The sequence below is a fragment of the Mixophyes fleayi genome, chromosome 9 (genome assembly GCF_038048845.1).
Source record: "Mixophyes fleayi isolate aMixFle1 chromosome 9, aMixFle1.hap1, whole genome shotgun sequence".
Lineage (NCBI taxonomy): Eukaryota > Metazoa > Chordata > Amphibia > Anura > Limnodynastidae > Mixophyes > Mixophyes fleayi.
Window position 1 is genome coordinate 64,640,176 of NC_134410.1, and position 144,179 is coordinate 64,784,354.

At 41.8% G+C, this 144,179-nt stretch overlaps 1 protein-coding gene across 1 annotated transcript; it reads right to left on the minus strand.

Moving 5' to 3' along the window:
- Window positions 1-7,352: 7,352 nt before the first annotated feature.
- LOC142100711 (uncharacterized) lies at window positions 7,353-109,500 on the minus strand. The gene is made up of 12 exons (XM_075184454.1): window positions 109,001-109,500; window positions 103,313-103,774; window positions 99,880-99,941; window positions 93,520-93,622; window positions 93,343-93,428; window positions 83,722-83,822; window positions 73,172-73,242; window positions 58,337-58,444; window positions 56,085-56,155; window positions 41,276-41,399; window positions 12,417-12,581; window positions 7,353-11,291 (listed from the first exon to the last, which is right to left on the minus strand). Exons 2-12 carry the CDS (start codon window positions 103,715-103,717, stop codon window positions 8,367-8,369), a joined length of 4,221 nt encoding a protein of 1,406 aa, XP_075040555.1. The 5' UTR covers window positions 103,718-103,774; window positions 109,001-109,500; the 3' UTR covers window positions 7,353-8,366.
- Between the last annotated feature and the right edge of the window lie 34,679 nt (window positions 109,501-144,179).

Genomic DNA, 144,179 nt, shown 5'->3' on the forward strand with positions numbered 1-144,179 from the left:
AAAGTTATAAAAGCCATTTTATCTCAAACTCTGTATTTAAACCCATGGGCCTCAAAGCTTGTAAATTAAAAATCCAACGCATCTCTGCCCTGACTAAACTACCAGCCAAATCCCTTTTCCTCCAAGATGTCTCTATTGTCTGTATACCCCAAAATTGTTCTATATATTGAGGTTCACAAGAATGATATTCTTTGAAATGTGATACAGAGTGGGTCTCCATTGCTTTTTTGATATTGTATATGTGTTTTCGCAACCTGATTTTCATCATCATCATCATCAGCTATTTATATAGCGCCCCTAATTCCGCAGCGCTGTACAGAGAACTCACATCAGTCCCTGCCCCATTGGAGCTTACAGTCTAAATTCCCTAACATACACACACAGACACAAACACACGCACACACACTAAGGTCAATTTCATAGCAGCCAATGAACATACTAGTATGTTTTTGGAGTGTGGGAGAAAACCGGAGCACCCGGAGGAAACCGATGCAAACACAGGGAGAACATACAAACTCCACACAGATAAGACCATGGTTGGGAATCAAACTCATGACCTCAGCACTGTGAGGCAGAAGTGCTAACCATTAAGCCACCGTGCTGCCCCACGTAGACCTTACCACACGTGCATCTAATTAAATAGATGACATTCCTCGTGTTGCACGTGATAAATTGGTCAATGGAGAAATTATAACCATTGACTTCCAATGTGGTTGTCTTTGAAGTAGATATTTTGCATGTCTTGCATGCTGCACATAATCCACACCTGTGGAAACCCACTGTCCTAACAGACTTTCTGGTTTCTTCCTCTAAGCAACTTCTAACTATACTATCTTTGATGTTCGGTGCCTTCTTATAAATGAAAATCGGTCTGTCAGGAATCAAATTGCCAATGGTTTCATCTCTTTTAAGAAGATCCCAATTTTTTATAAAGATCTTCTCAATCAATCTGCTTATGATCATCCGAGAAATTGGATATGAAAGCCTACTCAAACTTGTTGGAGGTTTGTCCCTCCTTTTTCTTATCCATAATGAGGGTATCTCTGTCTAGATGTATAGCAGTTTCCACTGCTCTTTCCAACCTTTCCCCACTATAACCTTTGCTCAAAAAAGATTCTTTCATTTCATTGCATTGTCTCTTGCACACCTCGTCCTCTGAGCAATTCCTCCTCAATCTCTGCATCTGCCCCAAAGGGATATTATCCAACCATTTGGAATGGTGGTTGCTATCCCGCTGTATGTAACTCAAAGTGTCTGTAGGTTTTCTATAGGTCATAGTTTGTATACTGTTCTCATTAACATAAACAGTCACATCCAAAAAATTAACACTTGACCTACTGATCTCAAAAGTCAATTCAATATTCATCTGATTATTGTTCAGATGGTTACAGAAATCAGAAAGGTCACTTGCCGAACCCTTCCAAATGAAAAAGATATCATCAATGTATCGACACCAGGACACTAAGTCTGCTCCAAAAGCATGGCCTGACCAAACACTGGATTCCTCCCACTGTGCCATAAAGATGTTTGTGTAACTTGGGGCAAACTTGGTTCCCATAGTGGTGCCGACACACTGAGAATAAAAATGATCCTTGAAACGAAAATAACTATGGGTCAGAATGAACTGTATCCCCTCCAAAAGGAAATTCTTCAAACCTACTGAATAATCAGAATATTCTAGAGTCTTGGACACTGCACCTATTCCTAATTCATGTAAAATGATCGTGTACAGGCACTTGACGTCTGCTGTAACAAAAAACATGTTGGGGTTCCACTCAACTTGGGATATTTTTTGTAGGAAACTTTTGGTATCTTGTAAATATGATTTCGCCCTTTGAGCCAAAGGTTGCAAATAGAAGTCAATGACTTGAGATAAATTAACCGTGGCCAAACCTGCACCCGACACAATAGGCCTCCCCGGTGGTTCCTTTAAATTTTTATGTACCTTCGGTAAGGTGTACAGCACTGGAGTTCGCGGAAATGGGATGACAATGAACTCTAAAACTTCTTTCTCTAAAACTCGTTCCTCAACATATTTGTTGACAATAAGGATGTTATGCCTTGAAAAAGACCCAGGTAACATAGGGTTGAAATGCTTTGCCTAGAGTTCCAGAAAACGAGTGCCCAGGTGTAATTGCTAATCCACAATTGATTCGAGCTGCAGCAGTTTCATCTTTTACAGGCATTGTTCACTTGGACATTTGGTACAGGGCTATTGTTATTGAGTGTGGTGAATTACATTCATAAGTTGTTTTTATTGATGATTAAATTATGTATGGAGGTAATGCACTAGTTTGGTTGCTTTGATGCTTCTTTCTATGATCATACAACGGACTGGAGTGGGAAGGTGAACGTACATAGGAAGGAGAATAGGATTTATCCTGACAAGCGTGTTTTGGAGCTTCCATATGTAAGCATATATCCAAAGGGGCAGAAAGTAAGGAGGAACCACGGGTGTTTAACTGGAACTGGCTGTTTTCAACATCATTTATTGAGAATCACTCTACATGACATAGTGGTGGTGGACTCTTTCCTCATTTGGTGTCAAACATTATTATGCCATGTTTTTCTTCAATTTGTGTTTTCTATGTATTCATGTATTCCACATGATGATATGATCGAGAAAGAATATCCCTCTATGAATTAGGGGTGATCTACATTATCCTCTGATAGACAAAAACGGGAGTGTGCAAGTGTATATACCTCGTATATTGTGTACAAATGAATTAGCATGCTGATCGGGACTTTCAGTCGTTAATAAAATTGTTAATGAAATCGCAATTGGAGAAATTTTCTGTCGTGTGTACCCAACCTTATTGGAAGAAACTATTGCTGCAAAGCTCTGCAATGCACTATATAAATGAAAGACTTTTTTTGCTAGACAAAAATGCAGGACTAAGAAATAAACTCTTAAGAACTGCAGGAAACTCAGCCATTACAAAGAAAGGTGTAACTATATATACATAGCAACTCATCCTACAGGACCTAGCAGCATTAGGCCCTGGTACTCATAACAAACATGTCCCAGGCTAATTATTATTATTTTAGGCAGCATTTGTATAACTGAAGATAAAATTGAGGTATGGTACATAGTCGTGTTACAGTTTTGTGCATTGTTAGATTGTCGCCACTGGAAAGCAACAGATCTCATTGAGCAATTGTACTTTTACTTATAAAACTGGGAAATGTCTGCTTAAAAATGTTGTTGAGAACCCCAGTTATTTGTAATCACATTCCTGATTACAACAAGTGTATAAGGAAACATTTAAAAATAAATATTTTTTAAATAATCAGGGCCACCTGGGCCTGGGGCTGAAAACTATAAAAGGCCTATTGTGAGAAGTGCCATCCCATCAGAGGTGTGCCCAGTGATGTGTGGGCGTGGCCAGTGATGTGTGGGCGTGGCCAGCACCATGGAGAGCATAGCTTGCACTTCTCTCCAGCCACTTACATCTGCCTCCCATCCTTCCTTATATAAAAAGAGTGCTCCACTAACTGGTTCACACAGTAAAGTGTAACGTGAAGTGTGGAAATACATCCCAGCTGTTCCTCATGCCGGGACAAGCATCTGACTAATCAGGATATTCCCCTAAAATCAGGATTATTCTGATGGAATCAGGACTGTTGAGAGGTAAAAGTATAATATTTTATTGACCATTGAAGACAAAAAACAAACAATGGTTGATTATTTCTATTTATAAAGTGTTTAACAGAAACATACATGAAAATGCTAATTTTTAGGTTTTTAACAAAGTACCGGGGGTGAAAACGTAAGAAAAATAAATAAAATAAAACTTGAATCTATGTCTAACTATACATAAATACACTGTTTATTGAATATATCTATATTGATCCTCTATAGGTACATACAATAGACATTGTAGGTGCCCTCACAAAAAAATAAATAAAATTATATATATATATATATATAATTTTTTTTTTACTCCTGGCTGGCCTGGGCCTATTTCCGTGGAGAGGCTTGCGGCTGCAGCCCCATCAGGCCCATTGTTAATCCAGCCCTGTAAATAATACATATTTCCATGGTGATCAAAATAAGTATCTCCTATTGATCAGAGTCAAACCAATATGTCCCTCAGCTCCTGTATGTTCACATTGCACCACTCACCAAAGGTCACATTGTTATCATCAGCAACCCTGCCATAAATCCCCTGTTAACAGAAGGGATTAGGTTGGGTCTACATCAATGTGTTGACTAAGTATCATATGAGATATAGAGCAACTGAAGTGCAGCAAGCTGGTATGTTAAGATCTCAACTTTGAAAGTCAGAAGTAACTAAGCAAACAAAATGCACATTTTAGAATTGCTTTATCCTGTTGTGGTTTTAACACTCCTCTGCTGCATTTGTTTAGTGAACTATATAATTTGTTTATTATTTAGTCTAATTTCCAAACCCCATACAGTAATTATAAACTGAAAATCCATATATGAAATAATACACTTAGTACATTAACCTAATCATGTGCAGGACTCATCTGTCATCAGACATGTAAAGGCCTTTTATAAAAAAAATGGTGCAAAGTTTAAAGGTGGTGAGGCTCATAGCAGCCAATTAGATGTTTTCTTTCATTGTCTAAACTGCACTGAAAAAATGACAGTTACTATCTTATTGGTTGCTATTGATAACACCTTTTCCCTTTGCAACACTCTTCAGACTGGTGGATACCAGGTAATAGAAATCACAGCTCCTCACCAGCACCTTCATATTGCATTTCTTTACTAACTGGGAGCTCTAACGTAGAATTCTAAAGAGCATTATCTGGAGTACATTCTAACTAGAGATGTTCACTGACCCCCGTGTTCTGGTTTTGGTTTTGGATCTGGATTAACTTTGTGTTTTGGTTTTGGCAAAACCGCCCTTGTGTGTTTTGGTTTTGGATCTGTATTTTTTTGCTAAATATGCTAAAATCACATTATTTTTTTGTTTTTTTTGTTCCTACATTATTATTAACCTCATTAACACTAATTTCTAGTCATTTGCAGTAAATTCTGACCACCTCACAGGTGGTCAAAGTATTATTTTCATACACTTTCGGACAAATACTGCAGCAACCTGGCTGGATGCTAAGAAACAAAGCAATGACTCAAACAAACGGCAGTTCATAGCACATCTAGGAAACATTGCCACTCAGCAGTATCAGTAAAGAAAAGTGGTGCAAGATGGAATTGTCCTTGGGTCATGAAATCAGTTATGGTTCATTTGATCGCTCCACCTGTTACTTTGATAACTGTGGTAATTCTTCAGCTAATACATGGACAGAGTGAAGCGGGTGGTCATGTACAAGGAGACCCTCAAAGGGGGGAAAGGGATTCTGGATATCCCCACCATGCCGCGAGCCTTCTTTGTCTGCAACTGCATCCACACAACTCTTATTGAAAAGAATATTTGCTCTGCTGGGAAGCTTATGTCTCGCTTTTTCCTACTGCCTCTTTGGAGGACCCTTGGCTGGGACAAGTGGGACAGCTCCTTCCCTTGCAACTGGACTACACCTTGGTTTTACCTGGATGTTGGACAATTTGTGAGGGACCACCATCTGGAGGGACTTAAACCAGACTTGTGGAAGCCAAAAACTGTCCACAAGCTCATCAGAGCTAAACACATTATGGAATCTGTTCCAGGGCTCCCTGCTGCAACAACAAAACACGTATGGGAGAATGTGGCCTCTAAGAGGCTGAATAATAGACACAAAGACATTGCATGGATGGCTATCCAGGGGGTCTGCCTCTCAGGACATTCATGCACCAGAACCTGTGCCGATATATCCACTGCCCCTTCTGCATCACCAGAAGGGAAACAGCACAGCAATCCAGGAGGCCTGGTGCCTTATGAACAGTTTTAAGGACGCTATTTGGCTTGCCTGGAATCACCTCATCTTGAAAAGGGAGAAGATGACCATCCAGGACTGTTGCAGGCTGATCCACAGCCTACTAAGAAACTATAACACCATTGACAGTCCTGAGGAAGAGGAAGATGATTGATTTTCTGTCTCCCTCTTCTCCTTCTCCCCCTTTGTGTCTGTTTATTCAATAAAACCGTGGGCTTGTGTCTCCCCCTCTAACCCATTCCTCCATCACTGTTTGAAGTTTTGTTGAATGTCTTGCATTAATTTATGCACCCTTCCCTATATTTCTGTCTCAATAAAGCTTCGGTCTTTTGTGTACTGCTGTGAATCCATTTTTATAACACATTACAATATGACTGCAGATTTAGACCAAGACTGCCAGCCCTATCATATCTATTTTAGCAATGACAGATAGCAATAGAGCTCTCCTCTTTGTGTGTAACCTATATAACGCCGTACAATTTGACTGCAAATTCAGAAAACCAAGCCAGCCAGCCCTAGTATTTGTATTTCAGCAATGACAATTAGCAATGGAGCTCTTCTCTTTGTGTGTTATCTATATAACACAGTACAATGTGACTGCAGATTTACACCAAGCCTGTCAGCCCTAGTATTTGTATTTCAGCAATGACAATTAGCAATGAAGCTCTTCTCTTTGTGTGTTACCTATATAACACAGTACAATGTGACTTAAGATTTACACCAAGCCTGCCAGTCCTAGTATTTGTATTTTAGCAATGACAATTAGCAATGAAGCAATGCAGCTCTCCTCTTTGTGTGTTACCTATATAAACTGTACATTATGGGACTGCAGATTTAGAAGACCAAGCCTGCCAGACCTATTAATTCTATTTCAGCAATGACAATTAACAATGGAGCAATGGAGCTCTCCTGAATGTCACTTTAAACTTTGAAGAACACTGCTACCCCCTCCTCTTTCTATTCTACCTATGCTGCCCAACTGCTCTACAGACTACCAAGAACTGTGCTACCCCTTCTGTGAAAAGGGTGGTACTTATAGAATCCAAAAATCTCGAGATCCGATGACGTAACGATGACGTTTTGCAAAGTACCGAGCCGGCTCGGCTCGGTACTCGGATCTGCTAAGTTCAGTTGTGTTCGGTTCTCGGGGAACAACTCCACATTTGCAAGTGAAGAGAAACTTGCAACAAAAACTTCCTGAGGCTCCCCCACCTCCTTTACTGCTCTTCCAAAATAACAAAAAAATGCATTACCCATGTGTTTGACAAGTTAACTTTCTTTAATTAAACTATAGGTAAACTATAGTTAAAAGAAAAATGGCACAATAAGAAACGTGTTAGGAAAAATGGGAAATTTAAAATGAAGGAAGAGATTGGGTGTAATGTGATTGCAGGCAATACTGGACATTTTTACTGCTACAAATGATGCAAATGATAGTAATGCAGTAAAATGGCAGAGCAGATTATACAGAAGGGCTGGTTGTAACTGAACAAATTTAGATGCAAATGGCCATCTACGTCTTATGCTGTAAAAATAAAAAAAGCTTCCTACATAAAATACTGCTTAGCAGATATTTTCTTAGTATGCTTTTCAGAACCTATTTTCTTATCAGAGCTCAAACTTTATTGAAGAAAATTTTACAAACCTCATAACCATAATCAATAAAGTAAAACCAATAGATCCCCTTTTGTAGATTAATCACCTGAAACATGATAATGTAAGTACCATACAATACAGAAAACCTCTTAGTTCATTATTTTGTGACAGTAATCAAAGTGTTCATATGTAATAAAGTAACTTAAAAACATCAGCAATTCACCAATTTCTATGAAAGGGGGTCCTTGAGTGCTTAATTCATTGCTCAGTCGTAAACGCCATAAACATTGGGGCACTCTACACAAAATAGTGACTTAGGCTTTGTTAAAAAGTATACACAAATATTGTGGTACACATTTTCCCCAGGGATACTGATGAAATAGCCATAGAAATTCAGAATTTGAATCAACAGTCATTTTTGGTTAATCACCAAGACTAAAAATAAATAAATAGATTGCACAATAATTGTGAATAAATAATATTCCAAGCCCAAATTGAATCTGTTATATTTGAAATAATTACAGATACATGTATATATATATATGCATTTTCAGTCATTTTTAAGAGTATCTTAGACCATTGTCTTCGTACTGGGCTTCAGTTTGCTTTACAGTACTACGTTGCTTAGGAGCAATATAAAATCCGTATCTCTTCCTCATAGTTAGTTCCTCTTACCCATGCTTTTGTATAAAACACACTGGGAGTTTACAGCCCTTTCAACTATTAAATGTAGCCTGTCATGTTTACCACAATATTTTACAAACTTCCTCCAACTCAAGACACTTCTCTTTGCACATATTCTGCACATAATTTACGTAGAGCCCCTTTCACTCTGCTTGAACTAGGTGCTCTAACACCACAAATAGCTGTGGGGTTTGCAGTGTCATGTGATGCATATTTCAGATATTTATTTCTCTCTTTTCTATTCACCTCCAGATTGGGTGAGTGTCCAGGTATGGGTTTCTCGACCCCCGAGTAAGGGCTGAGTTTACCTCACAGTGTTTAATAACATGAATGGCCACTTTAGCTACAGAACTAGATTTCTTAGGTGGCGTCTGTGATGTCCAGGCTGACTCCCTCACATGCTCTTTACCATGCCTGGGGCTTTCCCTTAGTGGTGAGGCAATACAATATTTAGAAGTAACTAATGGGCTGCATTTGCTCTCAGATTTGCCAAATTCATTCTTATTAGCATGTGGACTCTCCTTCTTCTCCTTGAAACTCCCAGTCACTTTGCCCGAGGTTGGCTTAATTGACCCAGCACTATATAAACTTACTTTTTGTGGTATCTTGTTGTCTCTGGTCTCTTTTTGTACCTGCCTACAGGTGGAAATAGGTTGTTTTATAACGGATGGACTTGTGGACCCTGGGGCTAAATCTTTGGTTAAAGAGACTCTTCTAATTCCCATGTCATTATGTTTTGATTTCTTTGGGATGCTGCTTCCATTTCTTCCCATCATAGCATTTTTTAGATTATCTCTGCTCTTGTGCTCAGAACTGTTCCTATCATTTTCCACACTGCTATTTTCTATCTTTGATTCTACCCTACCGCTGCCCCCCCTCTCTGAAGTGTTTTCTAACTCCCTCTTCCACTTAGAGCAAGGATTAAGAGTTTCCCTTTGTACCGCAGCATAAACATCTTTAGGACCCTTTGCAAATAAACTGTATCCCATGTTCCGTGGTTGTAGCCCTCTTGACGTCTCATTCAGTGGGTCTACAATCTTCTCTTGTGTAGGTGGAATGTGACCATTTATTTCTTTTGTTGTAATTTGTTGCTTGACAGCCAAATGCTCCACATGTTTTATCCTGGACATAAAACATCCAGGTTGGGATAGTGAAAGTCTTGGAGTCTCAGATTTAGACAGAGTTTCATTTTTGTTGGACGTTTCAACTCTAGATGGGATTAATGATGGACTGGACACATGACACCCAGGCATAGTTAATGACTGTTTGGGATTCTTCATTGTAGATTTCAAAAGTGTTTGCTTAAATGTCTTAGTAGTAGATTGGGGTAATGATTGTTTAGGATTCTTAACAGTAGACTGGGAACAATATTGTATGGGAGATTCAGAATGTTTAAGAGTTTCAGGTTGAGGGTGGACCAATGGATCGGACACAGTCTCAGTTTTCATTGCAGCTAATGTCTGCAAGTAAGATGTAGGTTCATGTGGGACTAATAATTGTTGAGTGTTTTCTAGTTCATTCGGCTGCAATATCTGCAGGGAAGTAGCAGATCTATGGTGGTCTACTGAAATTAGCGCAAGCTGAGTTAATATCTTTGATTCAGGTTGATCTACTGACTGTATGGAAACTACATATCCAGACTGCAAGAGTGATTGCTTATGGGTCTTATGTAAATGAGTGTCAGATCCAGCATGGTTTTCTAACACCTTGAAGGTTTCAGGTGCAGATTGATAAAGCATGTGTCCAAGTAATTTAATATCACTCTGATCTAGTGTTTGGGTTCTATTCTCATCTGTGTACTTTGCTGGTAATTGTTTAGGGTTCTGAGATATAGAAAAGTCTGATGGATTATTTAAGATCTCAATTTCTGAATGGTATTGTGATTGGGTTTTTGAGGTAAGTGATGATAGTGTAATACACGCAGGATCAGATTGAGTTAGTGATTCGGTGATATCCTCAGGATTAGAATGCACTGGTATTGGTTTCACAGTGTCTGATCCAGGCTGGCAGAGTGAAGGCTCAGTAAACTTAGATTGAGACTGTGATACTTGGCTAATAGTTCCAGGTCCATATTTTGCTAGTAAGTCTTGTGAGTTTCCACAGCTTGATTGGGAAGGTAACTGAATAAATATGTTATGTTTAGGTTCTGCTAACAATGGATGTATGGTAGGTTCCGATTCCGATGGGAATGAGATTTGACAAGGTATTTCAGTTTCCGTTTGAAATATTAATGGACTGGTGGCTTTTGGTCCAGAATGAGATAGTGATTCCTTGGGAAACTGACATGTAAATTGTGATGATGACTGTCCATGGATTTCTGGTCCATCTAATGATTGTGATTGTCTTAAAGTCTCAGGTATTAGATGGTCTAATGACTGACTGGTAAATGATTGTCTTGGCATTTCTGGAATACACAATGTTTTGGATTGTCCTGAAGTTTCAGTTTCTGAATGGTCCAATAACTGACTCAACAAGAACGGTTGTTCATTTGGTTGAGTGAGTGTATCTACTTCAATCTTGGTGTGTATGGGACACTTTAAATAAGATTGTCGTAATGAACTATCAAGTAACTCAGGTATACATTGAACTTGCAGTTGGTTAATATTCTGTTGTTCCTCTGAATATAAAGGTCCAGGATGAGATAGTAACTGTTCAGAAACATCCGATCCATGTATCCCAAGTGACAATTGGGAAATCTCAGTTCCATCCTTGGGTAGTGATTGACTAGGTTTTTGAAAGTCAGCTTTGGATACTGGTTGACAAGATGTGCTAATCTGTGTTACAGACATTGGATATAAGTCCCTTTTATTACCAGTGTAGACATTGTTCCGATTTTTATATTCCATCTGCTGCCTTAGAACACGCTCAGACACCTCCCTCATCTGGTCAGCATTCTTCTGGTCACAGTATTCCTGGATTTTCTTTCTCTGGACACTACAAGGTATTGAGGAAGTGGCCCTATTAGACCCCAAAGATTGTATTCTACACAGACGAACACCTAATGGTCTGCATGTGTTACGTAGGTTCCTCTCCAAAGTGAGTTCAAGTTCATCCATTGCCTGGTGAGGCTCTAATGCACCACATGTAGCCATGGAATGTCTTCTCTGTAAGCGGTTCTTCTCCCATTCTTGTCGTCGTTGTTCTTCCAGTTCACGGTCTTTATTTTCCTAGAGGAAAATCACCCAGACACATGACTGATTGGCATTATGCAATAATGTATATGATTTATATTTTTACAATTAAAACTCACAGTCATTAAAATACTAAGCTACACAACACCTAATTTTCTGTATTGATGGACTGATGGATTGTGCGTGCTAGATACCATTCTTAGCATCTATTATTGTTCTTTAGACTTTATAAGTTAGTATTTATTGAAGTTAAGCATTAAAATGCAAAAAAAGCACATTATAATTGAATTCAGTAAACATCACATGATGGAACTGTAGAACTCCAAGATCTGTCGAGACAGCATTGTAATGTGTTCAGATGCACCACCTCATCAGCAAAGTGTCAAAGGAAATTATTTTAAAATGTCGACAATTATGCAAATGTATACAAATACTGTTCAGGAGAGGTACCATCAGTTACCTTCTTTGCAAGTGCTCTGCTGTTAATGTTACATGGGTAATAATCCCCTGAGAATACAATAGTTTGGGACAGTGGCCTAGACTCAAGTGATACATGTGACATCATTGGGGTGGAATATGAAGCTACTTGGTACATGGCTAGGTCTAGTAAGAATGAAAAGTATGATAGGAAACAGAGAGAGACAGCAAATGCAACCCCTGAATTTGCTCACAGTCAGCTCTGTAGAATTACATGAAACTATATGTAGTGTATGCAGTCCACTGTGCTAGTCACAATTACACAAAGAGGGCCTGAGTCATTAAGAAGAGCAAAGCAATGCAACATGGTTTTGGCTCCTTGCAAAAACCATGTTGCATTGAAGGGGGTGGTAAATTTAAAATGTGGGGGCAGATTTATAGTTGTGGTAAAGCATGTCCTAGATCAACTTTAAATGTCAGTGTAAAATTACGTTATCAAGTATTTGTGTGCTACATGACAAAAAAGGCAGTATTTTCTTTATGTGCAAAATAATAAACTAATTTGCAAACCTTGCATTATAACATGGTTTGTTCAGGATCAAATGTACTCCATTTTTTGAATTGCTCTCCTTAATCACTCAGGCCCAGAATGTTTTCCTTATATGCGTTACTGGCAACTACTTGTAGTGGGAGATAAGACTTCTTTGTGGAGACCATGCAGCCATTTCTTCTCCAGTTACTCACCTTTATGGCCAGCTGAAATTTCTGACAAAAGCAGCTAAATATTTTGCAGCATTCCTCCAAGCGGAAAGTATCTTCATCCTCACACAGAAATTCAAGCAGGTTTTGTGTGGAACTTTGCAAAGCATCAATCTCTTTTTGAACCTCTTGTAGCTTTTCATGGGCATACTGTAGGGGAAAAACATTTATTGTAAGATTTTATATATTGTTCCTACCTTTTAGAGCAAATGGACAACATTCATATCATAAAAGGAAAAAACAACAATATATTTAACTCTTTCAGCATCAGAGGTCTGAGTTGATGTTTTTCGTTCAGGAAGCCAGACAGGAATAACCTTTTATTCCATTTACCACGCAACTAAATTTAAATAGCTTTTTACAGAACAGATAAGGCTTTATTTCAGTAGCAGAGTTGAGTAAATAAGTTATAGGCGTTATATAGGGAAAATTTCCAAACTTAGCAAGAGAAAATTTTACACAACTAACAATGTAACCCAAAAAATACCCCCAAACTTTATTCTGTAACTTGTACTTATTAGAGGAATACCAAGTATATGTATTTTAACAGAGGCCTGATCTATGAGTGTGGATCAAACCCGCTTGACATTTCATGGCATCAAAGCTTTTAAGAAGCTCTCGATGGCATTTATGAAGTGCACTCAGTTAACACTGAGTGCACTTCGTAAATGTCACCCAGAGCTTCTCCAGATTACAGTGGGCAGCATGGTGGCTTAGTGGTTAGCACTTCTGCTTCACAGCACTGGGGTCATGAGTTTGATTCCTGACCATGGCCTTATCTGTGTGGAGTTTGTATGTTCTCACCGTGTTTGCGTGGGTTTCCTCCCACAATCTAAAAACATACTAGCAGGTTAATTGGCTGCTATCAAATTGACCCTAGTCTGTCTGTGTGTGTTAGAGAATTTAGGCTGTAAACTCTATTGGGGCAGGGACTGATGTGAGTGAGTTCTCTGTACAGTGCTGCAAAATTAGTGGCGCTTTATAAATTATGATGATGAACACCACAAAATGCCTTAGTTCTGTGCCTATGTATCACACACTTCCCCTCCCCTGCTGCTTTGTGAGACGTCTCTGCAAACTAGAAGTGCATCTTGGTGTGTAGACAGGCAGAGAAATCTGTAGAAGCGCACTGTGCAAAAGTGTAAACGTCACATCAAAATGCATCCCATAAAAAGTATAGTACGAGAACTGATCTCCGCCTGCTCAGTGATGATGCAAAGTGAAAGCGGCTGTGCCCCCCTATACAAAGCAATCAGCCACTCCAATTAGTTAATTTCAATAATCTTGCTCCACAATATGAAATCTCATTTTCGCACTGCTCCGTAAAACTAGGTACACTGTTACGTCTACTCTGTAAACAATAACCTTATTCCGCCCAACCCCACCAGCCAGTAAAACTTCTGGGGTCCCTTCAAACATTACCATCTCTCTGTAAACCTATGTGTTTTGGCAGTATATGTGCACTTGCGCAATTTGAGGTGCACAACACTACCAAAGAGAATTTTGTATTGCACCTCAGCCGTTCTTCTGTTAACACCCTTATCATAACTGTCACGAGTCACGGGGTCTGAAGGCCACTTGCTGATAGTTGCGCTGCTAAGCCAGGAGTCGCAGAGTCTAAACATGCCCCTGGTCTTCACCAGGGACCCCCGCAAGGGAGTTTGCTGCAAGGGACGTGCAGGTCGCGGCCCTCCAAGCTAGCTATCAGCGGAGTGGATGGTGAACAGATGTGGTTTTGCTGGCAGAGGTCAAATCGTACTGGAAAACGTGGTATCAAAGGAAAAGGCAAATTGGAGTCAGCAAGCCAAAGGTCAGATACAGCGGGAGCAATCATGCTGAAGGGAGATCCAGAAGAAGAACCAGGGAGAGCCGAGTCGGTACACAGGAGGTCAGTGTGAGAGCAGGGAAACAGGCTGGAATGCTGGAGCATAGGAAGACCTAGATACTCTGGCGTCTACCTAGTGTTAGAGGCAGGTTTAAATAGTGGAACCCAATTCCTGATTGGTGGCAGTGGAGGCGGCGGCCTGGACAGCTGACCGCTGACAGGAAGTGCAGAGAAGCATCTCGTTGCTAGGAAACGGAGACACGAGTGGACAAACATGCGCAGAGCAATCCTGAGGAGAGAAGACAGCGTCCAGCTGCCTAGCAACAGATAGTGCTGCCGGCAGAGGAAGGCGTCCGTCCCTGGCACTGATGGTGAGTGCGGGGATGGCGCCTGACAGTACACCCCCCCATTTTTTTTTCCAGAAGGCCAACAAACATAGAGCATTGAGATTCTCCTCATACACCCAGGACCTATCCTCAGGGCCGAAGCCTTTCCAGTAGACCAAATACTGGTAGCGTCCATGGAGCTTGCCAGTATCCAAGTTATGACACATTTTGTACTCCAGAAGCTGTGGGAATAGGATGAGTCGAAGATGGAAAATGAGAGAATTTATTGAGCACTAGTGGTTTCAGCAAGGAAATATGGAAGGTATTGTGTACTTTAAGAGTGGGAGGAAGTTGAATTTTGTAGGTTACGGGATTAACCACCTGAAGTACTGGAAAAAGGCTCCATGAACATGGGGCCAATTTCATTGAGGGTACCCGTAGCTTAAGGTTCTGTGTGGAGAGCCACACCTTGTCCCCAACTTGCAGAACTGGTACCATTTTCCGATGACGGTCTGCTGCGAGTTTATACTGCTGAGAGGACTGTAACGGCTTCTCTTTGGGGTCTGCCCAGAACCATAGCATGAGCAGCAGGAACTGTCCTTTTCGGGAAGGAGGAAAAATCAGGAAGAATGGGGGTGCGCACCATATACAATAAAAAAGGGGGAGGAACCAGAAGATTCATGGGTATGGTTGTTATGAACAAACTCTGCCCAGGGAAGTAAAATGCTCCAGTCAGATTGGTTGTTATTGGAGAAACAGCGGAAAATTAATTCAAGATCTTGGTTAACCTGTTCTGTCTGACCATTAGTCTAGGGGTGATAACCAGAGGAGAATTTCAATCTCATCCCCAGATCTTTACAGAAGGCCCTCCAGAAAGGAGAAATTAATTGTACTCCGTGATTGGATATGATTTCATGTGGACACCCATGCAGATGGAAAATTTCTTTGAAAGGTCTTCCCTCCGTTTCCAAACTTGCTCAAGTATTAATCAAAGGGACAAAATGAGCCATTTTTGAGCATCTGTCCACAGTTACCCAGATGGTATTAAAGCCGTTGCTGGGAGGTAGGTCCATAATAAAATCCAAGGATACACTTGCCCAGAGACGATCAGGGACAGGCAATTGCAAAAGTAACCCAGATGGAGGTTGTCTGGGTACTTTATTCTGGGCACAAGTAGCACATGTGGCAACAAATTCCTTCACATCAGCACAAAGAGTGGGCCATCAGTAATGACGAGACAGTAAGGAGAGAGTTTTTGTACAAAGCCAGTATGGGCTGCGAATTTTGTGGTGTGTGAACCCAACAAAGAGCCTTGAGGTGGAGATGTGGTTCCAAATAGGAACAGCCGGCAGGAGGGGTCTTAGCTGAAGTCCTGGTCAGAGCAACAATACTGGAAGGCTCAAATATGTGTGGAAGTTCAGAGGTAGGGCTGAGATCAGACTCAACAAATGACCGGGGTAGTGCATCAGCCCGGGAATTCTGAGCACTGGAACAGTAAGTCAATTTCAGGTCAAAGCTGGTAAAAAATTAAGACCATCCCGAAGGTAGACAAGATTCTTGTGGTCAGTGTAGACCGTAACTGGATGACGAGATCCTTCTAAAAAATGCTCCCACTCGTCAAGCGCAGATTTAATGGCCAGCAGGCCTTTGAGACCAATCCCATAGTTATGTTCAGAGGTGGAGAATTTTCTAGAGAAAAAACCACAGGGATGTAAATCACTCGAAGGAAATTCTTGCGAAAGAACAGCCCCAACTCTGACTGAGGAGGTGTCCACCTCCAGGAAAAAAGGTTTCTCCTGATTTGGCTGAGTCAGGACTGGGGCAGAAACCAAGGCCTCCTTCAAGGTGGAAAATGCAGCGATGGCCTCAGGGGTCCACTTTCTAGGCTTGGCTGATCACCGGGTGAGAGCGGTAATGGGGGCAATCAAGTTGGAAAAGTGCTTGATAAATTGCCTGTAGTAATTGACAAAGCCAATGAAACGTTGCACAGTTTTTAAGCCGGAGGGTTGAGGCCAGTTGAGATGGGAAGAAAGTTCTCCGGATCCATCTGGAGACCAGAGAAAGAAATGATATACCCCAAGAATGAGATCTGAGGAACTTCAAAAACACATTTTTCAAGCTTGCAAAACAACTGGTTAGCACGTAGATGGGATAGAACCTCCTTTACATGTGACCGGTGGGAAATAAGGTCAAGAGAGAAAATCAGAATGTCATGCAGATAAAAAACCACCGTACTGTAGAGCAGGTCACGGAAGATTTCATTAATGAAGGACTGTAACACCACAGGAGCATTACAAAGTTCGAAGGGCATCACTAAGTACTCGTAGTGTCCATCGCGAGTACTGAAGGCAGTTTTACACACATCCCCCTCCCGGATCCGGATAACATTGTAGGCTCCCTGTAAATCCAGTTGGGAGAAGATTTTGGAGCTGCTTATGTCGTCAAATAGCTCAGAAACGAGGGGAAAGGGGTATCTGTTTGTCACGACTGATAGTGGGTACCTGCTGTTGTTGGCGCAACTCAGAGGAAGGCGCGGAGTCTAACGTGCCCCTGGTATTCACCAGGAACCCCCGCAAGGAAGTATTGACTCCGCTGCAGGGACATGCAGGTCGCGGTCCTTCCTAGAGTCCACAGCGAGATACAAGGAGGTGTCAGACAGGCCGGGTCAGCAACGTTCAGGTAGAAGAGGTACAAAGGGAAATCCAGAAGAATGGTGAGGCAAGCCGGGTCGGTAACTTTCAGGGAGAACAGTACAAAGGCAGAATCCAAATAGGGGTGGTCAAACAGTCCGGGTCAAGGGGTCACAAGCAGCACGAGGATAGTCAGGAACGAATACAGCAACTGGTATACACAAACGCTGGAGGCAGGAAGACCTGATACTCTGGCACTGGTGAGAGGGCAGGAAAAGGTTTAAATACTGTGGTAGCCCAATCAGAATCAGCGCTTCAGCGCTGTCATACCTGCCGCCGGGAATCCTTCATAGCGTCCCATTGCCTAGCAACGGGGCGCGTCATCACACCCAGAGGTCGGACGGCAGGGGGATCCGGAAGTGATGCGTCTGGTTGCTATGCAACCAGACGCGCTGTCAGCAGACAGGCGGCCATGCGGAACGGCGCCTGACAGTATACCCTCCTCTTCTTCCTCCTGTTTGAAGGAACCTTTTAAGAATTCTAGGAGCGCGAAGGTCCTGCTTGTCCACCCATGATCTCTCCTCTGGGCCAAATCCTTTCCAATGGACAAGAAATTGCTGTTTGCCACGAAGAATGCGAGAGGCCAAGATCCGATTGACTTCGAATTCTGTTCCAGAAGAGGTTTGTATTGGTGGGGGACGACAGGGAGGACGATAGAATTTATTGAGTACCACTGGTCGTAGTAATGAGACATGAAACGTATTATGACATCTCAGAGAAGGAGGAAGTTTCAATTTAAAGCATACAGGATTAATTACTTGCATGATGGTGTACGGGCCAATAAATCGAGGAGCCATCTTCATAGAAGGAACTTTTAGTCTTAGGTCCCGGGTGGATAGCCATACTTGGTCTCCCACCTTTAAGAGAGGAGTGGCCCTCCGATGACGATCTGCAAAGATTTTGTGATGCTGAGTAGCCTTGAGTAAAGCCCTCTTAGTCTTAGCCCAAATGAGAGAAAACTCCCGATAAAGAGTATCTACGGCTGGAACCGGTGAAGAGGACACTGGAAAAGGATCCGGAAACACAGGATGACTTCCATATACAATAAAGAATGGGGAGAATCCGGTAGACTCATGAATGTGTTGGTTATGGGAGAACTCCGCCCACGGAAGGAATTGAGACCATTTATTCTGATTGTCAGAGGTAAAACAGCGAAGAAATGTCTCGAGATCCTGATTGATTCGCTCCGTCTGTCCATTGGTTTGAGGATGATATCCCGAAGAGAATTTCAATTCTATGTTCAATCTCTTACAAAAGGTTCTCCAAAAACGGGATGTGAATTGGACTCCACGGTCTGAAATGATCTCCTTCGGGCAACCATGTAATCTGAATATCTCCTTGATAAAGATATCTGCCAGACGACTGGCCGTGGGCAGTCCAGTTAGAGAAATAAAATGTGCCATTGTCACTCACCGTACCGTGAGTGCCTCTTCCCGGACATTTAGGAACCGTGGCCGTCCTCCATCCTGAGGGTCTGCGCATGCGCAGCCCTTTCCTATACTTCTGTGTATGTCCCTTTAACTCAATTGGCAGATCAGGCAACACTCCCTATATTAAGCACCTGTGGTCAACACCACGTTGCCTGATCTTGGAGTCTCATTCCCTATGAGTCTCTGAAGGTGTTCCTGTATTCCTCGTGTTTTCAGCGCTGCTGATTCCTGTGGTTTCCAAACCACTTCTACCTCTGTGGTTTCCAAACCACTTCTACTACTGTGGTCCCCATACCACTTCTACCATCAACTATATCATCGTGACTGTTAGCTGATTCCTATCCGCTGCCTCCGTGCACTACAGTCTTCCAAACCACTTCAACGCTACTACTTATTATTGTGACTGTTTGCTGATTCCTATCCGCTGCCTCCGTGCACTTCATTCCTCTAATCCACTTCATCGCTATTATATTTCACTGTGACTGTTTGCTGGTTCCTACCCGCTGCCTCTGTGCACTCCAACCGTTACTTTACATCCACTCACCTGTTCCTCATCAAGTCAGTGAGCTGATTCCTATCCGCTGCCTCCGTGCACTATAAGCCTTCAGCCTGCAACTCGCCTGTGTTCATTATCGTGACTGTTAGCTGTTGTCTATCCGCTGCTTCCGTGCACTACAGCCTCCAGCCTACAACTCGCCTGTGTTCATCATCGGGATTGTTAGCTGATGTCTACCCGCTGCTTCCGTGCACTACAGCCTCCAGCCTACAACTCGCCTGTGTTCATCATCGTGACAAGTTAGCTGATTCCTATCCGCTGCTCCTGTGCACTGCAGTCTCTTCTCAGCTCTTCTGTGTTTCCTCGAGACTGCTGCTCTCATTGCCATTTGCTACTCTCCGTGATCAACAGCTCCTGGTCTGCTCTGCTATCTCGTGTGCCATCGCTACTGACAACTATTGGTTGCTACTGGTTACCTCCGTGTACCGCAGAGTCCTGCTGCTGCTGATCGCGCTATCATCCATCTACTGCTGATCCGCTCTCCACGCCTTCACGTGTCCCGCAGGTCTACCCTCCCGTCTGCATTGGATTTATATCTCATCTACTACTCCTCTGCTGGATCGTCTCCACTCTCCTGGGTCCTGCGTGAGTCCAGTTCCACGTGTTATTGATTCCTGTGGATTCGTGTCCCTGTTGGTCTACTTATCTGTGCGCTGCACCTACTGATTGCTGCCTCAGGTATCCTGGGACTTCTCATCCAGCCGGCCTCCTGCCGCTCAGGTATCCCTGCACTCCTATCTGACTATCTGCTTCTGAACCACGGTATGCATAATTCTCATTGACTGTGCTGGTGTATTGCATATCTTGCTGGACTGTGTTGGTTCTCCTCTGGAGTCTGCTATCCGCTGAGTCTATTGCCATCATTGACTGTGTTAACTTGTGCTGGACTGCTTCAAGAGACTTCCTATATTTGCAGACCTGTTCAGTCATTTATATACATATTGTGCATGTTACTGTGGATCGTATATAAGGTGCCTGTGTATATCCTGTGTTGCAGTCTCTCCCCGTGCACCTCCTCACATATATATTCAGTGGTACAACTTGCTAGTAGCAGACCACTGATCCCTGTCTCCAGTATCACCTGTTCCAGTATCCTCTCACATAGCAGTGGTACAACTTGCTATCGCAGACCACTGACTCCCCGGATACCTCCACTTGGATTCCATTCCTTCACTCAGACAGCGGTATAACTTGCTATCCGCAGACCGCTGACTCTCATCACCTCCTCGTTTCTGTTGGACATTCCTCCTCACTATAGCAGTGGTACAACTTGCTATCGCAGACCACTGACTACCTTCACGTGTCCTTGTCCTACAGTTCCTCGTGTACTATTACCTCCATATTACCAGTGCTGCTAGTCATAGACTTTCCTGAGCATCTCATCATCTGCTGTTTCCGGTTCCGTGATCACCCAGCTACCAGAGTACCCTATTACCATCTATATTGCTCTGGTAAGCCTACCACCTGGTGATCCCTGGGTAAAGACTTCTAGTGCCCGTGACAGTAAGATCAGGCCATGACAGACCCAGATACGGAACCTACAGCCAAAGAGATGCTGCAGCATCTGGTCAGCCGTGTAGAGCAACAGGATGCCCGCCAACAGCTGTTACTTCAGTGTTATCAATCGTTAACCTCCCAAGGAACATCTGGACAGACAGTGACAGCTACTACTGAGGCTCCTGTGCTTTCCTCCGTTTCCCCAGTGCCATCCCAGGTGTCTACAGCTTCTACGCTTCACCTGCCTACTCCGTCAAAGTACGATGGGGACCCCAAAACTTGTAGGGGTTTCCTTAACCAATGTTCAGTCCATTTTGAGCTCCAACCTCAAAATTTTTCTACCCATCGTTCCAGAGTGGCCTATCTTATCTCTTTGTTTTCTGGACAAGCCCTGGCTTGGGCCTCCCCTCTGTGGGAAAGAAACGACCCAATATTGCAAGATAGTGCCAAATTCATTGCTACATTTCGAAGTGTGTTCGATGAACCAGGTCGTGTGACCTCCGCTGCTTCCAGCATCCTCCGTCTGCGACAAGGATCTCATACAGTAGGACAGTACGTCATTCAATTTAGGATCTTAGCCTCTGAACTTCAGTGGAACACTGAAGCTCTAGTTGCCGCCTTCTGGCAGGGGCTCTCCGATAAAATTAAAGATGCACTGACTACCCAGGAGCTTCCTTCGTCACTTGAAGATCTGATCTCTCTTTGCCATCGTGTTGATATGAGATTTCGTGAAAGAGAGGCTGAGAAAACAACTTCGGCTAAAACACCTCTTCGTTCTAACCCTCAATTTCGTCCAGTTTCACCCTCTGTGATTCCCATGGAGATAGGACGTTCCAAATTATCTTCAGAGGAGAGGAAACGAAGAGTAAAGAATAGACTCTGTATCTATTGTGCCGATTCCACTCATATGCTCAGCTCTTGCCCTAAGAGATCGGGAAATGCCAGGCCCTAACTAGTTCTGGAGAGGTGAAGTTAGGGTCCCTGGAGTCCTCTCCATCTTCCATGAAATCTAAAGTCTGTGCCTTTGACGTTACGATTTCCTGTGCTACCAAAACCTTTGAGTCACAGGCATTGATTGATTCCGGAGCAGCAGGAAATTTTATTTCCAAATCATTAGTAAATCAATGGTCTCTACCTGTGATTACCTTAAAAACACCCATTACTGTGACGGCTATAGATGGATCACGTCTCATCAACGGTCTCATCACTCAGAGTACGTCTCCAGTAACCCTTCAGATTGGTGCCCTGCATCATGAAGAAATATCGTTTTTAATCCTTCCTGTTACGACAAGTCCAATTGTCTTAGGCCTTCCATGGCTTCAGTGTCACTCTCCCCAGATTGACTGGCGCACCCCTCAAGTCACGTCTTGGGGGTCTGAATGTCACCATCGTTGCCTTTCCCAAGTCATTCCTCTCAAAGTACAGCAATCTTCCATCTCATCTACCTCACCGGGACTCCCTCCTCAATATGCTTCATTTACCGATGTTTTTGATAAAGCTCAGTCTGAACGACTTCCTCCTCATCGTTCTTGGGATTGTCCGATCGATCTTCTACCTGGCAAGACTCCACCCAGGGGCCGGGTCTATCCACTCTCGTTACCTGAAACTCAAGCTACATCTGAGTATATACAGGAGAACCTCCAGCGTGGGTTTATTCGACCTTCCACCTCTCCCGCGGGAGCTGGGTTCTTCTTCGTTAAAAAGAAGGATGGATCTTTACGCCCTTGCATAGATTTTCGTGGACTCAATGCCATTACTATCAAGAATCGGTACCCCATTCCGCTGATCACTGAGCTATTCGATCGCATCAAGGGAGCTCGTATCTTTACTAAGTTGGATCTTCGTGGTGCCTACAATTTAATCAGAATTCGTTCCGGTGACGAATGGAAGACAGCGTTTAACACCAGAGACGGGCATTACGAATATCTGGTAATGCCTTTCGGGCTGTGTAATGCCCCCGCTGTTTTTCAAGGGTTCATTAATGAGATCTTCCGGGACTTATTATATGTATGTGTCGTCGTCTACCTGGACGACATATTGATCTTTTCACAGGACCTGCCTTCTCACCACCAACATGTGGCAGAAGTCCTTTCCAGGCTACGGAAAAATTCATTGTTCTGTAAATTAGAAAAATGTTCATTCGAATTACCCCAGATTCCATTCTTGGGGTATATAGTTTCCGGAGATGGCCTGAAAATGGATCCCGACAAGGTGAATGCTGTACTACATTGGCCCCAGCCAACTACTCTTCGTGCCATCCAGCGTTTTTTAGGTTTTGCCAATTACTATAGACGCTTCATTCAAGACTTTTCTTCCATTGCATCTCCTATTGTGGCCTTGACTAGGAAGGGGGCTAATCCTAAGCAATGGTCACCTGAGGCTCTTCAAGCCTTCCAAATACTAAAAGAGTCCTTCTCTTCGGCTCCAATCCTTCGACAGCCTGATGTGACACTCCCCTTCTTCCTGGAAGTAGATGCCTCTAATGTGGGCTTAGGAGCTATTCTCTCCCAACGCTCGGAACAGCAAAAATTTCATCCTTGTGCCTTTTATTCTCGGGGTCTCCTGCCCGCAGAGAAGAATTATACTATCGGAGACAAGGAGTTACTGGCTATCAAAGCTGCATTAGAGGAATGGAGATACTTACTGGAAGGAGCTCGCCATCCGGTGACGATCTTCACAGATCATAAGAACTTGTCATATCTCCAGTCTGCCCAGTGCTTGAACCCTCGTCAAGCAAGATGGTCTCTTTTCTTTTCCCGTTTTGAATTAATAATAACCTTCAAACCAGCTGCCAAGAACAAAAAAGCTGACGCTTTATCTAGAGCTTTTATGACGCCCTCTGATATAGAAGAGGTTTCCAACCATACCATTCTAGACCCCAAATGTATCTCACTGGCTGCTTCATCCACCAAAACGCTACCATTTGGGAAGACCCTCGTGCCTCCTACTCTAAGGAGGAAAATCCTTTTGTGGTTCCATGCCTCTCGTTTTTCTGGGCACGCCGGTGAACACAAGACCTTTGAGATTCTCTCTCGAAGTTACTGGTGGCCTTCAATGAGGAGAGACGTCAAAGAGTTCATTGCTTCCTGTGAGCTATGTTGCCAGTTTAAATCCTCCCGCAGAACTCCAGCAGGGTTGCTGCGACCACTACCCATTCCGTCCAAACCGTGGACCCATATTAGTATGGATTTCGTTACTGACTTACCACCTAGTAAGAATCATAACACTATTTGGGTGGTGGTGGACAGATTTTCGAAGATGGCTCATTTCATTCCTCTGGCTGGTTTGCCTTCCTCATCCATTCTGGCTGAACATTTCATTAAAGAGATCTTCCGTATTCATGGATGTCCGTCTGAGATTGTGTCGGATAGAGGAGTACAATTCGTTTCCAGATTCTGGCGAGCCCTTTGTAAAACCTTGGGCATACGATTAGCACTCTCATCTTCTTACCATCCGCAATCTAACGGACAAACTGAACGTGTCAATCAAGATCTTGAGACTTTTATAAGGATGTTCTCATCAGCCAATCAAGACAACTGGGTAGAGTTGCTCCCTTGGGCTGAATTCGCCCATAACAACATGTATCATGAGTCATCATCCAAAACTCCATTTTTTGTGGTCTACGGTCACCATCCGTCTTTTCCGGAATTTCCTGCCCTCCCGCCCACCCAAGTTCCTGCGGTGGAGATCGCTTGTCAGACCTTTAAAAATATCTGGTCTCAGGTCAAAACCTGTTTAAAGAAGACATCTATCAAATATAAATCTTTCGCAGATAAGAAGAGGCGGGCTATTCCACCACTAAAAATTGGAGATCGTGTCTGGTTATCTACTAAAAACATTCGTTTGAAGGTTCCATCTATGAAATTCGCCCCTCGTTTTATTGGTCCATATAGGATCATTCAAGTAATCAATCCAGTATGTGTGAAACTTCTTCTTCCTAAGAATCTTCGGATTTCCAATGCCTTCCATGTGTCTTTACTCAAACCTCTTATCATCAACCGTTTCTCAACTCCTCCCTCAGCTCCACAGCCAGTTCAAGTTCATCAGGAGGAGGATTTCGAGATTACTGAAGTATTGGATGCAAAAATTTCGCGAGGAGTCCTCCGTTTCCTCGTTCATTGGAAGGGCTTTGGTCCTGAGGAGCGCTCTTGGATCAAAGCCGAAGATCTTAATGCTCCTGCCCTTTTGAAGAAGTTCTACTCCAAAAATCCGGACAAGCCCGGTTCCAGGCGTTCTGTGCCCACCTTTAAAAGGGGGGGTACTGTCACTCACCGTACCGTGAGTGCCTCTTCCCGGACATTTAGGAACCGTGGCCGTCCTCCATCCTGAGGGTCTGCGCATGCGCAGCCCTTTCCTATACTTCTGTGTATGTCCCTTTAACTCAATTGGCAGATCAGGCAACACTCCCTATATTAAGCACCTGTGGTCAACACCACGTTGCCTGATCTTGGAGTCTCATTCCCTATGAGTCTCTGAAGGTGTTCCTGTATTCCTCGTGTTTTCAGCGCTGCTGATTCCTGTGGTTTCCAAACCACTTCTACCTCTGTGGTTTCCAAACCACTTCTACTACTGTGGTCCCCATACCACTTCTACCATCAACTATATCATCGTGACTGTTAGCTGATTCCTATCCGCTGCCTCCGTGCACTACAGTCTTCCAAACCACTTCAACGCTACTACTTATTATTGTGACTGTTTGCTGATTCCTATCCGCTGCCTCCGTGCACTTCAGTCCTCTAATCCACTTCATCGCTATTATATTTCACTGTGACTGTTTGCTGGTTCCTACCCGCTGCCTCTGTGCACTCCAACCGTTACTTTACATCCACTCACCTGTTCCTCATCAAGTCAGTGAGCTGATTCCTATCCGCTGCCTCCGTGCACTATAAGCCTTCAGCCTGCAACTCGCCTGTGTTCATTATCGTGACTGTTAGCTGTTGTCTATCCACTGCTTCCGTGCACTACAGCCTCCAGCCTACAACTCGCCTGTGTTCATCATCGGGATTGTTAGCTGATGTCTACCCGCTGCTTCCGTGCACTACAGCCTCCAGCCTACAACTCGCCTGTGTTCATCATCGTGACAAGTTAGCTGATTCCTATCCGCTGCTCCTGTGCACTGCAGTCTCTTCTCAGCTCTTCTGTGTTTCCTCGAGACTGCTGCTCTCATTGCCATTTGCTACTCTCCGTGATCAACAGCTCCTGGTCTGCTCTGCTATCTCGTGTGCCATCGCTACTGACAACTATTGGTTGCTACTGGTTACCTCCGTGTACCGCAGAGTCCTGCTGCTGCTGATCGCGCTATCATCCATCTACTGCTGATCCGCTCTCCACGCCTTCACGTGTCCCGCAGGTCTACCCTCCCGTCTGCATTGGATTTATATCTCATCTACTACTCCTCTGCTGGATCGTCTCCACTCTCCTGGGTCCTGCGTGAGTCCAGTTCCACGTGTTATTGATTCCTGTGGATTCGTGTCCCTGTTGGTCTACTTATCTGTGCGCTGCACCTACTGATTGCTGCCTCAGGTATCCTGGGACTTCTCATCCAGCCGGCCTCCTGCCGCTCAGGTATCCCTGCACTCCTATCTGACTATCTGCTTCTGAACCACGGTATGCATAATTCTCATTGACTGTGCTGGTGTATTGCATATCTTGCTGGACTGTGTTGGTTCTCCTCTGGAGTCTGCTATCCGCTGAGTCTATTGCCATCATTGACTGTGTTAACTTGTGCTGGACTGCTTCAAGAGACTTCCTATATTTGCAGACCTGTTCAGTCATTTATATACATATTGTGCATGTTACTGTGGATCGTATATAAGGTGCCTGTGTATATCCTGTGTTGCAGTCTCTCCCCGTGCACCTCCTCACATATATATTCAGTGGTACAACTTGCTAGTAGCAGACCACTGATCCCTGTCTCCAGTATCACCTGTTCCAGTATCCTCTCACATAGCAGTGGTACAACTTGCTATCGCAGACCACTGACTCCCCGGATACCTCCACTTGGATTCCATTCCTTCACTCAGACAGCAGTATAACTTGCTATCCGCAGACCGCTGACTCTCATCACCTCCTCGTTTCTGTTGGACATTCCTCCTCACTATAGCAGTGGTACAACTTGCTATCGCAGACCACTGACTACCTTCACGTGTCCTTGTCCTACAGTTCCTCGTGTACTATTACCTCCATATTACCAGTGCTGCTAGTCATAGACTTTCCTGAGCATCTCATCATCTGCTGTTTCCGGTTCCGTGATCACCCAGCTACCAGAGTACCCTATTACCATCTATATTGCTCTGGTAAGCCTACCACCTGGTGATCCCTGGGTAAAGACTCCTAGTGCCCGTGACAGCCATCTTCGAAAATCGATCAATAACCACCCAGATAGTGGTAAACCCTGCACTGTGGGGTAGGTCTGTGATAAAATCCATGGCCACACTTTCCCAAGGAGCATCGGGGATAGGGAGTGGACGAAGAAGGCCTGCTGGGACTCTTCTACAAGTCTTGTGTTGAGCACAAGTAGTGCAGGAAGCAATAAATTTACAAATATCGGCACGTACAGTAGGCCACCAGAAGCGTCGGCAAAGCAGCGATGTTGTCTTCTTTATTCATGACCGGCAATGCGGGATGAATGAGCCCACTGCAGGGTCTTGAGCCGGAGATGAGGTTCCACGAATGACCGGCCTGGAGGAGGAGAGGACGTTTTGGTCCTAGTGAGGGCTACAATATTAGAAGGATCAATAATATGCTGAGGAAGCAACGGTCTCAAACGATCGGAATCGTCAAATGAGCGAGATAATGCATCGGCACGTCCGTTCTTGGCTCCAGGGCAGAATGTGAGCTTCATGTTAAATCGAGCAAAGAAGGATGCCCAGCGGGCTTGCCGAGGATTAAGGCAACGAGCCTCTTGAATGAACACTAGGTTCCGATGGTCGGTAAACACAGTAACAGGAAATATAGCCCCCTCCAACAGATGTCGCCATTCCTCCAGAGCCGCCTTGATGGCCAGTAACTCCTTGTCCCCTATTCCATAATTACATTCACTTGGAAGAAATCGTCTGGAGAAAAACCCACACGGGTTGTGTGAGCCAGCAGGAGACTCTTGAAAAAGCACCGCCCCAATGCCTACAGAGGATGCATCTACCTCTAAGAAGAAAGGTCGTTCTTGATCTGGCTGGGACAGAACTGGAGCTGAAGAAAATGCTTTCTTTAACGTTATGAAGGCCGACATGGCTTCCGAGGACCAAACCCTGGGGTTGGCAGTCTTCCTGGTTAAAGCTGTAATGGGAGCTATGATGGTGGAGAATCCCTGAATAAATTGGCGATAATAGTTTGCAAAGCCAATGAACCTTTGAATCGCTTTAAGGCCTTGTGGCTGAGGCCAGTCCAGAATAGCTGACACCTTGGTGGGATCCATACAAAGACCTTGACCCGACACAATGAAACCAAGAAAAGGTACCTGGCTGATCTCAAACACACATTTCTCCAGCTTGCAGTAGAGGTGATGTTTCCGGAGTCTACGTAAGACCTCCTTTACTTGTTCCCGATGAGTTTTCAGATCTTTAGAAAATATTAATATATCGTCTAAATACACTACCACAGAAGTGTATAACAGGTCATGAAAGATATCGTTAACAAAGGTTTGGAAGATGGCTGGGGCGTTGCAGAGGCCGAAGGGCATCACCAGGTACTCGAAATGTCCATCTCTGGTGTTAAATGCCGTTTTCCATTCGTCCCCCTTCTTGATGCGAATCAAATTATAGGCCCCACGGAGATCTAATTTGGAAAAGATTTGAGATCCACTGAGTTTGTCAAAGAGGTCGGAGATGAGAGGTAGTGGATATCGATTTTTGATAGTGATGCGGTTGAGAGGACGATAATCAATACAAGGCCGAAAAGACCCATCCTTCTTCTTAACAAAAAAAACCCTTGCACCCGCTGGGGAAGTGGATTTGCGGATAAATCCCCGTTTCAGGTTCTCCGAAATATATTGAGACATGGCTGACGTCTCTGGACGAGATAAAGGGTAGGTCCGCCCTTTGGGGATGGGTTGGTCAGGAGATAAAACAATAGCGCAATCCCAGGGACGATGAGGAGGCAAGATCTCCGCTTCCACCTTACTGAATACATCTTGGAATTCCATATAGGCCTCAGGAAGATGGGTTAGCTCGGAATGAGCCATTACTTGACATTTTGAAGGCAAGACTCTAGACAGACATTCAAAGCGACATCCTGAACCCCACGACATAACTTGAGCGTGGTCCCAATCCATCTGAGGAGAATGCTTTCTCAGCCACGGTAGCCCCAAGATGAGGGGATTAATGGACCTCGGCAACACCAAAAGTTGGATCATCTCGCTATGAAGTACTCCTACCCTCAACCGAACAGGAGAAGTCACGGAGGAGATGGAGCCGTGAGTGACACGACTACCGTCGACTGCCGTCAGAGATAACGGTTGAGGCAATGGGTTTAAAGGTATTTGGAGCTGCGAAGCTAGATCCGCCGAAATGAAGTTCCCGGAGGAGCCGGAGTCCACAAAGGCCGTGGTGGAAAAGGTACCCTTGGGGGTGCTCAGGATGACAGCCATCTGAAATTCTGGGGAATTTTCTTTAGAATAGGGAGCAACTGTGGATTCTCCTAAAACGGCCTCCCCGCCACCGTTTAGGAGGAAGAGTTTCCCGGTTTCTTGGGACAAACTCTTAGCAGGTGTCCCGGATCTCCACAATACAGACACAGGCGTTGTTTGAAGCGTCTCTCCCTCTCTTCAAGGGATAATTTAGAGCGTCCTACTTGCATTGGTTCGTCCACTGGCAGGATGGGATTTTGGAACTGGGGTGCTAGCCGTGGTATGAACCGTTTGCCAGGAGAGCGTTCCTGCGTGCGCTCTTGGTAGCGCAAATCCACCTTTATGCACATGGAGATGAGGGAATCTAACTCGGCCGGGAGTTCTCTGGAAATTAGCTCATCCTTAATCCGGTCAACCAGACCTTGCCAAAAGGTTGCCACCAGTGCTTCGTTATTCCATTTTAACTCGGAAGCCAGGGTCCGAAATTGAACTGCGTATTGCCCCACGGACAGGTCACCTTGGCGGAGGTTTAACAAGCTAGTAGCTGCAGAAGCAACTCTTCCGGGATCATCGAAGACTTTTCTGAAAGCTTCAATGAAGGAGTTGGAGCTATTAAGAAGTGGACCCCCTTGTTCCCATAAAGGTGAGGCCCAGGCAAGGGCTTGACCACTGAGGAGGGAGATGAGAAAGGCTACTTTGGTGCGTTCTGAAGAAAAGGCCCCTGGGTTGCACTCAAATTGAATGGCACATTGGTTCAGAAAGCCCCTGCACTTCTTGGGATCACCGTCAAACTTTTCGGGTGTCGGGATGCGTAAACCGGAGGCCGCTGTAGAGACCGTAACCACACTGGATGCTGTGGATGCAGAAGAGGTTATGGCTGGTGTAGCGGGTGAAGCGTTCTGAAATGTATCGAAGCGGGTAGCAATCCCTTGGACACATTGTAGAAGATGCGCTTGGGCTGCTTCTTGTTGCTCCACTCGTTGAGCCAAATGCAGGAGTAGGTCTCGAGCAGACGGTTCACCAGACCCCTCCGTTGTCATGGCCAGAGTATACTGTCACGACTGATAGTGGGTACCTGCTGTTGTTGGCGCAACTCAGAGGAAGGCGCGGAGTCTAACGTGCCCCTGGTATTCACCAGGAACCCCCGCAAGGAAGTATGGACTCCGCTGCAGGGACACGCAGGTCGCGGTCCTTCCTAGAGTCCACAGCGAGATACAAGGAGGTGTCAGACAGGCCGGGTCAGCAACGTTCAGGTAGAAGAGGTACAAAGGGAAATCCAGAAGAATGGTGAGGCAAGCCGGGTCGGTAACTTTCAGGGAGAACAGTACAAAGGCAGAATCCAAATAGGGGTGGTCAAACAGTCCGGGTCAAGGGGTCACAAGCAGCACGAGGATAGTCAGGAACGAATACAGCAACTGGTATACACAAACGCTGGAGGCAGGAAGACCTGATACTCTGGCACTGGTGAGAGGGCAGGAAAAGGTTTAAATACTGTGGTAGCCCAATCAGAATCAGCGCTGCAGCGCTGTCATACCTGCCGCCGGGAATCCTTCATAGCGTCCCGTTGCCTAGCAACGGGGCGCGTCATCACACCCAGAGGTCGGACGGCAGGGGGATCCGGAAGTGATGCGTCTGGTTGCTATGCAACCAGACGCGCTGTCAGCAGACAGGCGGCCGTGCGGAACGGCGCCTGACACTGTTTTTAATGGTTATAGCGTTAAACTGCCAATAGTCAATACAGGAACGTAATGTCCCGTCCTTTTTCATGAAAAAGAAACCAGCACCTACAGGACATGAAGACTTCCTGATAAATCCTCGGTGGAGGTTTTCAGCAATATATTGGGACATTGCTTGATTCTCTGGCAAGGGAAATGGATAAATCTTACCCCTAGGAATATTTATCTGGTAGCAGGATTTATCTGGTAGCAGATCATTAGGACAGTCCAAAGGACGATGCGGAGGAAGGGTCTCGAAAGTGTTTACAAAAGACATCCTGAAAACAAGTATAGGGAGCTGGGAACCCCGGTAGGGATGAGGTGATTCTGCAAGGAACAGCAAACATAAACCAAGGTAATCTAAATGATATACCGTATTTCCCCATGTATAAGATGCACCTTTTCCCCCAAAATTTTGGGTCTAATAACTGGGTGCGTCTTATACAGGGGTAGTAGCACTTACCCTGTCAGATGACTCCTCTGTCCGGTAAAGTCTTCTCTCTGTCTGATCCAGGAAGCAGAATAGATGTTTTGCTTTCAACAATTCCACCTGCGGCAGAGGGGAATCATGCAGGTATAGACATACCTGCGCGATTTGTAGAGGTGCCCATTCAGCAAGAGATTGCACAAGGAATACAGCGACCCGTGGAAGGGGTCGCGGTATGTCAGGAGCTGCTGCGCAAGGCTCCTTCCCCAGTTAATTTGGATTGCCTATATAAATGGCTGGGTTTTTTTCCAGATACCCTACATGCAAAATTTCTCAGTGAAGGGTTTACTGATGGTTTTAGGTTGCCCATTGTTGGACTAGTGCGGTCTAGTGATGGTCGTAATTTAAAATCAGCGTTTTTTTCCCCCCAAGTTTTGTTTGATAAAGTCAATAAGGAAGTCACACTAGGACGTATGTTAGGCCCATATAACTTACCTCCTGTTGCGGAGTTAATATTGTCCCCTGTTGATGTTGTGCCAAAGAAAGCAGCAGGTAAATACTGTTTAATCCAACACCTGTCTCATCCCCTGGGTTTTTCAGTGAATGATGCCATTGACAAGAGACACAGCTCAGTGAGCTATCAGTCTTTCGAAGAGGCATTAAAGCTTGTTAGATCGTATGGGAAGGGTGCGCTTTTAGCTAAAATAGATATAGAATCAGCATTTAGATTGCTTCCCCTTCATCCAGAATCTTTCAGATTCATGGGTTTTAAATTACAAGATGGCTACTATATTGATCGCTGTCTTCCAATGGGATGTTCGGTATCGTGCGCATATTTTGAATGTTTTAGTTCTTTCCTGCATTGGTGTATACAAGCAGGAACAGGCCACGTTGGCCTGGCTCATTATTTAGATGATTTTTTGTTCATTGGCCCAGCCGCATCGTCAGTTTGCGCAGATGTTTTGTTTTCGGCAAAATCTCATTTTGCCGTTATGGGAGTTCCAATAGCCCACGACAAAACTGAAGGCCCTATTGATTGTTTGTCTGTCTTGGGTATAGAAATCGATACCACAGCAGGATGTTGTCGTCTACCCAAAGAAAAGATTGATAAGTTAGGTTTGGTTATTTCAGAGGTTTTAAGTGCAGACACAAGTCCTTTGAAGAGGATACAGTCATTGCTAGGATTATTGAACTTTGCATGCAGAGTCATTCCGATGGGAAAGATTTTCTGCAGAAAGTTGCAATTAGCTACAGCGGGTTTAACGAAGCCTCATGCTCGGCTTCGTCTAGCAATGGACATCCGATGTGATCTTCGGATCTGGTCCACATTCTTAAAAGATTTTAATGGAGTACGGATTTGGCAGTCTCCTATTGTATCTAGTTTAGAATTAGAGCTCCATACAGATGCCTCCGGAGCTCATGGCTTCGGAGCCTTTTTTAAAGGGGAATGGTGTGCTTCCCCTTGGCCTATAGAATGGAGACAAAACGGTTTAGTTAAAAATCTATTGGTATTAGAATTATTTCCAATAGTATTGTCTCTTGATCTATGGTCCAGTAGTTTGTCGGGCCAAAATGTAATTTTTTGGTGCGACAATTTAGGTGTGGTTCAGGCCATTAATCAACAAAAGTCAACTTCATTACCAGCGGTCAATCTTTTGCGCAGACTGGTACTTTTGTGCCTACAGTTTGATATCTCATTCCGGGCTAGACATGTCCCGGGAATAGAGAATCAGGTGGCTGACTCTTTGTCCCATTTTCAATAAAGTCAATTTAGATCACTAGTTCCACACGCTAATTTAACTGGAATTCCTTGTCCTCTTTCCGCTTGGCAGATGGTCGAGTCGGTATAACGGACCTGGCAGAAGCTTCCATGGCCCCTGCTACGAGACGTTCTTATCGTGCTTCATGGCAACAATGGCCATTATTTCTGAATACATGCCCGGATACTTCCCCTTCAGGTCAGAACGAACCCATCTTAGATTTCATGTGGAACAGATATTTACAGGGTGCTACTAAATCTAACATAGCATCTACACTTTCTGGCATTTCATTTATGTCACACCTGCATGGGTTTACAGACCCAACAAAAGGATTCATCATTTCGAAAGCATTAAAAGGTTGGGCGAGGGAACGACCAGTAGAGGCTGACTCTAGGCGTCCCATTTCCATTGAGGTATTGAAGCAATTGGTAGGGGCACTCTCAGCAGTTGCTTCAAGTCCATATGAAGCATTATTATTTAGCACAGCTTTCTGTATGGCCTTCCATGGGGCTTTTAGAATAAGCGAACTAGTGGCACGATCTAGCACCGATATTGGAAATGCTTTATTGGCCAAACACACACATATTACTTCTACACATGTTTCTTGTAAGTTGACTCGATCAAAAACTGATCAGTTTAAGTCTGGACAGTGGTTCAACATATGTGCACATGAGGATTCAATCATTTGTCCAGTGATATTGTGTTTTCTCTGATTCGTCCTAGAGAAGGGGATATGTGGCTACTGCATGCAGATAGATCACCGCTTTCTAAATTTCAATTTAATGCCCTATTTAAACATTCACTAAGTTATATCGGATTAGATCCGTCTTTATATGGTGCCCATTCATTCAGCCGCAGCTGAGAGAGGTGCTTCCGCTGCCGACATACGGGCTATTGGCCGTTGGAAATCCGAGGCTTATAAAACTTACATTCGCCCGCAATCCTAGTGTAATCGGCTTTTGCCTCGCCAATTTGTTAACCCATGGCTATGCTGCTTGTCGCTTTTAGCGGGGGCATGAAGGGATTTTTTTCCCCATTTCTACTGGATAAAAAAAAGTAAGGCCTGATTGGCTATTGGCCTCCAAGGTGATTCAGGTTTTTTTGAACTTCATATGGGCTAACTTCCCTTACCCTCACTCCCCCATTTCATGGTCACGATTATATTAATTATTAACAGCCTGTGCGGCTGAGTCAGTATTTACAATGTTAAAGTGTCACATTATTTCTGTGGCTGCTTGGTTGTTATTGCAATAACCAAAGATAATAGTTAATTTTGGTAAAGTTGTCCGGTCGGTAAGGATTTCGCTTGGTGATATATCCATTGACATTAGTTGGATTGGTAAAGCGATCCTAGATTTAAGACGGACATGCTTGGTTATGATGAATAACGAATTTTTATATAAATATTTGATCTACTGTTGTGTGCAGAGGTCAGTCCCCTTTTTAACACATCAAACATATGCATTCGATCAAACGGGCATAGTAATATATTGTTCATTTTGGTAAAGCTGTCCGGTCGTTAAGCATTTCGCTTGGTGTAACACATCTAATCACATTAGTCTGATTAGTAAAGCGATCCTAGATTTAAGACGGACATGCTTGGTTTTGGATGATTAGCAGACTTTCATATAAGTATTTGATCTGCTGTTGTGTGCAGAGGTCAGTCCCCTTCTACATATCAAATATTTTATATCTGCTTAAATGGACATAGTAATATATAAATTCCTTTGGTAAAGCTGTCCGGTTGTGAAGGAGTTTGCTTGGTGTGGCATTTCCAAGGGCACCAGTGAGAGAGATAGTAAAGCGATCCTAGATTAAGACAGACACGCTTGTTTTTGCATGATGTAAAGAACTGTTATATAGTTTTTATCTACTGCTGTATGCAGGGGTCAGTCGCCCCCCCCCCTTCTAAGCCCCTTCCCCCCCAAGCCCCTCTCCCCCCCCCCTTTAACATACAAAATATCTACATTACTCAAATGGGCATAGTTATATTGGTTCTAATGAGTGAAATATTTTTCTTTGATTATAGGTACTTTGAACCGGAAGATAAACATATGGGTTTTGGACCACTCATATGTTTTTTGGGCAGAAAAACATATTTTGGCCAATGATTGGGCATTATTCCCTAGCCCAGTGGTTATCAAATGGGTGGGAAGAAGGGGCCTTAGATGGCTTTCGATTGGACCCCTACTTGAAGAAGAAATACGTAATTACGGTCCCCCTGATATTGTAGTTGTGCATGCTGGGGGTAACGATTTAGGTCAAGCCAAATCCCTGGAATTAATTATAAACATGAGGGAAGATTTTAGAGCTATGCATGCGAAGTGGCCAGAGATTAAATGGGTTTGGTCACATATTATCCCACGTCTCAACTGGAGAGTTACAATTGCTGCTCTCAAAATGCAGTCCATATTAAGAAAGACCAACAAAGCTGCAGACAAAGTAGTCCTTGCTTTGGGGGGTACAGTAGCTGCACACCCATGGATATCGGTAAGAGATACCCAATTTTTTCGCCCAGATGGAGTCCATTTGAATAATCAAGGTTTAGAGTTGTTTATCTTACAGATATAAGGGCAGTTAGTTTCAGTAGTTAGGGGGTCATATGGTGGGCTGATAACCCGTTAAAGGGTTTCAGCGGTGGGTAGGAGAGCGGTGCAGTCAGTGACTAATCGAAGGTGCTACCGTTTAATGGTCGCACGTTGCTGACCCTTTCGCAGCAACCCGACTCTTGGTCCTCTTGGGCGGAGGGTCCCTTGGTGCGCCTTGAGCGGGCGCGTTATTGTGAGTCCAGAGGGGGGCAGTAGCGATGACGCCAAGTTTAGCTCCGGCCAATGTAAAGACTTGGGATTAGTAAAGTCTTGGAACAGTGGTAAGTGAGTGTCACTCACCAGGCTGTGAGTGCTTCTTCCCGTGTGTTTAGGAACCGTGGCCGTCCACCATCCTGAGGGTCTGCGCATGTGCAGCCCTTTCAAACCTTCAGTTCATGTTCCTTTTAGTTAATTGGCTGATCAGGCAACACTCCCTATTTATAGCACCTGAGTTCCATACCTCGTTGCCTGATCTTGGAGTCTCATTCCCATGAGCCTCTGAAGGTGTTCCTGTGTTTCCTCGTGTATTCAGCTCCTGCTGATTCCTGTCTACTATGATTGTGGTTTCCAGACCACTTCAACTCTCCTGTGTTCATCGTGTCTGCACTAAGCTGATTCCTATCTGCTACTGCTGCCGGATTCCAGACCGCCTCAACTCTCCTGTGTTCAGCGTGTCTGCTCTCCGCTGCCTCCGTTACTACTGCCGGATTCCAGACCGTCTCAACTCTCCTGTGTTCATCGTGTCAGCTCTCCACTGATTCCTATCTGCTACTGCTGCCGGATTCCAGACCGCCTCTACTCTCCTGTGTTCAGCGTACCTTCCCTCCGCTGCCTCCGCTACTCTGCCGGATTCCAGACAGCCTCAACTCTCCCGTGTTCATCATGTTTCCAGTTTTACTTACTACTGCTTCCTGAGTATTGCTCCGTTGATTACTGGTTACCTTCCGTGCGCTGCACCAACCTGATTACCGCTTCCATCCTCCAGTGGTCTCTCCTCCTGCCGGCGTTCAGCCGTTCAGGTATCCCTGCACGTCTCCTTGACAGCCTGCTCTCCTGAACCGCGGTATGCATACTTTCCATTGACTTTGCTATTCTATTGCATATCCATCTGGACTGTGTTGTGTTCATCTCCGGAGTCTTCTATCTACTGAAGCTATTGTTACTATTGACTTTGTTTCCTATTACCTGGATCGCTCTAGTGACTTTGTATACTTCAAGCAGCGCTTGTCAGTTATTATTGTATTGTGGATATCATCGTGGGATCAAGTTCCGTGTGCCCCGTGTATCCTCTGCATTACATTCATCTCCTCGTGCCCCTCCTCACATATATATAGCAGTGGTACAACTTGCTGACGCAGACCATTGACTCCTGTTTCCCATTAGCACCAGTTTCAAGTATCCTCTCACATAAGCAGTGGTACAACTTGCTGTACGCAGACCACTGACTTCCCCGTTACCTACTTGCACCTGGAATCCATTCCTTCACTATAGACAGTGGTACAACTTGCTATACGCAGACCACTGACTCTCACTACCTCCTCTCTACTCCTGGACATTCCTCCTCACTATAGCAGTGGTACAACTTGCTGTATGCAGACCACTGACTCTCCTCACGTTTCCTTGTCCATCTGGTTCCTCGTGTACATACATCTAAGTCATTACCAGTTTCTGCTAGTCATAGACTTTCCTTGAGCATTCTCTCACCATCTGCTGATTCTCCTGTTCCGTTGTCACCCTGCTACCAGAGGACCATAGTACCAGCTATATTACTCTGCTAAAAACATCATCTGGTGATATCCTGGGCAAAGACTCCTAGTGCCCGTGACATAACGTACCCGCCACAGACTATTTGCTATTCAGCTGCTTGCCTGCATTTGGACAAGCCTCCCTTGCTCATCAGTGGTATACTTGCCACTACAGACTACCCGCTATTCCGCCACCTACCTGCACCTGGACAAGTCTTCCCATCACCGCAGTGGTACAACTTGCTATCCGCAGACCACTGACGCTCCCGCTACCTACCTGCACCTGGACAAGTCTTCCCATCACTGCAGTGGTACAACTTGCTATCCGCAGACCACTGACGCTCCCGCTACCTACCTGCACCTGGACAAGTCTTCCCATCACTGCAGTGGTACAACTTGCTATCCGCAGACCACTGACGCCGATGTGTGTTGGGTGTTATGATAATTTGAAGTTTCGTTCCTATTGGTCCATTTTACCCCTTGATGTTATATATAGTTATTTTATTTTGGACAAAGTGATTTGGGATTTATTTTTGTTGAAATTTTTAATACAGCTACTTATTCAAAATAAAAAAAATGCTATCTGTGCCCACTTTGCCACCTGATTTCATGCCCAAAACAGCATTGGGCCAGGCAAAAGACAGATGTTTTATTTGTCACTGACCACCCTGTGTTGATTCCCACTGTCAAATTGGTGGCCCAACGGCATTTAATCCTTGCAAATCTGCAGCTACTTATTCAAAATGCTATCTGTGCCCACTTTGCATGCCCAAAACCTTGTTGGGCCAGGCTAAATACTAATGCAGTTTGTATAAGGGACCCCCTTTAGTGTTAATCTGATGTGAAATCAGTGATCCAAATTGATTTAATCCTTTAAAAATAAGCTTTTCTAAATAATAAGCTGGAGCATGAATAAGAAGTGAATAAGAAGCTGGCCGCATAAAAAGCTAACTTCAGCCTCGTGGAAAGTGGAAATTTTATTGGGAGCACATAAATATTTGATACATACTATAAAATCCTAAGTAATATAAAAAATAAATCAGTAAAATATTCATTAGCAATAAAAATCTCTATTAAATATGGGGAAAGTCTTATCATTTGATTGTCAGGCTGCTGGAGGAAACAGGAAATGTATCAATTGGGACTGTTAATAATATAATGTCGGGGCTGGAGAGGGGTGAAATCGGTCAGTTTGCTAAATGTGGAAGTTATTAATTTAATATTGAGTTTGGTGAAGAGGAATTTGTTTGTTTATTAATTGGGATGCTATTAATTTAATGTCTGGACTGTTAGTATATTAGGAACGCTTTGCTCTGTCTCCTAGAATCAGGTTGCCATAGCAACCATTAGTTTCCTGGTGGTCTAGGATCAAACAGGAAGAGGGGCAGAACTCCAATGTCCTATTTGTGCTACTGAGCATGCTTGTTTGGATTTCTTGCTCCGCACTTCCATCCAGACAAGTGAGGAACAAGTTGCAGCTATAGGAGTTGCGTGCCCACATTATATAAGTTCCCCAAAAGCATTAATATAGTGATCGGAGGCTCCCTACTGTGCCCACAATATATAATAGAGGAGTCTGCCACAATATAAACTGCATGGCTGTGCACATACTTGCCAACTCTCCCTGAATGTCAGGGAGACTCCCTGAAATAGTGGTGATCTCCCTCATTCCCTGAAAAGTCTGGCATTTTCTCTGATGCTGAGCAAGTACAAGACGTGGTTGGCTTCACCATCTGTGGCATGATGACACAGTTCAGAAATTGTGTCCTATGTCCATTAATTGATGCCTATGGAGGTGGCCATTTTCATGGAGACCAAGATTTAATCAAAGACTGACAGGTAAGACAACATGACTTCAGTAATGGAGCCAGAAATGTAAAAGACACTTCAGTCTCTAGAGATTCATTAGCTGCTTTTCTTTAACGCATAGTTGCCTACTCTCCCAGAATATCCCCACACGCTCACCTCCCCCGGGATCTCCCTGAAGCCAACGAAGAAAAGTTAGCAAGTATAGCTGTGCAGTATAGCAAACTTGCATCACATCTGTATATCTGTACAAGGGTGTATTACAAGATTGCATCTGCATCCCAGCATATGTGCATATAAGTGTGTACTATATAATCTGCATTGCCTGATTGCTGCAACTGTTGTTACTTCTGTATTACAATCAACTGTGAGTAACTGCATTCATCTGTTGTTATCTTTTAATAAACAGCAACCTGTTTAAATTACAAAAATGTTGTGGCTTAACATCCACATTAACATTGCTGAACACCTTTAGTAACATCAGAAGGTATAACCAACATGGACTGATTGGGTGGTATGTCTGTTTATTAAATTGGAATGTTACTAATTTAATGTTGGGGGAAGGAGGCTTATTTATTAAATATAAACACTATTAATTTACTATTGGGCTGATTAGGGGAAAGGAGACCTAATTATTAAATGTGGGTGCTATTCATTTAATTTAATGTCAGGGCTATATGGAGAGAAATAGACATATTTATTAAATGTAAATGCTATTACTTAATTTCTGGATCTGTTTGGGTAGAAGCAGGCCTGTTTATTAAACAGAAAAAATTACTGACTTAATATCTGTCTGTTTTTTTTGAGGTCTAGATTATTTACTCACTGCTCAATTCTACAGGAGGTGAATTGTAACAATCTCTTTTCCAAACAGGTACCCAACGTTCCAGGACCCGATCAAGCAGCAATGGAGCATAAGACACAAGCAGCAGCACCAGGTAGTCATCACTACAAGAACTGGTAGGAGAGTGCAGCACAGTGTTGTACGAAGGCACTGGTTCTTGTAAAGGTCTAGGCACATCCCCTCCGATGATGCATAACCGCTGAGAGGCAGCCCCCTCCCCCATGTACATATGGGGGGGGGGGCACCAGTGTTATATTTTGCCAAGGGCACTAAAATGTCTAGTTACAGCTCTTGCGGGACATGTGTGAAATAAGTTGGCTAGGGCGCCTAGGGCAGGGGTGCATATGAAAGAAAAGCTATTGTACAGGGGGCATGTGTGTAAAGCTGGTGAAATGGAGGTGCATGTGTGACAAGAGCTGGATGGGTAAGGGTGGCATGTGTGACAAAAGATGGTGGGCAGCAGGGAATATGTGTGCAACAGGTGAGTGATTTTTTTTGTTTTGTTTTGTTCTGAAATCTAATATTTGGAGTCTCCCCTCTAGATATCCTGCATTTGCTCCTGGGCAGCAGTGAAGCCTGGACAGCATTCTGCGTTAGACATCAGTACATCTGAACTGCAGCCTTACCAGCCAGCTAGTAGGGGGAAAAAGTTAATATTTTTATTTTACAAATGTCAAGTGTGTGAAGGGCTCGGATGTGAGGATTGTATGGAGAAGGATCGGTAGGCTGAAGCTTTGCCTAGGGCACCCCAAGAAACCATGCACCGGCCTTGAGTAGCACATACACGGTACTATAGAAATGACAATCATGTAACAATTACTCAAATATGAGAGACAATTGGAATGAGTAACCTGCTCAAAAGAGAGCTGTAAGAGAATTAAAATGAAGAGAAGATGCCATGAATATAGATCTTGCTCCAAAAGTATTATCTCCTAATAACCGTATACATGTACAGTCAGTTTACCAGCACTTTAATCTTTACAACACATTATACATCAAATCTCACAAAGACGCTAGCACGATTTTGTTCCTTATATAAATCTCTTAGCCAAGGAAATCAGTGTATCTTTACCTCCAGAAATTCATCCATCTGTTGTCTAAGCTCTTGCTGCTGTGGTGAAGCCAAAGTTTGATGCATTGATGTTACCCGAGACTGCAGCCTGTATAACTCCTCCACCAAGCCATCTTCAGACAGTCTAGAAGAAAAAAGATATCTAATCAGACAGATAAATCATGTGTCAACTTTGCTCTTGTTAGGATCTGTCAAACGCTATGAGAGTGCAAAAGGGATCCAAGAATTTGAGTTTTCTGCTTACATACTACATATGCCATAACAGTTCATCATAGCTAAAGCAGACACGGGATATACCCTTGGAATTGTTCTTAATTTGCAGTTAAGATGTCTGGATAATATCCACTGTGCTCCAAATAACATTCTAATTATCCAGCATGTGAAGGTAGGTCCTAATCAATTTGGGGAAGGTGTTTACAGTACTTTGGAGGGATTTCAATAAATTTATGAACAATATTTTTATTGTAAACATAAGTATTAAATTGGGAACAGATTAGTTTTTAAATATTGTAACAAAATGGCAGGGTTATTAATTACTTCTGGAAATTCTGAATTTATAAATGGATGGTAAATACTAATTAATTTGGAGAAAATATTTAAATTAATTTAAATGAATTTCAACTACAGTAAATTGGGACACCAGGGGTTAATATTAATATGAAATGGTTAATATTTATTTGGACTGCATACAATTAATATGAGTGCTTACTATTAATGTGGGGGTTCATATTAATGTGTAATGTTTCACACGAATTTAGGTGCACTTAATGTTAATCAACATTAAATTTAGGTAACTGATATCAAACAGGTTTCCAATCATTCCTAAGGTATGTGTTGTGACACACTAGTGGGTTGCAGCACACACTAGACGTGCTGTAATCATTCAAGGACGCCTCCATTCAGTAGAAGTTATGAGCTGCACGTCGGGAACACAAGTGTGGCATCCAGAGGCCATCTTGTAGTCTATGGAGTATATTTACTAAACTGTGGGTTTGAAAAAGTGGATATGTTGCCAATAGCAACCCATCAGATTCTAGTTATCATTTATTTAGTACATTCTACAAAATGACAGCAAGAATTTGATTGGTTGCTATAGGCAACATCTCAAACCCGCAGTTTAGGGAATATACTCCTATGACTCAAAAGGACAATACACTATACAGATCAGACAGGCACCAGAGGAGGAGCAGAGGAACTGGTCTGGAGAGATCGGGCTCTGCATTATATACTAGCTTCCAGATGATAAAACTTTTCTGTTTTTAAACTCAAATACTGCCGGTTTAACATCATTCATGGCTTAAATTATTTGTAGGTGAGGGGACATCAGGACTGACTTTATTACATGTACAAAGTGATATTGACTAAAAGTGTCTATGTGTTACATGGAGAGTAATTACAGACCAGGCGCACACATACACCATAGACAATACACCCATAGGTGCTAAACAGGTTAAAGAAAGATACCAATTGGAAGCAGCTGTCACATAGGAAATTGGTAATATCCCAATAAATAGACAAATAAGATAAAGTGTATAGTGACTGCACTAATAATAAGTATTAAGTATAAATAGTCCATACTTGCCAACTTTCTCACGTTGACGTCCAGAACCTGCCTGGGGGAGGTGGGCGTTTAGGGGACAAGGTTATGCAAATCACATCATGAGAATCGCAGCATTTTGGATCTAATTCTGCCCACTTCACTAGGAAGTGGGAAGATGCGGGAGGCTGCCATACTCTCCTGGGAGTCCAGGAGACTTACCTGTAATCCGTGAGTCTCCCGGACAATCCTGGGAGAGTTGGCAAGTATGAAATAGTTGCATTCGCATTCACAATAAACACATAAAGTATTTATTCTTAAAAATTATTATATACAGATAAATTTGGATTTAAAAATCTTGATAAAAGAAGCACAATTGCATGAACCATATAAATAAAGTGGTAATTACTGGAATGGCATGCAGTAAATATGACCTGGTCTGATGGTATATTCAGAAATAAAACAGTCTCTGTTTAGTTTCACCTCAGTTTGCTAAAAAGGGCACTGTCCAATTTATATAACTCCAGGAGCAGGATTGTAGAAATATAAATAATGTTTCTGAACAGCGTGGTAAAATTACCGTATAAACGGCTACTCACTTAAGTCCCCACGCTAAGCTGATGCAGCACCTTGTGCTCAGTTACACTTGGTGAAGTATGGACACATCAATGTTGCCCTAAGAGCAGGGCCGCCGAGAGGGGGGGGGAGCGGGTACATTTTACCCGGGCCCGGGCTTGCCAGGGGGCCCGGACCGGGCCTTCGCTGCAAATTTGTTTGGTTTTTTTTGTTGTTTTTTTTTTTCATCTTCCGTCTTTTCATTTTAATTTTTTTTTTTCCGCGGGAGGGGGAGGGGGGGGGGGGGCGGGGGTCGGTCCGGCAAGATCGTTGGTGGGGGGAGCTGGGACAAAAAAAACAAACCAAAAAAAATTAATACTCACGTGATCGGCGCCGCGTCCCTCCTCGTTCTTCTCTGCACCATTCACACTGACTGTCGGGCGTGATGTCATCAAGTCACGCCAGTCAGTCAGTGAGGAGCGCCGCAGCCAGCATGAAGAAAGCAGCATGAAGACAGAAGAGAAGAGAAGAAAAGAAAGAAGCTGACAAAGGTAAGCAAAGAAATGGAGAGGCAAGAGGAGGAAAGAACAGAAAGGGACAGTACTATAAAGAAGGGGAAGAGAGGCACAGAGGAAAATAAAATGGGAAGAGAGGCACAAAGGAAAATAAAATGGGAAGAGAGCCACAAAGGAAAATAAAAGGGGAAGAGAGGCACAAAGGAAAATAAAAGGGGAAGAGAGGCACAAAGGAAAATAAAAGGGGAAGAGAGGCACAAAGGAAAATAAAAGGGGAAGAGAGGCACAAAGGAAAATAAAATGGGAAGAGAGGCACAGAGGAAAATAAAATGGGAAGAGAGGCACAGAGGAAAATAAAATGGGAAGAGAGGCACAGAGGAAAATAAAATGGGAAGAGAGGCACAAAGGAAAATAAAAGGGGAAGAGAAGCACAAAGGAAAATAAAATGGGAAGAGAGGCACAGAGGAAAATAAAAGGGGAAGTGAGGCACAGAGGAAAATAAAATGGAAAGAGAGGCACAAAGGAAAATAAAATGGGAAGAGAGGCACAGAGGAAAATAAAATGGGAAGAGAGGCACAGAGGAAAATAAAATGGGAAGAGAGGCACAAAGGAAAATAAAAGGGGAAGAGAAGCACAAAGGAAAATAAAATGGGAAGAGAGGCACAGAGGAAAATAAAAGGGGAAGTGAGGCACAGAGGAAAATAAAATGGAAAGAGAGGCACAAAGGAAAATAAAAGGGAAAGAGAGGCACAGAGGAAAATAAAATGGGAAGAGAGGCACAAAGAAAAAAAATAGGGGGAGAGAGGCGCAGAGTGAAAAAAAGGGGGAGAAAGGCACAGAGGGAAAAAGAAGGGGGGAGAGCAGCATGGAGGGCACAGTGTGAGCATAAGGGGGCACAGTGTAGTTGTAATGAAGGGGCACAGTAATGTGTGTGATGGCACAGGGGGCTTGTTGCAATGTAGTGTGTGAGGTAGGTGGTGGCTAATTAATAGGTGCTATTTTGTTTGTAGGGTGATGGTGAGGCAATTTAATAGTGGGGACTATTAATTTAAGATGGGGAGGTTTGGGGGCTATTGAATGTTGGGGTGAGTTTAGGGAGAATGAGGTCTATTTATTAAATGTGACTATGAATTATTTAATGGCAGTGATGGTTGCAGGAAATAGGTATTGCTGGGGCTGTTTGCAGGAAGGGAAATAGGTTTATTTATTAAATGTGAATACTATTATTTTAATGTTGGGGCTGGAGGAAGACCTAATTATCAATTGTGGGTGCTATTGATTTAACGCCGGGGCTGGCTGTAATTTTCTAAATGTAGCCATTTTTTCCAAATAGGCCCTTCAACATTGCAGGATCCGGACAAGCCGCAACAAAAGAAAGCAGCAGCCACAGGTGGAGAAAGTGAGAAGAACAGGTAGGAGAGAGCAGCACAGTGTGTGAAATGTTGTGATTCTAGTAGGGACAATACCAATTTTTGGTGAGTGTTGTGCCCAATGTAAGGTGCAGGCCAAGACTGAACTGTTTGTGTACACACTGCATTCTTTGTATACTACACTGTGGTGCTAGATGTCCTGAAAGTCAGGAGTGCTTGGACATATGTGACGCTCCAGCGAATTGAGAGCCTAGTGATTTTGATGCTAGCCACGCCCCAATGGCGCATTTACCACGCCCCCAAATGCATGAACACACCTCCGAAAAATTTTGCGCCGTCGGTAGGCTAGCCACGCCCCAACAGCACATTGACACGCCCCTAAATGTATGACCACACCCCCGAATTTTTTTGCGCTTAGTCGACTATGAGGGGGGCCCCATGAATTTGTTGTACCCGGGCCCTGAATTCCTCTTGGCAGCCCTGCCTAACAGTACGCAGTTTGCAATCCCAATGACATGACTGAGTGGTGTGGGTTCCCTTCACACAGAGGATTCTCCACAATGTATATGAAGATTGAAGTAGCAGGTGAAACACTGATATGATTCAGATGTCTTGCACATACAATAATAGTTCCAATTCCAGTATTCCAATATTGGTAGGTTATTGAATCAGCCTTGACGCGTTTCTGCGCTAACTGAAACGCGTTCGTAAATTATCTCCAATGTTGGGAGATATGCTTATACTGTTGAGATATTGCAACGCATTCAGGGGTATATTTACTAAGCTGCGTGTCTAAAAAAAAGTAGATGTTGCCTATAGCAACCAATCAGATTCTAGTTATCATTTATTTAGTACATTCTACAAAGTGATAGCTAGAATCTGATTGGTTGCTATAGGCAATATCTCCACTTTTTTAAACCCCCAGTTTAGTAAATATAAAATAAATCAGGGTACCATTTTAAAAGTAAGTTTGTGAGTAAGTCTGAAATTAGTCAATTCATAACATCATTACCTAGGGAGAATGCAGTATATGCAAAATAATGTATTCATCCTCAGAACCAGTCATGTCATCCTGCAAGAAGATCACTCCATTCTAACAAAGTGTAGCATATTCACAGTGTGAATAGAATTGTAGCTTTCTTTTTTATTTAGGTGTCAAACATGTTTGCTTTATCCTTATTAAGCTTGTTTGTACAACATTGTTTAACAAAAGCAAGGACACTTGGAAAATAACAGACAACATATGTAGTTAGCAGTACATTTCAACACAGACATTCAGGATCTAATGTTTGAGCTTCATTAATTAAACACCAGCTTATACCCCATTCATACTGCACCAAAATCCCGGGTTTTTGCCGGGGCGAGCTCAAACGACCCGGGTCTTGATGCAGTATGAATGGTCTTCAACCCGGGATTTATCGAGGGGTAATTCCCGGGTCGGACCCGGGTTGCCTGCACTATGAATGGTGCAACCCGGGTTGCACAGAAAACAAGCTGATTGGCTGTCTGACCTGTAATGCTCACAATATTTACATTAACTGCATACATAAAACAAGGAAAAAAAACTAGAGAGGAAAACAACAGTATGGACTGAAACAACTACTTCTATCATCCACACTATAAGAAACAAACGAAAGAGAAAGGTCGCACATACTTTACATAGGTGACTAAAGTAAAGTACGGAGCGGTGAGCAGTACAGAACGGAATTGGTGGAAACACTGAAGAAATGTCTGATTGTTTACAAATGATACAATGGAACAATAAAAATTAAAATATCTTATAAGATACACTCACACATCTTTATCGACAAAACAGCAGAAAAGCAGACTATTACAAAAAAAAAATGTTTTCAGCCAATGAAAACTGCTCTGGTGATGACTCCCACAAATTGCCAGGGCACAGACTTGTGCAGTATGAATGTGGTCAACCCGGGAAATTCCCGGGTCCGAGGTGCAGTATGAATGGTGTTTCTGAGCTGGGACGCTCCGAGCCCCGGCAAAAACCCAGCTTGAAAAACCCGGGATATTGCCGGGGCGGCAGTATGAAAGCGGTATTAGTTTGTTTAAGCTCCAAGGAAGTGCTGAGCAAGATGCAGCCCAGGGGCCAGAGCCAGATTAAGGGTCACATGGGCTTGGGGCTGAAAATTATCAAGGGCCTATTGTAAGAAGTGCTGTCCCACCAGAGGTGTGGCCAGTGATGTGTGGGTGTGGCCAGCAGCATGGAGGGCATAGCTTGCACTTCCCTCCAACCATCTACATCTCCCTCCCATCTTCCCTTATATAAAGAGTGTACCACTAACTGGCTCATGTATGTAAAGTGAAAAGTGGAAATACATCCCAGCTGACAACATAAGGCAATATTTGAAACAAAACCAGAAAAGATAATCAATGTACAGATACCAGGCAGAATAATTCCTTAAAAGTACAACGTATGCTGTGACGGAAGCGCACTTCCTACTCACCACACAAGAACTCTCTTACAGACCAAAAAACACAGTTTACATAACCCTGATTTTTACAAAGGACATGGAGCCAATGGGTAGTGTATTAGGGCAGTAACTCACTTGTGACAGGTAGTAATATGGCTAAATCTGGAGTGTCCTCCCCCTGCTGACTGGTGACTGCTGGTTCCCTGGGAAAAGGGTGCCTAGGAGTCTGGTCCAGGGTACTATCATGCAATGTCTTTGATGACCAGATAAAAAACAGTGGATGATATAGAGTTTGTCGGCCATTCAAACCTGACATATTAGTGTTTTAATTATATTCAAATACAGATTACAACTTAACCTCATACTTGCCAACTCTCCCAAATGTCCGGGAGACTCCCGCATTTTGCGAGAGTCTCCCAGACTCCCGGGTGAGTATGGCAATCTCCTGAATTCTGCCCACTTCACTAGGAAGTGCCCCACTTCCTAATGAAGTGGGCAGAATTAGCTCCCAAACGCCGCGATTCACGTTTGGCCCCACCCCCACTGTCAAATGACGCTGGTGCGTCATGACGTCACCCCTCACGCCAACCTCCACCGGAAGAGAGCCGAAGAAAGTAGGTAAGTATGCTTAACCTCTGTTTATGGCTATATTATCCAGAGCAAATGCCTGCCAGCAGCTCTTAATAACAACTGCAATTACGATGATATTACCAATCATATTGCTTTTCAACGCTCAAATAATTTGAGTAGAGATAATGAGAATTAAAGCGTTATCCAGTATGCTTTTTTCTTTTTTTTGAACGAACATAAGTAACTGCAGGCTAGTTGAACCAGACAGATTATTGTCCACATTATATTTGAATACTGATTAAAGCTCACTCTCTCTCTATGATTACAATAGTGAGTGAAGATACTTGTTTGGCAATACTGAAATGTATAAATCTATCAATGTCCATATTGAGCTCTATACACAAAAATAAAACGTGCTCAATAGAAATAAGAACAAAGGGGAAACGTATGGGAAAATAATAATAATCAAATGCCATAGTGAAAATCAAGTGACACTGCATTTTACAATAAAAATGTACGCTTAATCAACAATAGCAAAACCTGACTGCTAGCATAACAACAAAACCACATAACAGCCACAGTATTGCAGCATAACAGTGCAGTTGTATAACAGTACAGCAGTATAACAATCTAACACGGTGTGCTAACATCACAAAACAATAGCAGCAAATGCTCATAAACATAAAACAGAAATTTTCACATTTGCACGCCGGTTTCACAACCAAGTGGGACAGTCCAGCCAACAAATAAAATCAGCTGATTTAGCTGAGGATTTTAAATGTTAGCACCATTAAGTCCCTTGACTTTCTGTCTGGCTCCAAGCTCTCCTCAGCATGCCATGGGCCACCAAGCATATGCTCAGTGGGATTGGAGAAGGATACAACCATGTAGAGAGACACAACCATGCAGGCCACAAAACATTGGGACGTTTCAGTTGTCTCCTAACTTCAATTAGGGGAATTATCATAACACTTGAAAAAATATTTACTAGGGATGTGCACCGGCGACTTTTGGTGTCTCGTGTTTTGTGTTTTGGATTCGGATTTTCGTGATGTTTTGGGTTCGGATTTGTTTCGCAAAACACCTGCCGAAAGGTTTTGGTTCGGATTTAAGGTTTTGGATTCGGATTTTTTTTGAAAAAAGCATAAAAAGTTCAAAAATCAAGTTTTTGGGCTTATTTTCACTCCTACGCTATTATTAACCTCAATAACATTCAATAACAAGCATTTCCACTAATTTACAGTGTATTCTGAACACCTCACAATATAGTTATTAGTCCAAAATGTTGCAACGAGGTATCTTTCTGGACTGCGTAGTGGAATGGTCCCCACAATATATTAAGAAAACCATCAACTGGTCTTAATCGCACCAAAAAATGTACCTGGACTGCGTAGAGGAGTGGGTCACCACAATATAATTTAAAAACCCTGAACTTGTATGATTCGCACCAATAAATGTATCTGGACTGCGTAGAGGAGTGGGTCACCACAATATAATAAGAAAACCATCAACTGGTCTTAATCGCACCAAAAAATGTACCTGGACTGCGTAGAGGAGTGGGTCACCACAATATAATTTAAAAACCCTGAACTTGTATGATTCGCACCAATAAATGTATCTGGACTGCGTAGAGGAGTGAGTCACCACAATATAATAAGAAAACCATCAACTGGTCTTAATCGCACCAAAAAATGTACCTGGACTCCGTAGAGGAGTGGGTCACCACAATATAATTTAAAAACCCTGAACTTGTATGATTCGCACCAATAAATGTATCTGGACTGCGTAGAGGAGTGGGTCACCACAATATAATAAGAAAACCATCAACTGGTCTTAATCGCACCAAAAAATGTACCTCGACTGCGTAGAGGAGTGGGTCACCACAATATAATTTAAAAACCCTGAACTTGTATGATTCGCACCAATAAATGTATCTGGACTCCGTAGAGGAGTGGGTCACCACAATATAATAAGAAAACCATCAACTGGTCTTAATCGCACCAAAAAATGTACCTGGACTGCGTAGAGGAGTGGGTCACCACAATATAATTTAAAAACCCTGAACTTGTATGATTCGCACCAATAAATGTATCTGGACTGCGTAGAGGAGTGGTCACCACAATATAATAAGAAAACCATCAACTGGTCTTAATCGCACCAAAAAATGTACCTGGACTGCGTAGAGGAGTGGGTCACCACAATATAATTTAAAAACCCTGAACTTGTATGATTTGCACCAATAAATGTATCTGGACTCCGTAGAGGAGTGGGTCACCACAATATAATAAGAAAACCATCAACTGGTCTTAATCGCACCAAAAAATGTACCTGGACTGCGTAGAGGAGTGGGTCACCACAATATAATTTAAAAACCCTGAACTTGTATGATTCGCACCAATAAATGTATCTGGACTGCGTAGAGGAGTGGTCACCACAATATAATAAGAAAACCATCAACTGGTATGAATCGCACCGAATAATGTACTTGGACTGCATAGAGGAGTGGTCACCATAATATAAATTAAAAACCCTGAACTTGTATGATTCGCACCAATAAATGTATCTGGACTGCGTAGAGGAGTGGGTCACCACAATATAATAAGAAAACCATCAACTGGTATGAATCGCACCGAATAATGTAACTGGACTGCATAGAGGAGTGGTCACCACAATATAAATTAAAATCCCCGAACTTGTATGATTCGCACCAATAAATGTATCTGGACTGCGTAGAGGAGTGGGTCACCACAATATAATAAGAAAACCATCAACTGGTCTTAATCGCACCAAATAATGTACCTGGACTGCGTAGAGGAGTGGGTCACCACAATATAATAAGAAAACCCTGAACTTGTATGATTCGCACCAATAAATGTATCTGGACTGCGTAGAGGAGTGGTCACCACAATATAATAAGAAAACCATCAACTGGTATGAATCGCACTGAATAATGTACCTGGACTGCGTAGAGGAGTGGGTCACCACAATATAATTTAAAAAACCTGAACTTGTATGATTCGCACCAATAAATGTATCTGGACTGCATAGAGGAGTGGTCACCACAATATAATAATAAAACCATCAACTGGTATGAATCGCACCTAATAATGTACCTGGACTCCGTAGAGGAGTGGTCACCACAATATAAATTAAAAACCCTGAACTTGTATGATTCGCACCAATAAATGTATCTGGACTGCGTAGAGGAGTGGGTCACCACAATATAATAAGAAAACCATCAACTGGTATGAATCGCACCGAATAATGTACCTGAACTGCGTAGAGGAGTGGTCACCACAATATAAATTAAAAACCCTGAACTTGTATGATTCGCACCAATAAATGTATCTGGACTGCGTAGAGGAGTGGGTCACCACAATATAATAAGAAAACCATCAACTTGTCTTAATCGCACCAAAAAATGTACCTGGACTGCGTAGAGGAGTGGGTCACCACAATATAATTTAAAAACCCTGAACTTGTATGATTCGCACCAATAAATGTATCTGGACTGCGTAGAGGAGTGGTCACCACAATATAAATTTAAAACCCTGAACTTGTATGATTCACACCAATAAATGTATCTGGACTGCGTAGAGGAGTGGGTCACCACAATATAATAAGAAAACCATCAACTGGTCTTAATCGCACCAAAAAATGAAGTGAAGATGGCGGCGACTAGCGGGGAATTTATAGGTTCCGAGTATTGCGAGATCCGACAGCGGGATTATGACTCCGAGCCTTGGTTTCAAGTTTTATTTGGCGCCAATACCCGGATCTGTCTCGGATCCGACTTGGATCGGTAACGTTCGGGTGGGCTCGGATTCAGGAAATCCGAGTGCGCTCATCTCTAATATTTACAACTCCTAGTGTGTTCTTTTAACACACCACATACCACACAGATTGTACATATTTCACTGGAAAACAGATTTTAATGCTTTGAATTACCAATAAAGAAATTATTTTAAATACATTTGTGGAATCTAAGTGTCATTTATTTTCAACAGTTATAAATATATAATTAATTTATAGATGAGTGCACCCTTCTTTAATACACATTTCTTTTTTCTTTAGTGTATAGCCATAAACATTGCACGCAAATGTAAAGTAACCAATGGCATTAAATTTAGGGGTGTGCACCGAGCACTTTTAGTGTTTTGGGTTTGGGGTTCTGATTAGCTTGAGGTTTTGGGTTCTGATTTGTTTTGCCAAAACACCTGACGAAAGGTTTTGGTTCTGATTTAGGGTTTTGGGTTCTGATTTATTTTTAAAAAAGCATAAAAAGCGCTAAAATACATTATTTTGGTTTTTTTACACTCCTACGCTATTATTAACCTCAATAACATTCAATAACAATCATTTCCACTAATTTCCAGTGTATTCTGAACACCTCACAATATTCTTTTTAGTCCAAAACGTTGCACCGCGGTAGCTTTCTGGACTGCGTAGTGGAGTGGCCCCGGTACCCAATTTGGTACCGGGGCCACAAAATATCACCCTCAACAGGTCTGAATTCCACTGCACAGATGGCGGACACCGGATGGACGTCTAAAACCAACATAGATGTTAAGACCGCAGTTCCTCTTTTTTGGGACTGCACAAACAATTAACTTAGTAATATAAATGGAAGTTACTATTTTTATGAACTACAGAAAGAAAGAACGTAGTAATAAAAATGGCAGTTACTCTTTTTTGGAACTACAGAAAGAAAGAACGTAGTAATAAAAATGGAAGTTACTATTTTTTGGAACTACTGAAATAAAGAAAGTATTAATAGAATCGGCAGTTACTCCTTTTTTGAACTACAGAAAGAAAGAACGTAGTAATAAAAATGGCAGTTACTCTTTTTTGGAACTACAGAAAGAAAGAATGTATTAATAAAAATGGCAGTTCCTCTTTTTTGTAACTCCAAAAACAAAGAACCTAGTAATATAAATGGAAGTTACTATTTTTTGGAACTACTGAAAGAAAGAAAGTATTAATAGAATTGGCAGTTACTCATTTTTGGAACTACAAAAACAAAGAACGCAGTAATAGAAATGGCAGTTCCTCTTTTTTGGAACTTAACAAGAATTATATAATTTTGTTTATTCAGAAATGATGAGTCTCTCTATTAGAGTGTAATGCCCCTTAAAACTCCTTTAAATAAAATAGTACGTATTCTAGGAGACCCTGTTTATATATTTAACTTGGTTCTGCAAAAATATGCATGATGATCACTGGACAGAGATCTGTAATAGAGCAGCGATTAAAGTGGCCTGATTAAAGGTCATGTAAGATCTTAAAGCACTCACAATTATATAGAGACTGTATTCACATTAAAGACGCTGCCTAAAGTGTCTAAAAGTTGTCACTTAAATAGCGCTTGCTTCACTGGGTGAGGTAAGCAAGCGGAGTGTGTTAATATGGAGAGACCCTATCTAAACATTAATATGATAGAACAAATTGCAACGCTGTATACGCTGTGTGTAGGTAAGGTAGGGATCTCAAATACCATGACACTCTGTTTAGCCTGATCCCTGACAATGTAATATCACGGAAAGCCTATTTGCTTATCAAGGGCAATGCCTAGCTTCTGCTAAATCAGACAGAGTATGCAGCGCACGTCTAACACCAACATAGCTGTGCCGGTGACATGGCCTGCAGGAATATCTCTGATAGAGATAGAACTAGGCCCCAAAGAGCACATAATGCCAAAAAAAAGTGTTGCAAGATGGAATTGTCCTTGGGCCCTCCCATCCACCCTGATGTTGCTGAAATAGGACATGCACACTTTAACAAACAAATCATTTCAGCGACAGGGCCTACCAAACTACTGTGGCTGAAATGATTGGTTTGTTTGGGCCCCCACACAAAAAAAGCTATTCATCTCTCCCTGTACAAACTAAACTGGCTCTACTGAGGCAAGATGTCGTCCTCATCCTCATCCTCTGATTCCTGGCCCCCTTCAGTGTGTACTTCCTCATCCTCACACATTATCAATTCGTCCCCGCTGGACTCCACAACCACAGGTCCCTCTGTATTATCTGGAGGGCAGTGCTGTACTTGATTGAGGAATTGATAATTCATTTTTATGAACATAATTTTTTCAACGTTCTGAGGAAGCAACCTCCTTCGCCGCTCACTGACCAGGTTCCCCGCTGCACTAAAAACTCTTTCCGAGTACACACTGGAGGGGGGACAACTCAGGTAAAATAGAGCCAGTTTGTACAGGGGCTTCCAAACTGCCTTTTTTTTCCTGCCAGTAACAATATGGACTGTCTGACATGTCTATTTGGATTGTGTCAGAAAAATAATCCTCCACCATTTTTTCTATTGTGACAGCATCCAATGCAGCGACAGTAGACATGTCTGCAATGGTTGGCAGGTCCTTCAGGTCGGACCAGATGTTGTCTGCATCCCCGCTAGTGGGTCTTTTAGGAAAACTGAGCTTTTTCCTCGCAGCCTTAGGTGTGGAAGAAAACGAAGGTGGAGCTGTTGGCATGTCATGGTCCTCTTCAGAGGACAATTTCCTGACCAGCAGGTCTTTGCACCTCTGTAGACTTGTGTCCGCCGGAAACAGAGACACAACATACGCTTTAAACCGAGGATCGAGCGCGGTGGCCAGAATGTATTCCTCTGACTTTAAAAGAGTGACCACCCTCGGATCCTGGCAAAGCGTACGAAGGGCTTCATCCACAAGAGCTACATGCTTGGTGGAATCGCAATGGTTTACCAGCTCCTCCCTCACTTTCTCTTGTAATATAGATTGCAGTACCTATTCTCTTGCACTGCTTAAAAATTTAACGTATTAAATGTAATATAGATTGCAGTACCTATTCTCTGGAACTGCTTAAAGAATAACGTAGTAAATGTAATAAAGATTGCAGTACCTATTCTCTGGAACTGCTTAAAGAATGAACGTAGTAAATGTAATATAGATTGCAGTTCCTATTTTTTGGACTGCTGAAACAGTGAACGTAGTAATATAGATTGCAGTTCCTATTTTTTGGACTGCTGAAACAGTGAACGTAGTAATATAGATTGCAGTTCCTATTTTTTGGACTGCAGAAACAGTGAATGTAGGTATTGCAGTACTAATATTTCAGGACTGCAATAATATATTGCTCTAGAATTTTTTTATTCTTTTTAAATTATTTTTTGTTTTATTTATTTTTTTTACTTTTTTTTGTATAATTTTTTTTTTTTGAGTTTTTAAGAATTAGACAATTACTATGGACTTAGCACAAAAATGCACAGGACTAAAGCAACACTGTACTCAGCAGGACAGACACTGGCCAAAGCACCACTGGACTCAGCAGGACAGAGCACAGGACAAAAGGACCACTGGACTCAGCAAGGACAGAGCACTGGACACAAGCATAAAGCACAACTGGACTGATCACGCAGGAGTACCACTACCCTACAACCTCCCTCTACCTTGATCACAGCCCAAATGAAAATGGCAGCCGCTAGCGGGGAATTTATGCAATCCGAGTCTCGCGAGATCTGACGCGAGACTTGGACATCAGAGCCTCAGTTTAATTTTTTTTGGCGCCGGAAATACCCGAACAGTGCTCGGATCCCGTCGGATCCGCACTGTTCGGGTGGGCTCGGATTAGCGGAATCCGAGCCCGCTCATCCTTAATTTGTAGCTAGATATGACTGATTCAGTAAATTATCTAAATTATGGGATCAAGAAAGGATTTTCCCCTGTGAGGTTATACTGAAAGCCTTGCTTTGTTTTGAGTGCAAACTTCCTGCATATTCATAAAAATGGATATAAACAGACCAAATAGAAAAAACATTATGTTCTACGAACATAAATCATTTATTGTATGAAATTGCACTTACCTGCTGGCTTTGTGAACGTGCTTTAATCTGTCAGCAAATGAGAGAAATCTTGGATTCTTTTTTTGGACTTCCTTTAAAAACAGAGAAAGTTGATGTTAAAAAAAAACAGAAATTATCATCTGATAACACAATTTGCAGCACTGGTCTTATAAACACTATGAAGTATGATTAAGATCGGACCCTGTTGATTCCTTTTTCCTGATCATTTTGAAGTTATAGGAGAGTACTATATAGTCTAAAATGTAAACACTCAAAGGGAAGGGCATACTTGCCTACTACCAGTAGGCGACGTCCGGGAGAAGGGCGTGACTAATGGGCGGAGCGCCTCGAATCGCGCCATTTTGGCCCCGCCCCCACGAGTAAAATGCCATCACGGGGGGCAGGGCCAAAATGATGCGATTCTCGGTGAATCGTGTTATTTTAACAAGGGAATTTTGGGACGCGGGAGAAATGCCAGCTCTTGCGGGAGTCCGAGAGACTGACCCGAATTTCGAAAGTCTCCCGGACATTCCGGGAGAGTTGACAAGTATGGGGAAGGGTCCTGTCTACCCTATGTCTCATGTCTGTCTGCCTCGTTTGCCCCTGTCATGTCCTACACTGAATTCTTTGTGTGACGGCTATACTGATTATTATACACACGGAATGCGTACTTGTTTTTGTGCTACATGTAAATTCTCAAGCATTACTCATACATCTGCTATTATGCTTTATTGTATTTGTTATTATATTTATGTGTACTCATGTATTTGTTATGTTGTATTCACATATCTGTATGCCAAATGTCCAGTGCTGCGGAATCTATGACTTATTAATAAATATTGATGATATCAGCTTATATATTATCTATAAGAGTGGTTCCTGGGTATGCAGAATTTCCTTGATAAGATTCCCAGATGATAGAGTTTATGTTCCACTTGCTCCATGGAGAGAAACAGGGAACATGTACAGATCTCTCTTCCCCAAAGAACAGTTATGTAAACAGGGTTGAGTCCTCTAGCACCGTTACAAGCTTGTGATAGTACCATTTTGTCATTCACCACAGCCTGTATAGTTTACTGCTGACATTTACTAACTAAATTACTGTATACATTGCAATGCAATAGCAACAGGTAAAGCTGCACTGATTCTACACAGCATACATAAGTGCACAATATAAGTAATGCATTCGTTTATAATATAATATTTTTTCTAAGTCTAAGAAAAGCAATAGAAAATGCTTGAATATAAGTTATATATGTAAGTATATACGTATACAGACATAGGGTCTGATTCTTTAAGGAACGTACATGCCGTTATGTGCCATATTTTGCATTAAATTGCTCTGCGCATGGCCGGAAACAAACTCTAGACCAGAGAATGCAAGTAATTGTAATGTAATTCCTCCTGGAGCGGAAAGGACACTTGCGACAGTCTACGATTTCATAGGCTGAACAGGGAAGCAAATAGGCGTATGCACGTAGTCAGTGTACAGTAATGGTGTGCTAAGCTCGAGCACACGCAGTAGCGCCCAATTCAAGTTTTGGGCATCTCTAAGGAACGTGTTTTTCTGTTGTATCAGTTGCGCCAGATACAGGCAGGTGTAAGTGCCGAGTGATAGTGGTGAAGGTCACGGATACATGCTAGAACATATGTTTGCAATTAAGAGCAACTGTAAACATGCATTTTATGTACAGTAGACATAAAAAACATCATGTTAAATGTATTTCATAGTGGAGAATTTAAAAAAACTTTTTTTTATGTTTTGTCATTAATTACTATATTATTAATAGGTGACAATAATTAAATACTTTTTTTTTTTTTTTTGCATGTTACTGGGACTTTATATTCCACATATGTATTGGTTGTATCCTGCAGTGTCTTGTCTGTCAGAGCAGAGCATACCTAGACCTGTGTTCAACAAGAAATTTTTTTCAGGTCCGCTTCTATTTGAATACGGATGTACGTATGCCCGAATTACATGTGGTTTTTTTTAAAAACAAAAAAACAAACGCACAATACGTTCGTCTGTGCAAAATGACCTATGTCATATTTTTCTGACCTTCTACAGAAACACAAATACAATGAAAGCCTTCTTATAAACAGGTTACAAGTCCGTTTAAATATGCAAATAAGTTTTTTACATTTTCTCATATATAAAACTTTTTATTGTATTGTATTATATTATTGTATTATATTTGGGTCACATGTAATAAGATATATTACACGTGTCACCGTTCTCAGACTGTCTTCTCTTTGTTCATTCATTTACACACCATCACGACAAAGTGCAGGAGATTCATCCCAGGTTTGTTGGCTTTTGTGTCAGCAAGTTTGTTTAGAGATGACATACGAAAACCAGCTGCATTCCCAGCATAGCCACCCTGCAAAAACACAACATGTGTCACACAATAAAGAAAGGGAACACAAGCAGCAGAAGGCAATATTCACAGTGAAAAAGCTCATATAGAAAAATCTCATATATATATGTGAATATATATATATATATATATATATATATATATATAGTGAAAAAGCTCAAATATACAGTGAAAAAGTTCATATATACAAATAAAGAAAGATCCCTACACCCTCAGTAGAGGTCTGTAAGCACCTGTTCTGGTGTAGAGCAAAGGCAAGACTAACTATTTGATAAATGGGTATACCTGGCATTTTGTCTATTATCCTGCAAAGCTCAAGCCCGAAAGAAAATGCCTTTAAAATAATCTTCATCTCAGTTTCAAGAGCTTCTGGGAAATTGCCTGTATTTTTCATCTACAACTGATAATAATTTTAAAGTATATTAAATTGTCTGATAATGTTTTGATACAATGTGATAAAAGTAGTTGCGTTATGCAAAGTGTATATACCCACAAAATGGTGTAGCCAGAGGTAGTTATATAAAAAGTAGACATATATTTATACCAGTGTCCAAATAAAATGTATGTATTGTAGCACTATATTTGGTAAATATGGTGCCTTTGTGTACATTTGTATGTGTACAGGATAGGTCCTACTAATGTCAAGGCCAATGAAGTAGGAATTCAATATATCCCACCACCCTTTATCTTTATTACATCCTTGACAATAACACCTAGTGCATGACATCTAACATGTAACTTTGACCCTGAGTTACATGCAATAATTGAAAGTGTGAAAAGAGGATGTAATAGCAATAACTAATGCAAAAATGAAAAAGTTATGAATGCTTAAAGTGTACAATAAAAAGCCTATTTGCAATGTAAACTTATTAATACAGATACTGCTTTTCACAAAAATGTCATAAATGCATTAAGCTTTACTTAAAATACCTGTCCTGGGCAAAAGACTCTGTGACACAGATCTCATGTGATCATTCAGAGCTGATGTACTACATGTAGACAGCTTTGTGAAGTCACTGGCAGTTTTGCAAGAGCACAATGAGCATGCTCCTGCCAGTACAGTCATGGGCAAAAGTTTTGAGAATGACACAAGTATTGGTTTTCACAAAGTTTGCTGCTTCAGTGTTATAAGACTCTTTTGTCAGATGTTGCTATGGTATACTGAAGTAAAATTACAAGCATTTCATAAGTGTCAAAATCTATTATTGACAATTACATTAAGTTTATGCAAAGAATTAATATTTGCAGTGTTGACAATTCGTTTTGAACATCTGCAATCAACTTCTGGGCCACATGCTGACTGATGGCCGCCCATTCTTGCCTAGTAAATGCTTGCAGTTTGTCAGAATTTGTGGGTTTTTGTTTGTCTAGCCGCCTTTTGAGGATTGACCACAAGTTCTCAATACGATTAAGGTCTGGGGAGTTTCCTGGCCATGGACCCAAAATTTCGAGCCACTTAGTTATCACTATTGCCTTGGGTGGTTGGGAGAAGTTGCTCTTGGAGGATGTTTTGGTACCATTCTTAATTTATGGCGGTGTACTTAATAAAAAATTGTGTGTGAGCCCACTCCCTTGGCTGAGAAGCAACTCCACACATAAATGGTCTCACAATGCTTTATTGTTGGCATGACACAGGACTGATGCGCTCACCTTTCCTTCTCTAGACAAGCCTTTCTTTTTCAGATGCCCCAAACAATCTGAAAGGGGATTCATCAGAGAAATTACTTTACCACAGTCCTCAGCAGTTCAATCCCTGTACCTTTTGCAGAATATCAGTCTGTCCCTGATCTTTTTCCTGGAGAGAAGTAGCTTCTTTGCTGGCCTTCTTGACACCAGGCCATCCTCCAACAGTCTTCGCCTCACTGTGTGTGCAGCTGCACTCACACTTGCATACTGCCATTCCTGAGAAAGCTCTGCACTGGCGCCACGATCCATCAGCTGAATCAACTTTAAGAGACGATCCTGGTGCTTGCTGGACGTTCTTGGGTGCCCTGAAGCCTTCTTCACAACTATTGAACCTCTCTCCTTGAAGTTCTTAATGATCCGATAAATAGTTGATTTAGGTGCAATCTTACTAGCAACAATATCCTTGCCTGTGAAGCCCTTTTTGTGCAAAGCAATGAAGACTGCACGTGTTTCCTTGCAGGTAACCATGGTTAACAGAGGAAGACAAATGATTTCAAGCACCCCCCTTTTAAAGCTTCCAATCTGTTATTGTAACTCAATCAGTGTCATCATCATCATCACCATTTATTTATATAGCGCCACTGATTCCGCAGCGCTGTACAGAGAACTCATTCAGTCCCTGCCCCATTGGAGCTTACAGTCTAAATTCCCTAGCATACAGACAGATACACAGAGAGGGAGAGAGAGACTGACTAGAGTAAATTTTTTGATAACAGCCAATTAACCCTCTAGTATGTTTTTGGTGTGTGGGGGGAAACCGGAGCACCCGGAGGAAACATGGGGAGAACATACAAACTCCACACAGATAAGGCCATGGTCGGGAATTGAACTCATGACCCCAGCGCTGTGAGGTAGAAGTGCTAATCACTTAGCCACCGTGCTGCCCCATGAAAACACTCCCAGCTGCCGTGACTTTGGGGTGTTTGCTATATGAGGTCACATGATTCCAGCCCGCAGTCTCTCTTTACCTACCACACAGGTTATAGGCCTACTGAATCACCCAAACAGTGCTCAAACCCCCAGGTACTTCAGGTTTCCCGCAGACTAGCAAAACCCACACCAGTAAGCAAAGGGTTAACTCTTCACACCTCCAGAGTGTTACACAAATGTAAATGCAAGCGCACACAGCTTGTTAATCAAATGTATCAACAAATCACACACTAGCATTCAAAGGGTTATCAAGGACGCAACATATTAAATTATAGATTTAATATACAAAAGTAGAGGACATACAGATATAAAAAATAATGAATAAACAATTAATAGATTGACATAACAAGCAAAGTTAAACAGTTTTAAATAACCAGGGTTACATTCAGAGTGTCACTTACATGAATGACATACTCTGTGCCATGGGAAATTGGCAAGGAAGATAGACGGCTTATCAATGTGAATTGCTTTCCCAAAAAGTCTGACAATTTGTTGTAACTGGTCTCAGTTTTTTAAAGACAATTCAACACCTGTCCTCGCCCCCAGGGGTTGTGTCTGTGATACTTTTTTCAATCACCATTTGCATGTTGCCTGATTTACTACCCAATTCTACTATGTGACCTAACTTTTCTGTGGAGCTTCATACAGACCCAATTTCATTATTAATAAATCCCCTATGAATTCCATCTTTTGATGCCAAACATGACGAAATTTTGACAATGTGACATACCTTTTCCAAAGATATATATAGATAAGATATAGCCGTACCCTGGTGTGATTTCTGCTCATCAGTATGGAGTGGCACCCGGATTTCCTAAAATATGAACTATGAATTCATTTTCCTTTGAAGCCCATATTTCTATATACCAGTATAGGCCTTCAAAACGCTGCCTTGGGCTGCAAGATGTCCCGCTGTGACCGGCCCCACAAAGTCTATTCAGGAGTCCAAAAACTAACTTGTGTCAGGAAATATCTCACAGCAAGAGCCCTTTGAAGCTGCTACAGGTGACATTGTTATCTTCTCACACTGGGATGTGCAAATACGCATACAACAGACTTTCTGTCTTCACATTTTACACTCTAGTAGCTGAACTTATCAATGGATTCATTTGATATAACATATTTACACTGCAGTTATGATTTATCCCTTTATCCCTTATTCCCCACAATTATAACCCTTATAATTAACTGTAAGTTCTCTATGTTCACGACAATCAGCATGACAGACTGATCTCCAACCTTGTCCTTGTCAACACTCTCACCTGTGTTAACGAGAGAATCACTGACCAGGGGGTAAATGTATCAAGCTGAGAGTTTTCTGGCGGGATTCTAGCTATCATTTATTTAGTACATTCTACAAAATGATAGCTAGAATCTGATTGGTTGCAATAGGCAACATCTCCACTTTTCAAACCCGCCGGAAAACTATCAGCTTGATACGTTTACCCCCTGATGTCAGCTGGTCCTTTTGTGGCAGGGCTGAAGTGCAGTGGAAATGTTGTATTGGGGATAAAGTTCATTGTCATGGCAAAGAGGGACTTTGAAATTAATTGCAATTCAGCTGATCACTCTTCATGACATTCTGGAGTATATGCAAATTGAAATCATAAAAACTGAGGCAAGTAGACTTTGTGAAAAATAATATTTGTGTCATTCTCAAACTTTTGGCCATGACTGTCCATGAACTGTTCATTGTATAACTGGAATACTCATTAAGCGTATATGCATATATGTTTAGTTATGTGTTGTCTGTTCGGTAATATTTTTAATGCAAATCGATTTCAGCTAAATATTTCAATGAGCAAACCTTGAAATGGTGGGGTTTATGGGGAGTAGGTGGGTCTTCACCAGAAAGTGGATGTGGTTGACTGGAAAAGAGATGTGCTTGGGTGTGTTTGTGTGAGTTGGAGACATGATTTGCATATATCAGTGGAAGGGCTTATTTTGTCCCGAATATTTCTGGGTAAATATGTTGCAAGGTGTTAATGTGTGGTTGTCTATAAGTAACAGGTTCACCTTAAATATAGATTTTAGGTAAGTGACTATTAAAGAAGGAAATATTGAATTAGTAAGTTGTAGGTGGGTCTTGAATATTGTTTGCAGGAGTAAAATTGGTGTTGGGTATGCAGAGCCCAGCAGTAAAAGGATACATTTTTATTTTATTTTCCAGTCATTCCCATGTCAGCACTTTCCGCTGGATATAGCTCTTGTTTTACGGCAATTACGGCAATCAGGATAACAATTTTCCCTTTTTCTGGCCATCCCATTTCAGCCCGTAACTCTGTGTAATACCAAAGCAATGTGACACTAGGGAGGGAATAAAACACCACAGAAAACTGACTGCAGTATATTGTATCCAAACTGGACCCCTTTGTCTGCCTTAACATCCAGATGATAAGTGTTAAGAAAAGTATGCTCTGGAGACCAGGCTACCAACCTGCAGATCACCTCAGAAGCAATACTGGGGCTTAGAATTTCTAGATTGTGCCTTTAACTTCGCAGAAGGTTACCTGCCCATTTAAAATAATACTTTTTAGATTGCTTGTACTATCCATCTGCATATTGTTGGAGCAGAAGCTGTTTGACCTATTTTCCGTGGTTCTGAAAGGCTCAATTACCCCTATATATACTTTGAGCCACATTCAATGTACAGTGGTTAGACAATCAATCAGGAATTTAAAAAAAAATATATATAGTGAATATATAGTAAATATGTTCTGATTTATAGTCTATGATGTAAACACAAAACATAAAAGTTTCATTTAGGCAGTTTATTGCCATATTGTTCCAACAGGTGGCAGCACAACTTGGCTAAATCACATTCCCGACGCAAAAGCAGTCGTAAAACTATGTGCAGATAAGACAGACCAGGGCCGTCTTTCCCATTGGGCACAATGGGCAGGTGCCTGAGGGCCCTGCAGCCCAGGGGGGCCCGTCGGAGGCAGCAAAAAGAAAAACCTGGAAAAAAAACCCCAAGACAATACTTACCTTGCTGTCAGCTGGCGATCCGGCTCCCTCCCTGGTCTCCTCCTCCGTCGCGCTCCGCAATGGATGTCGGGCGGGCATGATGACGTCACGCCCGACATGCACTGCAAGGTAAGTATTGCCTTCTTTTTTTTTCCAGTTTTTTTTTTTTTTGCTGCCTCCGACGGGCCCCCCTAGGCTGCAGGGCACATATATATAATCATTTTTTTTTTTTGTATATATAGGGGCCCCGGCGCACTGCTCTGCCCGGGGGCCCAAGATGTTCTTAAGAGGGCCCTGGGACAGACTGCTCAAGAAAATTGCAACAGGGAACCGAAAATTGACAGAAAAACATGTGATGATGATGATGTGGAAGGGAGCAGGAGCTAACGATTCTTTAAAGACTGTTTGGTGTTGCTTTGCAGAGTATGGTTAAAGAGCTTGACAACCAGTCAAGAAACCAGAGCGGATACCAGCAAGGAGAAATAAACGCCTATCATGAGTCAATAAATTAAAAAATAAGTTTATATAAAATATTAAATATGTGTATTTGCCATTATTTTATCAACTTTTTACAAGAAATGAAAAAAATCCTAATTCATTGTCCAACCACTTTATGTTACTTCTCCCCCAGTTCCTTTCGTGGTTCTGGGGAAACTATCTCTAACCGAGATAAAAAGATGTCACTACTTCTACAGGTCTAATTACTACTTCGTGAAGAGAAAAAGATAAAGAACTTGAAGTTCACTGAGTCTTCTTCGCAAGGTGACAGCTAATCGAAAGACTGTTTTACATGTCAGGTTCCACAGAATGGCATACAATGATTTAAAAGGTTCCTTAAAACTAAAGGCAAATCCCATGAGGGAATGAACATTTTAATAGGCGGTCTCAATCTCAAGATTACATTCAAAAATCTTATAATCCCTGAGCATTTTGCCCACTGGGCCCCTGAAATAGCAGGTTTGTCAGAAACTTGGAGTTCTGTATTTACAGCCATTTTTCAATCCTTCTTGTAGGAAACTGAAGATTTGTAACATACATGGCTCTTACATAGACACTTTCCTTGAAGCTCCCCATTCTAAAAATCTCTTTCAGACTCTGTTGGTGATGCTAGACGCTCGAATCCCAGAATAAGCTTGTAGAACCAGGCTAGTTGTGAGCACTTTTAAAAGCCTTCTAACCCTTACAGCTGGGTATGCTCATTGGTACTCACATGCACCTAGGACTTGTACATGTAGTAGTAGAGGAGCTAGCATGAGGACTATTTAGAGACATGATCGTTTAACAAAAAAAAATTCAGGTATTCACATAGGTCAGAATAACGTCTGGTGTCAAAGCAGAAGTCTGGCTGGCAGCAAACCAGGAAGGTCTATATCCAAGCAAAAGGTCAGGGCATACGTCAATCCAGAAAATAAGCAAGTCCAAGTGAAAGGTATGAACAGACAGCAATCCAAAGAAGTCAAATGTAAGGGCAGGTAGCAATTCAGGGAATGGTCTAAGTTAGGCCAAGGTCAGAACTGGAACCAAGAAACAGTACCAAGGATCAGGCAGACCCACAGGTGCAGCCGAGCAGAGAGAAGATAAGCTGCTGCCAGAACTGGTGACATTGCCAGCAAATGTGAGAGTTTTCCCCCCAGATCATACCTTTACACAGGCTGCAGGGAACAATTAAGCTATATCCTATGTGTTGCTGATATCTGGACACTATCCCCTGTTGCAGAGCAAACGTGCTAATATAGATTCATTGACTGTTGAGGGAACAGCGCCATCTTGTGGCTGAACTGAGCAACAGCCCTGCTTTCTACTATAATACTTAACCCTTCTGGAAACTCTGCAGGACATTGGAACACTACCAAATTCCTGTGCACAGGTCAGTCCAGGACTGAGTGGAAAATATGGCAACGTTACCGGGGATAATATTGGTGCACCAAATGTTTTAGATGATGTTAATGTTATGTTATTTACCTAAGAGTTGATTTATTGATATTGAAGGTGTGACATTCAGCGTTAGCGGTACCGCTGCAATTCAAGTTAACCCAGAGGGAATAGCACGGTACCCCAAACTCCTGAATAAGAAGGAGCCCTCTAGTGGGCGTGGTAAGAGTCTTGATGGGTTATTATTGATGGTTTTTGCATCATCACCAGTCAGATATTGTTAACTTGAAAGTAGTAACTGTGATTACCAGTGTGCTTTATTAGACAATGTGCATTGAAGATGTGATCGCTATTATGCCTTATACTCACCAGGTGTATGTTATATGTTAAATGCTATTGCTGATCAGATGCATTATTTTGTCATTACTATTGAGCTGAAGGGGTCAGTGGCGCGGTGTCTTACAAAACTATCCTTACCGCATTCTCAATAAACCCAAGTTGTTTGACCAATCCTTGTCCCTTTCATTGAAGTATTTATCTCCTGACCACCGGATATCCGAACAGAAAACAACCTGACTCGTGTCTGGAGGACAAGGTAAGGGAAGGATTTCCCATCAGTACTCGACCACCACAACTGCACTTTAAATTACCTGTTTGGAAGCATCTTCAGTTACCGAGTGGCTGAAAGGATGTTACACAGATCAGTAGCACATGCCCGCACCCATTGCTCCTGAAAATCATAAACAATAGAAGTGGATGATTTTCTGGAATTCAGAAAGTTTCCACCACTGAAGCATCCAGACTCTACTTTAATAAAGTTAGCCATGAGGGCCCACACTTGCGGCTGTGAATGTTGGATTGGACTTTGGAATGGAAATAGTGGTAATCTCTATTGTTTCTCCATTGGGATATTCTTCAGCATTGTATAGTAGTATAGTATAGTTACCGGGGATAATATTGGTGCACCAAATGTTTTAGATGATGTTAATGTTATGTTATTTACCTAAGAGTTGATTTATTGATATTGAAGGTGTGACATTCAGCGTTAGCGGTACCGCTGCAATTCAAGTTAACCCAGAGGGAATAGCACGGTACCCCAAACTCCTGAATAAGGCTCCTTATCCAGACTGGTAATGCAACTATTACATCTCCTCTGTCCCAGCAAATTTTCTGAAGTACTGGAAGTATAAGAGGAATTGGAGGGAACACATGAGTCTGGTCAAAGCTCCAGTTCTGGGACTACATGCCTGCAATCTATTTACTTGTGGTGTTCTGAGGAGTTGCCATTAAATCTATCTCTGGAAGCCCCCATCTAGCCACTATTTTTTTTAAATATCTCTAGGCTCTGTTACGACTAGCGGCTATTATCATAAACTTACAGAACTAGTAATAAAGGTGTTCGCGTTTAGCAGCCGCCTTTCCTGTATAGATGGTTGCGCACACAGGTGCTCAGATACCCCCAGGTATTAAGTCTAGCGTAGTGTAAGTTTATGACTAATACTGCAGCAAAGAAAATAGGAGGCAGAGACTGAATGGAAGTGGGTAGTTGGAAGCAGGCTGAGGTCAGAGGTCAGTAGCAAATAGCGTGGTCAGAAAACAGGCAAGGGTTGAAATCTGGCAACGAGCAGGTGTATCCAAGTAACAAGCCAGAGGTCAGGGCAATCAGCAACAATCGGGAGTCCAGATCAAGCCAACAGGTCAACAACAGAAAAGCAATCAGGAGTCAGAAGACTTAAACAGCAGCAGGTTAGCAAACATAAAAGTAAGCACTATAACCGGCAGGATGGTTAAGCCCTCCCTGCCTTTTATACATAGGGTAGCCAATCATCATGCAGGGAGCACAGCAGGCAGAATCAGCCTCAGGGCTGTTTAATTAATTGAGGACAGTTGTGCATGCGCACAGCTGCCTGTCATGCCGGGAAGCAGCATTTTGGGCACAGAGAGTCCGACCATTGTCTTGACAATGGCCTGGACAAAAGAGGAAGTGACAGCCCTGTAGCCATGGAGACGGTCGGGACGTGGACAACAGACGGCAGTGAGTCGCGGCGGCTTCAGTCACAGCTGCAGCTCGTAACAGGCTCGGTCTCTGTTGAGACTGTAAAGATTAAGGCTAGGTACACACAGAAGGTTTTTCAGCCAATCATCGGGCCAATCAACCAATATACAACTATTTGGTCAGATATCGTGTTAGTGTGTATACTTACGCGATAAACGACAGTCGTCTTAAAGTAATGATTGTTGTTTCATTTGGTTGATCGGCATGTTTGATAATCTGGTACCAATCACCTTCCGATCCTGCAGTGTGTATGCCCCATGTTCACGATCTCCATAGAGTTTACAGAGTCATGAGGTAAATGTATGAATCTCCGGATTCTTCATCTCCGGCGTGTTCAGCCTCTTCAGCGCTTAAATTTAAAGCGGCGCTGCATTGTAAAGGGAAACTTCCCTTTACAATGCAGCGCCGCTTTAAATTTAAGCGCTGAAGAGGCTGAACACGCCGGAGATGAAGAATCCGGAGATTCATACATTTACCCCATGGTCTTTTCAGTCGATGCTGGCAATGAACATGTCCCGGTGACTAAATGTAAAGTGTGCTGTAGAAGGAATAATTTGCTTGTTGGTTCTGAGACTAAATATTTTGTTTCAGAGTCACAGAAGCTAATGAAATTTGTTATGACATGTGGATAGCTATAACAATGCGGCTAATCAGTTTGACAGTAATGAATAAATGAATGCATATTGTGCTGTCATTCTTTAAACGATTATAGGACCAGATGAAGAGCACAGATCTGAAGGTAAATTGTGTTTAGTGTTCATGCATGAATCGCCCGACCGGTCGGACCTTCACTTGTAGGTACAATCGTTCTAGATAACAGATTGGTCGGAAAATTCTCCAGTGTGTACCTAGCCTAAGTACTCCTGGACTGTAGATTGCTGTCAGAGATTGTTCTCTGCCCACCCAAAAATTTGTTCTACCTCCTGAAGAAGATGACGACTCCCTGTCCCCCTTGTTTTTCCGTGTAGACCACTGTCAAACTCTTGTCTACTCTCACTTGCAGGTGAGCTCTCTGAAACTACTGGGAAAAGGCAAGAAGGTCTCAATGAACAGTATGCAACTGCAATATACTGGAGAAATCATATGTCAGAATCTGACTCCACCGTCCTTGAATCCCTTGTATGCCCAATGTGGCTCCCCAACTTTAGCCATAGGCATGTGTGATGATCACTTTACAGTTGTCCACTGTTAACTCAAACTCTTTTTCTGAGATTTGTCAGATCCCGCCACCAGCTGAACATATATTTCAGCCACAGGGGAAGCATGAACCTCTGCTCCCAGTCCAAATTTAACCGATTACAACATTTCAGAAAATTAACCTGGGGTGCCTGCATTTGCCACTTGGTCCACTACACCATTGGAATAAAGACCCCCAAGGTTTTCCTGCTGTATTTGAGGCTACAAATGACTTTTCTGGTGATGCAAATAAATCAGAGATCTGGAAAATATTTCATAAATTGTTGCCCAATGTTCCAATACAACAGCCATGCTCTGAGCCCACACTAGTAAATACTCCAGATTATGGAAAATGAAAAAACCTTCCATCCAAACTTGACCACTATTATCAGAGGACCTTCAAGGTTTGGATCAAAAGAGACTACTCCTGTGTCATTATGCCCCTCATCTTTTAAGACCATCCAGTCATGCTATGTTTCTTCTGAACACACAGATAACTCCACAGCCATATCCAACTCTCTGTGCCTACCCTATTTTTACTGTCTGAAGCTTGCTGAACACCCTGGCACACTGCCTCCTTGATCCAAAGAAAAACATCAGAAGGTCCTGCTGACTCACTTCTTATTGCTTTTAATCATTGCTCACAAAGCTTTTTCACGAGCATTGTGGGTTTATAACTGTCTATGTTTCCTTTTATGCCTATGTTTACTCTTTCCTGTTTCAACAGACATGGACAAGCTAAAATAAGAGCGCAGGAATACCTAAGCTGTGAAAAAAAACATACCTGCAAGACTAAAAGGAAGAGAAGAAGACAATTATCTACCTAACCTGAGGGGCATAGTGAACATCAAGTGACACTACATTATACAATAAAAAAAATTACACCTAATCAACAATAGCAAAACCTGACTGATAGCATAACAACAAAACCACCTAACAGTCACAGTATTGCAGCATAACTATGCAGTTGTATAACAGTACAGCAGTCTAACAGTCTAACATAGTGTGCTAACAACATCACAAAACAATAACAAATGTTCATAGACATAAAAAATAAGTTTTTACATTTACACCGCCAGTTTGGCAACAAAATGGGGCAGTCCAGCCAACAATACTGAACTGGCTCATTTAGTTGAGGTTTTAAATATTTGCACCATTAAGTCCCTTGACAATCTGACTGGCTGCAATCTCCTCCCAGCATGCCATGGGCCACCAAGCATATTCTCAGTGGGATTTGAGAGGGGCACAACCATGCAGCTGGTCACAAAACATTGGGAAGTTGTGTGTGTGTGTGTGTGTGTGTGTGTGTGTATGTTAGGGAATTTAGACTTTAAGCTCCAATGGGGCAGGGACTGATGTGAGTGTGTGCTCTATACAGCGCTGCGGAATTAGTGGCGCTATATAAATAGCTGATGATGATGATAAACATTGGGAAGTTGTCTACTAACTTCAATTACAAACACACAATACACCTCCACCTTCGACTTCTGCTGGCCTGTAAGAGAGAAGAGTCTCTGGACACTATAAAAGACAACAAGTACAGCCTTTACTTATTGGCAGTTGTCTGAAGAGGCTATTGACATCCATCTGACCTCAACAGACCAACTAGACCAGATACTTTGAAGGAGATATGGCCATGAATAATGGTACATGATCTTAGACTGGGTACACACTACAGAGGTTGCAGCTGATTATTGGGCCAATCACACGATAAACGACCGTTCGGCCTAATATCGTAATATCCAAAGCACATCATATTGTTTCATTTGATTTTTAAATTAAACTAAAAATATTTTTCAATGATAGAATGATGTTGTTCCAATTCTGCAGTGTGTATGCACTCAGGACCGGCAGTATCCATACATGTCTATGGAGTGTGCAGAGTTACAATCTTTTCAGCCGATGGTTATGACAGATGAAGAACACAGATCTGAAGTTAAATCATGTAAAACTTGTTTAGTGTGTGTTACGAGCCACCATAGCTGCTCCTCTGTTTACATAGTAAGCCGCATCCTGGCTATTGCCCTGACAGCTAGGACATCACCTCCGCCCCCTTAATCCCGGCTGTCACCAGGGCAACAGCCGGGATGCTCTGTTAATTATCCCGGCCAGCTCTGCATACTGATTGATTAACAGCCTTCTGAGGCTGATTGCTGCCACTAAGTTTACTGTTTTTTGTTTTGCCTATTTGTGTATTTAACTCAGGGATGGCTTAGCCTCCCTGACAGATATAGTTTCTGTGCACCACACTTACTGACCAGCTCCAGGTTTACCTGTGGATAATCTGGCCGAATTTTGACTGATTTTGTGTGACCCTTGGCTAGTTTTGGACCTCGCTAAGTATGCTGATTGCCCCTGCCTGTCTTTTGGACTCTCCTTGCTTGCAACCTGCCCTGACCTTTGGCCTGTTTCTGACTATTCTGTTTGCTTCGGACCCACGATCCTTTGGAACGTTCCCGGATTGTCTCCTGTACTCCGGTCACTCCTCCTACCACCTGCACTATTGTTTCTGCACGTAAGCTCCCACTACATAAGAATTAGGACCTGGGGGCATCTGAGTACGACAAAGAGGCTGCTATAGGTTAAAACCCCTATCACCTATTCTAGGAGTTCATGTCAGAGCTTTTAGACATAACAGTGTGTATACATGAATTGGCATGCTGATCAGGACGTTTTTTTTCAGTCTTTGGTAAAATCGTTAAGGATATCACATCGGGAAAAATTTTGTATAATATGTACCCAGCCTAACTAGGAAAGCAAATCTGTCCAAACCTAAAGGAAACAGGAGTACAAAAAGGCTAGAGGTAAAAGGAGAGGGTGTGCATTTTATTTCATTAGGGATGGGAACAATACCCAGAGGTAAGAGTTGATATGGGATGGCCAAGAAATTCAGTTACAATGCTTCACTGTAGGGCTGAAAATAATACATAATTTAGCACACACATTTTAGACTAACAATACACAGTCATGTATATATGGCAGTTTTTGGTTAATCATTTTCTGATATCAGATTGCAATAAAGTTACCTTTTTCAAGTTTTCTTTGTTTCCAATATACCATAGTTGCCTACTAAAGCTTTTGGCCAATAAATGGTCTACTTGTAATATTAATGCCAGTCTGAGTGCAGTATAAGCGATGCGTATGTATAAATAAGGTAAGGTTCTCCCTTAAATCCAGAGGTTATACTTACATGTTGAGCAGGGCCAATCAGATTTATTTATTTATTTATTTATTTAGTTAAGGTGTTGAGAAGAAAGAAAGAAGGTCAGGTTAAAAATTCAATGTATCTAATAATTTATAGACTTGATTATTTTATTAATACACATAACAAAAGAAGTGTAAAATTTACATGGAAGAATACTGGTTGTATTTATTTACATGTGTCAAACACTGCTTATCTACATTGACTGTAGATCTGAAGTCAACAGCGAAGGTGACATTTTCTGTCAGAACCTCTGTGGGAAGTTCACACTTGCTGTCACTGAGCCACACCACTAAGCATTCATAGGCCTGTATGATCCCAACAACAACCCTTCCTCCCGCCTTCACATCACTCACTTATTAAGGACCAATGAGCTCTCTGGAAGATTGCATAGTAAATTGGGTGGGTGTGGAATCTCTATGCAACAAGTCGTGAGAAGGGGTCTCTGTGCAACATGGTGGCTGGCAGTAGTTAGGATATAGGCGGAATGTCTTTGCAATATATGTTTGGCAATACTTATTTTTCCCTGGGCAATCAATATCTGCTGATAATGACCTATTTGCTGGTAAGTGAAAGTGCAAGAGATTTTAGCTTAACATGGTAGTAGGGCATCGGGATTCATATCTTGAATTAAATGGATTACGCTAAGACTTTCCTGACTTGGCGCTTTAACCTCAATAAATGAGAGCATAGATCAAAATACACGGATTGAACAAAAAGTAGATTCTGTGTACAAAAGTTTGGAAACCCTTGTTCTAAATTCTGTATATGTATTACAAGTGTTATGCGGGTATAAAGATTGTACAAAAGAAGGTTTGCATAGATGGAGTGTGTAACTCACAGCATTCATGAAGTTGCCAGCCTTCAGCACCAGCTTGAGGATAAAATGGAGTTCTGAGCATTGCAGTAATTCTGGAGGAAAAGCAGAAAGAAGAGAGCATGTCAATTGGTGAGTATTTCTATATAGTCTATACATAATCTCTATAATTTATGCAAGGGCCATATTGGGACTAGAAAGTAACCAGACATGTGTACTATTTCAGCCCACATGTCTGCATGAGTCTGAAGTTAAAAAGAACCCAAAATAACTAACCTGATATCAATTCATGATTACTATAACATATGGCCAACCAGGGTTTTATAATAATCAATCATTTTTTATCTGAATCATTCTTAGGTCATCTTTCTCCACCCATATACTATATCTCATAATAATCATTGCTGGATAGCATTTATATCACTGTCTGCGACATTACACTGTATACAAGGTATATAGTGAAACACAGTTATGCCTTAAGTGTCAAGAAGTGATGTTGACGTCACACTCAATAGTCAGTGAGAAGGAAGAAGCAGGGTGCCGGAGCGCACAGCACTTGCGGATGAAGGAAGGGGAGCGAGGCACTGTCTGACCGCTGGGTCAGGCTGCCTGGTCAGACTGTACCTTGAGCTGCCCCTGCGTGCCGACCATTGCCCCTAGGTGCTGATTATCATGCTGCTCTTCAAAGCAGGGCGGCACAAAAACAAGTCACACACAGTAGACAGTGGTACATATGGCATTAAAAAGCAGAATGGAGGGGATGGAGATGGACCAGCGCTTATGAAGTGGTAGTCACAATTTCTCCAGTCTTATCACGCCACATCCTTGGCTTATCACGCCCCTTCCAGATGCATACACAACATTTCTTCTGATTTAGTGTGTGTATAGGAGTTTCACTTCTTTGTTATATAAATTACTTACTGGATGCAGTCAATCTTCTGTGCATTTTATTTAAATGTATTAGTTTGTTCAAATTTCCATTTTTGTAACTCTGCTAGTACTTGAAATAATATGAATTCCCAGTATGCATAGGATGACAAGTTATCATGTTTTGGTAAACGTGAATTTTGCAACAATTTTCATGAAATCCAACACAAGACTTTGCAAAAAACCCCACTAAAAATAAAGATTGTTTTGGGCAGGGGCGGGCTGGCAAGTTTCCGCCTGGGGGGCGCACCGGCGGCCGCATCACATGACACGCGATGCGGCCGCGTCGTTGATGATGCCGCCTGTGCATTCAGTTTATGCGGAGGGCACCGCTTGTATGCACGGGTGGGGAGGCAGCCCAAACAGCGATTATACTGAGCGGCCCGGGGCGGTGATGCCCCCCTGCCCCCCGGCCCAGCCCGCCCCTGGTTTTGGGGATCAGACAGAAGCACTACATATACCTAGGTTGTGTTAGGATGAGTATTTGCTCCTGTATTTATTATATAAAATATGTAAAAGAAAATACCTTTCAAAGCTAGATTAATTACCGGTACTATAGAAAAAGAGCAAAGAGCAGCTACTTTAAGAATTTCTGTAATCTCTAATAGGCTAAACATGTTTCAAACGAAATTCAAAATACAAAGGTGCATATTAAAGATTTATGCACACTTCTATAGATACCGGATACAAAATCTGGGGGTAAATGTATCAAACTGCGAGTTTGCCAGCGTGTTGAAATCGCGGGAAATCGCGGGTGTTTTCCCGCCTTTTTTTTTAAAAAAACTGGAAATGTATCAAGCTAATGTGCCCTCTGGAATGCCAGATCCGTCCGCAACAAGCTGACTGCTATCCACGACCTCTTTCTATCCAACTCCTTTAACCTTCTTGCCGTTACTGAAACCTGGCTCTCCGATTCTGATACTACTTCCCCCGCTGCCCTCTCCTATGGTGGCCTCTCCTTCACCCACTCCGCCAGGCCTGGTGCCCGCCCTGGCGGTGGAGTTGGCCTCCTCCTCTCCTCCACCTGTACTTTTCGTGTCATTCCCCCTGAACCCTCCCTCTCCTTCTCCTCTTTTGAAGCTCACTCCATCCGCCTCTTCTACCCCATCCATCTCCGCGTCACTGTCATCTACCGCCCCCCTGGCCCCACCTCCCTCTTCCTTGACAACTTTGCTAGCTGGCTTCCTCACTACCTCTCCTCCGATCTCCCCTCGATCATTCTCGGTGACTTTAATATCCCCATCGACAACCCCACCTACCCTGCTTCCAGCAAACTGCTCACCCTCTCTTCCTCCCTTGGTCTCACCCAATGGACCTCCTCCTCTACCCACTGCCTTGGTCACTCCCTTGATCTTGTCTTCTCCTACCTATGTAATCTCTCCGACTTCTCCATCTCTCCCTTTCCTCTATCCGACCACCATCTCCTCTCCTTCTCTCTCTCCTCTTCTCCTGCTCCCCTCCCCCTGCCCAAACCTACTCTGTCCATACGCAACCTCGATGCTCTTGACCCTGCCTCTCTGTCCTCCTCTCTCGATACCCTCCTTTCTCCCCTTTCCTCCCAGGCCTGCCCCAACCAGGCGGTCTCCCTCTACAATCACACCCTCACCTCCGCTCTGGACGCGGTTGCCCCTGCCCACTCCGTCCACCCCCGCTGCTCCAAACCCCAACCCTGGCACTCCAAATTTACCCGCTTCCTCCAAAAATGCTCCCGTTCTGCCGAACGTCACTGTAGAAAATCCCGCTCCCTGGCTGACTTCCTCCACTTTAAATTCATCCTTTCATCCTACAGCTCTGCCCTCTCACTCGCTAAACAATCTTTCTTTAAATCCCTCATCTCTTCCCAGTCCTCTAACCCCCGCCGCCTCTTTGCCACCTTTAGCACTCTCCTGGCCCCCTCCCCTCCCCCCACCCCCTCCTCCCTGACTGCCTCTGATTTCGCCTCCTTCTTCTCCTCTAAAATCGAGGCCATCCGACTTGAAATCTCCTCCTCCACTCTCTCTTCCACCCCTCCCACTCTTCTGTCCTCCCCCCCCAACCACCTTCCCCTCCACTCCTTCCGTCCCACCACCGGCGAGGAAGTCCACTCTCTCATTTTATCATCCCCCCCCACTACCTGCCCCCTGGATCCCATCCCCTCCCACCTTCTTCGCTCCCTTTCCCCCACCACCTGCTCCCACCTTGCTCACCTCTTTAATCTCTCCCTCTCCACTGGCATCTTCCCCTCCTCCTTCAAACATGCTCTCGTATCCCCCATTCTTAAGAAACCTAATCTCGACTCCACTTCTCTCTCGAACTATCGCCCCATATCTCTTCTCCCATTTGCCTCCAAAATTCTTGAGAGGCTCGTCTGCAGCCGTCTCACCTCCTACCTTTCTGAATACTCCCTCCTTGATCCTCTCCAGTCTGGTTTCCGCCCCCTCCACTCCACTGAAACTGCCCTGGCTAAAGTCACCAGTGACCTCCTCTCTGCAAAAGCCAGGGGCCACTTCTCCCTTCTCATCCTCCTTGACCTCTCTGCAGCCTTTGACACCGTTGACCACCCCCTCCTCCTTCACACCCTCCAGTCTTTCGGCCTCTCCGGCCCAGTCCTGTCCTGGTTCACCTCTTACCTTACTCACCGTTCCTTCTCTGTCACCACCTCTGGGTCTCTCTCCCCCCCATCCACCCTTCCAGTCGGGGTCCCTCAGGGCTCTGTTCTGGGACCCTTACTCTTCTCTCTATACACCTCCTCCCTGGGTGAACTCATCAGCTCCTTCGGCTTCAGCTACCACCTTTACGCTGACGACACTCAACTATACCTCTCCTCTCCTAATCTCTCTCCCTCCCTCCTCTCTAGGGTGTCCGCCTGCCTCTCTGCCATCTCCTCCTGGATGTCCTCTCGATTCCTCAAACTTAACCTTGCCAAAACTGAGCTCATAGTTTTTCCTCCCTCTCATACCCCATCCCCTTCTGACCTCTCCATCACTGTCGACAACACCTCTATCTCCCCTGTCCCCCAACTTCGCTGCCTTGGTGTCATCCTCGACTCCTCTCTCTCCTTTGGCCCCCACATCCTCTCTCTTGCTAAATCCTGCCGCTTCCAGCTGCGCAACATCGCTCGCATCCGGCCCTTCCTCTCCCAAGATGCCACCAAATGCCTTATCCACTCTCTGATCATCTCCCGCCTGGACTACTGCAACCTCCTCCTCACTGGCCTCCCCCACTCTCATCTCGATCCCCTTCGATCCGTCCTTAACGCTGCAGCTAGGCTTATTTTCCTCTCTCGCCGCTCCTCTTTTGTCTCCCCCCTCTACCTAGCCCTTCACTGGCTCCCATTCCCCTTCAGAATCCTCTTTAAGCTCCTCACACTCACCTACAAGGCCCTCGCCAACTCCACTGCGCCCTACATCTCCACCCTCCTCTCTATTCATGCTCCATCCCGCCCTCTCCGTTCTGCCTCTGACCGTCGCCTCTCTTCCCCCCTTATAACCTCCTCCCACGCGCGTATCCAAGACTTCGCCCGCGCTGCCCCCCTCCACTGGAACAAGCTCCCTCCCTCCATCAGAACTTCCCCTAATCTATCCAGCTTCAAACGGGCCCTAAAAACCCACCTTTTTCTTAAAGCCTTTCTGTCTCCCACTTAACTTCCTACCTTATCTTCTGCCTCTGCCCCCTACTCTCCCTCTCTCCCCTGCGTCTCTCTGTCTGTCCACCCCTCCCCTTAGATTGTACGCTCCTCTGAGCAGGGCCATCTCTCCTCCTGTTTCCACCACTTCTAACTCTGCTCTCCAGCTACTTAGCCCTCCTCCTCAAAGGTCCTCCACCCCACATCCACTTTCGCTCCCTCCTCCCCCCTGGGGGTCTCCCTGTCTTCCACGCCCCCCTTCTTGGGCCCCGTCATTTTCGGATCCTCCCTCCCCCTTCCCCGCCCTCTCTAGCTGTGCATTGAGCGTACTGAGTTGCTGTGTTTACTGTACTGTGCTGTCTCCCATTGTATTGTGATTTTGTTTGTCTCTGTACGGCGCTGCGGATGCCTTGTAGCGCCTTATAAATAAATATTAATAATAATAATAATAAAAGCTGCGATTTTGACACTCATGTTCAAAATCGCTGGTCATCTCTGGTGATTTTGAGCGATGTAAAGACTCCCAAGTTTAGCTAACTCTCCTGTGTTTGGCAAACTCTCCTGTGTTGTAACAGTGAGTTGTAAACACATCACTATTACACTGGCCCTGTCATACAGCTGCCGGAGCTCCGGCAGCTGTAAAAACTATAAAGAACAGATCAAAGTTAAAAAAAAAAAAAGCGTGGGGTCCCCCCGCTATTTATGCTTAACCCTAGTGCTGCCTGACTGGTGCTGGTCCCGTGAAAATCGGGGAAAAATTTTGCGTGGGGTCCCCCCGATTTTCACTTTACCAGCACAAGGCAAACCAGCCAGGGTTGGCAGCACTATAGCAGGGGGATGCGCGGCAGGGGTCCCCCTGCCATAATGACTAACCAACCCTAGACTGTTCAGCGCTGGGCTAGATTCCCTAGGGAGTGGGGTCCGCTGAAAAAAATGAGCGGGCCCCCCCTAGAAAGAACCAGCCCAGTGCTGATAGCACTAGGGCTCTTCCTACTACCCCTGGGCTGTGGGTAGTAGGGTAATACGGCGGTAAATAGTAGAAAAAAATAAACTGACACCAATTTTGTTTGTGGAACTACAAGTCCCAGCCAGCCAGGTTGCCCTAAAAACTGTGGCCATGCTGGTGCTTGTATAACTACAAGCACCAGCATACCCATGGCAGCCAGGGCATGTTGGCACTTGGAGAACCACAAGTGCCAACATGCTCTGACATTCTTGGCTTGCTGGGTCCTGTAGTTCCACAAAGAAAAAAGTTAACAAAACAACAACACCCTCATACAAACCACACATATTAATTAAAAATAAAAAACCCACAATAAAGACACTAACAACCCTCTTTTTAACCACAACTATTTAATAAAAATAAAAAAAAACAAATACTTACCAATGATGTCTTCTTTCTTGATCCAAAGTGTCCTTGCTTGCCCCAGTCCCTTACTATTTGTACATCCATCTTGCCGGCTTGCCCCAGTCCCAGCCATTTTTACCTCCATAAACTAATCTGTGCCAACTGGAACACTTCGCCCAGAAGGAGCACATATTTGTAATATCCCGATTCTTTAGTCTTGATTGAAGTGTAAAAAAAAACAAAACAGGAGCGCTAATTACCATTACAGTAATTAGCGCTTACGCAATTAACGTAGCGCATTGCGCATGCGCTACGCTACTTGCGTAAACTATATTTACTGTATTACAGCTTACGCAAGTAGCGTAGCGCATGCGCAATGTGCTAGGTTAATTGCGTAAGCGCTAAATACTGTAATATGTGATTTCCCCACTAGCGTGGGAAACTACCATAATACAATACTTAGCTCTTACGCAAACAGCGTAAGAGCATTGCGGAACGGACCTCCTACTAGGTAGGAGGTGTTTGCGGCGGCTCCTGGTTTTGTTTTTTGTTAAACTTCAATCAAGACTAAAGAATCGGGATATTACAAATATGTGCCCCTTCTGGGCGAAGTGTTCCAGTTGGAGGTACAAATGGCTGGGACTGGGGCAAGCCGGCAAGATGGATGTACAAATAATAAGGGACTGGGGCAAGCAAGGACACTTTGGATCAAGAAAGAAGACATCATTGGTAAGTATTTGTTTTTTTTTTATTTTTATTAAATAGTTGTGGTTAAAAAGAGGGTTGTTAGTGTCTTTATTGTGGGTTTTTTATTTTTAATAAATATGTGTGGTTTGTATGAGGGTGTTGTTTTGTTAACTTTTTTCTTTGTGGAACTACAGGGCCCAGCAAGCCAAGAATGTCAGGGCATGTTGGCACTTGTGGTTCTCCAAGTGCCAACATGCCCTGGCTGCTGTGGGTATGCTGGTGCTTGTAGTTATACAAGCACCAGCATGGCCACAGTTTTTAGGGCAACCTGGCTGGCTGGGACTTGTAGTTCCACAAACAAAATTGGTGTCAGTTTATTTTTTTCTACTATTTACCGCCGTATTACCCTACTACCCACAGCCCAGGGGTAGTAGGAAGAGCCCTAGTGCTATCAGCACTGGGCTGGTTCTTTCTAGGGGAGGGGGGGGGGGGCGCTCGTTTTTTTCAGCGGACCCCACTCCCTAGGGAATCCAGCCCAGCGCTGAACAGTCTAGGGTTGGTTAGTCATTATGGCAGGGGGACCCCTGCCGCGCATCCCCCTGCTATAGTGCCGCCAACCCTGGCTGGTTTGCCTAGTGCTGGTAAAGTGAAAATCGGGGGGACCCCAAGCAAAATTTTTACCCGATTTTCACGGGACCAGCACTAGTCAGGCAGCACTAGGGTTAAGCATAAATAGTGGGGGGACCTCACGCTTTTTTTTTTTTTAAACTTTTATCTGTTCTTTCACTTTTTAACACTGCCAGGGCAGTGTAACAGTGATGTGTTGATACAACACGCTGCTATCAAGCAGCGTGTTGTATCTGGCGTGTTTAGAAGCAAACTCTCCTGAGTTTGCTAACTCGCAGCTTCATACATTGGAGACTTGTATAGCTGCAGTGGCAAACAGTGGTGAGTTTGATCTCTGGCGATTTTGCAAGTAGCGATTTTGACAGAAGCAGAACTTTGGCGATTTTGTATGAAAACTCAGCTTCATACATCGGCGAGTTTCAACTCTCCCGAGAAAATCGCTGGAGTTGCAAACTCGCAGCTTGATACATTTACCCCCTGGAGTGCTTATGAATAAAACCTTTCGACAACTAAAATCTTTATATATGAAGATAAACAATTCCTTTTGATAGCTGGAAGTGGTGCTGTATATGCCAGTCAATTGATTTGCATCAATCTGTGGTCTGACCAGAAGAACGGATCTAGTTCTGGTTCACATGGCAAGCTACAGACTAAGGGGTATATTTACTAAACTGCGGGTTTGAAAAAGTGGAGATGTTGCCTATAGCAACCAATCAGATTCTAGCTGTCATTTTGTAGAATGTACTAAATGTTAAAAAGAATCTGATTGGTTGCTATAGGCAACAACTCCACTTTTTCAAACCCACAGTTTAGTAAATATACCCCTAAAATACTTTAAGTACCTAATTAATGTTTATACTGGTCCTAATTAATTTATGTCATACTGATCTGTAAATTAATTAATAATTTATATGGTGAAGTATAATGATACTAAGATTTCTATGCACATGTTCATGAATTTTAGTTTATATATGTACCTATGTAAATGATTTTAATATACTTTTATTAATACAATAATTTTTAGTTCTATTTAAGTGGTTTTTGGTAAGTTCCTGCAATATGTATGATTTTTGATTATCTTTTTATTAAGAGTAATCTTGTGCTGCTCATACATCTTGCTTTGTCTTATAAAAATATGCCCCTGAAGAACCTCATTACGCCTGCCATGGAAAGCAGAAAAACTTATAATTTACCATCCTAAGGTGCCAAATAAAATTTTGTGGCAATGGTACAGGACAGCACAGGCATGATTTAAAAGCAAGCATCTTACCTAAGGGTATGCGGGAAATATGTAATAATGATTACTTTATTTTATATGCCTGTGTAAACTATGAGTATAGAGTCTCTTTGTACTTAATGAACATCAATACATAATCTAAGCATAATGCAACAAGCACATCCTTATTAGTTTAACATTCATGAAACGTGCTTTTGAAAATGTATTTTCCCATGTGAGACATATTCCAAAAATGTGATTGGCTTATTTATCACAAAAGTATTTTACACACTGTCTGGGAAATGTACAATGGCATCCACTGTTTTAAAAACACCGCACCTATAGGCCATTGTATGCCAGACAGTGCACTGTATAAATGAAATGCAGACCATCTCCACTGCCTGTATACTGTGGATCGGCAATCTGTGGCGTCCCAGCTACTGCTAAACTACATTTTACAAGATCTTTATACTGGTAAAGGATTTAAGACATTAAGCCCAGGTTTATACAGATTTTTATAAATGGAGCTCATCCTGAAATATATATTCACTATAGAAAATGTTCATTGCTTTGCCTTATGCTGAACAAAAATATTTTGAAAACAATTTATGTTTTGCATACCTTGTCTTGCTGAATAAAACAAAAGTTTTCACATTTCTAAAAAATACCTTGTTCAAATCTACCCTACCCACACACAAGGCTACTTGTTGAGATCTGGATATTTAGAATTATTTATGAATTATGAGATCACCTTAAATACAATGCAAGTTGTGGATAAATGCAGGGCCGGATTTACCGCTAGGCAACCTAGGCACCTGCCTAGGGCCTAGCGGCTCTCGGGGGGCACAGCTGGGGGGGACAGGAGCAATTTAAAAAAAAAAAAGTAAAAAAAAAACCTTGTGCGGGTGGGAGGGGTACCGCGAATCGGGGGAGAGGGGGGGGGGGGGGTCGGGTGCCGCGAGTCGGGGGAGGGGCCACATGGGGCTAGTGTGGTGGCTGGTCTCCTCCCTCCCTCCTCTGTGTGGCCTGCTGTGTGTCACATGGGACATGCACTACATCACAAGTGCCGTCCCATGTGTGAAGGTGATGAATACTCCACAGCTCCTACAAGGAAAAAGGTAAGTTGGGGGAGGGGTGGGGTAGTATATTAAGTGTGTGTGTGTCCCCACTGCGTCCTGGTATTGTGCGTGTGTGTCCCCACTGCGTCCTGGTATTGTATTGTATTGGGGGGGGGGGGGTGGGGGGGGGGTGTGTGTGTGTGTGTCCACTGCGTCCGTGTATTATGTGTGTGTGAGGGGCCACTGCGTGCGTGTATTATGTGTGTGTGAGGGGCCACTGTGTGTGTGAAGGGGGGGGGCCCAAACCGATATCTTGCCTAGGGCCCCATGAGGTGTAAATCCGGCTCTGGATAAATGGATGGAAGCCCTCGCCAGTAATGAGTGTTTGTCTTGCTGGATACAAGAGAAGGTTTTGATTTCTTAAGATGTTAAATTTATGGGCTCACACACATCCCAACTGTCTGCCCAATTGGTAGGCAAACTATACAAATATTAAGAGAAATAAAGTTCTTTGATTATACCACATCTTTGATAAACTTAACATGGAATAAATGTAAAGGGAAGATATGTTCTGTATACCCTAATGTGTGACCCAACTATTAGTGGAATCATGTAACCAGAGAACTTAAGTATGTGTACAGAACAGCAGTCAAATACCAGCCACACAGTTAATATACTTGCTGCATGGTTGCGTTACAATCAGCACTGATGCATGCTGCATGGCTGCAGGTTTTACATTGTAACATGTGTCTGAACAGATTGCAATGCATCAATGCAGCATATGTATTCCTTATATTGGTGGTAATAGATGGTCAATAACCACTCAGAGATGGATATTGTTTATCCAGCCAATAGGGCATATCTTTAAGAGGTTTTGCCTGCTGAAAGAGAATGTACATGTTAAGTTAACCATAAGCAGAATCATGTGTGACCAAAAATCCTTTCTTCTTCCATGCCTCATATATAGAGGAGTAAACAACTGACAATTTGTGGTTTGTTCATAATAATAATATTAATAATAATAATAATAATAATAATAATAATAATAATAATAATAATAACAATAGCAATAATAGAAAGAATATCTGTAAGAGTATTATGGCCCACCTTCTGCAGCTGCTTTAAGTTCTATCGCTGCTGATAGTTGAGATTGGACAGTCGGATGAAAATCCTTCTTGAGAATCAGTGCTTCCAGATGCAAGCAGTAGCTACACGGGACACATAAGGTATTATTATTTACTTACAGATACATATGGCATGGTACAGTTCATGAGCTAATCAGTTAGTCACACAAAAGACCACATCATGCAAACTAACAATGCAACATCTGGTAGGCGGTATGTTGTTTTTTTTGCAATGTTTTTGACCAAACAAAATTCATGGCACGCAGCCCACTGTCTGACTGTGCTGTGTATGACATGTCCAGATAGTTTCAATTACTTAACTAAAAAAAGTAAATGTATTAACTGAATGGGCAAAGCACTTGTGCCAGATTCATACTTCATACGTCATCTACTTTTTGGACCTCCCCTCCTCACCCATGACTTTGCGTAGTGGCTGGACATGATGACATGAATCTCGTCATCATGGCCCCACCCACTTCACAAAAAAGGAGTAGCGGGATCCGGAGGTTGACCTACTTCCCCAGGAACCCGGGAAGACTCCTTGAAATTCTAGTGAGCAGGTAAGTATGGACCAGATTACATACAGTCTCAGTTTATGAAGAACTAAGGTCTGATATAGTTAGGTTTTGATACTAAATATTTAAAGTGGTCGTCTGCTTTTTGGCAAGACTTTGTTTTTCTAGTAATGGTTATTTTACGAATTGCAAACAATGCTCTTTTATGTACGCAAGTACATTTCAAGGTGCAGATGCACTTCACTGTCTTTGGAAACACCCAGCAAGTTTTTTTTGCTTTTGTTTAATTTATATCTTACACAATGCTCAAAGTGGGGTGTTATGTGCCACAATAACATACCGGCACTTCTCCCCACTGCCATTCAAGCTGCTCACATGCTCCCAAGCAGGCGATTTGCTGCAGAGCATGTGAACATATCAGCAGTTAAAGGGATCAATAATGGGAAGTGGGGGGCTAGTGTCAGAGGGCTGCAGGACGTGGGGCCGTTGGAAGCAGGCCTTCTACGGCACTGCTTGTGGCTGACTGTAACTGTCACTGACTGCACCTTCCTGAAGCACAGTGGTTCTTACAGTTTCTGTAATGCATGATAAGCCAGCTACTGGCTCCCCTGACCTACAGGTACTACATTACTTTCTATAATGTACATACTGCAGGTCATCAACTTACATCAGGAAGATGTGTAAAAGTGAACAGTAGATACTGTCACAATACTAGAGGATATAGTGGATTCACTTTCGTCAACCTGAATTAGCTCGTGCAGGAACAGAGGCACAGAGTCTAACAAATCCCGCAAGGAGGTTTGGGCTTCACTGCTGGTGGGTTCGCAGGCCATGGCCCTCTGCGCTGCATCCAAGTGTGATGAACTGGTATGAACAGCAAGAAAGGTCTGCTCAACGTAGCCAGGACTGGGAAACAAATGTAATTCATGGTGCCAAAGAGGCAAAACGGAAGGGGAGTCAGATCAAGCTGGGTCAGGGACGGATCTAGACATTTGTCCTACCCGGGGCGATTTTAGGGGGGCCTATTTAGGCCTCGCCCCCTTTCTGAAGTCTAAGGCTGCCAGCGGCTGCACACTACTCGGCAGTGGCAGTGTGCTGTCCCGCTGCTCTGATTGTGTTTAAAACACAATCAGAGCAGCCGGGCAGCACACTGTCACTGCCGAGCGGACCTGCACAGTGTGCAGCTGTCGGCAGCAAGCCCCTGGTAGGGGGGGCGATCGCCCCCCCCCCCCCTGGATCCGCCACTGAGCTGGGTCGGTAACTACCAGGTATGAACAGTACCAAACAACAGGCAGAAGAGAAGACAGAAACAGTTCTGGTCAGAATATACAGGAATCTGCAACAATATGAACAGGAACACTGGAGTAAAGGTGTGGAGCCTAATACCCTGGCACAGGCCTGTGCACAGAGCAGGTTTAAATAGCTGAGCTGATGAAATAGGGCGGGTCACAGGTCAGGACACATGACCACAGGTTCAGAACTGCTCTGAAAGAGCCATGCATATTATGTTGTACAGAGTAGCATTGTGACCTAGGGTTATGAGCCTAGAGAGGAGGGAACAGTAGAGGGAGCATGTCGGACAGCGGGTTTGAAAAGTAATAGCTGGACAGCAGTGTGTGACAGAAACACAACTGGGAAACTATGCAGGAACATCTGTAAAAATCACCTGTGGAATTTCATATTCCTCCTTTTATACTGATAATTATACAAACAGTCAAAACAATGAAAATATCAAAGTTTACTGCATAAGCAGATGATTTTATATTTTAAGTGTAACTTTAATGGCCATTTACTGTCTGAGTCTCTGCGTCTGTACTATTATTTGTGATACTCTGCTGTGAGTCCTATGGTTGCCTTCTCTGAGGTTAGAATTTCAGATACTAACTTAGAGCCTGTATTATTTTATATATAGTGCTCTACAATGATTGTACAGTGTTCTGTGAAATGCAATGCACCACTGCTTCTCATCTCTAAAATATAACCTGTGACACGCTAAAGCTGGGTACACAATTATGCAATTATCCTGCAGATCACATGATTCACAATGGTTTGGTTAGATTTTGCAAGAGTGTATTTGCTCCCACAAACATGTTTTAGTCATACTTGCCTACTTTCAGGCAGTGCAGTCCGGGAGAGGGGAGTGACTAGAGGGTGGGATATGGCCGGGGCACGGTCAATCACATCATTTTTGTCCCTGTGACGGAAATGATGTTTTGCAGCGGGGGGCAGGGCCAAAATGACGCAATTCACCACGCATCGCGTTATTTTGGCCAGGGAAGTGCAGGAGACTTGCCTGCTCTCCCGGGAGTCCGGGAGACCGACCCGATTTTCGGGAGTCTCCCGGACATTCCAGGAGAGTTGGCAAGTATGGTTTTATTGTACCAAAACAAATCGCAGCTGTTGATTTGGTTTTCTACCCTTTCTACAATTCATGATCAATGGTGCAATAATGTCGGGCAAATATGGAAGTGAGTACGCACTCATGACCAGCAGAGTAGGCAGCTATCTGTAGAGTGTGTACAGAGTCAGGATATTTTCAGCAGATTGTTTTGACAGATGAAGATCACAGATCAGAAGGTAAATTGAGAAGGTGTGTCCGCATGAATCGGTATGCTTATCAGGACTTTCAATCGTTGGTGAAATTGTTACAGAAATTGCATCTGAAGTAAAATTGCATAGTCGTGGACCCAGCTTAAGAATGCTGAATTCAGCATAGAGTTGTTTCGACACACTGGGATTATTGATACTGTATATATCCATATATATTTCTTTTTTTCAAACAATTTCCCAATCCCCAAATGAATGGAACTGAAAGCCAAAATCTGGACTTTCAGTTCCACTGCGCATGTGTGAGCTGATAAGCTGGATGCATGTGCATATATCTGTAGTGAATGCCCAGGTGAAGCAGTAAATTAATCCTTAGAGATCCAAGTTTATTTATGTGTGCATAAAATTCTCCGATTTACTTCGTAAACATTATTTATCTGTCATGTTTGCATTTACACATCTTGTTTTTGTTTCAGATTAAAATATCAACTGGGAACTGGTGATGAACTACTTTTCCAAACAGCACTAAAAGAGTGATAATATGTGGTGGTCTGTATTGTTAAGACCAGAATGATCTGATATACTCTAATAGGTGTTCTATGAACAATTATGTATATGATACAGGGAGGTACATAAAGCTCATTGTACCTATACAGCAGGAAGTGATTCCACTGTGGAACGCAAACCAGAGATATCGCCACAGCTGGCTCTTCGCTCTACTGGTCTCCTTTCGAGCAGAGGCAACGATCCAAAAAGGACTTTTCTGCATGACAGGATAATACCGCAAGTATCTGGGCAACAGCCCATTTTCTTCTTTGGAATACAATTACTGGAACTTTTACTTTACTTTTACTTTTAACTTTACTTTTTTTAACTTTAAATGGATTTCAATATGAACGATCACCAGTAATTCTGAATTTTTTATCTATACTTTTCCTTGCTGGATAAGTAATATTATTGGACTTCAGAAAATCGAGATACAGCATTAACCCATTGTGCATTGTTTTTATTTATTATTGTTTTACTGTTATATTAAACATTATTAGATGTTAATACGCTTCTAGCTGCATTGTATAGGTACAATGAACTTTATGTACCTCCCTGTATGATATACACAATTGTTCATAGAACACCTTTTAGAGTATATCTGGTCATTCTGGTCTTAACAATACAGACCACCACATATTATCACTCTTCAAGCACTGGTTTGAAAATTAGTTCTGACCTATACCCACAAGATTTAGGATATTCTTGTTAATCCAAGCTGGTTTTTGTAGTGAGACAACTATTTGCCTCTACTAATATGTGTGTGCATGTCATCTCTGGTTGCAGGAACCTGGTGATACCTATACAGACAATTCCTCATCTCACTTCACTAGTGAGAGGGAGCAGGAACAGGTACAGATAGACAGGAGCAGAGGGTAAGGGCAGGAGGGAATGAAACGGGATGAGGCACAAAGGAGAGCAGATGGGGAATGAAAGAGGGGGTTACCTGGGATGACGATCAGGGTACATGAGGATATTGGACAGATAAGAGAAAGGAGATTGGACACATGGAAGACAAAAGGAAGAGGTGAACAAACACAGGAGAGACATTAAGGAAAATTGAAGTAACACAAGAGACATGGAGGAGAAGTGGGGGGGAATAGGGAAAGTGGGGGACACAGGTCGGATAGCCTTATATAATTTAATATGTTTTATATTAAATTATATATTGTTAAAAATAATCTAAAATTAATTTCACACTAACAAAATCTCTAAAAATTCTAGGGGTCAAGATGGCCCCCAGGGCCCCAGCCATTCTCTTCAATTTTCCATTCTAGCGCATCTAAATAAAAAAGATTGCTTTGTGGATCCGAAAGACCGTTTTACTATACCTTACACTATTGAAGAAGGAACCAATATTTTGAGATCCTTGAATGTGGACGTTTGTTTCTGCCCAGGCAGTGTATAGTGGTGTGCACCCTCCAACGCAGGGCTAGCGTGTATCGGAGAGCCGTGGTTGCCAGACAGAAGGTGGAGATCATAAGTAGTATCGTTTTACTACCTCCTAAATATATCCAAGTCTCACTATTGGTAGCATATTAATTCAGAAGATTAACTCGCTAATGTATTCTTCATACACCTGATTGATTCTGAAGGAACTCTTTTTGAATGGGATATTTTTCTCCCAAATTAAGAAACGTTATTATTAGTTTCCTTCCTGAAGATCTGGATCCATTTCTTTGGAAGTTATTCACTGTTTGATTTTCCATGTGTTTTATATGCTCTATACAATTGAGATGATATTGTTTCTCATGCATTGTATTATAGGATTTTAATGTAGTGTTCATTATGACTACTTATGACTTTCTTATGAACATCTATGAACACCTGAAGGTTCCAGCCATTTTCTTCAATCTTCCATACCAGAATGTCTAAATTCCCACTTTGACCACTGATCTTACTTTAAAACAGGGAGGAAACGTTGTGACTCTCTTCATTGGATGTTTGAAGCTTTTTATAAATTATCGTCAAAGTGTGCCTACAAATGTGATTTCTCACAGACGTTCAACTGGAAAGTTTAAATTTGGAAGGAATACAATAGGACCTTTTATAACTATGGGAGACATGATCTCTGGCACAACAGTAGTGTGGAGAATGTGTGCCCTTTTGCAGGGAGAAAAAAAGATGTGCACGCTCCAAAATAGGGAACAACTCTCTAGCTCCTCTCTCATTTCAATAATTCTGTCCCACAAAACGAAATCTTGTTTGTATGTGTAATACACACTTAGCAAGGAACCCCCTCAATCTGCCCATGTCCTCCCATCAGCAGGTGCACATTTTAACGCTCTTCCAATGCAACCATTTTCAATGCAACCTTTCCCTTAAAACTTATTGCAATCATCACCTAAGTACTGGTGGCGAGCAGAGGTGGTATTAAAAAAATAATCAATATCCAGGCCTTTTAATGGACATCTATTAGGTTTAACATCTGTTGTTGGAAAATGTTGAAAACTGCTTTAATAATAGCATCATTAGCAGAGGTTCGGTGTGTTTATAAGAGATTAATTTTCATAATGGCTGCTTTCGATGAGAAATTATTAGCCTACAGCATTCTTGCCTATTTTTCCTTGATGATGAAATTTGTGTTATGTCCTCATCCACTTTGCAGCGTTAAAGCTGCTCTTTCCAGGTTGCTTCCCCCTCACTCAGGAGTCTCCCAGACATTCCAAGAGAAGAAGAAATTATGGACCATGGTATTGTAGTAGATGTTGTCTACTGGGTGTTTGCAAGAGCTTATCATAATCTTCTACATAAGAGATTGAGCTGTATGTGTGAGACCCAGTGGTAACAATAAAGTCCAAAATGTTCTACATGGTGTTCAAGAAATATTTGTATTTTGGAAAAAGTAATATTTGCCATTTAGAACTCATTTTTCAATTGGCGCAGATTAAGACAGCTCTTCCAACTAATTTGTTTATGTATTTAAAACATAAATGCAAATAATTTGATTTTTATAAAATGATATCCATTACTATTTTAATAATAAACAAATTAACTAAAATAACCGTCTGGGTTTTTTTACACTGCTGAGACTTTGTATTGTATGCAGAATGTGGGATTGCTACACTGCAGTCCATTAATGACATATTGTGATATCACCAGAATAGTCCCTAAGGGGGAAGCAGAGAGACCTGCTAAATCACGTCAGCTTCTAATAAATCAAGTTTACACTTAATTAAAAATATTGTTGTCTCCTATGACCCTGGAACACCCCCACTTGATAAAAAGTCATATAAAATATAAAGGACTAAAATAACTAAGGTAAAAGGAGAAAAATAATTGATGTAGGTGCTGTATACATAAATATTATTATTATTATTATTATTATCATTATTACTAATTACACTGAGTGCCCTGGTATAAAACTTTGTATGGGCCTCTACTCACACTACTACTTCTCCCTTCCATCTTAACAGTAGACAGACACAGCGAGGAGTCTGATCTCTAGAAATTGCAGGGAATAACATGCCTAATTGGACAGTAGAAAGCATGTCAGCCAGAAATAGTCTCTGGCATGGAATGTTATTCCCAAATAATAATCTTTTGCTGTCACAATAATATAACCTTCACAATTTTATGGTATTTCTGACAACCTCTCTTGAACTTCCCGGTTTACTCCCCTTCCTTCCTCCAATTATACTCAGGGGGATTTCTGGCCAGCAAAAAGGGAAAGTGTATTACACTTCCAGTGAAATCCTCATTGACTCTTCTTTCTCTCTTCTCTTTTCCTGCTTCTGATTTTTCCTCCTGCCATTTAGGATGCTGACTCCTGTCCATACGGATCAGTGTAGTTAGTAAATACTTTAGCTAGATTGTGGGTATTGGGAAAAATTGCATAGCTTTGGAAACTGTATAGGTCATATTATTGTGATACATGTAATAATAAGTTGATGTAATGTAAAAGGTTATAAAATAAAAAAAGTTGGGACTGCAGAACCAACTTTTCAGGCCCATTGCACCTTTCTAGGAGTGTTGTGAATGTCAGAAACATATATTGTAGCCAGATTCCTCTATCGCCTCTGAGGTGGCGTAGGTCAGCGCTGCTCTATTTTTGAGCAGAGCTGCTTTAATTGTAGTAACTAAATATTATATGTGGCTCCACTCTCAGCAAAGACGGAGCAATGTGGATCTCTGTAACTTAGTTTATTTTTTATAACTATTGTAATGCATTTTATGTGTAGGTGATACTATTATATCTTCCCCATCTTCTCCCACTTGACTATAATAACTATCTGAAAATGTATTTTTACTTTCAATTTCTTCTTCCCAATTCACCCAAGGCACGGTGCCAGGATTGGAATTTCTGTTTAACAATCTGCAGGTCACCAGCACATTATCTAAATGACTGATGCTCCTCCCAACATCTTGACTTTAATTTCCTATTTCTGCTCCTTTCCTGTGCTTCAGTTATGGATAATTCTGTACTTTCCTCCTCAACTTCAGTCTTTATTTAAAGTACAATAGTTGCCAAAATATTTTCATTGACTACATTCAATTCTATAGAGAACATTGGTTGAAGCAGCATATTAAGGGGGAATTCAATTGGCTGCGTTACTGTCAAAAGTAACGTGGCCGGCGCACCATTACCGTTAATACAGTAATTTTAACCCGGATTTCTGCTCGCGGTTCCCTGAGCAGCGAGCAGAAATCAGCTTTAAACATTACCTTACTAATGGTAATAATGCGCACTATTACCGTAGTAACTGTAATAGTGCGCAGGCCACGTTCCTTTTGGCAGTGACACGGCCAGTTGAATTCCAGTCAATAACTTGATGAAATTGTCCAGAATTATTTTGCTTAAAGGGGTATTATATGCCTAGCAATTCAGTATAAAAGCACCCTGAAAACTGGATAGAATAGTTTCAACCAGAAAAAACATTAACTTTCTTAATTGAAATAACACAAAGAAAACAAGCGCAAAATGGGTGCTACACTTTCAGCCACAGTTTGTCACCAACACTTGGTGAGCTGTGAAATTAACATTCATTTTACTCATATGTGCAGCAAATAGGACACTGCTGGCTGCTGGAGAAGTATGGAGTAATCATGATGTTACCAAGATTTGGCAAAAGACACCTCTTCTCTAAATACACAGTCTAATTGGAAACACAATATTGAAAATGTATGCTTGTTTTCTTACAATGCAAGTGAGAATATTCAATAATAGTGAATAAATATCTAGCATTTTCCAGCTCTGCACATTTAATGACTCCAACTTGCTGTGTGTAATCTAGCTATGTGTTTCAGTACAGTGCCTTTAGGTAGTACATATTCATTGTGCAGTCCAATCATCACCATCTATTTATATAGCGCCACTAATTCAGCAGCGCTGTACAGAGATCCCACTCACATCAGTCTCTGTCCCATTGGAGCTTACAGTCTAAATTCTTTAACATAAAAACACACAGACCAAGATAGAGTACAGTCAATTTAACAGCATGCAATTAACCTACTAGTATATTTTTGGAGTGTGAGAGGAAACTACAGCAAGTATTATATATATTTATACATGTTGGGCCTAAGTCATTAAGGAGAGTAAAGCATAAAAAAGGAGTAACTTTGTACCTGGGCAAAACCATGTTGTTTTGGAGAGGGGAGGTAAATGTAAAATGTGGGGACAGGTTTATAGTTGGGGTAAGATATGTCCTTGATCAACTTTAAATTTCAGTGTAAAAATAAAGTTATCAAGTATTTGTGCGCTACATGAAATAACATCCAGTATTCAACTTATGTGCAAAATAGAAAATAATAAAACTAATTTGCACCTCTTGCATTGTAACATGGTTTGTCCCGGAGAATATTTACATCTCTCTGTTTGCCTTACTTTCCTTAATGACTCAGGCCAGTAGTCTTTTCAATAGGAGCTTTATCTGAAACCAGTAACTTATTTGGAAATAAAAGCAATTAATGTTTCAGACTTAAGAATTATTAGGCACAGAACTGTCCTAGAGGTTACAGTATTTCTTACAGGAGAGAATGAGGGCAGTATACTCTACCTTGGAAGTTCCAAAAGTAGTAACATGAACAGATCTACCTCACTCAACCTCTCTTTGTCTCCCTGAAATGATTTCAGACGTTGTACCTGGCATAGAAGAAAAGTTTTTAATATAAAACACATAACACATCACCATAGTCCAGGTTATGACAAAAACTAATACAAAATGCTTCCTTACCTCTTCTCTATCTGGCAGGTGCTTCAACAATTCATGTAATCTCTCTGAGGTATACATATCTCCATTCCCCATCTTTATATCTTTAACTATCTGTTCAGCTGATCTGCAAAGACAAAAGTTCATCAAGTTAAATAACAACAGCATCTCACTCCATCACCATCTACACTGGCCACAAAATGTATTATTTTATTTTTAAATCCTCATTAGCCACACTGGGCTCCTGCAGCCCAGTTACCCAGAACCTAAGAGAAGAACTAACCAAATAATTTGTCCCAAAATTGTCTTGTGTAGAACACAGCATCCTGAGTCATCGCTCTGCCTGCTACCCTTCAGTGCTGATCCACAGCAAGTGGTCAGGAGGAACCAGCTACAGTCACCAGTAAAGAGGTGCTGTAGCATCCCCAGACATCATCCAGAAGTAATCGATTCCAGGTGCTTGTAAGGGAGCCGGGAATGAGTACTCTCAGTGTCTGGTGGCCAAGAAGCAGCAGTAGGAGGTTTACTCACGGTAACAGGAATGCCTAAAAAGATCTGTTAACCAACTCCCCCAGACACGGTAGCAGAGTAAGCCCATCCTGTGATAACTGCAATTTGTATAAAAAAAAATTGCCAGAGAATATGAGTCAAATTCCATTTTTCATCAGAGTACAGTCCACAATCCAAATGACAAACCAAAAATCAATGAGATCTTGTACAATTTCTCATCACAATGATTGGGTGAATATGCTTCCCACTGTAGAGTTCACTAACTACAACCACATTCATAAATCCACTGACAAAACCAATATCATTATCGTCTATGGTACTCATCCTAAACTCCCTGCTCTGCTATTTCCATTCTTTCCTGGAGTTCCTGCAGTCGATTCTGCTTTCACTTATCCCCAAACTGTCATATCCAAAGCTCAAGCGGCTATTCATGAGGATCCTTGTCAAAAAAGGGCTGCCAATAAATATTGAAGGAATGTACCTCTATTAAGACATGAAGACACTGTACTCTCTCCACAGAACATCAAATTACAAGTGCCTGTCAAGTAATTTGTTCATTGTTTTTTCATTGGACCATATAAAAGAAAAGTTTCTTCCTGCCTCAAATTGCCCGTTTCCTTACACATATGATTTTTTTCCTCTATTTCCTTGGTGTAACCCTGTGTGGTCAACTGCTTTTACTTCCACCAATGTCTTTCAAAAACTATTGTCAGAGATAACCAAGAGGAATTTTAGATTAATAATAATTTGGACTTGACTGGAAGGGCTACAGCCGTGAAAAATGTTTCTGGATCCAGCATCTGATGCTCATGTACTCCCTAATGAAAAAATCTATTCTGCACATCCTCACTGACAGGGGCGGATTGGCCATAGGCCTTATCGGGAATATTCCCAGTAGGCCGGTGACCCATAGGCCGCCTAATGTATTTTTTTTTCCATGACATTTTTTTGTGTTACTTTTGTTTATTTAATCACCGGGCGATCCTCTTAATCCGGGCCAGTCCAACGCAGAGCAGGATTGGATGGAGGGGGGTGTCACCGAGGACATATGCCCCAGGCCCCCCTCTTTTAAGGGACAGCGTGGTAGTCGGTGGCTGGCACCTTGCCCGGGACCTGCCACTTAACCTGTAGTGGCCATGGATCTTATCATCCGTCCCTCACTCCCCCTATGTCCCATGAGGTGCGCACTATGTGACAGGTACAGTCCCATGTGTGCAATGCAGTGCCTTAATCGCGGCCGGAACAAGATAAGTGTTAGTGCAGGAGGGCTTATAGTAATTATATATGTGGCTGAGGGCAGGGGAGCTTATAGCAATTATATGTGTAGCGGAGGGCAGGGGAGCTTATGACAATTAAATGTGTGGCTGAGGACATGGGGGCTTAGGGCAATTATATGTTTGGCTGAGAGCAGGGGGGGGCTTATGGCAATTATGTTTGTGGCTGAAAGGAGAGGGGTTATGGCAATTATATATCTGGCTGAGGGCAGGGAGGGTTATGGCAATTATATGTGTGGCTGAGGGCAGTGGGGTTTATGGCAATTATATGTGTGGCTGAGGGCAGGGGGGTTTAAGGCAATTATATGTGTGGCTGCGGGCAGGGGGGTTTAAGGCAATTATATGTGTGGCTGAGGGCAGGGGAGCTTATGGCAATTATATGTGTGGCTGAGGGCAAGTAGGCTTATGGCAATTATATATGTGGCTGAGGCCAGTGGTCTTATGGCAATTATATATGTGACTGAGGGCAGGGGGGTTTATCGCAATTATATGTGTGACTGAGGGCAGGGGGGTTTATCGCAATTATATGTGTGGCTGAGGGCAGGGGCCATATGATGATTATATGTATGGCTGAGGGCAGGCAGACTTATGGTGCTTATATGTGTGGCTGAGGGAAGTGGAGTTTATGGTGATTAAATGTGTGGCTGAGGACAGGGGGGCTTATGGTGATTAAATGTGTGGCTGAGGACAGGGGGGCTTATGGTGATTAAATGTGTGGCTGAGGACAAGAGGGCTTATGGTGATAAAATGTGGGTGTGGGGTAGGTAGTGGCTAATGGGTGCTATTTTATTTGTGGGGTGATGGAAGGACAATTGAATGTGATGAGAATGAGGTAACTGTATTAAATGTGAATATGAATTATTTAATGGCAGTGGTGTTTGCAGGACATAGGTATATTTATTAAAACTAAATGCTAATTATTGGAGCTAATTATTTAATGTTGAGTGCTGATAATTTATTTGTGGGTTGATGGTGGGGCTATTTAACATAATAGTGGGGCCTATTAATTTAAGATGAGGTGGCAGAACCTTTAATTTAAAGCTGGAGTGGTTTGGGGCTATTAATTCAATATGGGGCTGAGTTCGGGGAGGAGAGCTATTTATTAAATGTGAATAATGCTTGTTATGGAAAATGGTTATATGAAACGTAAATACTAGTAATTTATTGCTGGGGCTGTTGGGAGGAAGGGAAATAGGTTTATTTATTAAATGGGAATACTATTAATTTGATATCAAGCCTGGTTGGTGGGAAATAGATCTATTTATCAAATGTGAATACTGTTTAATGTTTTAATGCTGGGGGTAGAGGGAGGCCTAATTATAAAACGTAGGTGCTTTTGATTTAACACTGCAGCTCGTTGGAGTTTTCTAAATTTGATGTACCCAATTTTTTTCACAAATAGGGCCCCCAAATTACAGGATCCAGACAAGCAGCAACTGAGCAAAAAACACCAGCAACCATAGGTAGGGAAAGTGACAAGAACAGGTAGGAGAGAGCAGGGCAGTGTGTTAACGGTATTTTTCTAGATTGACAGTTCCTCTGTATCGTGTTACTAAATAAGAGCAAATATGTATATTGTGATTACTTTGTGATTATTTTCTGTTGCTGTTTCTTTCTGCTATATTTAGTTGGTCATTTTGCCCTACTTTCTATGTATTAGTCAAAGTGTACCCATCACTCATAAACAGAGGAGGCAGCCATTATGTTTGTGAACCAATAATCATACCTCCCAACTGTACTCATTTCAGCGAGACAGTCTGATTTAGAGCTCTTCCCCCAACTTTTTTTGGGAAAAGTTGGGGGAAGGGTGGGGGCATACCCAATGTTGTACTTATTCCGCATCCTTTTGTGTTGGCCCTGCCTAAAGTTGATTTGGCCCCATCCACATGAGGCCACTTCCAGATTTTTTTTCAGGGCCACTTTAAGTGTCCAATCCACCCTTGCTCACTGATATAGCAATGATCATTGGGTGTTCACCCTATTATGACCAACTCTCTTTAAATGTCAAATACAGAATACAGCTGCAACTTAAGTGCAGATATGAATAATCAAAAAGTAATCAAGTAATTTGTTGTTTCACCGATGTTCTCTCAAGTCAAAGATTAAATGAACATTTCATAGATGAGATCAGTTAAGAGGCACTTATCCAAGAAAATCATTTATTCACTCACTGGTAAATGTGCAGGTACATTAAATTACTCTTCTGTGATCAGACTGACCATATTTTTCCATATCTTACAGATTATTGTGGCATCTGGTGCTCTAGACCTAGCTCACAGCTTTATGGGTGACACCCACAATGGTCCACCCACAGACCACAAACAATTGGTCGCAGCCCCTGACGCACCACCTATAAGCCTTTCACATACCATTTAAAAACATATTTAAGGCATAAAAAGATAAAGATGAGGATTATATATTCCATAATCTTGCACAGTTAACAGTATATATAAATATTAATTTGCTAAATAGAGAAATAATCATTACAAATACATATTATCCTAAAAATCATAAAGAAAATACTGGTCATTTTTATCATTATGTCCCAATGGACCTAATGCATCCAATTTCATAATCCATCTGTCCTCCGCTTGCAGTAAAACATGGACTCTATTACCTAATTTCATGAATCTTACACATTAATAATTTTTATTACCAGACTGTTGGACAAACCTGGTATCAGATATCTAATGTTGCACAAAGGCTCCTCTCTTGAACATTTTTCTTATTGCTTCCCCTATATAACATCTGCCACTAGGCAAAGCACCATATGGACAACAAATTAGGTTTGGCATATAAACAATTCCCTGATCAGACAAAATATACAATTATGATTTATACAAAGCTTTGTTAAGAGTTTGTAAAAGGAAACTATAATGACTACATCTACACTAACCACTTGGTAACCACTGTTCTAGTTAGTACTTACTACAATGGATTCCAAACTTACTCCTCACCATTGTGCTCCTTGTGCTCTTAGATCTCATGAAAGGAATTATTAGTTTATTCCTGGCTATTAGTTTATTCCTGGATCACCCATTTTGTTGTCCTTTCTAATCACACTTGTCAGAGGGTAAAATTCAAAATAGTAAATGAACTGGTCCACTTTCTATAACTACATTTGGACCTGTAATCAACAATTAAGCCTTATTTTGAATTGAGGCTCTATGAAAGGCTTCATCAATGAACTCTTTCTAAAACAGAATGTTCCCCAACCTGCGGTATTATACTTGCCAACTCTCCCGGAATGTCTGGGAGACTCACGAAATTCAGGTAGTTCTCCCGGGCTCCTGGGAGAGCAGGAAAATATCCCGCATATGGTATCTTGCTCCTCAAAATGACGCGATTCGCGGTGAATCACGTAATTTTGGCCCCGCCCCCGCGACAAAAATGGCATTTTGTCACGGGGGGTAGAACCAAAATGAAGCGATCCACCGCGCCCCGCCCATCCCACCCTCCAACTATGCCTCCCCAACCTCCAACTACGCCCCCCTGCCTGGGATCTCCCGAAATTAACTTACCAAAGGTTGGCAAGTATGGGTAACATGTATTCAGCCATACACCCATGAAGTCACTTATCTGACTATTTAATGCCCCCTGTCCCTTTCTGTCTGAGCAACAAGTTTTGCACCATTTGTTGTTTGAGACCTATCTTGTATATCCAGGGGCTGGCTGAGCTAGGGGCAGGGGTGCACCTTGGGCTTGGACACTCTGTAACCTGCAATTTTTTTCCCTTTAAAATGCTCCTAATATTCTTCTGAGCCAAATCTCCCCTCGCCCCAGGCTCACATTTGCAACCAGCCCCTATGTATATCTTAACTGACTGGTTTCTGACCTGCGTTTTGCTGACTACATTTGTCTGTCTGTGTCCCTGGCCTTGGCCATGTTGTCATTTACACACCTATGCTCCTGACCTTTGGTAAGTTACTGACTTTGACATTCTCTTGCCAGCCCTGACCATGGCCTGTTTTCTCTTGTGAGGAAGCTGCCTATGAGACTATTCTTGGTTGTGACCTGTGGGTTCCCCACTGCAAAACCCATTACTCCCTTACAGTGATCCTTGGTGCATAGCAGGCTTCCTACTAGACTACACGTCCATGGTTAGGGAACTGGCAGAATCTTTTATAACAAAATTAGGAATTCAGCCAAATGTTTATATAAGTATTTTAGTTTTAAATGCTTTAAAGTGCGTTTTACTATATATATCTATAAGCATTATAACATCACAAATTTATTTTAAAAATGCAGAAAATGTATTTATTTATCCATTGTGTTACTTTCCTCCTCTTTCCATTATTAAAACAAAACACTTACAAACATTACATGGGAGCAAAACTGCAGTAAGACAAGATTACCGTATTTACTTCAAAACATCCATCAACATTTATTTCTTTGAAAAACACTGTAGTTTTAAAGTGCTCAAATATCACATGAAAACCTCATTGCTATGAACAAGCCCTTAAACACTTACCAGTTTCCGAATGACACAAAAACTTTGTCACACAATGTGGGAGTATGTTCATTTACACCAATACAGGGAAGCAAATACAAAATGTTATTAAATTATCTTGTGAAATGATTTGGAGCCGTTTATTGTTACCTTTTACACTGTTTGAGGAAGATGCCGATATTCATGCTTTTTCTTGAATCAAGCAAAAAGACCTGCAAAGTAAATGACCAAACATAAAAGAAATATTTAAATACAAAGATGTCACACCTGCACAACCTGTCTCTAGCATCCATCCTGGCTTTTCATGTACCAGCCTGTCTGCAACATCTTCATGTACGAGCCTGTTTTCTAATAACTCCCTTTGCATAACATCTTTCATGCCAAGAACAACATTGTGAATGATTGTACCGCAAACCTGTGCTTCATATAGGAGCAGCAAAAACCTCCTCATTTTGACACAAATTTCAGCACTGTCCTGAACAATAGAGCACATAGGGAGCCCTCTTTATGTGTGCCTGGGATAACACGCCACCCGCACATGTCACACCGCAGTGCATCCCTATGGGAAATCACTGACATAAGTCACACACATGTGATCTCCGTCTTACCAAGACTTTCTAGATTAAGCACGGTTCTAAATTATATTTCCTTCATACAAACATTTTATTAGTTCCACATAATATCTCACTTAACTGTATACTGATCTGGGGAATTGATTTCTGTTTTGTTGCAGTAAGTCATGTGTTATACATTGGTATATATTGGCTGGTTCTGTCTGATACATGTTGTTCTGCTATTTGCTGCTCCTACATGAAACTAAAAGCAATAACAAATTGTTTTGAAAAAGGGTTAAGAAGACAGACTGACTACTGGGTGCTTGACAATAATAACTTGGTTAAGAGCAAGTATCTTATTTCAGCAAGAAAGAATGTGGCAAATATGAGCAGAAGATGTGGCACATGTGCTATAATGAAGCATGTCATGAATTGTTTCATTTAGTACACAGCCAAGTACATTTATGGGATTAAGGGGTTTATTTACTAAAGCCTCTATCAACATAATTATAAAAGGAGACCCTTGAATGAATGAACTGCAATTATTTTAGGCTAGATAATTTAGGTTAGGAGCAAGCTTAGGCGACTTGTGGCTCTCCAGCTGTTACTGAACGATGTGTGTATCTCCTTATTTGGGATATTATCAAAAATAGCGTTCAAATGCACTCATGATGCAAATCCACCTGCTGAGCACTCTCATTAAGGCAGCGTGATGGACTGGCCTTTATTATCTTTTTATATGAGCAAAGCAGTTGGAGATGGAGGTTGTTGCTTTTGGCAGCATTTTTGCTGAGCACATTTTGTAGATGAATGCACAAATTAGAGAACAGGTTATAAGGGATATGTGGTGGTTTGGTCACATGCACTTAACTAGGGAGTGACCAACATAACCAATTTATCTCTGCAACTCACTGCCATTCCCACGTTCAGTTTTCCTGTGAAATAAGGTGGTCACACACTGACCATTAAATGGTTCTGTACCCAGTATAGTCACATGGGTGACCCACACACCTCATTCTGGGCCAGTTTTGTCTAAATTGCCAAATATAGTCAAAATTATAAAATAGCTATATCTCTGCTAGCTTCAGACATGCTTTTACAATGCATTCTGATTATTTGCCTGAAATTAGGGTACAGTCTATTCATCAGTACAGCTCTCTTACTGGGAATACTGGTACTTTGATGGGTTAAAGGATATGAACCATGAAGATAAAATACGTTGTTCAATGTTAGCTTGATATTCCACTGCAGCTCTGTTAAAAAAAAAGTCTCACACCCCTCCCCCTTCATTACAGACAGCTGAATATTATCTCATATTCTACAATAATGTCCTAGTGGGATTCCACTTGCCTGAAAACTGAGAATATAGCAATCTGAATTACTGTGACATCACTGGCTGTGTGCCTATGGATCGACCAATCCACACAGTGCCTTTCTGCAAAGCAAGTCTGTCATACTGTCAATCACTCTTTATCTAGAAGAAGCACCTCTACCCTAACTAACATGGCAAACTGAGGAGTAAAAGAAAATTATGGACTTATTTAATTAACCATAGGCACTATATTATTCAGCTCAGTCTTTGGTATATACTAATTATATTATATCAAATAGTGGCTTTGTGTGCTTTTTAATATATTATTTTGCCCACTACTAGAGCAAATTATTTCAACTCTATGTATGTAGTTGTAATAACTACATTATATTGCATCTACTAATGCGGATAGTACATATTATGCACTGTGTATGCTATTTTATCTTCTTTTTAAACAATTCAATGGAAGCAACCATTTTATGAGAATTATATATGTTGCAGGATTCACTTAGTTATTTAAGGAAAATATAACAAATAATTTTATGTATTCAAAATGATGTATTTTTGGATTCCATTTAGAAAGACCATTAAAGAAATTGCAGCTTGGCTTATATAAATGAGCTACTGAAAATATTTACATTATAAGTTTAATCATTTTGGGATGGTAACAAATTTGAAAATATATGATAATGCATATAGGATGGTTTATTTTTCTTAAGCATACCAGCCTTGTCATTAAGACTAATAAAAGGTGTCTAATCCTAGAATAAATTACATTAGGGGACAACAGTGGCTTTCAATGACAAATAAAAATTTTACCTAAAATATCAAATATCCTTCAATAAAATGTTATTGTTAGTGCCTCACCAATGGCTGCTATCAACCTGTGTGTTCGGTTATCTTTTGACTACAATATTCACAATTTATCTGGCTGCTCAGTGTGACGTTAATCCTCTCACTGTGCTGAGCTGCAGAATTGGTCCATTTGTAGTCAACTTAATTAGGTAGACCTTCCTCCCCTGAGACCCCTTCAGTTAACTTATAATCAGTGACTACACTAGTTCTCCAGGAATTAATTGTATAATACTGCATATAGCAGGAACACACAGAGAATATAAGGAGATGACAGGGGGCTCAGGGGAGAGATCACGATCTAACCTATATGGAGAACACTAATTAACAGGGGGCTTTTACAAACGTGGGCAACAAATTTAACTTCTATCAAGATATGGAAACTTCAATACGGCATTGAACCGTTAACTTACCTCTTTTTGCTGATAACTGTTGATAACAGGGAGTAATAGCTTGAGCTCATCTCTCTCTCTCTGTATATATATATATATATATATATATATATATATATATATATATATATATAAAATGAAAGTTATAAAAGGTAACTTTATTTTAGGCTTGGCTGTCAGAAATGTCTAGGCAGGTGGAAACCTTTGCACATGGTCACAGCATTATTGTGACAGCTGTCAAAATTCACACCTGGCCACAAAAGTCCATATACTCTAAAACTGTTGCCAAATCAGTACTGAATGTGATGGTGAATCATAAAAAAAGTTATGTAGTGTGTGATAAATCTTAATTAAGGAACACAAATGTATGCACAAAAGTGTGTATATGACACTAGTTTCTATAATTAATAAACAATAGATAGATAGGTAGATGGATGTATTGCTAGTTAGGCTAAGGCTTTCCTCACCGTTACCTTATTCATATGGGTATCTCCTAATGAAATGGACCGACGTGGATTAAAGTGTCTTAATTGGACTTCTTCCTGCTTTCCAAATAGCTCCTCCATCGTCCTAGTGTCAAGCTGCAGATCTCCTTGCAATGTTTCCGTACTCCATAGACTGGATCGACCCTTAACTTTCTCTGGTGGAATAGCCTCCCAGTTAAAGTTCCTCAAACGGGATCGCTGCTTTGGGTTACAATTTTGAAGCAGACCACTTGGGGGTTCAGAGAGTGTTGTGATTGGAGGAGGTGGAGGAGGGGGTGCTGGAATTTTGGGAGCAATGAATTTCTCTGAAGTTGCAATGTCATTGAACTGGACAGGAGAATGGTCACAAACACTGTTGCTGTCTTTTGATCCCATGTTCATGTTGATAAGCATTTCATGGATGGTCCTAGAAGCTCCTTTTTGTCCTCAAGTTTTGATCAGGACTTGAACCTGCAGAATGGAAATAACCAGCAGATTCTCAGTAAAGGTTTCACATGGCTCATTGAGCATAGGCACGCGTGAGATCCCTATGAACAGCTGTCAGAACAAGAGACAAACCACAGGAATTCCAGCATTGACAAAAGAAAATGCATTTGGTTGAAATATAAATGATTTAATGAATGTCTACACCTGAAACGCTAATAGGGTATTGAATATTATTGGAAATAGAGTGCTGTGAATACACCATTTTATATATCTTAGTAATTATGCCCATGTCTTCACTATTTATCTCTCACTCACTGTTTACCTGTCCATCTATTTATCTTTTTGTGCAACTCTTACTACTAATCTTTCAATGGCTACATGTAACTTGAGCAACTACACCAACTCCTAAACAGAATGCTTGTTCTTTACCTCTTTTTTGTGTGATGTTTACTTATTCTGGGGTGTAGCACTCATAACCTAAATACATAAAAAATTCAAATAAAGTATATATCATTTGAGAAATAGCTCTGATAATTTTCTTACATAGACTCTAAAGATTTACTAAAACATTAAAACATCTAAAAAGGTAAGTGGAGGTGTTGCCCATAGCAATCAATCAGAATTTAGCCATCATTTTCTAGAATGTACTAGATAAATGAGAGCTACAATCTGGTTGGTTGCTATGGCAACACCTCCACTTTCTTTTTTAGAAGTTTTAGTAAATTTACCCCCGAGAGTTCCAATTCCAATTTTTATAGATATGACGATTGTATGATGACGGTATAACTATTCCCCACACTACTAAAGTATGCATTTAAACAATATTCTATTTTATAAAAAGGTAGATTAACCATCACATACATTTGGCAATAATTTCTAGAATGTTCATATACAGTATGACTCTATGGTTACAAGATAATAGTGTGAGGCTTCATACAATTGACCTGATTTAGAGTTTTGAGTAAATCCAGTTAGAAGGTGTAATTTTACACATTGGTAAAACCATGTTATGAAGCAGGGGTGGGGGTGTGGGGTAAATTTAAATCTGAGCTGACAGGTTAAGAGCTGGGAGGGGACATTACCTACATTCTTTTCATGGTTTGTCCAGTGCAAATTTGAACCCTTTAGCTGCTTTTGCTCCTAATTCTAATAGTCAATATCTATATTATAATTCATTTTCTGGTACAACCTTATATCATTCCGTGTACCTTTAAATTCTCGCTCCATAATAACAATACAAAGTTAAACAGTCCACTAGTTAATAACATGACTTTGTCTCTCCAAATATTTACTGCGTTACACACTGCCTTTGCAAGGTATTGTACTTATAAGAAAAACAAGACTTTCAAGATTTAAACATGTAACTTCACCATTCTGTGTATTTATCTTGTGATCAGCATGTTCATTTCATACTTTAAGAAATTTGCAATATTTATTTCCTAATAAAGAGGCACTGTTTAGATGTAGGCAACCTGTGGTTCACTAGTTGTTCTCATAATGCCTTATCAGGAATTAGGAGATTGAACTACAAGCAAGGGCTGCTAGGTCATTCTGAGACCTATAAGTTTATCCAGCAATACTAGGAGTGACAAGGCAAGACAAGTCTCAGGTACTTGCAGTTACACAACATCTTGCACAGTTTCATAGGGTTCATGCTGAATTGAATGTAATTTACGTTTTTTGGCAGTAAATACGCCTTTTTACTTTTGAGCATGCGCACAAACCACTAGTTCCAAAATTAGGGGTTTGTGCACATGCTGAGATGTAAAAAAAACGTATTATATGCCAAAAACTTAAATTGCGTTCAACTCCGCATGAGCCCTATAGTTATTCAGGTTGAAAACGTCCATGAAGTTCAACTTTTCATAAGTTCTAATTGTGCTGGTCCAGAGGAAAGCCAAACAATACATCCAGTAAGACAGTTGCCAATTTAGCCTCATATCAGGAAAAAATCCTTCCTGACTCCCAAAATGACAATTGGATATAAATTCCTGGCTCAGTTTTTTGTCTGTTTGTGAATTTGCGACTAACATACGGTACGGATACCATAGCTTAACCACCCTTACAGCGAAAACCCCCTTCCAATCAAAATTGATGACCCTTGGGGGCATATTTAATAAAGCACGGTAGTGCTTTTAACGGGTAATTAAAGTCCCACAGTGTCCTTCGCAAATTTATTAAGGGGGCATCGCAGCAGATATCATGGATATCTGCTGCTTTGCATTCCTCTTCGTTTTTGGGAACAGTCACCATTCAACAGAATGGTGACTGCTCCTGGCCGCAATCTAACAAGTCCCGAAAAAACATTTTTTTCGGGAACTTGTCATGTTAATGTACGCCAGCTGCAGCTGGCGTACATCATCCGAATTGAGAAAATCTAATGCTGTCAGCTCTGCTCCGGAGAGCAGAGCTGGACAGCGCATGTGTGGAGGGATCACATGATCCCTCCCTGTCACTCACAGCTCTCTCTCTGCAACTATCGTTGCAGAGACAGAGAGGGGATCTGTGTGCGCATGTCCAGTTCTTGGAACTGGACATGCGCACTTGAAGAGTGAAGAGAAGACCCGAAGACAGCGCTTCCGAAGAGGGGGGTAAGTATGGTTTTTTTTATCACTGAAACAGCAGTTTTTCGGAACTGCTGTTTCTATGCACGGCTGTACATAAATGTGAGAAGTAGTTCAATCCTTATCATTGCGATAAGGATTGAAAACTACTTTTCACTTTATGATAAATGTGCCCCTTGGTCTTTTGTATGGTACATCTTAGGAAAATTTTGTAGAACTACAAGTTGACTAAGCTGGGCAACTAAGCAGAACTACTACTCTTCTGACATTTATTTGTTTTGATTGTAAAGTTGGGTACACACTACAGAAATTTTCTCGTGATGCGATATTGTTAACAATTTTACCAACGACTGAAAAAAAAGTCCCGATCAGCATGATGATTTATGTGTACGCACTTAACACATTTTACATGATTTACCATCAGAACTGTGCTCTTCATTTGTCATAACCACCGACTGAAAAGATTGTGACTCTGCACACTCATCATCATCATCACCATTCATTTATATAGCGCCACTGATTCCACACCATAGAGTTCTATGGACACTGCCCGTCCTGAGTGCATACACACTGCAGAATCAGCACGACATCCTTCCATCATTGAATGAGATTTTTAGTTCAGTTTAAAAATTAAATAAAAGGATACAATGTGCTTTGGAATGATAAATGTTCATCATTGGAGCGTACACATTAATGCGATATCAGGTCGAACAGTCGTTTATTATGTGATTGGCCCCATAATCGACTGAAAATACTGTAGTTTGTAACCAGCCATGGTCACCTGAACAACTGCAGACATTTTTGCATGTGACTAAAAATACTCAAGCACCACTGTAAATTACCATAAACACTTAGGGGTGGAAATACCTCATCATTAAAAGTTACTCTAAAGTAATACTTATCTCAAAATAAGCTCTGAGCTCATATTACACCTTACAAATGCCTACAGAATATCTGACAATCTGAACCATTTCAAAGTGTGATAATGTTCTGCTCCTGCTTCAACAATGTATTGCTCAATTGCAATAACATGGGCTGAATTATATTATTTTAGAGTGCACAATAAACAAAATTATTTGTTATCGCTTCTAGTCTAATCATAATCTAATCATTATTAGTTCATCAATAGAAAATCCACTAATTTTGGCTATAACAGCAACATAATTAAATTTTAGTGTACAGATTGATTTATAACATACTCTATGCTTATTATAGGTCAGTCTGTGATTTATTTTCTTTATTAACAATGTATGGAGTGTATTAATTGCACCAAGCAACTGTAACAAATTCATATACATGTAAACAGTATAAACCATAGATGCCTAAATATACTTTCTGAAAGAGTAACTAGGGGTGTGAAAGAGATAGAGGAAGGAAGAGGAAGAATTTACATATCAAACTTAACACTTAACCTTAATTAGGTCATTAGAACATTATCTTACATGAGAAAATACTTCCTGCCAGAATGGGAAGAATGTTCCCTAGTTATGATTTGGATCACTATAGTTTTGTGGTTTTCACAAGTCTGCTTGTACAGCTTTGATATGAAGTATACCTTTGAGACTCTCTGGGCATACACCTATTGTATGTACATATATATATATATATATATATATATATATATATATATATATATATATATATATATATATATATATATGTGTGTGTGTGTGCGTGTATATACACATATATCCGTGTATATATATATATATATATATATATATATATATATATATATATATATATATATATATATTTATTTGTGTACATGATCATAAAATGAAAGATATCCACGTCAATAATGCAACGGACGCCCATATAATTAAAGGACCCAGGACGTTTCAATAATAATAAAAGTAATATATTAATTTTTGACAGAAACGTGTTTGAGTACTGGTCTGTAGTACCTAAACTCGCAGCAATACGACCCAGGCCGTCCATTGTGATACAAAGCAGCTGTCACTCAGGATAGGCAGTACAGTCAGTATTAAAATAACACATTACAACTGCAATCTCATTTCATCCCTAACTGATTGGAAATACGGGTTTATAAGTGTAATTAACTACAAGTTATACATTTGCATTGGTTTAGGTTATTAGCCTAAATGATCGTTTAGCATTTGTATTTATCATCAGATTATCAGTTCACTGCACACTTGTAATGTAACACATATTAATGTATGTTATAATGATAACACTGCAATTCACATTGTATAGACACCCACTGAAGTTGCACCTGTATACCTTGGTTCGTCACGTTCTATCCGTATACAGTCATTTTTTATAAATCTATCTTTAATACTCTCTTATCTGTACTCCCATCCAGAGCTAGTGAAGGTGAAAGTATTTAAAATAATTATATCAACTAGTAATAACTCTAAACTCTAACTGCTAACATAGGTCACAATAATTATTCACAATTGTATGTAGGGAAACTATAGTTATCCATCAGCTGTAGAACTATAAGTCTCTGCCTGAATATTCTTCTACACACATATACGACATTTTTGACGTGCACACCAGAACAGTTTGAGGTCGTTATAAGGATGTTAAGCTTAGTAAATCGATAGATGTAAATCGATTATTTGCTACAGTCACTCTACGGTGTAGTTGGAGTACGCCACTGCTAGCAAGTCATGCTGCTACTTTTAGTTCTACCACAGCTGTATAGCCACAGGTTACCTACCTCTGTATCTTACACGCTTTCCCACCCAGGTACTCGAACTTAGCCCCTGACCCATAAATTGGTGCCTTTCAGTAAGTGGTCAAGCCGAGTCTCCCAGGTTCTTGTGAAGTCGGGTTGCTCCAGTGAAGAGAATTTATCTGACGGTCACCAGTGTCATCTGTCCTTATCCAGTCCTGTTGTTGTAGTGTTATCCACCGATCACCTCTCTCTAGTCTTGCCAATGTGTTTTAGCTACTTTCTTTTCTTTCTCTCTCTCCCACTTTCTCTGCCTTATATGTCTATGTTCCTCTAGCACGCTCTGTACATTCCTGCTGCCTTTACCCCCATCAGTGTTCATGTGATTTCATCTCGCTGTCATCCTTCTCTGACATCTCCATGGCTCTCGCTAGGTCTTCAGTAGATTTTCACTTAAAACGTCTCAGATGCTGTCTGTTCTACAGCAATCACTATTTTCTCCACTATCTCTCACGTCTCCGGAGTCTACTTCTGTCAGTCCCTTCTGTCCCTTTTCCTTTGCAATATAGTTCGCACATGCGCACAACTGCTAGAGCTCAAAATTTCATCCAATTTATTTCACGGCGGTGAGATCCTAAATGTGTCTTCAAGGACAGGCAAGTATATAATTTCATAGTTACAGAAGTTGTTGTAGAGGTTTTTCACATGCCCTTTTAATCAAGCCAACCCCCCAAACAATAACTTTAAAGTATATTGATGTGCAGGGGATGGTGGGCACCTTTTGGCCTGGGTTCAAACCACAAACCCAAGTAAGTGGCCCAGGTTCTTCTACCAGCAAGCCACAAAGGAAAAATGTGTGTGACAAAATTCCTGCGGACATGGTTTGTCTAACATGGACTTGGTTTTATGTAGCCTATAAAATTTGAGAAAAATTGTTATGTGAAAAAGCTACAACAAATTACAAAATCCTTGCAGTCCCACCTGACTAGTATTCAATTCATGCACTATTCTAGTGACAAAACATTCGATTGACGGATATGCAATATACAGAGAATTCTAATGACTGCTTTAGAATACAGAGAGAGATCTTGGGGTATTTAAACTATAAAGAAAGCATTCTTGTGATTTTAATACAATACAGAATGCATTATAGTGACAGCTATCCAATGCAGAGAAAATTATAGTTGTCTCTATAAACTACAGATTATTTTTGTTATTATTATTAGAGTATATTTGTAATGCGCCACAGTGTTCTGCAGCAACGTACAGTAGGAAAACAGGACATACATAAAACAAGGACATACAAGGCAGACAAAATAAATACTGACATGAAAACAAAGGACCCTGCTCATTAGAGAACTTACATTCTAATTTGAAGAGGGCACAGCTGAAACAAGAGGAGCGAGTGTGGTTTAGAGTAGAGATTGGGACAGCTGTGGGGGCGTAATAGTGTGAATATTTTTACTAGTGATAAGGTAAGCTTTAAAAAAGTGATGGGTTTTTAGAAACCATCTAAAGAATTGAAGACTGTGGGAAAGTCTGATTGGGAATGGTAGGGAATTCCATAAGTAGGGAGCAGCACAGGATAAGTCTTGAAGGCGCGAATGAGAGGTGGTTACCAGAGACGAGACAAGGCGCAGGTCAGAGGTAGATCTAAGAGGGCTGGAAGGAGAATGAGCGTGATATGAAGAGGTGGTGTTGTTGGGGGCTTTGTAGGTAAGGGTGAATAATTTGAATTGGATTCTGGAGGACACAGGTAGCCAGTATAGTGGTGAAGCAGATGTGGAGAGGAAGATCAGATCCTTCAATTCTTTATTTTATTTATAATTCACAGTACTGAATCCACCAGGGACTGTATTTTTCCCATTAGGTATCTGTTTCAATGCTATAGCTAATATTTGTTTTTAAGAGGGTTACCCATTTCCTCTGCTTGTCAGCAGACATGAGATAAGTTGCAGAACTACTATGGGAGCAGACCATGTACCTGCTTTGGGACTTTGTAGTAAGTGGTAATGGGGATGCTAGTCCATCTGCTCCATCTTCTGAGTATCTACGAGGCCCAGTGTATGCACAGTGAAGCCCTGTTTTGACTTTCAGTTCCAGAACTTCCCAAATTGTTGCTGTAGGAATGGTATATAAATAATTGTATAGAAAGAAAGTGATTATATCTGGTATTGATTAGTCTCAATTTAGTGGTTAATTTAATATGGACCTATTTAGTCTACAGAAGCACGATTAAACAAAAATAATCCTAGATAAACCAAGGCATGGATAGACCTTGTAATAGTACCGATTACTGGTGATGTTATTCCTGAAAATTGATAGTAGGGCATTAAAAGTTTAGCTAGATTAGTTAGTTATGCAGTTATTTTCCCTCGCAGTTCCAAAATGTTTTAGTTGACAGTGTAACCCTGGTGCCACAGAACACATTAAGGATGTAATGATAGCACTGTTCCATGATGTGTAGCAATATGGTGCTAATGTTGCATTTGCTTGTAAATTTTCTAGTGATATGTCGTTTTACAATGTTTAATGGTACATAGAACTGATATCAGGGGCGGATACGGGAGGGGGGGGGGGGGGCGATTGGGCTGAACACCCCCCCCCCCCCCCCAGTACACTGCTGTCTCCAGAGTTGTGAACAACCCAGAAGTGACATCAATCTGAAAACCCTCTATACAACTAATAGAGGTCAGTTGTGATACTAGAAATAGTAGGCAGACAGTACAAATTACATACTTTTGTTTAGTTTTATCACCACAATTAGCTTGTGTTGCTTGCACACCTGACAGTAAATTTGGACAGGTGCAAAAATGTTATATATGGATAATTGGATTTCCTTTTTAAAGGAACATTTCCCATACAAAAATATTGGCATTCATTTTGATTAAAGAAATCGTAAGCATTTGTCCTTTTATTAGTTTTTTAAATAAACTTAAGAAATTCAATAGTAATACAAATCTACAATACAAAAAATAAAATTAAATGTACATTATGAAACTAATGTATATCTAAGGCTCATTAACATGTATCCACAGTGCTTTTGCAATCCCGCACATAGATTTTTAACTTGCATTTGACCTATTTGAACTAAAAATTTGATGCATTAATAACGCATTGAGAGCACATTTTCAGTGCATTCGACGGGACACATGTAACTTTGGTGTGACCTGCAGATCTTGGCTGCTTATTACCAGAGAGGAGAAATACAGCTTCTGGATTTGTCTTGCCTTAATTGCAATATTTAATAGCCAAATAGGTATCGACAGTGCCGTAACTAGACAATTTAGTGCCCTGGGCGAGACAGGGCACCGGCGCCCCCCATCTAAGTGGGAGTGACATTTGCCGAGTGGGTGTGGCCAACCTAATGTAGGGGTGTGGTTGGCACATTACTGAAAATATTCTGTTACACATATTTGCAAATGCATGAAAAGCCAAATGCATGTATATATATTTATATCTATATAGATATATCTATATAGATATATGGCACTGGGTTAAATACCAGTGGCACCACATGTCAAACACAGTGGTTAACTAGTATTTGCACTTGCGGTCTGTGGGTTCCTTAGAGGACCATGCATTTACCCCGGAACGCACATGCGTTCCACTGCTTCTGATGCCAGGAAGGAATTGTTGCTTGTAGGGGAGCTGGATTAGAGCCGTGGTTTCTTATGGGCACAGAGGCAGGTATTGGGCGGCTGCACCCCCTTGGGATTGCGCCCTTGGCGGTCGCACCGCAGTCGTTATGGCTCTGCCGAACATTCTTATTTACATTCTGCTGACACCTAGTACAGGCATCTACCTATAGGTTATGGCAATATATAACTAAGAACAGACAGCACCTTCTGAGCAGTCAATAGTGAGCACAGCACACTAAATAATCAGTAACAGACATCACCCACTGAATAATAAGCAGCTGGCATCACAGGCTGCGCAATCAGCAGCAGGTATCACCTACATAAAATCAGCGATAGGCATCACCCTCTCAACAATCAATAGCCAGCAACAGTCACTGAACAATCAGAAGCTGACATCACCCACTGACTATTAGAATCAACAGTTGGCATCACCCACTGACCATTACAATTAGCAATATGCAGTACCCACTGAACAATCATACTATGAACTCCAGTAACTTGGAAATATAGAAGGATTGATTAAATTACTTACTTACTTTGGTAAGTTATATCCGGATGGTTACAATTATTTCCCGGCATCAGAAGCAGTGGAGCGCATGTGAGTTCCACCGAAAACAGGAAGTTCGGCATTTGGAACGCAAATGCGTTCCAAATGCCGAACTTCCTGCTTTCGGTGGAACGCACATGCGCTCCACTGCACTGCTTTTGATGCTGCTAATGAATTTTTGCTTGTAGGCGAGCTGGATTGGATCCGTGGTTGCTTCTGGGCACAGAGGCAGGTATCGGGTGGCTGCGCCTCCTTGGGCTTGCGCCCGGGGCGGTCGCACCGCCCGCACCGCCGTCGTTACGGCTCTGGGTATCGATAATAGTTGTTCTTCATCTATATATTGTTAAATAAAAGGCATTATTGGGTCCATCCACTTCTGCCGCTAAGCCCAAGCATGGGTTACTTAAAGCTCATTTATATGTGGTTAAGGAATTTGTAATGGAAATTGATGGATTATACCTGGAACATCATCATTTATTTATATAGCGCCACTAATTCCGCAGGGCTGTACAAAGACTCACTCTCATCAATCCCTGCCCCATTGGAGCTTACAGTCTAAATTTCCTAACACACACACACCGACAGAGAGAGAGAGAGAGAGAGAGAGAGAGAGAGAGACTACAGTCAATTTGATAGCAGCCAATTAACCTACTAGTATGTTATTGGAGTGTGGGAGGAATTACCAGTGTGATGAAGGTGGAAGCAATGTGATGAGTGAAACAGTGTGATGAAGGGAACAGTGGTGTAATGACGGTGGAAGCAGTATGATGAGGGGGACAGTGTGAGGAAGGGAATAGTGGTGTGATGAAGGTGGGAGCAGTGTGATGAAGGTGGGAACAGTGTGATGAAGGTGGAAGCAGTGTGATGAAGATGGCGCCATGTGATCAAGGTGGGAGCAGTGTGATGAAGGTGGAAGCAGTGTGATGAAGATGGCGCCATGTGATGAAGGTGGAAACAGTGTGATGAGGGGAACAGTGTGATGAAGGGAACAGTGGTGTGGTAAAGGTGGGAGCAGTGTGGTGAAGGTGGGAGCAGTGTGGTGAAGGTGGGATGAAAGGGGGCAGCAGTGTGATGATGGGGCATACATATCTGTTATTTGTTGCTCTTATTGTGATTTTATAGCTATATAGTGTTTTATTTAACATAAAGCAATGAACAAACCTGACTGTTACTACGGTAACAATTACTACGGTAATAGTGTTCATTATTACCGTTAGTACGGTAAGCGTTAACGTTGATTCTTGCGGGAGCCGCAAGCAGAAATCTGGGTTAAAATTACTGTATAAACGTTAATACTGCTAGTGCCGCATTATTCCTAGAATAACGTGGCTGAATTGGATCAGCCCCATAGTGTTGTAGGGCACAGGGTCTACAGGAGTTGGGACTGGAGAGGGGCAGGAGTCGGGACTGGAGAAGGAGAGGAGTCGGCACTGGAGAAGGGAGGTGCTGTGACTGTAGACTGTAAACTGCCCCTCCCTAAAAGAAAAGTCTATATCCGCCCCTGAGTGATATTGATAAAAATAGCAGGGTATATCAATAGACAATATTGTATGCATACAACAGATAGTATCAAACAATCTTTTATATTTTCAGAAGGCAGTGGCACAATGTTATATTTTAATGTTTGTAGCTAAATAGTCTTTGTTTATATTTTGCTATTGTCAAATACTACTATCAAATGTACCACCTATAGTTCTCGGTTCTTCTAAGCTCAATTCTCCTTATTTAGAAGATCCAATTGATTTTGATAGTTAGGGCCGATGACCGAGATACTCCCCACCCCCCACCCCCTTCAGTATCCTCCCCTCCTAGGGTGCAGCATTTTCACCACACCACACTCTGCAGAATGTTGGAAAGAGTGCAATGGCGAAATATGGGAGACACTTAGGCCTTTTACTAGTACGTTAGAGTACTCTAAACAGGAGAGGGTAGCATCGTGTATTAGTGTTTTGGCAGTAGAGCAAGAAAGGAAAGGACAGGATTTTCATAAAGGACACAAAGTAAACTAGTTAGTTAAGTCTTCATATAGGACATAAGCGCAGTATAACAAGCAGTGTATATGGCAGCTGATGGCTCAGATTCATCTTTTGTCAGTATGTCTGACATAGGCGGGAGTACTAATTTGGTATGCTGTATGTTTTTGTACTTGCGCTGTTTACGACTTATTTGGTGCTTTTTATCTTTTCCCATGGTTCCAGGTGTTTTTTGATGTTTTGCTGGGTGTTTGAGATGGAGTGGCAGCTTCATGCATCCATTCAATGCACTTACCCTCGTTTGTCCTATAATTAAAATACAACATTCAGACCAATAGGACGAGACAAAAGGTTATTTTATTAAACAATTTGTATACACTGTGCAAATTTTCAAACTATTTACCTATACACCATAGATCTACTGCTAAATTTATTATTTATTATTGATATAGTCAATGTTAATTGATAACTGAAACACTATCGCTTTGTATTTTTACCCCTACCCCACCTTTTTTCTCTTTCCCTTTTTCTTTTTTGTACCCCATATGTTCTTAAAAAATTAAAAAGAGTTAATAAGTAAAAAATAAATTAAATACAACATTTAAACAAATTAGGTATGACATAGATCTTACCAGATCATATACAGTACTAAATGTTAACTGTTTTACAGTGTGCAGCAACAGTATTTCAAAAGGTAAAAAATTAATGTACAGCTAGTACTGGCTGCTTGCCAAGTTCTATTGTAGTGAATAGGGAAGTGAGGGTGATATAAAAGCTTAGATGCTTAGACTGTAAGCTTTTCAAACTCAATTCTTACATATCAGCTAAATTTACCAGCCCACAAGTAGATAGGTTATAGATATTGTTAATATACACTGTGAGGAAACGGGGTGCTACTGGACTGAAACCTTTGTATTCATCACCCGTTTCTCACGGTTTAATGTACTTTTTAATCCTTGGCCCAGTCTAAGTATATACACCAGAGCATCGGTGTATTATGTGTATTATTATTTCCTGTTGTTCGGTACATTTTGCCCTTGCTATTACCTGCAATATTGTATGTAGTATAAATATAAAGAATATTGCCATACTGTGTGAAACTAACTGGACAGCAGCAGCCATTTTGCTAGTGTTAGCTAATGTAATTACCATTTGTCTCAAATGTCCATTGTTATGAGGGGCAGCTCAGATTTGGTTTGTAATCAGAACAATGTCTGAATTAACTAGCTGGCAGCCTATGTTAATATGCTAGGTCAACAGGTAATCTGAGAGGTAATGAGGTTAGAACTTCTAAATGATATGCAATGTGCCTCCACAGTAATATATTAGGTGAAATAGCATTGGGAAATGTATCAATATGTATAAATATAAATGTTATTGTATCAAAATGTATCACAGATTCAGATTGCCTAACACTGCTGATACAATGTGTCAAAAGTCTTATTGTTTCATGTAAGTGTGCAGTGTCATTCCCTGCTGTAATATTGTAACCCCATGTTTAGTGTATCCAGTCAAAATAGCTAATTGAGTTAAGCCATTCTATTGTACAATCAAGGTAACAGGTGTCCCTGCTGTAAGGGGGAGGTTTGAGACATTTGACTCTTTCCTGTGTATACAGGGAAGATTATAGGGAGAGCAGAATGTCAGGGGAGCTATTCTAGCTTGGAGGATCCTGGTGTACAAGACATCAGCGAAAAGAACTCTGGGCCAGGCATCGTGGTGGCGCTGGAGGAAACCCTACCAAGACAGGGTCGGTGTGAGCTAGTATACCAAGCTGGGCGTTATAGTAACTGTTTTGCTAATCGGAAGTGGTAATATTGTGGGAGGATAAGACTCTGAAAGAGACCAAGATTATTACTTTGGAGTGCTGACTGCAAGAGGCTGCTGGAGGATACACAATACTATTTACCCTGTAACTTCTTGTGGTGTTGTGCTGTCGTAATAAAGTCTTATTTTGGATATATTCTGGTCTACCCGAGTGAGTTGTATCCCACAGAGGGTAACTGCCATCTTAGCTAAGGGTGGTATCCTCACATACGCCTTTTCCCATTAAGACAGCAAAAATATTAATACCAATAATATGAATCGTGTTATAATTTTGAGGTCTTGCATTTTAGCTCTTCGCTTTTAACTCCTGTCAGTTTGTGAGAGTTTTTTTTTATATACATGCTTGTAAATGACTGAAACATATCTTTTCTTATTGTAAGGGAAGGTTAAGTTCTCACACTTTAGGACTCATTTAGTTTTGGGTATAGGTACATTTTTGTGCTGTAAGTATACATGCTTTTTTGTGCATGATGAGAAGAAATGCTGTCTGCTACCTGGATAGTTGTGTAATTGTTGTATAACAACCCAGACTAGTCTCTCTTTTGTTTTGTTTAGTACCTGCAAATAATTCACTCTGTGTGCTACTGTAAAGCTTTAAATAAACTAAAAAAGTTTGTATGGAGATATTGTTTGACGCCTGCTACTGGGCCATAGCAGTGGTTAAACAAGAAGACTACCAGCTAGGTCTGCTCACAATAGACGTAACAAAACTAAGCTAAAGAAACACACAGAGTGTGCGACAGAATGTAATCAGTCTGGGGGAGGACTACTATAGATATTGTCATCTTAAAGGTTATACAGTGCTGTTGTAAAAAGCTGTGTTACACAGGAGCCCTAATCATATTGCTCTACATCCTCACATTTAACCTATAACCTTAACCTGCCCATTTTTTTTTATTTCTTAACACTCACATCAGTATACAATTGAGACTTTTTACAATTGAATTTTACAATGGGATGATGTTTTATCAGATTGCTCATCAAAAAAATAAGGAATTGCTTCCAACGTATCCCAGTTTTGATTTGAGCAATCAGAAAGGCATTTGCAGTGTATGTACAATTAAGGACAATTGAACAATACACACACTTCAATTAGCTTCAATCCGATCATTGAAGGTAATCAAATATCAAATTACTTGGACATCTACATTTGTTTCGGTTGGATTGTATCACATAGAAGTCTAACGACTTTTTTAACAATTTGATAAACAAACCCAAAAAACCAGCAGATTAAATTATGTTTTAATGGGTGTATCCTTCTTTAAATGCAGAAAATCCTTGGCCACTCGCAGTGGCTGCATGTTGGTAAATGCGGACTCAAGATGTCACGGAAGTAAAGACACACACAGTGTGGGGTGTGTAAGAATTACTAGTGACTTTGCATTTTTTTTTACAGTTTACAGAGGTTTCTGTACAGAAATGAACAGTGAGGGTCTGATTCATTAAGGAACGTATTCGAAGGAATACAGTTATTTAGTCAGCATAGAAAAATCAAGTAATACCATTATGGCTGTGTTTTGTAAATTGTATGAAATATGCAATTTTAGATTGTCTACTCTAGTAATTACATCAAAATGAGGCCTATAAAACGTTTCCTGAGCAGCACCACGTCCATGGAAATCATTACCTCAAAATATTTTGTCCCACCTTAAAAATCTTTAAATGTTTTCTGAAACTCACCTTTCCAGACCAAGAGTTACACGTGCACCATAGCTCACGGCAGCACTCATCATTACAGCCAACAATAACTTTTATGTCACTCTAAATCTAAGCCTACCTGGCTTAGATTTAAGGGCAGGGTACTTACCATTATCTCTCTCTCTATCATTATTGTTATTATTATTATCCTTTATTTATAAAACAACAACATATTACATAGTGCTTTACACGGTGGGGATCATGACACATATAAATGATACAACACAGTGGCATGAAATAGAAGGTAAAATGTTCCTGCCCAAATGAGCTTACAATCTAACAGTTGTGGAAAACACTTGACACAAGATAGCAGAATAACAATTGTAGCTACTTGGGGGCAGGGCCAGATTAAGGGCCACATGGTCTTGGGGCTGAAAAGTATAAAGGGCCTGCTTTGAGAAGTGCCGTGGCCAGTGATGAGTGGGTGTGGCCCGATGTGTGTGGGCATTGCCAGCACCATGAATGTATAAGATTTGTTATATATAACTATTCTTTCTTCAAGTGTTCATACATCTGAGCAGACCTAAAAATACAAATAGTCTGGCACAGTTAACTGTCAGTGGCACCAGGGCATAATCTCCATTGAAAAAGTTGGTAATTTTGTTGTAAGAAAAGGAACTGATCTCTATGTTAATACACACGGGACATTGACACATACATGTTATATTTTCACATTCCCCTGTAGGGCCTGTTGTCGCATATCCCCTGTTAAAAATAAATTGTTCCTACCTGTTGTGTTGAATGCCACTGACCTCCGTCTGGGACTGGGAGGAAGTTGGCTCAGCACAAGTCACACAGCACAAGTCATGCACAGCTTCTATAGTTGTAGCCCCCAGCAAAAGGCAGCCTCGCAATTGGCTGCCTGTTGCTTTCCACTGACAGGACTGCCCCCTGGCAACCAGGGAAGCCTCACCACCCTCCCCATGCCAAGTGCCTGGGCCTATTTCTAAAGAGAGGCCTGGGGCTGCAGCCCCATCAGGCCCATTGTTAATTCGCCCTGATGGTGGGGAAAGTGTGTGTGACTAATGCATACTTACCCACTATTCAGTCTTCCCGCGAGATCTAGGAGGGAGCTGAAGAGTGAAGACAGAGGGGGGTGGGCAACGGCAAGTTGCATCACTTTGGCCCTGTCGCCGCAATGCAATGACGCGAAAGTGTAATTTGATGCAGTTCACCGCAAATCGCTTCATGGATGCTCCCATCCTGCACACTTCTCTATGAAGTGGAGAGGATTTGGGAGATTTGCCTGCTCTCCCGGGAGTCTGGGATACCTACCCCAGAATTCAGGGTAGTGGGCAAGTATGGGCTAATGTAAGGCAGAAGCTTTGTCAGACACCAATAATAAAGTAACTACTGGCAATTAGCATTCTATATAGCTACAGGTGGAGGGCTGCAGTTGGAATGAGATAAGACAGTGGAAGGTGGAGACATGAAAAACAAGTGGAGAACATGCAAACTCCTCACAGATAAGGCCATGGTTGGGAGTTGAACTCATGACAATGGGTTCTTTCAAATTCTTCATCAAATAAATTCCCAGCATAGGGACATAAATGTCTGGGAGGTGAGCAGTGATGCCATAGCTCACCCATCCTCCCTATTCCACTCTGTGTAAAGATTTCAATCTATAGCAATAGAAAGTAGGACAACGGTGACCTGTGGGAACCAGCCATTGTACATTGTGACTTTTATAGTACTCAATTTCTGCTTCTGTAGGCTAAACAGAGAGTGGTCACTTTACCCAGCAAGGCAACTGCAATGTCCATTGAAAGAAGCTAGAGAGAGTGCTAGAGTAAAATGAAATAACTTCTAAAAGCATGGGAAATTATATCATAACTATAACTCTTTGTTGGAAAACTGGATCCAGACCACTATAAATGGTTTAAGAGTCATATCATTGGGTTGGATACCAATAAACTGTACAAACATGCTCTAACCAAAAACAACCAATCAGATATCTGCTTACAATAGTTACGGTTGTACAAGACATGACAAAGCTAACACTTCACTGGTTGTTACAAATTTGACACGCATAAAGCTAAATAATAGATATAAACACAGGGAATGAGATGTACAGTATATATTTCGATGAGACATAAGGAGGTATAACAGTAGGAGAAATGGAGCATTGAATACACCAAATACAGGGTTGCAAGTATATTTTTCTACTTATAGCCATACATTAAAGCTATCAGCTGTTGCAAGCAGAAAAGGGTACAAAGCAGTAAATGCAAAATGTATAGATTGTTCAAGGCAGGGAGGAAAACAGAAGGAGTTATCATTTACAGAGATTTTAGTCATTGGTCCTGTTGTACTAATCCCCTTTCCTGTTTCGAGTATCTCTTGTGGGTACTTGACACCTGGTGCAAAGATTCATGCAGATGATGATGATCATCATCAGCATGGATCTTTGTAGCAGTAAAAAATATATTAAATATATTAAATAAACCAATAAGTAAATACAAACCCAAGTACAATGTGAAATGAGCACCAGCACCCATAGCCTGGTCTGAACATAGCTAATATGTGAGGATGAACAGCGTGGGGTCATCTGGCAAAAGATCCAACCTTCCAGATAAAACCAGCACTAGGCTATGACAGGCTGGGCTGGTCCCACTATAACATGGAAATCCACCGTGGGTTCATAGTGTTTAGCACAGGTGCTAGCATAGAACTACAAGCACACCCATGGCTGTCAGAGCATACTGTGGTGCTTGTAGAACTACCTGTAGTGCCTCATAGCAATTATTAAGAAATAAAAACAATTTTCCTTCTTCTTAATTCTCCAGTAATCCAGTGACTAACAATAAACAAACCCTGGTAGACGATGCACTACTTGCTCCCAGTGGGGTCGCAACAGGAATGACAGGACGGAGGCCTGTCTGCAAGTAGCCAATCAGAGCGATTCTCTCACGCTCTAGCAAATCAGCTGCTAGGAACAAGTAGTGTGTCATCTAGCAGTTTTTTTTGTAGCTCAAAATACACAGATAATAAACCCAATTTTACTCTCTGTACTGTATGTGTACGTTTTGGTGTACATTTCAAGATTGAGCTCAACTCAGTCCCAAAGTCCCTTCAATTTCCAGTACATGCCTTCATGTCCCCAAACAGAATGATTTTCCTTTTTACTTGGAGGCTGATCTCACTCTGTAGGGTGATAAAATATTATGGGTTATAATAGTGAAAGTCTACAGGTGTACATAAATGGCACATGTTAGACATCTGAGACCATCTCCCAATTTAAGGTCAATCAGAAGAATCTCACAGTTGTAGCCTACAATCACAGCTATTTATTCCAAGGCAATGCAACAACAAAGCATATAAGGAGTGGTAATACAGCTTACATTTTCATCAGATGTAAGTGAAAGGAGTTTATAACCACATGGTACTTGTATAGTATATTTATACAATTTTTAATACATTAGTTAATTAATTTCATGTGCAAAAAAAATAAAGCCTTAGGTAACAAAGCTTGTGGTTTCATGCACTCAAAATGTATCTCAGTCAACATCTGGGCAGGAATGTTTCTGTGGTTATCCATCTTTCTTAAATCTAATCTATCTTCTAGATATGGTTTACCATATATCTAATGCTCACTCTTGCTGTTAGACCTGTTATCCCCACAATTCCTAATCAGTAATATTAAAATGTGTATATTTAAATAATATGGCTGAAGTATGTTTCGTGTTTTTACCTATATTCCATCGGCACTGAGATAGGTGTTGTGCATCATATCAATATTTTTGCACCCACAGGTGTGTTGAACCTTTTTTTTTTACAGTGGTGTCCCAATTATTCCATTTACAACATTAATAGTCCCAGACAGTGGGGACAGTCAGCTCGTTGAAGCCTGTTGGGCAACGTGAGGATGCATGTTTATTCAACCATGTCTCCTGATTTCAGGGTTTTTCACACAGTCAATGAAATCAAGGTTTCTCCTTTTATTTCCAAGTGGAGGAAGTAAAGGCTTGGATGCTCCAGCTGTTGATAATGAAAGATATCCTCTTGTATTGTACATAAAAATAAAGAACTAACACAATAACATTATGTTCAAAGAAACTATAGAAATTCAGATATGATTGAGTAATGCCATAGAATGGTAATGTGATGTGTCATCTACCACTAGACTGTGAAATTATTAGCAGTTTATTTTATTTTCTTGCTGTGATAATGGTTATTATATTTTTGGTTTAATATGTATTCCACCCAGGTTTTATATTTCTCTAAGTTTCTCACATAGATGATCAGCAACTCTCAAATATCCTTTGTCTCCGGGACTTTCTGTCCCATTTGTCTCCTGACTATGTTATACTCGGTGTAGGGGGCAATGTTAACTATCTGCCATGTCCCATTTGTCTCCTGATTGTCTCCTGACTATGTTATACTTGGTGTAGAGGGCATTGTTGAGTATCTGCCATGTCCCATTTTTCTCCTGATTGTCTCCTGAATATGTTATACTTGGTGTAGGGGCATTGTTGAGTGTCTGCCATGTCCCATTTGTCTCCTGACTATGTTATAATCGGTGTATGGGCATTGTTGAGTATCTGTCATGTCCCATTTGTCTCCTGACTATGTTATACTTGGTGTAGGGGCATTGTTGAGTGTCTGCCATGTCCCATTTGTCTCCTTACTTTGTTATACTCGGTGTAGAGGGCATTGTTGAGTATCTGCCATGTCCCATTTTTCACCTGATTGCCTCCTGACTATGTTTTACTCGGTGTAGAGGGCATTGTTGAGTGTCTGCCATGTCCCATTTGTCTCCTGACTATGTTATAATCGGTGTATGGGCATTGTTGAGTATCTGTCATGTCCCATTTGTCTCCTGACTATGTTATACTTGGTGTAGGGGCATTGTTGAGTGTCTGTCATGTCCCATTTGTCTCCTGACTATGTTATAATCGGTGTATGGGCATTGTTGAGTATCTGTCATGTCCCATTTGTCTCCTGACTATGTTATAATCGGTGTATGGGCATTGTTGAGTATCTGTCATGTCCCATTTGTCTCCTGACTATGTTATAATCGGTGTATGGGCATTGTTGAGTATCTGTCATGTCCCATTTGTCTCCTGACTATGTTATACTCGGTGTAGAGGGCATTGTTGAGTATCTGCCATGTCCCATTTGTCTCCTCACTATATTATACTTGGTGTAGAGGGCATTGTTAACTATCTGCCATGTCCCATTTGTCTCCTGATTGTCTCCTGACTATGTTATACTTGGTGTAGAGGGCATTGTTGAGTATCTGCCATGTCCCATTTTTCTCCTGATTGTCTCCTGACTATGTTATACTTGGTGTAGGGGCATTGTTGAGTATCTGCCATGTCCCATTTGTCTCTTGACTATGTTATAATCGGTGTATGGGCATTGTTGAGTATCTGTCATGTCCCATTTGTCTCTTGACTATGTTATAATCGGTGTATGGGCATTGTTGAGTATCTGTCATTTCCCAAATTGTCTCCTGACTATGTTATACTTGGTGTAGGGGCATTGTTGAGTGTCTGCCATGTCCTATTTGTCTCCTGACTATGTTATTATCGGTGTATGGGCATTGTTGAGTATCTGTCATGTCCCATTTGTCTCCTGACTATGTTATACTCGGTGTATGGGCATTGTTGAGTATCTGCCATGTCCCATTTGTCTCCTCACTATGTTATACTCGGTGTAGGGGCATTTTTGAGTGTCTGCCATGTCCCATTTGTCTCCTGACTATGTTACACTCGGTGTAGAGGGCATTGTTGAGTGTCTGCCATGTCCCATTTGTCTCCTGACTATGTTATAATCGGTGTATGGGCATTGTTGAGTATCTGTCATGTCCCATTTGTCTCCTGACTATGTTATAATCGGTGTATGGGCATTGTTGAGTATCTGTCATGTCCCTTTTGTCTCCTCACTATGTTATACTTGGTGTAGAGGGCATTGTTGAGTGTCTGCCATGTCCCATTTGTCTCCTGACTATGTTATAATCAGTGTATGGGCATTGTTGAGTATCTGTCATGTCCCATTTGTCTCCTGACTATGTTATAATCGATGTATGGGCATTGTTGAGTATCTGTCATGTCTGATTTGTCTCCTGACTATGTTATACTTGGTGTAGGGGCATTGTTGAGTGTCTGCCATGTCCCATTTGTCTCCTGACTATGTTATAATTGGTGTATGGGCATTGTTGAGTATCTGTCATGTCCCTTTTGTCTCCTCACTATGTTATTCTTGGTGTAGAGGGCATTGTTGAGTGTCTGCCATGTCCCATTTGTCTCCTGACTATGTTATAATCAGTGTATGGGCATTGTTGAGTATCTGTCATGTCCCATTTGTCTCCTGACTATGTTATAATCGATATATGGGCATTGTTGAGTATCTGTCATGTCCGATTTGTCTCCTGACTATGTTATACTTGGTGTAGGGGCATTGTTGAGTGTCTGCCATGTCCCATTTGTCTCCTGACTATGTTATAATCAGTGTATGGGCATTGTTGAGTATCTGTCATGTCCCATTTGTCTCCTGATTGTCTCCTGACTATGTTATACTCGGTGTAGGGGCATTGTTGAGTATCTGCTATGTCCCATTTGTCTCCTTACTATGTTATACTTGGTGTAGGGGGCTTTGTTGAGTATCTGCCATGTATCCCTGTCCCAGTGTTTCTCCAGGCGATGTTCCATTACTCTCACTTCCTTCTTTCATCATCATCATCATCAACTATTTTATAATGGGTGTTGATATATCTCCAGTGTCTCTTTCTGCGCCATTGAGAAAGCTCTGTATTGCCTCTGTTCCATGCCTGGGGCCACACTGCCATGTCTCTTGTTGCTTTTTGTATACTTGTTTGAGTGAGGTCTCTTTCCTAGTTTCCATTTTTTGCACGTACTTAAGTATTCCTATTTGTAGAGATGTAACTGATCATGTAGGTTCTAATCACAGTTAATATCAAGACAATGGGATAAGAATGCATTGGGTGTTTGGTAGTATTCTAGCAGATGGAAACGGAGATTGTCAGACATTACTCTTCTTGATAACAGACTTGATAGGGATATTTGCACAGCTGGGAATCTGAGTGTTATTAGGCATTTTGCCATTTCTATATATTTGCCTAATTCCTTCAGTTCATTTGATCCTGTATGTATGATTGTATATTTTGGAGTCTTAAATTTGGAGTTTAGAAGGACTTAAATTGCTGTGTTTGTGCATTTATTTGTATTAAAGAATTCTCCTTCATCATCATCATCATCATCATCAGTTATTTATATAGCGCCACTAATTCCGCAGCGCTGTACAGAGAACTCATTCACATCAGTCCTTGCCCCATTGGAGCTTACAGTCTATATTCCCTAACACACACACACAGACAGACAGACACACAGACAGACAGACACACAGACTAGGGTCAATTTAGATAGTAGCCATTTAACCTACCAGTATGTTTTTAAAGTGTGGGAGGAAACCGGAGCACCCGGAGGAAACCCACACAAACACAGGGAGAACATACAAACTCCACACAGATAAGGCCATGGTCGGGAATCGAACTCATGACCCCAGTGCTGTGAGGCAGAAGTGCTAACCACTAGGCCACTGTGCTGCCCCTTCCTGGAAAACGGTGTCTCCCATCAAGGTATTTGATATACATTGTATTCATCTACACAAATTCCAAAGTAATAAAAGGATTATATACATGATGTCCTGATCTTCTTTCACAAATGACTTATTTAAGACATAAATAACCAGATTTTAGAAGGAGATCAAAAGTTAAAATGATGGAAGGGGTGACTCTAAAGTGGTCACACATATAGTTATTACTGGGAAGTTTCCAAGACATAATTAAAGGATAATTCCACCCAACACTGATTTCCAGAATGAAATATTTATATGACAAATGAGATCACAAAAGACTACTTACTTACCTTTTCTCCATCAGGCAGTGTATTGACTTCTGACAACTCACTGCCAGTGGGAACAAGCTAAGCAATGCTGGACACGAAGAAAATGTCATTCAGACCCCAGACCAGTGATATTTTGAGAGTTTTGCTTGTAATGTTCCACCAAAGCTGAATTGTCCTACATATTCAGCAGTTAGTAAATACCTTTAATATGTGTATCTGAAATGAGTCTGTTATTGGCAGTTAGCCGGCATTAGTATGCAATAAAAAATTATAGCTACTATTAAAATTATGTTCCAAAGTGGGTAGAGCTCAGATTGAAGTAAAAATACGGATCATCAATCCCTATGATGAACACATTAACTGTGCCAGTGGCACATTTTTCACCTCACATATCAGAGTGCAAAATGACAAGAGCCACTAGTTAATTTAGGGAAGAACCTCCACAAGTTAGTTGAGCTCTTTGGGAACATGTACACAAAGATCCTGCCTAATTCTGCTGCATTCACCAGCTGTACCTACTGAATTTCAAAATTCTGATGGATCAGAAATAGAGCAGGCAGGATTCAAGTCCATTGGGCATGTAAAAATGTTTTAACAATTAATTCACTCTCCAATGGGATCAAAGTATATTACTTAGAGCTCACTCTAAGCTCTGTTTCTGCTTTATTCAACAAAGGGCCATGGGCATTTTCTCTTATTGTTCTACAATTGTTACTGTGTAGCCATGATTCATGCACAAGTCATTTATCTGAACTGAAAATACTTGTCATTTTCCCCAAATAAATCAATGCCTCTTGCACTAGTGGATTGTGACAAGCTTTGAACTTGGGTGATGCACAAGCCATGGGCCCCCACTGCATATACTTTTCTTCATTACTTATCACTTTCTAAAACACTCTAAGGGGGGTATTCAATTGTTAGCGTTAACGGGAAAAAACGAGCGCTCAAAAAATATTACCGTTTATACGGTAATATTGCACTCGAAAAGCGTTAATACGGTAGTTTACATGCGGAATTTCAGCTCGCCGCTCAATGGGCTGCGAGCTGAAATTTTGCGAGTAATTACCGTATTAACGTTAAAAATTTTTAGCGCTCGTTTTTTCCCGTTAACGCTAACAATTGAGTACCCCCCTAAATACTTTAATTTGCACTAAGGGTCACTTTTGAGCTTACAGTTGTTGTACCAGTAAGCCTTTCACCTCAAGAGCATAAGCAAGTAGGTGTTCTAATTCCAAGCTCACTTTGTAAATTTATAGCCATGGGCTAACAGGGTCAGATTTAGATTGTATTTCTAGGGGGGGTGGGTGCATTTAGACCACACACCCTTTTAACTTCTAACGGTGGGCTCCCTGCGGCTGAACACTATGTGCAGTTCATTGTCGCTGTCAGCACAGACAGACAGACAGAGAGACAGTCAGAGCATACTGCCTGGCCGCACTGACAGTGTTTAAAGTACAATCAGAGCTGCCGGGCAGGGTTCTCTGTCTGCCTGTCTGTGCTGACAGCGACACTTGTGAGCTAATGCCTGAATGTTCCTTTTATAACCCAGATTTGGTCTCTGGTTGTAGTGCATCAGAAATTCTAATATTTAAATGGGATTGCAGGTTACACTCTGGTGTGCACCTAGTCTACAATTATTTTTATTTGTGAGCTTTGCTCTGTCATGTACTGGTTATCTTTGTTTTATTAATATGCAACTAAATCGAATACTATATAACAGAAAATGATATCACTGTTATGGCTGAAGAAACATCACAATTTATTTTATGCATTTTTAAATAGTATGTGTAATTGTTCTCTAGATATTTTTTCTAGATTCCTAGCAAATATTTGATCCTCTGTACGAGAAATACTTTGTTTAGAAACAATAACTTGTGAAGAGCTATTCCCTCCTTGAGCAAAGGGCCAAGATTCACTTTGGAGATAAGAGCAGTACAGTCAAAACAGCTGAAAGTAAAAACTAGGAAAGTGAATTCAAGACGCCTGATATAAAAATGTCCCTTTACCTGGGTTTCAAACTGAAAGGGCACTTGAAATTAGAGCAGCAATTTAATATAGTGGTCCCCTTGGAAACACCCTGAACAAATGTCAAATTGAATTAGCCTATTGCATTGTACAATTATGAGTGTTACTGAAAGCTTTAAATATCTAAACATATTATCATTTTATCAATAATATCAGAAACTGGATACATTTGACATCATCTAGATACTTTGGATGACTATTATTTCCCTGATGACTATGAATAAGTAATTCATGAGAACTATGTATTTCTACATACTTTATTTGTTTGTTTTGCTATTATGAAACAAATATACTAAAGAGGGCATAATTCAAATACAACTCCACACAACACTAAAGGTGCCCATACATGGGCAGATCGAGTTGCTCTTCTCGAGCATTAAGTAGCTGAATCTTTTCAAATCAAATTAACCACATTTGGCTGAACAGCCATATCCTATGGGGCATATTTAGAATATGTTCAGGGCCCCTCCACAAAATTTTCCGCTTACACCCAACCCCCCCCCCCCTCCTCCCCCCCGCACTCCTCTCCACACACACTTTGTATAAATTGCAGCATGGGGCAGTAAAAATAGATAAAAGGTTAATATTATTTAAAAAACATAGCGTATGATGTCAAGGCTTAGCCTATGACATTGTCAAGGAATACACAGGAGCGACTGGATTCTTCACAATCTACCTGGTTTGACTCAAGCCACTAAGGAGGCACAAAGGCTAAGGTGAAGGATTCACCAGGGAGATTTGCTGCTAACACCCCCAGGTCGCGGCTCTGCAGATGGGTACCAGGTGAGACTGACAGGAGAAGATGCTGTAAACCAAGGAGAAACCAGAACAGGAACAGATAGAATATACCAGGATTAGCTGAAAAGCATATAGTGCTGGATACCAGGTTCTGAGGAATAGGAAAAGATACAGGATATCAAGATATCAGGACTAGCTGAGAAGCATATAGCGCTGGATACCAGGATCTGCTGAATAGTAACGAACACAGGATACCAAGATACCAGGACTAGCTGAGAAGCATATAGCGCTGGATACCAGGATCTGCTGAATACGAACGAACACAGGATACCAAGATACCAGGACTAGCTGAGAAGCATATAGCGCTGGAGACCAGGATCTGCTAAATAGGAACGAATACAGAGTACTAGGATTATCTGAGAAGCATATATCGCTGGATACCAGGATCTGCTAAATAGGAACAAATACAGGATACCAGGATTAGCTGAGAAGCATATAGCTCTGGATACCAGGATCTGAGGCCTGATTCATTAAGAAAACTTAAGCAAAAGTAAGCAAATAAGGCAAAACCATGTTGCATTGGAGGGGAAGGTACATTTAAAATGTGATGGCAGATTTATAGTTGGGGTAGGGCATGTCCTAGATCAACTTTAAATTTCAGTGTACAAATAAGGTATCAAGTATTTGTGTTCTACATGAAAAAAATGCCAGTATTTTCCTTATCTGCAAAATAATAAACTCATTTGCACCTTTTGCATTGCAATATGGTTTTGTCCAGAAAAGTTGAGTAAGAAAACTAAATTTTTTACTTAACTTTCCTTAATGAATCAGGCCCCTGCTGAATAGGAACGAATACAGGATACCAGGATTAGCTGAGAAGCATATAGTGCTGGATACCAGGATCTGCTGAATAGGAATGAATACAGGATACCAGGATACCAAAAGAATAGACAGGAGCCAAGCAATCCAGTAGCTAGCAGGCAACAGGATATCAAGATCTGGCTTCATATTGCCAGAACAGAATGAGGGGGAGTGACAATTAATTAGCCAATGGCTGATCAGAGAAGATTGCACATGGGCAGACCCAAAATCCAATATGGCGTCCATCATCAAAGCACGGATCGACGGAGCTACAGTGGGGAAGGCCCGTCGCAGGCCTACACACTGGACCCCGGTAGGTCAGCCGGAGGGTCCGGAGCCTGACAGATATGAAGGTTTAGCCTATGATATTATGCACCAGTACATAATGATATAAGTTGTGAGATATTAAAACATGTTTTGCACCCTTCAGGGGTGTGGGCCTGGTAGTGGTCACAAACCCTTGTACCCCTGGAGTCAATGTTACACTCCTTCAGATCTGCATTTCTATCTGATCCAATGTTACATAACAGTGAGATAAATCTACTATAAAATTAAACTCTCATTTGTAAAGCATTATGGAATATGCTGGCGCTATAGAAATAAATGTTGATAATAATAAACTTACAGTTTTACTAAACTAAAGTTATAATGTATAGTTTCTAAAAGACAAACACATAGTTTAGTTACTCTGTTTATTTATTACTAACATTATGAGATAATATAAGTTGGCAGCTGAGAGATTCCAGATTCCTTCCAGGAAGATCAGAGCATTTGTTACTTTTAACAGGCTTCCCATTATGCAGAGTAGCCAGTTATCATTAGTCAAGTACTACACCAAAGGGAAAGTGATATAAGTGATATCTTGATTGATGTATTGATATCTCATTGTACACCAGACTAGGACTAATTTTATCAGTGATTTATTAGCCTCCCTGAGATCAGAGAGCATCTCAGAGTATTGCATTCCAGAATGGCTGCTCCACGAAAGCAAATAATATCATTATATGTACTGTGGTAAGTATATGTGCCAAGGCTGTCACTTTAATTAATCAATGCTCTCTGTAGAGCCACACAAAAACCTATTACTTTGTGTAAAGATAAATAGTATTTAGTTTAAATATTTCCTTAACGTCTGCCATTTCAGTGTGTTCTCATGCATAGCTGAGTCTCTAGCTGCAGCAAGCTAGTGTACATAGTCAGCAGTTTCCTTACACTACTTAGTAGTGAGGTATTTATTTTTGCATATTTATCCATGTGTCATCTTTCAGCTGCTGTAAGTGTAGCATAACTATAGTTCTTGCCAAGTAATGCTTACACTGCCATTTCATCCAACTTTATTTCATCATTACTAAACTCTGCATCCCCTCAGAACATCTTCAATCATAGTTCTATCATTCACTGCATCCGTGAAGATGGACTATGTTTCATCACCTCACTGCTGTTAGATTTTTGATATTACACTGTATGCGCTGTCAGAAAACATGAAAGCAGCTGAGAAGATATTTGGACAGGTTGTCTCCTCACTCTTAAAGAATGTAACTATTGTATGATAAGAATTTTTATGATATAGGTAAGGGCAAAATGATCAGAGTAAATTAGAGGCATAAAGTATGAGTGATGTATATAACTAAGGTCTGCCTTGTACTTACCTTTTCACACGGTCTTCAGTGATTTATTAATTGTATTTTGAATACTTTGTGGTTTTGCACTGTTTCAGAAGTTATTGGAACTGTATTGAACTAAGGGTTTCTGCACAAAGGCAGAACCACTTGTTTTATGCAATGGTCAAACAAACAATTTGACACACACTGTCCATATTGCATAGATCCAGTTTTTTTGAGGGTTGGACTGAATGACAGGTTCACAAGGGGCCACATGTAGGATAGTCAGTCAAAACAGTCATAAGCCAAGCCAGTATTTCAAAATTAATAATAAAATTTGATCAGATTTTTCAGAACAAGTGTTTCTAAACAGCCATCAAAACCCAATCATATTTGGTCTACTTAGCTTTTGCAAAGGCTTTTGATACAGTGCCACACAAGAGGTTGGTTTAAAAAATAAGGGAACTGGGTCTAGGAATCAAAATTTGTACTTGGATTGAAAACTGGTTAGAGAATAGGGAACAGAGAGTTGTGATAAATGGAATTGCAGATGACACTAAACTCTGTAAGGTAATAAAATCAGAGCAAGATGTAGCTTCTCTACAGAGGGACTTAAATAAACTGGAGGATTGGGCGGCCAAATGGAATATGAGGTTTAACACAGGTAAATGTAAGGTTATGCATTCAGGGATCAAAAACAAGAACGCAATATATAAATTAAATGGAATTAATTTAGGAGAATCTATAATGGAAAAGGATTTGGGAGTGCTCGTAGACAGTAGACTTAGCAATAGTGCTCAATGTCAAGTAGCAGCTGCAAGGGCAAACAAAGTATAGGCATGCATAAAAAGGGGCATAGATGCAAGGGAAGACAGTGTAATTTTGCCACTGTATAAATCGTTGGTAAGACCTCATCTTGAATATGCAGTACAGTTCTGGGCACCACTCTATAAAAAAGATAATTTGGAACTAGAAAGGGTTCAGAGAAGGGCAACAAAATTGATAAAGGATATTGAGTCATTAAGTTATGAGGAAAGGTTAGCCAGTTTAGGCATGTTTACTTTAGAAAAGAGGCGTCTAAGGGGAGATATGATTACTATGTACAAATACATTAGGGGTCAATACAGAGAGCTTTCATGGGAACTTTTTACCCCAAGGACCATATACAGGACACGTGGTCATCCCCTAAGGTTAGAGGAGAGGAAATTTTACAACCAGCAAAGGAAGGGGTTCTTTACAGTAAGGGCAGTCAAGATATGGAATTCATTGCCAGGGAAGGTTGTGATGGCAGATTTAATAGATATGTTTAAGAAAGGGTTAGACAAATTTTTAGCGGAAAGGTGTATCCAGGGATACGACCGTTAATTTAAAATGAAGGATAGTAGTGGATATAGGGTAAAAATAGGACTGCAATATTGAGTCTGGGGGGATTTTCACAATTGAAACAGATTGGCGGTTGCTTACTCTGGATTAATTTCAAATATAAGTGCAGGAGATCCAAAATAGGTTGAACTTGATGGACTGGTGTCTTTTTTCAACCTCATCAACTATGTTACTATATTCAACATTGTTAGAAAATTAACATCCCAAACATTACCTGCAATACATCTGCATAGCTACATTAGTAGCGCATCTTACACGGTAGCTGAGTATTAATATGATCTTTAACAGCTCAATAAAACAATATCGGCCAGTGAAAACTCATTGTTAAATTGCAATATAATAAAAATAAAACACAAACATATTTCAAAATGATTGTGTTGGCTTCTGGTTGGCAGAGCATTGAACATGTCTGCATTTTAACATGGCTTCTACTTGAGCTCTGAAAGGCTATGGCTTTCAAGCTAAATTAACAACATTCCAGGCCAAACAAATTGAGTCATCAGGCTTGGGGAAACATGCCACATGCAGCCCTATTTTTTGGGGTTGTTGCTCTTCAGCAGGGACTGGCCTATTGGTCACGATTAAAGGAAAGATGGATCCTGCCATGTACACCCAAATTATTGAGTAAAACTTGCTGCCCTCTACTAGATAGCTGAAGGTGGGCAGGTGGTTCACCCTCCAGCACGACAATGACCCTAAATGTACTGCCAATTAATTATTGCAGTGGCTTAAGGATAAGATGGTGAATGTCCTTGACTGGCCATGTCAGAGCCCTGACCTAAATCCGATAGACAATCTGTGGATGGAATTGAAGAGAGCAGGCCATCTCTGCTCACCACCACATAATTTGACTGAACTTGAAAAATTCTGCAAGGAAGAATGGAACAAATATTCCTCAATCTGGTGCACAAAGCTGGTAGAGACATATCTAAGCAGACTGATAGTTGAAATTACAGCAAAAGGTGGATCTACAAAGTATAACATCAAAGGACTGATTACTTTTCCAACCCAGTTTGTGTAGTTTTTAATTTTTCTTAATTGTCAGAACTGTTGCCTTTTTCAATAGCTGAATGTTGTAAAGTGAAATGTGTAAATAAAGCTGGAAAAAGTTTGAACTAATCTATTTTAATTTCCATGATGTATTGTGGCAAAAGTTAATGACTTTGACAGGGTATAATGATTTATTTTATAGACAGAGTGTATATATATATATATATATATATATATATATATATATATATATATATATATTTTATAAGGACCTCCAATGGTAGTATTTGGCATTGATTCCAACCTGGTCTGCGGATAAACATACTGATGGTTCCTCAAAGAACACTGTGTGCTCTGGCTTTAATAAACCTACAGGAAGGATCATGGAGATAACAGTAGAAAAAAGAACTTCCATTAGTATTATACCACCCAACATCTCTATCTCACTCTATTGTTCTCAACCCTGGAGCCTCAATACAGTACAGGGACAAATAGGTAAATTTAGAACAGGCATCAACTTTGTAGAAATTTAAATTATAATATCTTATTCTGCTTGTTATTACACATATTGCACATTTAGAGTATGATGCATTTTGCTCTCCAAACGTATACGTAAAGATTCTGACAAACAAAAGTGTACTTATGTGTGTATGATGAGTCACATGGATGTTCAGATATGTCCAACTCCAAAATTGCAGTCAGGCGTACATCGTACAAATGTGCGTACTTATACTTAACAATAGCATAGGAATGCAGCTTGACTATGTCCATAGTAATAAGTAGTAGTAAATGCTCAAGTGGAATTACCCTTTTTGTGCACCATTTAATAATGTAAAGAAGTATTATATACACAAGAGAGAATCGTGTCTTGACAGTGTTATTAATAAATGCAGAACTCCATCCTGTCTTATGTCAATAATGCAGACGGGGGGTGCTGGTGTAATGGCGGGGAGAATGTTTTTTTTTCTTATATTACGCCCCTTAATACTAATTGAGCATTGTTAAATGTCGCAGCCTTCCTGAGTATTGTTGCTGACCATGTGCATCCCTTTATGGCCACACCTTACCCATCTTTTGATCACTTCCCGTAGGATAATACACGATGGGGCATATTTATGAAAGCACGGTAGTGCACTATAGTGCACTTACCGTGAAATTAAGCTCCCTGGGTATCCTCCGGATATTTATGAAAGGTGCATCGCAGCAGATATCGTGGATATCTGCTGCTTTGCACTCCTCTTCGATTTTGGGAGCAGTCACCATTCTACATTATGGTGACTGCTCCCAGATCAAATCTAACAAGTTCCGAAAAAACATTTTTTTCGGAAACTTGTCTTGAAGCTGGTGTACATTATCATAATTGAAGAAATCCAATGCTGTCAGCTCTGCTCCGAAGAGCAGAGCTGGACAGCGCATGTGTGGAGGGATCACATGATCCCTCCCTGTCACTCACTGATCTCTATCTGCAACGATAGTTGCAGAGACAGAGCGGGGATCTTTGTTCTTGGAACTGCACATGCGCAATTGAAGAATGAAAAGAACGAGGAGAAGATCCGGAGACAGCGCTTCCGAAGAGGGGGGGTAAGTGTGATTTTTTTTATCACAGAAACAGCAGTTTTTCGGAACTGCTGTTTCTGTGATCTGTTTTTCATAAATTTGAGAAATAGTTCAATCCTTATCCATGCGATAAGGATTGATAACTATTTCTCACTTTTGCCGAACATCGATAAATGTGCCCCCATGTCACAAAGCACATGTCATACCAAACTCGCTCTATCAACATGACAATGAGTTCAGCGTACTACAATGGCCTCCACAGTCAGCAGATCTTAATGCAGTAGAGCACCTTTAGGGTGTGGTGAAATGCGCAGCCAACAAATTTGCAGCAACTGCGCGGTGCTATCATGTCAACATGCCAACACTTGCCATGAAGAATTCAGGCTGTTCTGCAGGCAAACTATGGGTCTGAGTCATTAAGGCACATATGTCAGGTTTCTATGCGTATCGTATGCAAAACTCTTCCGCGCTTGCTCACAACCGGTACTACCAACTGTCAGCGAACGCAGATTCTCTACGTTCCCAAACGCAAATGGCACTTACTACAGTATGCGATTTTGGGATATGAACGGGGAGGTGACAAGGCATGGTGCCATATTCAATTCAGAATGAGGGCTCTCCCGTGCAGGGACGTCCAAGTCAGGATTGGACGAACCTAGGTAATAGCGTGGTTCTTGGCGTATAGTATGCACCTGTTTTAGTTTATCTTCCTGGGGACAAGCACCTGCATACACAATAGTACACAGGATTGGCATGTGATCGTGACGTATGCTCCCAATCACCTGCATACTCTCTGCTAATTGAAACACTGCTATAAAAAGTCTGATTAGAGCATGTGCTGTATGCTGTATTTTCTGCATTGCAGTATTGGATTGCTCTGTGCATTTTTTCCTGTTATGTTTTGCTTTTTCAAGCAAATAACAGTCTTGTTTGATTTTTAAATTTTTAAAGTGTCGGTTTAATGGTAGCCTAATTTTTATTTTTTTTATTACTGTTTTTTTGTATTTTGTTTTTCTGATAAATATGTATGTGTGTATATGCTAGTTTGTTTTTCTTACTTTGTTTTACTTTGTTTCATAGCCTAGTCATGTGGCTGTTTAATACCTTTCTTATGTTTTCTATAGCTTTCTGGTTTTTCTGACATTGCTGGTGTACCATTGCAATAAAGGATTCACCTCCATTTTGTGGTAAGTGATATGGTCCTAGGTGTCATCCTTTATATAGCATGCAAGGAGAAGGACTAATTCAGCTTTTGTTATTATTATTATTATTATTATTTGTGTTTTGTTTTTCTGATACATATATTTGTGCTAGTTTGTTTCTTTGCTTCTCTTTCCTTCTTACATGCCTAGTCATGTGGCACAATGCCTAATTGTGTTTCCTGTGTTATTTATAAATAATATATATATTGTAACAAAAGGAAGCATTTAGCTGGCAATATGCAGAGAAAGCAGGGAAGTAAAGTAAAACATTTGTGCTGTAATGCACCTAGATTGAATGTAAAGACCTATGTATGAAAAGCAATAGTTTAAATTTGGTTTAACTTACATGACTTGAAATCCTTCCTCTCAGCAAACAGACAGGGTGTGTCTGTTTAAATTACAGAGCCAGTGATGGGCGTTTCCTTTTAAAGAGAAGGTGGGTGTGTCACCTGTCCATCAAGCTAAGGCTGGGAGAGGAGTATCAGGTATAAAAGCTTGTTTATATCATTTGTGCACTGAGATCAACGCTGGGTAAGCTGGCTGGTCTTGAGAGAGCTGAGCTATGTCTAGCTAGCGTTTAGGGTCTCCAAGTATTGCTGTGAAATCTGTACGGTGTCAAAACATTTACCATCCTGACAATAAAACAACATAAAAAGGAAGAAGTTGTTCGCGTGTGCTTCAGCATTAGCGGGCTCTTGCCACAATTGGTGTCAGGAGTGGGGTACTCCGGGAAGCAAGTTACCGCTACCCAACCCGCGCAGACATCAACATGGAGGAAGTACTGAGAACTCTCGTGAATGTGGCCGCTGCGCAGCAACAGCAGCAAGCTCAGATGCTACGAGTTGCGGAGGCACATGTGGAAAACACAAGGCTCTTAAGATAAGAGTTAAGCCAGGTGAGGCATGACAGAAATGAACCACTTGGTCCTGTTCTCCAGAAAATGTCACCAGGTGATGACATAGAAGCATATCTGGTGTCCTTTGAGAGACTTGCAAAAAGGGCAAAATGGCCTCCTAAAGATTGGGCTGAGAGGCTGACGCCATATCTGATGAGGAACGGGCCTCTGACTATCTGTGCCTAAAGTCTGAGATATTGGCTCGCATTGGAGTTTCCGGGCCAGGCCGAGCCCAGCGCTATCACCAATGGCGCTATGTTAAAGAAAAACCGGTCAGAGCGCAAGTGACTGAGCTTTCTAAAATTTTAAAGAAATGGCTGCAGCCTGAGGAGAATTCGCCTTCTCGGATTATTGAAGTTCTGGCGATAGATCACTGCATCCGGGGGCTGAACCGCGATTTGCAAAGGTGGGTTCTGCAATCAGACCCACAAACTTATGAAGAGCTTGCCACCGTGGTAGAAAGGTTTTGTGCGCTACAGCAAATGACTAAAGAACCTGCATTTGTGCCAAAGCTTCTGCCACGCCAAAAGCCAGGTTTAACAATCCTTGCTACGGACAGAGGGTGTCACGGGCACTAGGAGTCTTTACCCAGGGATCACCAGGTGGTAGGCTTACCAGAGCAATGTAGATGGTAATAGGGTACTCTGGTAGCTGGGTGATCACGGACCAGGAAGCAGCAGATGATGAGATGCTCAGGAAAGTCTAGGACTAGCTGCACTGGCAATATGGAGGCAATAGTACACGAGGAACTGTAGGACAAGGACACGTGAAGGTAGTCAGTGGTCTGCGATAGCAAGTTGTACCACTGCTATAGTGATGAGGAATGTCCAACAGAAACGAGGAGGTGATGAGAGTCAGCGGTCTGCGGATAGCAAGTGGTACCGCTGTCTGAGTGAAGGAGTGGAATCCAAGTGGAGGTATCCAGGGAGTCAGTGGTCTGCGATAGCAAGTTGTACCACTGCTATGTGAAAGGATACTGGAACAGTGATCAGTGGTCTGCTAGCAGCAAGTTGTACCACTGAATATATATGTGAGGAGGTGCACGGGGAGAGACTGCAACACAGGATATACACAGGCACCTTATATACGATCCACAGTAACATGCACAATATATATATATAAATGACTGAACAGGTCTGCAAATATAGAAAGTCTCTTGAAGTAGTCCAGCACAAGTTAACACAGTCAATGATGGCAATAGACTCAGCGGATAGCAGACTCCAGAGGAGAACCAACACAGTCCAGCAAGATATGCAATACACCAGCACAGTCAATGAGAAGTATGCATACCGTGGTTCAGAAGCAGGCAGTCAGAGAGGAGTGCAGGGATACCTGAGCGGCAGGAGGCCGGCTGGATGAGAAGTCCCAGGATAGCTGAGGCAGCGGTCAGTAGGTGCAGCGCACAGATAAGTAGACCAACAGGGACACGAATCCACAGGAATCAGTAACACGTGGAACTGGACTCAAGCAGGACCCAGGAGAGTGGAGATGATCCAGCAGAGGAGTAGTGATGAGATATAAATCCAATGCTGACAGGAGGGTAGACCTGCGGGACACGTGAAGGCGTGGAGAGCGGATCAGCAGTAGATGGGTGATAGCGCGGTCAGCAGCAGCAGGGCTCTGCGGTACACGGAGGTAACCAGTAGCAACCAATAGTTGTCAGTAGCGATGGAACACGGGAGAGCAGAGTAGACCAGGAGCTGTTGATCACGGAGAGTAGCAAATGGCAATGAGAGCAGCAGTCTCGAGGAAACACAGAAGAGCTGAGAAGAGACTGCAGTGCACAGGAGCAGCGGATAGAAATCAGCTAACTTGTCACGATGATGATCACAGGCGAGTTGTAGGCTGGAGGCTGTAGTGCACGGAAGCAGCGGATAGGCATCAGCTAACAATCCCGATGATGAACACAGGCGAGTTGTAGGCTGGAGGCTGTAGTGCACGGAAGCAGCGGGTAGACAACAGCTAACCGTCACGGTAATGAACACAGGCGAGTTGCAGGCTGGAGGCTTGTAGTGCACGGAGGCAGCGGATAGGAATCAGCTCACGGACTTAATGAGGAACAGGTGAGTGGATGTAAAGTAACGGTTGGAGTGCACAGAGGCAGCGGGTAGAAGCCAGCAAACAGTCACAGTGAAATATAATAGCGTGATGAGGATTAGAGGACTGTAGTGCACGGAGGCAGCGGATAGGAATCAGCAAACAGTCACAATGATAAGTAATAGCGTTGAAGTGGTTTGGAAGACTGTAGTGCACGGAGGCAGCGGATAGGAATCAGCTAACAGTCACGATGATACAGTTGATGGTAGAAGTGGTATGGGAACCACAGTAGTAGAAGTGGTTTGGAAACCACAGGAATCAGCAGCGCTGAAAACACGAGGAATACAGGAACACCTTCAGAGACTCATAGGAAATGAGACTCCAAGATCAGGCAACGTGGTGTTGACCACAGGTGCTTAATATAGGGAGGTTGCCTGATCTGCCAATTGAGTTAAAGAGACATACACTGAAGTATAGGAAAGGGCTGCGCATGCGCAGACCCTCAGGATGGAGGACGGCCACGGTTCCTAAATGTCCGGGAAGAGGCACTCACGGTCCGGTGAGTGACAGTACCCCCCCTTTTAAAGGTGGGCACAGAACGCCTGGAACCGGGCTTGTCCGGATTTTTGGAGTAGAACTTCTTCAAAAGGGCAGGAGCATTAAGATCTTCAGCTTTGATCCAAGAGCGCTCCTCAGGACCAAAGCCCTTCCAATGAACGAGGAAACGGAGGACTCCTCGCGAAATTTTTGCATCTAGTACCTCAGTAATCTCAAAATCCTCCTCCTGATGAACTTGAACTGGCTGCGGAGCTGAGGGAGGATTTGAGAAACGGTTGATAATAAGAGGTTTGAGTAAAGACACATGGAAGGCATTAGAAATCCGAAGATTCTTAGGAAGAAGAAGTTTCACACATACTGGATTGATTACTTGAATGATCCTATATGGACCAATAAAACGAGGGGCGAATTTCATAGATGGAACCTTCAAACGAATGTTTTTAGTAGATAACCAGACACGATCTCCAATTTTTAGTGGTGGAATAGCCCGCCTCTTCTTATCTACGAAAGATTTATATTTGATAGATGTCTTCTTTAAACAGGTTTTGACCTGAGACCAGATGTTTTTAAAGGTCTGACAAGCCATCTCCACCGCAGGAACTTGGGTGGGCGGGAGGGCAGGAAATTCCGGAAAAGACGGATGGTGACCGTAGACCACAAAAAATGGAGTTTTGGATGATGACTCATGGAACATGTTGTTATGGGCGAATTCAGCCCAAGGAAGCAACTCTACCCAGTTGTCTTGATTGGCTGAAGAGAACATCCTTATAAAAGTCTCAAGATCTTGATTGACACGTTCAGTTTGTCCGTTAGATTGCGGATGGTAAGAAGATGAGAGTGCTAATCGTATGCCCAAGGTTTTACAAAGGGCTCGCCAGAATCTGGAAATGAATTGTACTCCTCTATCCGACACAATCTCAGAAGGACATCCATGGATACGGAAGATCTCTTTAATGAAGTGTTCAGCCAGAGTAGACGAGGAAGGCAAACCAGCTAGAGGAATGAAATGAGCCATCTTCGAAAATCTGTCCACCACCACCCAAATAGTGTTATGATTCTTACTAGGTGGTAAGTCAGTAACGAAATCCATACTAATATGGGTCCACGGTTTGGACGGAATGGGTAGTGGTCGCAGCAACCCTGCTGGGGTTCTGCGGGAGGATTTGAACTGGGAACATAGCTCGCAGGAAGCAATGAACTCTTTGACGTCTCTCCTCATTGAGGGCCACCAGTAACTTCGAGAGAGAATCTCAAAGGTCTTGTGTTCACCGGCGTGTCCAGAAAAACGAGAGGCATGGAACCACGAAAGGATTTTCCTCCTTAGAGTAGGAGGCACGAGGGTCTTCCCAAATGGTAGCGTTTTAGTGGATGAAGCAGCCAGTGAGATACATTTGGGGTCTAGAATGGTATGGTTGGAAACCTCTTCTATATCAGAGGACGTCACAAAGGCTCTAGATAAAGCGTCAGCTTTTTTGTTCTTGGCAGCTGGTTTGAAGGTTATTATTAATTCAAAACGGGAAAAGAAAAGAGACCATCTTGCCTGACGAGGGTTCAAGCATTGGGCAGACTGGAGATATGACAAGTTCTTATGGTCCGTGAAGATCGTCACCGGATGGCGAGCTCCCTCCAATAAGTATCTCCATTCCTCTAATGCAGCTTTGATAGCTAGTAACTCCTTGTCCCCGATAGTATAATTCTTCTCTGCGGGCAGGAGGCCCCGAGAATAGAAGGCACAAGGGTGGAATTTTTGCTGTTCTGAGCGTTGAGAGAGAATAGCTCCTAAGCCCACATTAGAGGCATCTACTTCCAGGAAGAAGGGGAGTGTCACATCAGGCTGTCGAAGGATTGGAGCCGAAGAGAAGGACTCTTTTAGTGTTTGAAAGGCTTGAAGAGCCTCAGGTGACCATTGCTTAGGATTAGCCCCCTTCCTAGTCAGGGCCACAATAGGAGATGCAATGGAAGAAAAGTCTTGAATAAAGCGTCTATAGTAATTGGCAAAACCTAAAAAACGCTGGATAGCACGAAGAGTAGTTGGCTGGGGCCAATGTAGTACAGCATTCACCTTGTCTGGATCCATCTTCAGGCCAACTCCGGAAACTATATACCCCAAGAATGGGATCTGGGGTAATTCAAATGAACATTTTTCTAATTTACAAAACAATGAATTTTTCCGTAGCCTGGAAAGGACTTCTGCCACATGTTGGTGGTGAGAAGGCAGGTCCTGTGAAAAGATCAATATGTCGTCCAGATAGACGACGACACATACATATAATAAGTCCCGGAAGATCTCATTGATGAAACCTTGAAAAACAGCGGGGGCATTACACAGCCCGAAAGGCATTACCAGATATTCGTAATGCCCATCTCTGGTGTTAAACGCTGTCTTCCATTCGTCACCGGAACGGATTCTGATTAAATTGTAGGCACCACGAAGATCCAATTTAGTAAAGATACGGGCTCCCTTGATGCGATCGAATAGCTCAGTGATCAGCGGAATGGGATACCGATTCTTTATAGTAATGGCATTGAGTCCACGAAAATCTATGCAAGGGCGTAAAGATCCATCCTTCTTTTTAACGAAGAAGAACCCAGCTCCAGCGGGAGAGGTGGAAGGTCGAATAAACCCACGCTGGAGGTTCTCCTGTATATACTCAGATGTAGCTTGAGTTTCAGGTAACGAGAGTGGATAGACCCGGCCCCTGGGGGGAGTCTTGCCAGGTAGAAGATCGATCGGACAATCCCAAGAACGATGAGGAGGAAGACGTTCAGACTGAGCTTTATCAAAAACATCCGTGAATGAAGCATATTGAGGAGGAAGTCCCGGTGAGGTAGATGAGATGGAAGATTGCTGTACTTTGAGAGGAATGACTTGGGAAAGGCAACGATGGTGACATTCAGACCCCCAAGACGTGACTTGAGGGGTGCGCCAGTCAATCTGGGGAGAGTGACACTGAAGCCATGGAAGGCCTAAGACAATTGGACTAGTCGTAACAGGGAGGATTAAAAACGATATTTCTTCCTGATGCAGAGCACCAATCAGAAGGGTTACTGGAGACGTACTCTGGGTGATGAGACCGTTGATGAGACGTGATCCATCTATAGCCGTCACAGTAATGGGTGTTTTTAAGGTAATCACTGGTAGGGACCATTGATTTACTAATGATTTGGAGATAAAATTTCCTGCTGCTCCGGAATCAATCAATGCCTGTGACTCAAAGGTTTTGGTAGCACAGGAAATTGTAACATCAAAGGCGCAGACTTTAGATTTCATGGAAGATGGAGAGGACTCCAGGGACCCTAACTTCACCTCTCCAGAACTAGTTAGGGCCTGGCATTTCCCGATCTCTTAGGGCAAGAGCTGAGCATATGAGTGGAATCAGCACAATAGATACAGAGTCTATTCTTTACTCTTCGTTTCCTCTCCTCTGAAGATAATTTGGAACGTCCTATCTCCATGGGAATCACAGAGGGTGAAACTGGACGAAATTGAGGGTTAGAACGAAGAGGTGCTTTAGCAGAAGTTGTTTTCTCAGCCTCTCTTTCACGAAATCTCATATCAACACGATGGCAAAGAGAGATCAGATCTTCAAGTGACGAAGGAAGCTCCTGGGTAGTCAGTGCATCTTTAATTTTATCGGAGAGCCCCTGCCAGAAGGCGGCAACTAGGGCTTCAGTGTTCCACTGAAGTTCAGAGGCTAAGATCCTAAATTGAATGACGTACTGTCCTACTGTATGAGATCCTTGTCGCAGACGGAGGATGCTGGAAGCAGCGGAGGTCACACGACCTGGTTCATCGAACACACTTCGGAATGTAGAAATGAAT

Coding starts and splice junctions, on each gene's coding strand:
- LOC142100711 (XM_075184454.1), bottom strand. CDS start 103,717: ATGCTTATCAACATGAACATGGGATCAAAAGACAGCAACAGTGTTTGT. Junction 93,429..93,519: donor ACCTGCCAGATAGAGAAGAG/GTAAGGAAGCAT, acceptor CTTCTATGCCAG/GTACAACGTCTGAAATCATT. Junction 83,823..93,342: donor CTACTTTTGGAACTTCCAAG/GTAGAGTATACT, acceptor TGTCCCGTGTAG/CTACTGCTTGCATCTGGAAG.